At 43.1% G+C, this 143,600-nt stretch overlaps 4 protein-coding genes, 1 non-coding gene and 2 pseudogenes across 7 annotated transcripts in view; 2 read left to right on the top strand and 5 right to left on the bottom strand.

Moving 5' to 3' along the window:
* LOC116635847 (glutathione S-transferase A4-like) overlaps nt 1-3,171 on the bottom strand; it is a 10,724-nt gene extending 7,553 nt beyond the window's left edge. The window contains 2 exon segments of the mRNA XM_032410147.1: nt 1,850-1,901; nt 3,085-3,171. Of these exon segments, the coding sequence (XP_032266038.1) occupies nt 1,850-1,901; nt 3,085-3,171 (139 nt within the window).
* A 1,535-nt stretch (nt 3,172-4,706) lies between these two features.
* Nucleotides 4,707-4,808, bottom strand: LOC116635916. Its single transcript, XR_004300227.1, has one exon. It is a non-coding gene; the product is annotated as a U6 spliceosomal RNA (small nuclear RNA).
* An 8,711-nt stretch (nt 4,809-13,519) lies between these two features.
* Nucleotides 13,520-31,150, bottom strand: GSTA4 (glutathione S-transferase alpha 4). 2 transcript variants are annotated; one of them, XM_032409652.1, is made up of 7 exons: nt 31,044-31,150; nt 29,960-30,064; nt 22,788-22,839; nt 21,059-21,191; nt 20,079-20,220; nt 18,318-18,449; nt 13,520-14,117 (listed from the first exon to the last, which is right to left on the bottom strand). In XM_032409652.1, exons 2-7 carry the CDS (start codon nt 30,044-30,046, stop codon nt 13,995-13,997), a joined length of 669 nt encoding a protein of 222 aa, XP_032265543.1. In that variant the 5' UTR covers nt 30,047-30,064; nt 31,044-31,150; the 3' UTR covers nt 13,520-13,994. The 2 variants fall into 2 exon arrangements, with proteins under 2 accessions (XP_032265543.1, XP_032265544.1); XM_032409653.1 differs by having other exon boundaries at nt 29,960-30,171; nt 31,044-31,142.
* An 8,957-nt stretch (nt 31,151-40,107) lies between these two features.
* LOC116635784 lies at nt 40,108-41,444 on the bottom strand (annotated as a pseudogene).
* Nucleotides 41,445-42,536: 1,092 nt separating this feature from the next.
* CILK1 (ciliogenesis associated kinase 1) lies at nt 42,537-98,323 on the bottom strand. 2 transcript variants are annotated; one of them, XM_032409650.1, is made up of 14 exons: nt 98,044-98,323; nt 78,452-78,724; nt 74,874-74,928; nt 70,398-70,519; nt 69,296-69,375; nt 60,240-60,372; nt 59,452-59,623; nt 57,199-57,366; nt 54,337-54,657; nt 52,485-52,675; nt 52,219-52,367; nt 50,146-50,274; nt 47,367-47,489; nt 42,537-46,214 (listed from the first exon to the last, which is right to left on the bottom strand). In XM_032409650.1, the coding sequence occupies exons 2-14, from the start codon at nt 78,550-78,552 to the stop codon at nt 46,060-46,062; spliced, it is 1,899 nt and encodes a 632-aa protein (XP_032265541.1). In that variant the 5' UTR covers nt 78,553-78,724; nt 98,044-98,323; the 3' UTR covers nt 42,537-46,059. The 2 variants fall into 2 exon arrangements, with proteins under 2 accessions (XP_032265541.1, XP_032265542.1); XM_032409651.1 differs by lacking the exon at nt 98,044-98,323 and adding an exon at nt 93,161-93,185.
* Nucleotides 98,324-101,676: 3,353 nt separating this feature from the next.
* FBXO9 (F-box protein 9) lies at nt 101,677-140,648 on the top strand. Its single transcript, XM_032409648.1, has 13 exons — nt 101,677-102,042; nt 105,231-105,314; nt 118,550-118,705; nt 120,867-120,924; nt 122,298-122,397; nt 124,667-124,797; nt 125,755-125,869; nt 127,279-127,397; nt 127,720-127,810; nt 128,496-128,591; nt 128,928-129,021; nt 130,535-130,686; nt 140,043-140,648. Exons 1-13 carry the CDS (start codon nt 102,040-102,042, stop codon nt 140,149-140,151), a joined length of 1,308 nt encoding a protein of 435 aa, XP_032265539.1. The 5' UTR covers nt 101,677-102,039; the 3' UTR covers nt 140,152-140,648.
* Nucleotides 140,649-141,296: 648 nt separating this feature from the next.
* LOC116635382 lies at nt 141,297-141,561 on the top strand (annotated as a pseudogene).
* Nucleotides 141,562-143,600: the final 2,039 nt, after the last annotated feature.

Here is a 143,600-nt window from a genome sequence, read left to right as displayed (position 1 = left end):
CTTTTTATCCAGAATAGGAACCAGATTTCACTAGTGCATTGGCAAAGGCCAGAATTAATTTCCCCAACTTCCAATACTGTTGCTACTTGACTTCATGAGAGGCAGTAGAGGATGGTGGAGAGGAAACCACCATAGGAACTTTCCAGGGAGCCAGTGTCCCTGTCTAGTTGATGACTTCAGGCTTCCCTGAGCCTATTTTCTGATCTGCCCATTGTAGAATTTCCTTGAGCAGGAATAAGATCACCTTGTGACCATGCTTTGGAAATATTAGTACTATTATTAATGAAGAGACTGCAAAATCTCCATTTCCTAAAAGCAGTTCTACATTTGTCCAAAACTGAATGAGCATCTAAACTGGGCTCTGTGCTACTGCTTGTTAGTGATGCAGAAGATATTAGATTATTAGATATGATCCTTGCTTCTAAGAGCTGATGATCTTCTTCAGAAGGATTTTTAAAACTCTCAGATCAAGAGTATAGGAAAGGATCTTGGAGATCATTTAACTCACTCATATAATAGACTATGGCACTGTGAAGGCCAAGGGGGCAAACATGACTTGCTCGAACTCCCAACAGAAGTGGGCCTCCTGACTCTTCAGCCCACAGCCCTCTCTGCTGCCCCTCTCTGTCTCCTATTCACAAATAATGGTAATGCCCAGGAGAGTGTCTCAAGCACAAGAGTAGCATCACAGACTCAGGGAGGGCTGGAGGATTTCATAGGGTATTAGGGAGGAGTTCTTGCCGGAATGATCATGGAAAAGTTTCTGGAGATGCATTTCATTTACTTATTCAATACGTATGTACTTAATCCCTACCACGTACCAGTGACTGGCCTCATTTGGGGTGGAGTAGGGCAGAAACAAAGAGAATGGGGAGCTTCAGGGATATTCCAGACAATAAAGTTCCTGGACAAGAATTGGGTAAGTGGCTAGCCAACCTTCCCCATTTAGTGAGATCTACTGGTATACTGCATCTGTGACCACAGAGATTATTTTTATTTTACGGTAAAGAGATAAGATGCAGAGAAGTTAAAGGCCTTCTGCAAAGTCATACGGTTTGTAAACGGCAGGTCTGCTGATTACTAGTTGAACGGCAGGTCTGATTACTAGTTGAAGGTTTCTCAAAAAAATAATATGTGTCAATTTCATGACTGTTTATCAGCAATGGTGGGGACATCCATGTTTCCTTAGGTAAGGAAAGTAATGTTGTGGCTATTAGAAGGTTAAGAAGTGCTATGAAAGTACTAGTCTTTTCTCTTGGTTTGAGAAACTTTTCTAGGAAGTTGTAAGGGTGAAAGACTTCCGAATTTAATCAAATTTCGGTCTTTTCAATAGTCTTGGTTCTACAATTGTGACCTGATAAAATGGTGTCTGTTAATCTGTTGAAACCACTAAGAAGAACGGATATGAGCCATGAGAACTAGAGAATATTTTAGCCCAAATACCCCTTCCCTTCCAACCCACTGGATCATTATTTAAGAATTCTTCAAGCATTCTTTTTTTTTTTTTTATGTAGTGTTCCATGATTCATTGTTTGCGTATAACACCCAGTGCTCCATTCAGTGGGATGGGGAGTATTGAACCAATTAGCTGAGTCAAACCCAGGCTACCATCTCTCACTGAGGTCCGGGTCAGAGTCTACTTGATAAGCTTTTATGACGGCTAAAGACACAATGCAAATGATAAATTTAGCCCTGTGACAGGGACATAGTGGGCACTCAATCAGTGTGAGCAGTCCTTTTTCTAATAGTTGTCACTCCAGAGTTCTGTGTTCTATATTGAAATGAATATTTCCAGAAACAAATGTTTACTTTTTCCTGTAAGAAAACATTGAATAAATCTCAGGCTCACCCTTCAGCAACTTCTCATATTGTTCTGTTGTTTCAATAAATTCTTCATCAAACTAGATAAAGGATAGAAACTTTGTTATAACTTTAATGTCCTCAGAGGAAGAGGGGACAGAGAGAGAGAGAGAGAGATATTCACAGTATAAAATGCCCAATAGCTTTCAGAATGAAAATTTTAAAAGGAACCACAAAGTTGTCAGTTTCCACACAGCTGAAAAGTCCGCCAATGTGTGTGTAGATTAGCTTCTACAGTCATGGGACTGGCACCCCTTTGGGGGTTTTGCCCACTTATAGGATATCCTCAGCCCCATTCATATTTTCCCTTTTCTTCACCTTAGCTCTTTTTTCTCTCCAAATTCTTGTCCTTTTCACCAACTTCCCCCAGTGATTTCCCTTTTTCCATTCCTCTCTTTCCTTTCTTTTCTCTCTTGTGTGTCATTCTCCCTCCCTATCAGGTCAAATCAAATTTCTCTTTAATGCTCATACATTCAATGAAAGGGATCTGAAGATCATTATTCAGGTGGGGTTACCATTATTTATTGATGGAATCCCTAAAGCTTCTGTGGGAAAGATTGATTTTTTTTTGTCCCTTAAACCTTGAGATGGGGGTAGGATAAGGTGAACAAAACAAAGAAGGTCATGCACGAGTCCTTGTCTCAAAGAAGATGGCATTATTATATGTTAATAATAATTTAAAAAAGAAGATGGCATTAAAATGGGGAAAAAGAAGTCTACACCTTCCAAATAACTTGTGAAAATCTATGGAAAAGTCAATGGTTAAGGAATTCAGAATTAAGGAAAGATCCCAGTGGGGCAGACCTTTCCGAGGAAGGCTCAAGAGGAGACCAGACTGCAGCTGGGCCTAGGGTTCCAGTTGGCAGCCATGGGTAGAACAAGACTGAGGTGCCTGGCCAGAGCTGGAAAGACCACAGGAAATTAGCTGGTTCCAGTGAAGATGATAATCCAGTTATGGGTTTCCTCTCTCCTCTTTGTCTTATGAGTCACCAGGACCTCTTGGGCCCCTATGAAGCTTCCAGAACATCTCCCTAGGCTTCCAGCCTCCCAACCTTGCTAAAACAGAGGACTATGATCCCTCTCTCACCTCTTACAAAGAAAGGTAGGTGGAAAGGGAAAGAGTGGATCTATCTTGAAGGCACCATCCTAAATTTTGAAGGGGGGGAGAGGACCACTCCAGTCCACCCAAATTACCCTCCTTCCTTTTCCCAATCAGGAACCAACCTCCACTCCAGCTGCAGCCAGCAGCCAGCGGATCAACTCCATCCTGCCCCAGCCATGAAAGTAGAAGAGCTTGGGTTTGGTTGCCATGACTCTGGGCTTGGGGTTTTCTGAAGGGCAAAATAAGAAAAATAAGAAAAGCAAGAGAACAATGATCACAGAAGCAGGATGGTGGTTACCTCCAGTGAGGAGAACGAGGGTTGTGATAGGGGAGGGATATGGGGAAGGAGACTGGAGTGCTATTAATAGTCTGTTTCTTAAAACAGAATTAATAATCAGTCTTTATAACTAGTCTGCAGGTAAATGCACTCTCCTGTATGTGTGCTCTCTCACAATTTAAGAAAAAAAAAAAAAAAAAGAACAAACGATACATATCAAGGTATCAAGGTATTCCATAGATTTGAGAGATTGTCTCTGGTACTTTGAGCCAAGAACCCAGAGTTAATATGATGGTTTCGTGAATGACCTTGCAAAAGAAAATATTATCTAACAGTGTCGAGGAGTTGGGCTGGTTTGGACTGAAATGATCCGTGGGAGTTGGGCATGCTTTCGTCTCTGTCACAAGACTTTTCTGAGTGCTGGGAGAGGCACAGACAAAGGCAGGCCTCGTCAGGCCCAGGATTCTAGTCTTGACCCAGCCACCAGGGAGCCAAGCAAACCTAGGCCCAGTTCAGTACCTCTGTCTGCCTGCATGTCTTCATCTGCAACTGGGAAGGAGAAGGATGTCCCTGGTGACCCACAACCTTTTAAAGAAGAGGCGAGAGCTAATGCGAGTGCACCTGATCGCACTTTGCACCTCGCCGTGGCAAGGGCCACAGTGGTCATTATGTTAGTGACCCCTGCCTGTCTCACAGGATTACCGAACGTGCTCTGAGAATGCTAAAAGCTCTACACCAACTTAGAGGACTGCTGGGTCTCCTTTTCTCAAGTTTGCCGCTCCAACCCCGTAGGCAACAATGCATGCTTCAAGGAAACGGCAAAAAAGCCAAGCTGCTGGTGCAGGCGGTGCACATGGGTGCTGTGGCTGGGAGGGTGCTCAGGTGCACCCGCGGGGTGACACGTGGCTCTCGGAGAGGCTGACCTCAGCTTCCCAACGCAGCACTCACCATGGTCCTTCGCCCACTAAGCCCCAAACTGCCAAGTGTCCTGTCCTAGCTGGGATTCCACTTGAGGATGCTGCCTGTGCTAACAAAATTCACAAGAAAGTTAAAAATCAGAAGATTAGTAGTTCGGCTGATGATGAAAACTTTGACTGTGAACACCCACAATCATATGACAACAAAGTCACTCAGGTTCAGAAAATCTTACAGGTGTTTTGAAGCAATGTTGCCCACAACCACCCTATTTTCTTTTCTTTTTTTAAAGATTTTATTTATTTATCTGACAGAGAGAGAGATAGCAAGAGCAGGAACACAAGCAGGGGGAGTGGGAGAGGGAGAAGCAGGCCTCCCGCTGAGCAGAGAGCCCAATGCGGGGCTCGATCCCAGCACCCTGGGATCATGACCTGAGCTGAAGGCAGATGCTTAACAACTGAGCCATCCAGGTGCCCCAACCCTATTTTCTTATATGTTGGATTTACAGTTTAACTCTTGGAAAAGTTGAATTCCTTTCCTCCTCTGTTTTTTTTTAATATGGAACACGTCACAAATGTGTGCGTCATCCTTGCATGGCGCCATGCTAATCTCTGTATTGTTCCAACTGTAGTGTATGTGCGGCCAAAGCCACACTAATTCCTTTCTTGCTGTGGTCTTGTCATGCCCTGGGCACTGCCTCTGTTGGGTTGCTGTCAAGATTCATTCCTTTTAAGTTGCCTCTTTAGCTACTGAGTGTTGAAAGTTTCTGGAGCTTCCTAAAACCCCACTACTTTATTGTTTTAGGAGACACAATGATTAAAAAGGAACCCAAATTCCCTGATTAGAGAAATATGTTTGAGTGTAGTAACTCACTACCCACACACCTTAGAATGAACCTTACAGTAAAATCAGTGTGGAGAAAATATGACAAGAGGGAGAAGAGAAATGGTGGCTTCGTGTTAACCTTTCGCCAGTGAGAAAACTCCTAAATTTTCTGGTCGCCTACAGGGTCCCAAGTAGGATGTTTAAGGAGCAAATGTAAGCACTGTTAGAAGTCAGAAGGAGGAAGCATAGCAGTTCCCCAACATGCCAACGCACAGCAGGATGCGCATGCCCAGTGGGTCCCAGTGCTAGAGAAACTCACATCCACGTGGGCCATGTTTCAGGTACTGACCAAGTGTCACGAAGGCTGCAAGGCAAACAAACAACTACAAACATCCAACAGCAGCAAACTCTGGGCGACTGACAAATGATTCAAGCCCTCACTCCGAGAACCCCTTCCGGGTCTCTGTCCGTCCTGCTGCCTTCAGACAAAAATAAAGCAATACTGGTGAAGTTAAGTATCACCGTCCATCTTGAGGAGCTCCATCTCTCCACTCTCTGCTTAGCACACAGAGCTCCAGTTTGACCCCTCTCCACTTGCTCTGAGGGACGGGGATGAGGCTGTGAATCTGGCTGGGGCTGGTCTCAGGTTAATTCCTGTCGTTCTGTGTCCCTGAAACCTTCAACCAGTCCAAGTTCTGTTTGAAATAAATCTTATGGTGAAAGAATGTGGGACATAGAAACACCTGTGAACACCCTTTTTATAGTAATTCTATCCTGCTCCCCCAGTTAGCCAGAGCTGAACGTTATCCTTTGGTTTAGACCATGAATCCAGAAAAGGTCATGTCTGGTAGCCTCCAGAAAGCTGTTTCTAAGCAACCAATGGTCACTTAAAATGCAGGCTGAAGGGTCTTTCTTCTGACTATTCTCTTAGTTGTTTGAAACCTATGGAGATTAAAATCCTAGCCCCAGATTGCCCACGAGAGACAGATACCTAACACGACTACTGAGTGTCATAATGTGGAGGCTCCAGACATCGTATTTGTTCCAGAGACCCAGCGAAATCTCTCAGATGAAAGGAGAGACATGTAGTCCTAAAATGATCAGGAGAGGGCAAGCTTCTTGCCGGCATGGCAGAAGCAACCCTCAGAGGGATGCAGAGATACGAGCTCTCGGAGGTGCTGGAATAAAACAATGGGGAGCTGGCAACATCAGGTAGACGGGAGTCTGACTGCCAGGGATGGAAGGTGCTGTGTTCCATTGGGAGGGGCGTTGTCACCGGGTGAGAAGGGAAAGCTGTGTGCTCCTTAAGGTCTATAACCAAGAACGTGGATAAACACCCCCCCCCCCCCCCCCCCCCGGCTTCCCTGAGAGAATGAACACTGAGAAAGCTGAGGGCACGGATGTGGCTCTGGTCCCATTCATTTACAGCCCCTCTGCCAGGCACGATACCCAACCATGTCCGGTCCTCAAATGGAAATAAGTGTGTGTTACTATCCCCATCTTTTAAAGGCAGGGGGCTCCGGGCTTTAGAGTCATGAGTCCTCACTAATGTTGTGCAACCTTTTTCCACCTCTGTAAACCGCAGTTTCCTAATCCTTAGAATGGGTGTGATGGTTGCACTGCTGATCTCAGGGGGCTATTGTGAGGACTAAGGACTGAGTAAAGTAATGGATAAAGTACATACCGCAATGGAAATTTTCATTCCTTTCATGAGAAATAAAGGGAACAAAGGAGAGTGTTTTCTGAATTTCACCCAAAATGCAGACACTCTGCGAACACAGCTGCTGGAAGATCCAGAACCCGAGGTGTTGCGCTCACCAGAAACAAGTCTGTTTTTTGTGCTGCTAATATTGACCAACAGGTATGTCCTGAATTAAACCTGGTTCACCAACTAGGCTTCCCACACAGGGCTTATTACATTGGGAATCGAAAGCCACCTCTTGGGACTCGTAAACATCCCCCCTGTGCAGCTTCACCTGAGGTGCACCCTACCCCCCAACCGAGAGCCCCGGGGACCCATGCCTAAGGCAGGGGCAGCAGAAAGCAGTGCCGATGTCATCACAACCTTTGGATAGTCAGAGTGTGGGCCTTGGTGAAAAACATGCCCAAAATCTTTTAGAAAATGTGGGGGGTGCCTGGGTGGCTCAGTCGGTTAAGCAATCCACTCTTGGTTTTGGCTCAGGTCATGATCTCAGGGTCGTGAGACCAGAGCCTCTGTCGGGCTCCATGCTCAGCGTGGAGTCTACCTGAGGACTCTCTCCTCTGCCCTCCCCCACTAAAATAAATAAATAACATAAAAAAAGAAAAGAAAATGTGGAAGAACTCATATCTGAGTTTGCCCCGGGTACCAATAAAAGCAAAGAACTAAGTTGAAATTTTAGCTCTATTTCTCACTTGAGCAAGTTTTTTAAACTCCGAGCCTCAGTTTCCTCATTTGTGCAATAAGACTAATAGTTCCTAATTCATGTGGGTAGTTATGAGGTGGAAATAAGATAATGTGTGCAAATCACTAAACACAGTAAGAACTCAAATAATGCCACACACCCATGAACACACGCACGCCTGCATGCACACATAGACACACACACATCCACATCTCCAGATTGCAGCAACATTCACGTGCGACAGAAAAGAAGTGAAACTTGCTTCTGAAAGGAAGGGGAGGCATTCTCTAGGAGTGTGATTTTGGACCATTAGCATCGGCTTCACCTGGAGGCTTGTTAGAAATGCAGACTCTTAAGTCCCTGGGTCAGAGCGACTGAATCAGAGCCTACATTTTTCACAAGACCCCAGATGATTCACTTGTATATTAAAATGAAGTTTGAGAAGCCAGGTCTGGAGTGAAAACCCAACAAAACTGTATCTGGGGCTTGGTGTGTGGCCCTAGGTCATTCTTCTCAGGGATTGTTGTGCAGGTGTAAATTGCAGAAAATGATGCTTGAAAAATAGGGTGAGCAAATGGTGAAGTGCCGGAGTTGTGTGTGGCTAAGAAGACAACGAAGGGCAGAGAGGAAATTGGGGGTAAGTATAAGTGAATTTCCCATGGTAAATCATTTTTGTTGACCCCCTTTGAGGAGATGTAAGGCTTTCTTCAATCCCCAAGTTTAACCAAGTAGCAGGTGTGTAGCTTCCTTCCAATCCTGGGGCAGGTCTGGAAGAAATGTCAGGTGCCTGAACTATAAAAATGCAAGTTGGTTCAGAATTTGGTAATTTCCTTCATTTCTTCCAGTTTTAACAGTCTTTCTGATCTAATGTCTCTTCCCTTGTCTTCATTCTTTGCCCTATGCTCCTAAATGCGGAACACACACATCGGGAGAGCAGCCAATCTTTTTGGGGTGAAAATTGAATATTGAATTTTCTGGATAATGAAAAAATTTTAAGGGGTTAATTTAAGAGGCTGCCAGTTTTAGCAGATGTTTTGGGCCAGAATATAAGATGTCAATTTTAAATCTATTATTAATAGAAATAGCTATAACATTTACTTTAGCTTCTCCAGTGGATCAGAATGGCCTATCTTCATTACAACCAGCAGATCAAAATGTGTCACTGAGCAAAAAAAAAAAAGGAACCTCTCCCAGATAACCCTGTATTCCCCACAGAACTTAAATTTGCTAGACTGGGGGGGCCTGGGTGGCTCAGGCAGTTAAGTGTCTGCCTTAGGCTCAGGTCGTGATCCCAGGGTCCTGGGATCGAGCCCCGCATCAGGCTCTCTACTCAGCAAGAAGCCTGCTTCTCCCTCTCCCTCTGTGCTCCCCCTGCTTGTGCTCTCTCTCTGTCAAATAAATAAGTAAAATCTTAAAAAAAAAATTTGCTAGACTAGACAGATGTAGCATCAATTTAGTCCTAAGTACATAATGTTTCAGACAAAGAATATGTTCCAAGTTGGAAAATAGCAATATTAACAGCATAACCAAGACTTTCAGTAGAGCTTCAAAGTCTGGCTAAATATAGCCTTAAAGTTACATTCCATTTATAACTGACTAGGAATTATTTTTCTTCTATTTTCCTAACCTGACCTATTAGCAAAATATTTAATTAGTTGATCTGATATGTTGATTAGTTGAACTGGACATGTTATGAAAAGGTAAGCCTCCTACATGGAACTAGTTCTTCTGATAAACAGCTCAAGTACTTATCTGGCATTTTTAATACACAGCCAGCCAAAGGATACTCCTGGGTGGGGTGAGGGTGTGACTCACTTCTGTACAAGCTGGGTAGGGAGGTGGCTCTAGTCCGGCCTCACATGCCAAGCAGTTTCTCCAAAAAGCCCACTATTTCAGTTTTAGAAACTATATTTCCTGTCCATTAGGGTCTAATGGATTGAGTCACGTTTCCAAAACTAACGAGAGGTCGACTTCTACACCCAGGCTTATAAACTGAAATGAAAAATGTACCTGAGCCATGAAAAGAGATGCTCACCTGCCCAGGTGATTGAGGCTGCTGGGAGAATAAACAGAGTGGACCATCACCTGCCCCACTGCTGTTTAATGATCGGGACAAGTCCTAGAAAAGTTGTTTCAGGGCTTGACTAGAGACTCCTCTGTTTTTCAACTTAGCACAGACCCTCGCCCCCCAGGGATGCAGGACCTCAGAAGAAGACCCCCATGTCAGATAATTGGGATTACATCCTCCAAGCATACGCAGACACCTAGAGAAGGAGATCTAGCCTCTCTGTTAGGCACCATGGCCCAGAGTGGGCACTGCCTGTGTTCTTCCCTTCAACTGCATACAAAAATACGAGATTTGGGGGCGCCTGGGTGGCTCAGGCGGTTAAGTGTCTGCCTTCGGCTCAGGTCATGATCCTGGGGTCCTGGGATTGAGTCCCGCATCGGGCTCCCTGCTCAGTGGAAAGCCTGCTTCTCCCTTTCCCTCTGCCCCTTCGCCCCGATTGTTCTCTCTCTCTCAAATAAATAAAATCTTAAAAAAAATATATGAGATTTGCCTGAGGAAGAAAAAATGGAAGGGCTCAAAAGCTTCAATTCTGCTAAGTGTGTTATTTCCACCAATCCACTGAAACACCACTTGACTCTTACACATTTTTTAAATTACATTTCATGTGTGGTATGGGGGTAGGAGGGCATTTTAATGTCTAATATGTGTCATGCATAGGCAATGAAAGCCTTTAAAAGGCCTTGTCTAAATGTACATTTGCTATCTTGTTTTCATGTACACATCTACTCCGTATAAAAATATGTTCCTTTTATTTGATATAGACAAGTTTAAAATAGGCATTAAATTAGCCACAAAGTTAAAACAATGGCTGACTGCAAGCTGCAAAATTGGCCACAAAATATAACTATCCCCCCGCACCCAAGAACAGTGTGTAAGAAATTCACCACTAACCTTCTTTCTTCCTGGCTCTCCTCTTGGGGTGCTGTGGGGAGGTCCAATGAGGGTTTATAACTCTTTCCTTTCCCATTGAATGCTCCACCCAACTCAAGGGATTAGCCAACCAATGAGCATTCCTTTGCAGCTTCACTTTACATCTGTTTTTTGTGTATTTGAGAGCATATCAAGTTGCCCAAGTAAGAAGAAGGATTTCGGGTGCCTGGGTGGCTCAGTTGGTTAAGCAACTGCCTTCGGCTCAGGTCATGATCCCGGAGTCCTGGGATCGAGTCCCGCATCGGGCTCCCGGCTCAGCGGGGAGCCTGCTTCTCCCTCTGACCCTGTCCCCTCTCATGCTGTTTCTCTGTCTCTCTCTCTTTCTCTCAAATAAATAAATAAATAAAATCTTTAAAAAATAAAAAATAAAAAAGAAGAAGGATTTCACCGGCTCCTCGAACAAATTATTTACTGAGTACCACTCCATGCCAGGCACTAGTTTATTTTAGGCCCTGGGTCTAAAATGGCGGGCATACAGCCCCAGTTCCCGCACCCGTGGTGCTTACATTCTAGTTGGGGAAGACAGGCAGTGTCAATACATGAACAAATCAATGTAGTGTGTTAAAAGTAAGAGTAGCAACAGATGATTATAGCTGATGGATGTGACATCTATAACAGAAATGTTATAACGGACCAGAAGGAGGAATTGGAATACTCTAAGATACCTGCACTACCCATCTTATTCGAAAGTGGTCTTAGCATAGTTGTAAATCTGTACGGCAAACTTTCTGAATGGCTGGTGCTGGGTCCCAGACTCATTAAGTGCTGCCCGTCCCCCTCTGTCCAGACACCACAGCCCCCTGACATGTTGTTCTGCACTTTTACCCCTTGGTTTACCTGTTGGGTCTTTAGTCGGTGAGCCTCCTGGTTCCTGTGCTTGGGTTCAGCCCTGAACCCTCTCGCACACTGTTGTTTTTGAGGATCAATGATTTCTCATGCCTGTCCTCTTACTCTATGACCAGAGAGTCTGGTGGCTCAGGAAAATGGGGGTGGGGTGCCGTGGGCTGAGACTAAAGGGTAGGACTCTGGACCAAAAGGGGACTGGGACAAAACTGGGGTAATGCTACTCAAGGCAAGATGGGGGAGGAGGGAGACTTGTTTTCAGTATGGGAATGGCACTGCACCATTTAAGGTCATGCACCTATAGGCAGGAAAGACAGGGGCACCTGTCTTCTTTTGAGACAGCGTGGCCTCTTGCATTTATTGCCTCTAATCCTCTAACTCAGTGCAGAAGCCAACCTTTCTCTCTGGTTGTTTCCTCAGAGCCAGCCCCCTGGTGTTTAAGAGAAGTACAACCCAATGATTACAAAAAGGCTTAGCGTCCACATATTACCAGGCAATGCTACTGCATAGTAAAATCACGCCAAAATCATAGTATAAAATAGCGCAAATTTGCTGCCATCCCACACAACTGCATAATACAGACCCCTGGGTGTTATCAAGTCAATGTCTGGTTCCTATGCATAAATTAATCGACACATAAGTATAAAATGTTTCTGTTCCCTGAGAGGTTAGAAGGAGCGGTCCAAAAGACCACCCTCACTTCTGACACCAGCTCCAAGTTGAGGAGTGCCTAAACACCAGCCTTAGGTTCCACAATCCACTAGAACTCACAGAACATGTTGAAAGCTGTTCTATTCACAGCTATGGTTTACTACAGGGAGAGGATACAGATGAAAATCAGCCAAGGTGGGACACCTGGGTGGCTCAGTTGGTTGAGTGTCTGCCTTCGGCTCAGGTCATGATCTCAGGGTCCTGGGATCGAGCCCCGCATCGGGCTCCCTGCTCAGTGGGAAGCCTGCTTCTCTCTCTCCCACTCCCCCTGCTTATGTCCCCTCTCTCGCTGTCTCTGTCAAATAAATAAATAAAATCTTAAAAAAAAAAAGAAAATCAGCCAAGGGAAGAGAGGCCCAGGGCAGAATCAGGAGAGTTGCACACATGGAGCTTCCAGATGTGCTCTCTCCCGTGTAGTTGTGGACAGCTTTCACTCATCCTGGCAACCCTGCGTGACAATCAATGCAAGTACCTCAGTGTTTGATTAGAGGAAAACCAAGTGCAGGTGTCCAGGTGGTTATTTGTGTTCCCACGTCCACCATGTAGGCCTCTGTCGTCACCACGATACTTAGAATTACCGGACCGTGGCTTGGTGGCGGGTGCAGTGCCAGGCAAGCCTGAGGAGCAGTGATGGCCCAGGCTGCTGCCTCTGAGGGAGAGGCCCAGGATCCCGCCAGGCCCCGAGAGTACAAGCCAGTAAGAAGAAAATGGGGGCATGTATCGTATAGTACTACCTTGCCCAAAGACAGGTCTGGCCATTGCTTCTGGGAGTTGATCTCTAAGCCCCTGGACTGTCATGTCTGATGGGAACACCTCTTTGCCTGGAGGCCCTGAGTCAGCCAGGTAATAACTAGATGATTTAGGGCAAGAACTTTGAGCCACACCAACACTGCAGGGTAGGGTGGGCGCTTTAGGTCACGTGCTGTCAGCTCCACTCTGGAGGGCTGGAGACAGACCAGCCAGATGGGCCGTCAGTCATGCCCACATGATGGAGTGCCCCCCAAAGTCTGGACTCAAGGCTCCAGTGAGCTTCCCTGGTTGACAATACTCCATTGCTTTTCCTCAGTTTTTTAACTCCCGAAATATCAGATACGCTAAAGGCAGCAATTCTTCCTTTTCCAAAATAATTTCAGCTGTTTACACATCTCTCACCTACTATGTGCTGAATTGTTCTAGAGCAGGGGCTCTGTTCTAGGGTTCTGCCTCCTGGCACCCTGCCTGGCACATAATAAGTGCTCAATTAATATTTGAGACCCAAATCAACACAGGTTAAAAGCCGTATTAATAAACCATACTTTCAGTTCTGAAATGCAAAAAATTAGCAGCTGACAAATAACAAAGTTGGGTAGTAAGAAGATAAAAGTAATATATATATTACTTTTTTTATTATATATATATATAATTTTCTTATACATGCATCAAATACAACTGGAGGGATATACAAATGATAACTACGTTTGCCTGTGGAAACCGAGTAGCTGGGGGCCAAGGCCGAAAAGACCACTTCCAACTCTACACCCTCTTACGCTCTTTTGATTTCTGAACCATGGGAATATGTTATAGATACCAAGAAATGTAATCCAAAAAAATTCTGGCAACAGGGCAATGATTTGTAAATTCTTTATTTTGGCTAATATTGACTGCCTTCATTACCACCACAGATTTATTATAGCTGAGAGGAATTATTCACTAGATATTCTGTTGTTATTAAACACCAAAAATTAGGAAGAGACCAGAGGGCTTTTAGAAAGGGATAAGGAGAGGGGGGGAAGAAGCTCAAGGGAGAACACAAGGTCCTGCCCAGCCTGGTTGTCAGGAAATGAGTCACCACATCAGATCTAACTGAAATGCCAGTCTCTCTGAAAGGGCTTTCAGGAAAAAGTTGCATTAACAATTATTCACCGGACAAACCAAAAGGTCAATGAATGTTTCTAGAAAAGATCTTGGCATGAAAGACCCACCTAAGGAACAGTTCTACATAGCACCATGACAGAGCTGGGATCAGGGCATCAATTAAGATGGACTGTGGACACAGCAAGCTCTAGAGGCTAACTCTCACTCACACATGGATGTGATGCTTTATGGCATAAAGATGTTGTAGACGGTTCTCACGTAGATGTCATCCGGAGGAGGCTTCTTCTTGCTGCCAGGTTCCAGGAATTTCTTAATTGTTGGGATATTACTTATTTTCACTGTGAACTCCTGCAAAAGGAAAACACAACAGTCTGAGGTTAACAGCAAAGGTAATGGTAACTACGAAAATACGGTTGTGTAAAATGGCCCATGAAAATTTGTTCAAGAAGTATTTGTTACAGGAACCCAACCAGAAATGTCATCCAGCATCTGCTTGGGGTCTGATCTCTTGGTGTGACTGTTTATGATCTCTGTCCACAATGGCTGGGATCTAGACCAGGTTTTATGCATGCAAACCTCACGGTTCAGACCAACATGTGAATTTTTTTCAGAGATAGAAAAATAAAAAAAATGCTTAGATTAGGATTATGATGCTTGCTTAAGAGAAAAAAGGAAGGAAAGATCAGTACCTTAAATATACTTATCTATTCAGAGAAAATGCATGAGCCATTTAAATAAAAGTACTTTAAAAGGTCATCATATGGTACAATTTCCTTTTTAAAATTCAGCTTCCTTGGACTTTTTTACTCCTATTAGCAAATGAATCCTCTTTCTGGCTATGTGTGGGAGATGGCCAGTTATATTTTTTAATGGCCTAGGGCTCAGACACCAGATACCAGATATTTATGTAAACCATATTTATGGAAATCATATTTTCCATTCACAGAGTCAAATCTTACAAATTTCTCAGTAATTGAGAAGAAAAGTCTATTTGAGCTAGTAAAAAATTTCAACCATATGAAGAAGTGTATATCTATCAAATATAGTTATTCTAATAAAATTTTTCAAATAGGTCATTTATTAAAAAAGCTACTATTAAATGTCTATAATGTACAAAGACCAGACTTAAGCATGCACACAAAGATATACAAACATACATACATGTATCACTAATACTGACAAAAACTAATAGTTATGTCAAAGCTATGTAAATGACAAGTTTCTCTTTTTATCACTTATTCAAACTCTTTGTATCATCTAATTTCAAATACTATACCAATATTTAGAAGCTATTTCTATTGGATTTATTATTTCAAGATTTACCTGAGGTGATGTATAATAAAACTTTTGTGACTTCTGACTTGTTTTTTATACTCTTTAATCAGTGTAGGAATGACCCTTTAATTCAACTCAGATCTGGTGTTAGATTCTGAAGTCCTGGGACGCCTGAAGGCTCAGTTGGTTAAGCAACTGCCTTCAGTTCAGGTCATGATCCTGGAGTCCCGGGATCGAGTCCCACATCGGGCTCCCTGCTCAGCGGGGAGTCTGCTTCTCCCTCTGACTCTCCCCTCTCTCGTGCTCTCTCTTTCTTTCTCTCTCTCATTCTCTCTCTCAAATAAATAAATAAAATCTTAAAAAAAAAAAAGATTCTGAAGTCCTTTAATTAAAATTGTACTTAGGTGCAGCCACTATGGAAAACAGTATGGAAGTTCCTCAAAAAATTAAAAATAGAAATACCATACAATCCAGTAATTCCACCACTGGGTATTTACCCCCCAAAAATGAAAACACTAATTTGAAAAGACATATGCACCTCTATGTTTACTGTAGTCTAATTTACAATAGCCAAATTATGGAAGCAACCTAGGCGTCCAACCACAGATGAATGGATAAGGAAGATGTGGTATATATATAATGGAACATGACTCAGCCATAAAAAAGAATGAAATTTTGCCACTTGTGACAACGTGGATGCACCTAGAGGGTATTACACTCAGTGAAATAAGTCAGAGAAAGACAAGTATATGATTTTACTTATATATGGAATCTAAAAAGCAAACAGAAACAGACAGACACATAAATACAGAGAACTGATGGTTGCAGAGGGGAGGAGGGTGGGGGGGATGGGCAAAAAGGGTGGAGTGGGAGGTATAGGCTTCAGTTGTGGAATGAATAACTCACAGGAATGAAAGGTACAGCATAGGGAATATAGTCAATTACATTGGAACAGTGTTGAATGGTGACAAGTAGTAGCTGTACTTGTGGGCATAGCGTGATGTATGGAGCTGTTGGGTCACTGTGTTGAAACTGGCATGGTGGGGGCGCCTGGGTGGCTCAGTCGTCAAGCGTCTGCCTTCGGCTCAGGTCATGATCCCAGGGTCCTGGGATCGAGCCCCGCATCGGGCTCCCTGCTCAGCAGGGAGTCTGCTTCTCCCTCTCCCACTCCCCCTGCTTGTGTTCCCTCTCTCGCTGTGTCTCTCTGTCAAATAAATAAATAAAATCTTAAAAAAAAAAAAAAGAAAAAAGAAAGAAACTGGTATGGTGTTGTGTGTCAACTATACTTCAATAGGAAAAAAAAACTGCACCCATGTTAAAAAAAAAAATATATATATATATATTTACACAGATGTGCCTGGGGTATAAGCTTTTTTTTTTTTTTAATTTATTTATTTGACAGAGAGAGAGAGAGGGCACAAGCAGGGGGAGCTGCAGAGGGAGAGGGAGAAGTAGGCTCTCCACTGAGCAGGAAGCCCGACAAGGGGCTCGATCCCAGGACTCTGAGATCACAACCTGAGCCGAAGGCAGACGTTTAACCAACTGAGCCACCCAGGCACCCCTATGTCTGGGGTATAAAAACAAGTTGTTAGCATCATGGATAGAAAACACCAACAGGTCCCTGGGCTATTTCAGGGACCTACTGGTATTAAAGTCAAATTAAAGAACGTGTGCTTTGTCTGCAAGAGGAAATGAACAGATAGCTAAACAACATAATGATGGCTATTGCCTTGTGGAAGACGTCGATTCTTATTTCTGGAGGCATGTATTTAAATAGTGGTGGTTGTCCTCATTAGTGTATCAAAATGTATTTGCTAGACTTGGAAAAATTATTTTTTTCTAAAAAAAGCATACATACTTGGAGACATTGGAGATCTGATATATTTCGCTTTGACAACTTAGTCATTTGAGCTATATAGGGGATTGGCAACCTTTTCCTATAAAGGACCAGTGAGTAAATATTTTAGGTTTTGCAAGTCGTATGGTCTCTATCAGAACTACTCAATTCAGCTGTGGCAGCACAGAAGCAGCCGTAGACAATGCACACATGAATGAGCGTGGCTTTGTGAAATTCAAACTTCATAGAACTTCATGTGTCATGAAATATTATTCTTTTGGTATTTTTTTCAAACACTTAAAAATGTAAAAACCATTCTTAGCTCAAGAGCTGTACACAAACAGGTGGCGGGCCCGATCTGACCCTGGAGGCTGTAGTTTGCCAATCCCCCATATAGAAGAAAGCCCACTGGCCTGGGAGAAAGGCTATGGTTCTAGACAGAACTGAGGCCCCCACTAACTAGGCCATCTCAGCTGCTGACTTCTTTACCCTCAGCTCTATTTCCTCATATCTATACTAAAGGAGCTGGATGAGATTGGTTGTTTAAAGCCCCTTTCTGGGACACCTGGCCAGTCAGTTAAGCGTCTGCCTTTGGCTCAAGTCATGATCCCAGGGTCCTGGGATGGAGTCCCGAATCAGGCTCCCTGCTCAGCAGGGAGTCTGCTTCCCCCTCTGCCTGCCACTCCCCCTGCTTGTGTGTGTGCATGCTCACTATCTCTCTCTCTCTGACAAATAAATAAAATCTCTAAAAAAATTAAAAAAAATAAAGCCCTTTTCTGCTTTGAAGTTCTATGATCAATTTTGGCAGAATAATACTGAGGAATAAGTGGCCACACGCAAGTCTCTCCTTGGAATTTCTGGGAAAGGGAATGGTGGGAACTCTTTGGGTGCCACTTATTAGCTCTCAGAACTCAGGCTGGGATGTTTCCAATTTGAGAGCACGTTATTTCTAAGACTGGGACTTGCTAGTCCTTACTGGCAAACTGTATGGAGTTTGTTTCAAGAGCATAGTTACAGAACAAAACTAAGCTAAAACTCCTTGCACAGGTACATGATCTTTCAGCTCTAAAGATTTGGGGACCAGAAAAACCATTTTTTTAAAAAGATTTTATTTATTTGACAAGAAAGAGACAAAGCGAGAGAGGGAACACAAGCAGGGGGCAGGGCAGAGGGGGAAGCAGGCTTCCTGCTGAGCAGGGAGCCTGATGTGAGGCTCAATCCCAGGACCCTGGGATCATGACCTGAGCCAAAGGCAGACACTTAACTGACTGAGCCACCCTGGCGCCCCTCAGAAAAACCATTTCAAGTCTGTACCTTCATTCCATGAACTAGAATCTAAAAATGTACATACACACCCCCCCAGCCAACCAATCAACAGACACTGAAGGAAGGTGTATGAGTTTTGGGCCAATGTTCTAAAATGTGGTTTTATTTACCTGGAGATGAGGAAATGCAGACAGGATATTGGGGATTTTCTCTTCTAGAGCCAAAATGGTTTGGAGTAGAATCACGTCCGCAAGGCTCAGCTGGTTACCAACGAGAAACCTTTGCCCATGATCCCTTAAAACCTACAGGATACAAATGTTTTGCATTGCTTACAATAATTTATATGGAGAGACTGATGAAACTGTTGAATCAGTGCAGTATCTGAGTATTTTAAAAATAATACCAAGTAAGAGGAGGTTCCCTGTATCAGAGAGAGAACGCAGAAAGGGTGTAGAAATGGAACTACCGTAAAATGTCTGCTTTATATCAGAATGAAACACTGAAAAGGGGAAGAAAATATTAATTCTGGATTTAGCATCCAGTGCTTTAAAAGGACACCCCCATTCCATAAATGTATCTATAGAAATGAGTTAGGGGCAACAAATTCAGGAGGCTGGGGGATGTGATGTAAGTAAGCAACAGGTCCCCTTCAAGGAATCTCATCTCATTTGCCAGCTGTTTCTACAAACATCAGGACTTGTAGTCATTAACTAGACATGACTATTAAAAAAGTAGGCTTCCTTTCATATCTTCCAAGACAGAGAAAACTAAAAGCATCAGGGCTCATCTTGAACCCCATTTTGAGAGCATGTAGGTTCAGAGATTCATAGGGATAGATGATGATGGGGAAGAGGCAAGGAACAGTGGTGGGGGGGGGGGGGCTCCTTTGCAGCGAACTCTTGGATGCCCACAAGCGTGTGTGTGTGTGTGTGTGTGTGTGTGTGTGTGTGTGTGTGGTGTCTGACAGGGGCTCTACATACAACATCAAATAGCTACTGAAGCCGGAGCGGGAGAGCACAATGAATCCAGCATTGTAGTCAGAGGCCTGTCTAATCCTGGCTCCCCACCTTAGGCGTGTCACTCAATCTGTCTATGATGCCATTCCATTATGTGTCCAAGGGATACCAGTTTGTAGCTGATGTGTTGGGAGGAGCCCTGACTTAGTCTGGGCCGCAGGAACATAGGGACCGGCAGTGACCCTTCACTAAGGCACCTGTTTCTCCCTCATCACACCCACATTTCTACATTATCATATTTTACATTCACCAAGTGCCTGTGGGCAAGAGACTGTGACACCAAGTGACAGAAAAGCCCAGAAAATACCTCTCCTTCTTAAATCTCATTCCACAAAGATGGCCAGAGGAGATCTGCCAATTCCCTTTTTTTACACTCTCTTCTTTTTTTAACTGAAACATTTAAAACCATTCCTCTCAGCTGAGAAAAAGAGTTTGAAGCTCAGAAAGGCGGATATATTAAGATGAGGAAAATAACAAAACAGGAAACAAAAAGAGCAAAGGGAAGAGAAATAAAACAACAATGGTCTTCTCATCACATCAAACTATCAGGTAGGATGTCTGATACACAACGGCCATTCCACAAATGTTTGTGGGACGAAAGAAGGAAGGAATTAGGTAGTTTCTGCTTTGCTGTATCTCACACAGGGTGGGCTCGTGGTGAATGTAAGGACAGTAACACGCCCATGTGGTAAACCCATTATTTTTTCCAGCCTTCTGAATAACATGGCCCAAGGAGCATCTGAGGGGCTTCAAGACATCCTGGCTTTGTGCTGACGGCTACCATCAGCTCTCAGGAATCCAGCAAGGTTAGTCCAATGGCGCTCGGTGTTACATTGCCCTGAGCAGAGAGGGGCATTAGGGGCAGCTCCCTTGTAGTCTGGTTAGGCTGTGCTCATGGGCCTCTCTGCCACCTACCTTTTCAAACACAGGAAAGTATCTAATTATAGCCTTCTGGGCCATGTTAACCACTTCCTTTTGTTGATCATCTGGTTTTAGAAAAGGATGCATGATAATCAGTTCCAGCAGATCTAGCGTCCCCTCCACGTACATGTCAATCCTTAAAACAAAAAAAGAAGTTTCCTCAGTTTCCCCGAACTCATCGGCTTCCACAACTAAGAATTCAGAGTGCTTTTCTCTTAAGGCTCTGGCTACCGAAGTGCCCAGAAGCATTTATCTATACCTGTCTCCAAGAGCAAAGATGCAAAGTCAATTCTAATTGTAATTCAGAAAAATCCGTCACAAATCAGAAAGCACAAGAGTCATGACGTCCCCCTCTCCCGGGCCCCTAATCCTCTACCCTTACTCCAGTACCCACGCTTGGTGTGGGTGGATTTCACATTTATAAAAATAGCGGAGATCATTTATGGAATGCTTGGTGTGTACGAGGGCCATGGTGCTAAAAAGCTCTACACCCAGTATTTCATTGACTCCGATGCCATGATCAGGTATGTGCTATCCATATACTTTACAGGACCCTCAGCGGGATTGTGGAACCCAGCACCTCGCCCTGTATCATGCATTTTAGGAGGTACAAGGACCAGGCTTTGAGTTCAAAAATATAATTGAATTTATAATCAAGGCACAGTATCCCTGACCTTGACTGGTGTAGCAGCTTCCTGTTCTTCATACTTCATGATAATAAATTTGCGAGAAAGGTAAAAAGCAGTACCAAAGCATTTAAAGATGCTGAAACCTGAAACAATCACGCCCCAGAGAGAAGATCCAGCATCTGAACTCAATTATTCTCTAACCTTTTACCAAGACTCTGTATGGATTATTCCCTGTTTACACTAATGATACGAGACACAAAGGAGACGGGGCGTGCTGTGGAGACTGCTAATCAGCTAAGGTATCAGTGAGTGACAAGCGAGAACACTTGAAAAGGGCCACAGTACAGGGTTCTCTCCTTGAGGTCCTTGCCAAAGAGGTGGTGCTTATCCGCTATGTAGTGGAGGATGCTTCGGGTCTGCACCAACTTCATTCCGTCAATTTCAACCATTGGCACTTGTTGGAACAGCAGGTGATTTCCTGAGAATGAAGGCCCAGAGTTAGAACTGATCTCTTCCCTGTCCCCGCGCCCCTAAACATGCCCAACCGAATGAAAAGGGACCGTGTGGTCAGAGCCTTGGGAACACTGCGATGCTCCCTGATGACAGATAACCTCAACTTCATTCAGGGGAGCAGACTGAACCATCAAAGAAGCCTGAAAACCAGCACTGTTCTAAACCTTCCTTTTTCATTTTCACCCCGGGGGGAAATACCTACCCACCATGGCAAGGGGCGGGAGAGAATGCAGTGACGATATTTCTGCAGGGCTGCCTTAGCCAACACAGCAATCAGTAGCTGCTGCATGTATCTAGTGAAGCCTAAATTTAATCAAAATTCTGAAAAATGTAGAATTCCATTCTTTAAGCACGCTCGACACATTTCAAGTGCTGAGTAGGCACACGTGGCTAGCAGCTACGACATCGGGCTGAGAACAGAAGGTTTCCACCACTGTAGAATGTTCTACAGATTACACTGCTTTAGAAAATCTGAGCATAAAACCCAAGTCACCAACTGACACTCGTGTACGCACTGGCTCTTCCACAGCCACAGACCACGTACGACCAAGTTCAAGGTCAGTGATCGAAAAGCAACCCATTGCTTTCTTCAACAAAGAGAAGTATTGAGGGGTGTTGTTTATACATGCAGAGGTGCAAATATAGGCTCGCCCAGCCCTCAAGGGACTCAAGGATAGGGGGGTACCTGAGGGTCTGGGGGAGATGAGTACTCCGCACAAGCCTAGTGACGTCAGGCCAGTGTCACGCATGAAGGCTGACACTGCAGCTGGTCCCTCTCTGGGGAGCCTTCAGTTGGGCCGAGAGACGCTGCTGATGGCTGGGAGGGAGGCTACTTACAGAGTCGCTGGGTAACGGAGCCTGGGCATGGAGGGAGAGGGGCTGACCAGGAGTTAAAGGGGGGCCTTTCACTGAATTCATTTCTGTCTGGTGTTCACCCCACTGTAAATGGGGACCTCTGTCTGCATACTTCAAGCAGACACCGGTGGGTGCCTCAGATAATTTGGAAGGAGCGAGGTGGGGAAGATGAAGAAGAGGGAAGGGATGAAGGAGAGGACAAAAGAGGGGAGGGAGAGGTCAGAGTCGGGCAGGAGGAGGAGAAAGGGATGGAGAAGGGCTGTTCACCTGACGGTTCACTCCCTTTAGCTCTCAGGAAATTACTGACTAAAAGTGATTTCCTTGCAATTTCAGTCATTTCTCCCCCTGGGTTTTAGGATACTGTCCTGAATGTTCAGTGTCAGCATCTTTGCCCTTCCACATAAAGACCAATTCTTAAACAAAATCATTCTTGGGGCGCCTGGGGGGCTCAGTCGGTTGGGCGTCCGACTCTGGATTTTGGCTCAGATCCTGATCTCAGGGTCGTGAGGTAAAGCCCCACATTGGGCTCTGTCCTTAGAGGGGAGTCTGCTTGAGATTCTCTCTCTCCCTCTGCCCCTCCCTTCTGCTTTGCTGTATCTCACTTGCACGCACACACACGCTCTCTAAAAATAAAAATAAATCTTTAAAAAACAAAACCTGGGGAAACAATCAATATTACCAACAGTTATTTCATTTCCATACTCACCATCCTGCAACTTCTGTAACTGTTCTTTTGTTTCTAAGAATTCTTCATCAAACTAAATTAAAAGAAAAAAAGATACCCCCCCCCCGCCAAAGAAGGCATAAGTCATTATGGGATCAGGACTGAAAATACCAAGTCAAACTGTCTCAGAAGCAGAGAGAAAGAACAACACTTAGCACCCACATCTTGGTTTCCCACTATAAGAAACCAGGGCTGGGGCACCTGGGTGGCTCAGTTGGTTAAGCGTCTGCCTTCGGCTCAGGTCATGATCTCAGGGTCCTGGGATGGAGCCCCGTATCAGGCTCCCTGCTCAGCAGGAAGCCTGCTTCTCCCTCTGCCCCTCCCCCTGCTTGTGCTCTCTCTAGCACGTGCATTCTCTCTCTCTCTCAAATAAATAAATAAAATTAAAAAAAGAAAAAAGTTTAAAAAGAAACCAGGGCTCCTGGGAGAAAAGGTTGATGCTAGTAGATTCGGAAGCAAAGAAGAGCTCAAAGACCAATGAGATATGGCCAAGGCAAAGACATGGAGGACCCTACTTGAGGTGAGTCCCTAGCCAAATTTGGGACAATTCAAGCATCAGAAGAGTAATGTCACTTAGGGATCATCACACACACCAACAAAAAAAAAATCCCTGTGTCCTTAAGTGATGATACTCAAAAAGGTAGAAGAAAAAGCTCTTTTTTACAGAAGAATTAGTGCTAACTAATGATAAAATTAGGATATTACCAATTTGTAACCTATAACTGATTCTGATAAGGATCAAAATGGATGCTGAAATCACTGAGTTATAAGGCACAGAATATTCAAACAACCTTGAAGTCTCAGCCCACAAGTTAATTATGACAAAGGAAAAATATAGCTTTGTGGTGAAAAGGTCTGGAGATCTCACCATCTATCTAACCAAGTGATCAAACTTAGCTCCCCACTGGGGGACATGGAGACGTCGTGTGCTTCCTGCTGTGACCGATAAGAAGGGCACAGTAACACTGTAACCCAGATCCAACTGCAAGGTGAAAATCAGGCATAGCCAGAATGTGGGGCACTCTGCAACAGAGATGGCCGGGACTCTCTCAAATCTACAGAAAACTTGTTTTCGGAGCACCTGGGTGGCTCAGTCGGTTAAGCGCCTGCCTTTGGCTCGGGTCATGATCTCAGGGTCCTGGGATCGAGTCCCACATTGGGCTCCTTGCTCAGCGGGGAGTCTGCTTCTCCCTCTTCCTCTGCCTCTCCCTCTGAGTCTCCCCTCTTCTCGTGCTCTCTCTCAAATAAATAAATAAAATCTTTAAAAAACAACTTGTTTTGTTTGTGTTTAAGCTTCTTCCGGGTGTGCAAGGTTTGAGAACAGGTTTGAGGGATTTGCCTCTGCCATTCCCACTCTACGCTCTTCACCACTTATCTGGCTCTCCTTTTCTAGACCTCCATTCACTTCCCAACTGAAAACTTGAGGTCCATTGTCCAAGGACAAATCTTTATTTAAAAGAGATTTGACTTTAGCCAGGTAGCCCTCCTCTGATGATCCTTCTTTATGGAATTTGGTTTCCAAGTTCATGCAAAAGAGTCAGTTTCTCCTTTCCACATTTCTTTTCAGTTAAGTCAAGGAAGGGCATTGGAGGGAAAAAGGAATAAAAAGCAGGTACTATTCTAGATGAAAACAGACTAAAGAGACAAAATAACCAAACACCTAAATCCTGATTAGATCCTGGATATTGGGGGCAGGGGAGGGGGGGTGGACAGTTATAACTGCTAAATAGGTAACAGGTATATAGACATTTGGGGGACAGTATGGAACTTTTGAATATGGATCATATATTGCTATTGCAAAATTAGTATCAATTTATTAGTTGTGACAATGATACTACAGTTATTAGAACAATTACTTTTTCTTTCTTAGGAGGAAAATACGTGTTGATGTCTGCAACTTCCTTTCAAATGGTTGACCAAAAAAAAAAAAAGTAGAGAGAGGAGGGGAGAAAGCAAATGTAGCAAAATGTTAACAATTAGTGAATTTAGTTGAAAGGTGTCCATTATCCTAGCTTTTCTGTAGGTTTGAAAGTTTTCAAATGAAAAAGGGGGGGGGGGGGGGGGGGGAAGAAACAGTGGAAGCATGTTCCTCTTCTTGCACATTAAAAAAAATGTGTTCTAATGCACTAACGTGATTCATGTCAAGAAGGGGAGACCTCCTCTCACCAAGTCCCCAGATGACTCCCCACCCATGTCTGTCCCTGTGCTGCTTCCCCAAATCGTCCGAGGGAGGGGCAGAGCTGACCAGCACAGAATCAGCAATCCTCCCCTCTTCTGGCTCCACTACCTGACTTGGGGGTTGAATCAAAATAATGGGGCGTAGGTACGGCTTCTGCTACTTGCCAGGATCCTCACGGAGCAAGAGGGGTCTGGCAGGAACTCCATCTGGTGCCTGCTGAGCAGCAACCTCAGGGCAAGAATCTTCAGGGCAGGGCACCTGGGGAGCTCAGTTGGTTAACTGTCTGCCTTCGGTTCAGGTCATGATCCCAGGGTCCTGGGATCGAGCCCTTCATCGGGCTCCTGGCTCAGCGAGGAGTCTGCTTCTCCCTCTCCCTCTCCCTTTCTCTCTCAAATAAATAAATAAAATCTTAAAAAAAAAAGATAGAAAGAAAGAAGAAAGAAAAAAAAGAAAGAAAGAAAAGAAAGAAAAGAAAAGAAAAGAAAAGAAAGAAAGAAAAGAAAGAAAGAAAGAAAGAAAGAAAGAAAGAAAGAAAGAGAAAGAAAGAAAGAAAGATCATTCGTTCAGGGCATTCGTCCAAACAAACAGATGTAGTGCAGGTGGTGCTCCCTCCGTACTATGGCTCGCAAACTTTTATAACCATGATCATTTAGAGCAAATAGGAAGGTGTAGGTGTGTGTGTGTGTATGTGTGTGTATGTGTGTGTGTGAATCCAGGCCCACTCTTCAGAGATTCACATTCAGTAGTTGAGAGAGACTAGAAATGTACATTTTTAAAAGCAAATCATTCTAAAGGGTTCTGATTCTGGCTTTTGACTTCCTGGGAACATTATGCAAGATGTGTGTGATCTCTCACCAGGGACACTCTTGTGTCCAGCTTTACAAAATGTGGTCAGTAAGAAGCACGTGGCATGGGAACTGCAGATGAGAAGGTGGGAGAGGAAAGAAAAAAATCACAAGGCAGAGCTTGGAGGGAGCTTGGTATTGTGCAAGGCTGCAAGGACAGACACAGTGCGTCGACCTTTGCTCCCTAACCAGGGCACTGTTCCCAGTGGGATACGCTGGAGACCTGCCCTCTTGCTCACCACACCACTCCCTCTTCAGCACTCTGTCAAGTTTATGGGAATTGCCCAGAAACCCTGAGTTAGGAGTTTGTGGGACTGGAGTCTTCTTCTACATGTGTTACTCTCCCTCTTAACACGGGGGATCGGACCAGGCTTCTGGGGGGTCTTCAGCCAAATAAAGCCCCAAGCAGCAATGAAGCAACACTTGGCAGACAGCAACAGCAATGCCTACGGACCCAAACCAAGTGACTGAGAGCGAGGATGCTGACTCTCCGAATCAGGCAGGCCGCCTTTCAGCAGGTTTTGGTTACCGAGTGACTCACATGTGTGTGCTTTACATATCAGGCTCAACCCAGCACTGTGACATTGGGAATCATGAACTTGCCCAGTGGGCTGCCAGCCCATCCTCCACAACTGTTTCTGTGCTTAACTAAACATGTGCTTTGGAAAAGAGAAGTGGAGGCCCTCTCACCAATACTACTTTTGGGGAATGGCTCCTATAAACCATGTGGCCGGCCCCAAGTAAAGGAGGCTAATCTAGGTCCCTCCACACGGGTCGGAAGGGTGGGCTTGGGACCCCTGGGCCAATAGTCTGCCTCACCTGTGTGTCTACTGGGACTGGTCTAGGGGAGGTGGGTCATGTGACCCATGTTCTTTTTTTGTTTAACTTACTTAGGGTTGGTTTTTCTACTGCTGTCACCAAGAATCTTGACTCATACACAGGGGAGCAGGAGGAATAGGGGAGAATGAAGGTTGGAAAGAAAGGATTTGACAAAGGATTGTATTAAATGCACAAGTAAGACACCCATTGCAAACCTATTAAATAAGCCAGATCTGCAAACTCAGAAGCACACAGACAAAAGACAGGTGACATGAATAAGCCAAGCAGGTTCAGGTCACGGGACCAAGAATTTTTTCACTCAAGGGGCGCCTGGGTGGCTCAGTCGTTAAGCGTCTGCCTTCGGCTCAGGTCATGATCCCGGGGTCCTGGGATCGAGCTCCGCATCGGGCTCCCCACTCGGCGGGAAGCCTGCATCTCCCTCTCCCACTGCCCCTGCTTGTGTTCCCTCTCTCGCTGTCTCTCTCTGTCAAATAAATAAATAAAAAGTCTTAAAAAAAAATTTTTTTTTTCACTCTCCTCTTAACACAATTAGAAAAATCTATCCTGAGACAACAGGGAATGATGGGGAGTGTAATGAGCTAGAAAGGTCCATCTATAGTGGCAGTCCTTCCTTACTCAGATTTAGCAATTACAGCCCTCTGAAAATGAGGGCCTAGTATCATCAGATCTTCAAATATATCAAGAGAAGTCAGAAATCAGAATTTGTATATAAAAATGATATCAACTGATTTAGCTAATTTTAAAACACTGTACAGTGAGTTAGAATGATATGCAAAGAAATCAAAACCAAAACCAACCAAACAAAACACAAAGCCTCAAACCCAACAACCCTCATTTGCCATCTTTGGAGGTTGCTAGGGTAACAACCGAGTAGTCTAAAAATTGATAAAGAGACTATATCAAGCATTTACCTGACCGTTCCCATATGAACTGTACTTCAAGGGAATTAAATAGTTAAGTTAAAAATTACTCTTTGTAAGAGAAACACAGTTAATAAATTCAGATGCAATGACAGAAAGAAACAGAAAAATCACCATTTTATAATCCCTAACGATGGTGATGATAAATAGATGCTAAAATGGCTAGTTGAGAAGGTAACGGAGGAAATTTTGTAATGCATGGATCAGGCCGACATCACCAGAACATGCTGATCAAGCCCAGCATTGCTGAAAAGGAGACAGTCAGACATCATGCATCCCTTGATGTCGTATAATAAAAACATGTTCACAGTATCCCTATGATGGAGTCTGGCAGGCAAAAAAAAAATAATAAGTTTAGAGATAGAAAAAAATGAGCCTGGATTTGATCACAGCTCTCGGTCCAACTAGCAGTTCACAGGAAATATAGGAATAGAAGAATATGTTAAAATGAGGGTAAAGCAGCCAAATCTGTAATGGGGGAAATTCTACAGGGCAGTTTCTTCTACAAATAAATGGCACTAAAAACAAATGCAGACACTTAGCACTCAGCTCTTGGTTGCTAAAACCATTTGGTGGTAAAAGGGACCACGATTCCTTGGAGAAATACCAGATTCTAGGGCAAGGGCAAGGAAAATACAAGATGAGCCTGGAGCATCTTGAAGTGTCAGAAAGTAAGAGAGAGCTGAAGGGAAAGAAAAGAAAAGGGAGTGTGGAGCCATGTACACAGGTGTGATGCAGGAGCCAATGGCCAAAGTGGGACAATTTGGGCAAGAAAACATTATTATTGGATTATAACACAAAGCATAAAATAAATACTATAAACTTACGTCCATACTGATATAAAGAAATGCTTGAATAGATAAATGGAGGAGGAAAAAAACCCCAAATCTCTCTTATGTAAGAATTCTAAATGCAGATACCTCCCCCTCCAGCAGGTGTGGTTTACTTCCCATCCTTTTGAGTGCGGGCTGAGCTTAATGACTAGTTTTGAAATAATAAAGAAGAAAATAATCCCTTTACAAGGAAGAAACCTGGCAGACACCACCTTAGCCAAGTGACCAAAGTTAACAGCACCAGGGATAACTCATGTTAATATCACCCCTAGTATGCTGCAAGGAGAAGGGCACTTGGCCTCTGTGCTGGTCTTCCCCCAAACCCCAAACCCTAGGCCAATCAACATCAAACAAACCCAAACTAGGGAGTTCTACAAAAATTCTGATCAACAGTTTTCAAAACTGTCAACATCATGAAATAAAAGAAAGACTGAGGAACTGTGACAGATTGAGAGAGACTTAAGGAAACACAGTGACTAAGTATAAGGTTGGATCCAACAACAGTAAAGGACCTGATTGGCAAAACTCATTAAATTTGAATAGCCTGCAGTTTAGTTGTGCACCAATGTTAATTTCTTAGTTTTGACACGATTACGTAAGATGATATCATTAGGGGAGACTCAGTGGTCTTTATATGAACTGTCTTTACAACTTCGCTATAAATTTAAAATTATTCCCAAATATAAAGTTAATTTTTAAAGAAATGCAGAGAAAACTGTTACAGATTTTAAAAACACTGAAAGAAACATAACCAAATGCAATGTGTGGGCGTGATTGAGATCCAGACTGGAATAAACTTACTATAAAAAGACCTGTTTGAGACAATCAGTCTGTTCAGATATTAATAAGGAATTGTTCATTTTGTCGGGTGCAATTGTGGTACTGTGGTTATGTTTTAAAATCCTCATCTTTTAGAAATAAAAACTGAAATACTCATCACAGATGAAAGGATATGATGCTTGGATTTTGCTTTAAAATATTCCCACAAAAGAAATGGAGGAGATGGATGAGACAAGAGCAGCATTTTAAAGCAAATGACTGTTGAAACTGGGTGAGGGGAAATGCATGACCATGTTTTCTCAGCCTCTGTACCAACTCAACATTTCCATAAATAAGAAGCTTAGAGAACAAAAAGAAAGATAAAAACACTGTGATCAAAGCCTACACTATACTAGACAGACAAGAAAGCTCCGGGCTAGAAGCCATTGAAGTGAAGTGGAAATTTACCTACAGATTGTGTTAATTCACAAAAGTCGTCCCTGGCAAATTTCAGGTTCATTCCTTTTCTCCTTATTAATACTTACTGGTGGCAGATCAGAAGCTAATGATTAAGTAAAAAGTCTAAAGTAAAATAGAATTCCATCAACCACATTTCATTTATAAAGAAAAAAACCCTGGCAAAGAAGGCATCTTCTGACTCAACAAAGCCTGTCTGTGTTAGGGGGGAGAAAGCTAGAACAGGACTCCGCCATTGATGTTTTCCTCAAACGTCTCAAAGTTGTACGACAAATCTGTGAAGAAACAGCATATAGGGTACCTCGACTCCAGCGGCAGCTAAAACCCATCTTACGGATTCCATCCGGCCTCTTCCGTTAGGATAGTGGAGTTTGGGCTTCGCTGCCATGATGGCCTTTCAGGCTTTCTGGAAAAAAAAAAAAAAAAAAAACCACACACACACACAAAAACCAAATGCGCAGCTCCTCGTAGACGAGCAGTCTTATTTCGTGTCTTCAATTCTGTGCTCACGGCCTAAATGAATATTCAGGATTTTGGCACAGGAAATCGGTTTTGTTTTTTGTTTGTTTGTTTGTTTGTTTGTTTGTTTGTTTTAATGACTGCGTTTTCCCTCACTCAATAAAAACCTAACACCATTATTAAATATTAAAATATTAAAAGAAACAACCACCTTGGTTTTCACACCGTTTCTACTTATGACTTCTTATTCTGAATCGGGAAGCTGTCATATACTTTGACCTTGAAAATTTTAAATTTTCCAAATTCGGCCTGGAGAGGCAAGACGCGGAGGGCCGTGGGGAATTATGCACCCTTTGGAACCCTTGCAAGAATTCATGCTCTCACATGCATCATTATCGGTTATCACAGCAACTGGGAGGTGGACGGGCCGAGCAACACTATTGTCTGCAAAATGTGCGTCCGTCGTGCTGCCTGCGGTAGCTTCCCCCTGGGTCCCGCGCGTCCCCCACCCCAACTGGGAGTTGAGCCTCCCACCTTCGGAATGCGCCCAGGCCACGGACTCGGCCACCCGAGACTAGACTCCTGGGCTACCCGGGTCCCCGCTCAGCCCCCGCTACACCGGGGCTTTGGGAGGATCCGAGCTAGTCTCGCACTGAAACCGGTGGATTCAGACTCCGCAGAGCGGGTTAATAAAAATACGCACACGGAGCCAAGAATGACCCCAGCCCCAGCAAAGGAGCCCACGTCTGCCCAGATGGGGGCGGAGACGCCAAAAGGACCGGAGGGAGGGAGACGAGAAGGGCTGAATGGGGGCTGGGGAGAGTTGCGACGGACGATGGAGTAAGAGGCTTGGGGCCGAGGAGTGGAGGGAAGGAGAAACGCGGCGAGGAGAGAGGGCGGGTGGGGGCGGCAGGAGGGAGACAGACCTGGAGTCCGCTCGGAGCTCCCGGAGCCGTACCAAGCGCTCGGCGAGCTGTCTGCAGCGAGGCGGGGCCAGCTGGCCGCCAGAAGGCGCTCCGGTGGGCGAGGCTCCGCGAAGTTTCACCAATAGAGACGGCAATGTTTAGCATGCCCCACCCATGTGCAAGGCATTCTGGATACTATGAAAATAGCCCAAATTCAAGGCAATTTCAACAAAAATTTTAGTCTTGTGCGAATGAAATGGCCATTCTAGGGTTGGTTAGATTACAACTTTATTTAAAAGAGACCTGGTAGAGATCCGGTATGGTTAAGGCAACTCGACCTATGCGAAAAGAAAAGTTCTTTTTAGGGTTTATATAGCTTGTGCGCAGCTGTGTTTCTCGGATGTGAGGGCGATCTGGCTGCGACATCTGTCACCCCATTGATCGCCAGGGTTGATTCGGCTGATCTGGCTGGCTAGGCGGGTGTCCCCTTCCTCCCTCACCGCTCCATGTGCGTCCCTCCCGAAGCTGCGCGCTCGGTCGAAGAGGACGACCTTCCCCGATAGAGGAGGACCGTTCTTCGGTCAAGGGTATACGAGTAGCTGCGCTCCCCTGCTAGAACCTCCAAACAAGCTCTCAAGGTCCATTTGTAGGAGAACGTAGGGTAGTCAAGCTTCCAAGACTCCAGACACATCCAAATGAGGCGCTGCACGTGGCAGTCTGCCTTTCTTTTGCCTATAAAATCTTAAATATTTTTTAAAATCCTTGACAAATAGCAAGTACAAACAACGCAACACTGCAAATTCACAACAGCTATAACTAATTTTGAAGCCTCTTAAAGCAGGCAAAGTACCTACAAGAGGACAAAGTACTTCTATAACATACTATTAAACAGAACCCATATATTATTAAACAGAACTTAAATTGTCTCATTCTGTATATAGATCATATACATATTTTTTTCCCGTTTCTTTCTTGACCCCATGATCATCTTGAGCTTTCCCTTCATTTCATACACTTTAAAGACAACCACTCTAAGTCACAGGCTAAACAGAGCACCTTCCTGGAGGGGAGGAAGGGGGGCATTGGGGTGGAGGTATTAGTGGGGCTAAAAAAGTAATTTGGCTGGTAAATAAGTTAAAACTTTAAAAAATAAAGTAAAGCCATCAAGGCTATATTACAGAGTAGAAGGCAGAATTCACATGGATCTCAAAGTCCAAATGCCTTCAAAAGGACTGAAAAACTATTTCTTGTTATTAGAGGCAGCTTCTGCTATTGCTCAAACTACAGATGTTGATTATTGTTTCCTCCATGAGGGGCTCTTGAGAGTACCTGCCTTGAGAAACCTGCAGCGCTGAACAATGGCAGCAAAGAACAAGAGATTTTAATTTCAGGAGATTCCTGTGGCAGGAGTGCGGAGAATGAATTGGGACGGTGGGAAGGGGAGAGAGAGACCTATTAAATACCCGTGTGTATTAAAGTACCACCATGAATTTGAAGATGATGGTTATGAAAAGGTAAGATATTAAGGAGGTGGAAGGTAACAGATTTACTAATCATATCACAGGGAGCAGAGGAAAGGAAGAGAAAAAGTCTCCCCCCAAACACACACATTTCCTTTTCCACCCTCCTTCTGTATTTTTCATAACATTTATCGTCATCAAACATATCAGGTATTTTATTTACGTATTTTGTTATCTGTTGGTAGATTTAATAGAATGCAAATACCATGAAGTTAGGAATTTTCATATTTTTTAAAAATATGATTTTGTATAACCTGCTCCTAGAATAATGCTTAGCCCAGAGTAGGTATTCAGAGAATATGTGTTGGAAAAATGATTACATGAATGAACATTGGTTGGGTGGAGGAGGACAAGGTTTGGGGAAAATAATGAGTTGATTTCTTTCATTCCTCCAAGCCATTCATCTGGAAATGTCCACTAGACAGTTAAATAAGCCAGTGAGGACTCAGAAAACATGACTGAGATGGATCCAACTGGCAGCAAAAGGATGAGCTTATCCAGAAAAGTATGTAAAGTAAGAGAAGCAAGTCAAGAACAGCGGGGCACCACAAGAATCGGAGAAGTCACTTACAAATAAGACTAACAGTATATGTTCAATTTCACCTTTCTAATTCTGACTTAACACAGACAATACTCAGTTTAATATGGGTAGGCAGTCATATTTTCCAAACCTGCTGAAAGTGATTATTCTTTATTTTTTCTAACCCATCTTTCTGCAAAAATCCACTTTAAGCAAACTAGATAGGACAAGTATTATTCAGTTTTGTTTATGAACCAAATATTTATCTCCATTTCCTTATTTCTAATGAGTTGAACCATATCAAATTGCTGATATTTTACTGTATTTCTCCAACCCACAAAAATGTCAACTTCATAAGTCCAACCTAATTAATACAATAGGGGTAATATTATCCCTAGCAGTCTTGTTTACCTGAATGAGAAACTAAAGCAGTATCATAAGACTCTATGATTACATAGGCTTGTGGAGAAATAAAGTTCTGTGCCATTTTATAACAGGTACATTTAGGTCATTTTATTCCTTGGAGGGTTTTTATGTAAACACTCCAGAAAGAGGGAAGCAATTGGCTTACTTTCAGCCTTGGCTATAAATGACTGGTATCAGAGACTGTATTCTAACAGCAAGTAGTTTGTCAATTTTGGGGAGCTAAGTTTGATCACATTGTTCTATTCTTGGAGACCCTTGGGGTCACTCTCAATCCGGGATAGTCTTAATCATAGTGGATAGTATGGTAGTAGATAGTAGATAGATTCTACCTACTTGATTTGTTTTCAGTGCCCAGGGAAGTCCTCAGCCTTTGCCCACCCACTCAGGAGCAGGTAAAATTGCCTTAACAAAAATCACTGAGCTTTGAAATAACCGAACTTCAACTCTCAGTTTTAGAGAAGGTTTATATGTAAACACTCCAGGAAGAGGGAAGCAATTGGCTTACATTCAGCCTTATCTAAAAATGAATGGTGTCAGAGACCCTATTCTAATAGCAATGTAGTTTGTCAATTTTGTTCATCTTTTCAAAGAATCAACTCCTAGTTTGGTTTACCTTTTCTATTGTTTTTCTGTTCTTTATTTCATTTGTTTCCACCCTACTCTTTATCATTTCCTTTCTTCTGCTAACTTCAGTTTGATCTTCTTTTTCTAGTTCCTGATGGCATAGAGTTAGGTTGTTCCTTTGGGATCTTTCTTGTCTCTTAATATAGGTGTTAATTGCTATGAACTCCCCTCTTAGAATTGCTTTTACTGCATCCCACAAGTTCTAGTATGCTGTGTTTCTATTTTCATTTTTCTCAAGAAACTTTATTATTTCTCCTTTAATTTCTTCTTTGATCCATTAGTTGTTTAGGAGAGCGTTGTTTAATTTCCATGTGTTCTTGAATTTTCCAGTTTTCCCCCTTGTTATTGATTTCTAGTTTCATGCCATTGTGGTCAGAGAAGATACTTGGTATGATTTCAGTCTTCTTCAATTTGCTAAGACTTGTTTGGTGACCTAACATATGGCCTATCCTAGATGTGCCATGTACACCTAAGAAGAATGTGTATTCTGCTGCCATTGGATAGAACGGTCCATATATGACTATTAGGTCTCTTTGGTCTATAGTATTGCTCATATCCACTGTTTCCTTATTGATTTTCTGTCTGGATGATCTACTCATTGTTGAGAGTGGCGTTATTAAAGTCCCCAACTATTACTGTATTACTGTTTATTCCTCTTTTTACCTCTCTTTTGCCTTACATATTTAGGTGCTCCGATGTTGGGTGCATAAATATTTACATTTGTCATATCTTCTTAATGTATTGACCCCTTTATCACTACAAAATGACCTCCTTTCTCTTTTTACCATTCGTAGTTCAAAGTCCATTCTGTCTGCTATAAGTGTAGCTTACCCCTGCTTTTTGTCATTGTTACTGTTGTTGTTGTTGTTACCATTTGCTTGGAATATCTTTTCTCATCCCTTCACTCTCAGCCTACGTGCTTCTTTAAGGCTAAAGTGGGTCTATTGCAGGCAGCATATTGTTAAATCTTGGGTGTGTTTTGTTGTTTGTTTGTTTGTTTGTTTACCCACTGAGTCATTCTATGTCTCTTTTAACTAGAGAATCTATCCCCTCCACGTTAAAGTAACTATTGATAGGTAAGGACTTAACTACTGTCATTTTGTTCACTGTTTTCCAGTTGTTTCATAGACCCATTGTTCCTTGTTTCTTATTCTGCTCTCTGTTTTTGTGCTTTCATGTCTTTGGTATCAGTATGCTTTGACTTCTCTATCATGTTCTTTTGTGAAATACAGCAGGATTTCCCCCGTGATTACCATGAGGCTTACATAAACTGATAACTTGCACACCTTAAACTGGTAACACCCTATCTTAAACTGATAACAACTTAACCAATAGAATTCTTTTTTTTTTTAACCAATAGAATCCTTAAACTTACACTTTTCTTCCCCCTCACATTTTAGGTTATTGTTGTTACAATTTACATGTTTTTTTTTTTTAATATTCTGTGACTAATACCAGATTATTGTAGTTATGGTTATTTTGACTACATTTTTTTTTTTTTTAAAGATTTTCTATTTATTTATTTGAGAGATAGAGACTGAGAGAGAGAGCACATGAGAGGGGGGTGGGTCAGGAGGGTCAGAAGGAGAAGCAGACTCCCTGCCGAGCAGGGAGCCCGATGCGGGACTCGATTCAGGAACTCGATCCAGGGACTCCAGGATCATGACCTGAGCCGAAGGCAGTCGCTTAACCAATTGAGCCACCCAGGCGCCCCTGACTACATTTGTTTTTAATTTTTAACTTTTAAACTAGAGATTTAAGTGAATTATGCACCACTAGGATTGTGTTGCAGAATCTAACTATAACTATATATTTATCATTATCAGTGAGATTTACACTATCTTTTCATGTTTTCATGATGTTAGTGTTTTTTACTTTCACTCAAAGAAATCCTCTTAGCATTTTTTGTAAGGCAGGTCTGGTGGTAATGAATCCCTCAGCTTTAGTTTGTTCCGGAAAGTCTTTATCCCTCCTTCATTTCTGAAGAACAGCTTCACTGGGTACAGAATTTTGGGCTGACAGTTATTTTCTTTCAATATTATGGATACATCATCTTATTCTCTCCTGGCTCGAAAAATATCTGTTGAAAAATCCACCAACAGTCTTATGGGGTTTCCCTCATAAGTAACTTCTCTCTTTTCTCTTGCTGCTCTTAAAATTCTTTCTTTGACTTTTGACAATTTAATTATAATAAAACATAATATAATTTAATTATAATATAATAGCATGTCACAGTGTAGCCCTATTTGGGTTCAACCTATTTGGAGTCTTTTGGGCCCCATTCATGGATCTGGATGTCCATTTCCCTCCCCAGGTTTGGGAAGTTTCCAGCCATTGTTGCTTTAATATACTTTCTGTCCATTTCTCTTTCTCTTCTCTTTCCGGAATTCTTATGATATGAATATTGTTTCATATTGTGTCCCATAATTCATTGTGTTCCATAATTCCCATAGGCTTTCTTCACTCTTTTTCATTCTTTTTTCTTTTTCTCCTCTGATGGGGTAATTTCCAGTGTCTCATTCAGGTTGCTGATTCTTCGGCATGGTTGAGTCTCCTTTTGAAACTCTCTATTGAATTCTTCAGTTCACTGATTGTATTTTTCAACCCTAGAATTTCTAGGGTTTGATGGGGTTTTGGGTGGGTTTCTGGTTTTGTTTTTTTGTTTTTTTTTTTGATGGTTGCTATTTCCTTGTTAAACTTGTCATTTTTTTCATTGTTTTCCTAATTTCATTTAGTTGTCTGTTTTCTTGCAGTTCACTAAGCTTTTTCTTAAGAGGATTATTCTGAATTCTTCATCTGACAGTTCATAGATTTCCATTTCTTTAGGGTAAGTTCTTAAAGCTTTATTAGTTTCCTTTGGTGGTGTCATATTTACTTGATTTTTTGTGATCCTTGATTCTTTACATTGGAATCTGTGTATTTGAGGAATGGGGCTCCTCTTTCAGACTTTACAGATTTACTTTGGGAAAGACAGTTCTTCACCAGTCAGCTCAGTTGGGGTTTTTGGGTGTGTCTGCTGGTAATGTCTTTGAATAGAAGAGGCCTACTATTATGGTCTATTTTTGGGTGAGGCAACTGTTCAAGCTCTGAGGATGGGGATGGGAGAGTGTGTCGCTGGATGAGAACAGCTGGACGGGATTGCTGGCATGGTTCCCTACACAAGTGAGGCTGTTGGAGGGCCCCACAGTACCTGGTGAGGCTTGCTAGATGGTCAAGACCGGGGACTATCTTCAGTAATGGATGGGGCTATGAATTAACTTCCTTGCTTTAGCAGAGTAGCAGGACAGAACCCAAGTCTTATATAGCTCGTTGTTTGGGGACCCAAATCAGGCCAGAGTGTGCACTGAATTTTGTGGTCAGGTGAAGCCATTGTTTTTGCTCTGCAGATGGGAAAGCCATGGGCTGTGCTCTGCTCCAATGTCACTGAACGGGCTACACAGCTGCCCGTGTGCTCTGGTTAGGTCCCCTGGCTGGATAAGCTGAAGTCTGTATCCAGTGATGAGCAGGGCTATGAAGCAGATTCCCTGCCTGGATGCAGCAGGAGAAGCAGCTCTAAAGCTGGTACAGCTCTTCATTTATTTTCTTAATTTAAGCTCACCCACGCCCCAGTTCCCTGTCCGAACAGGGCCACTGGCTTTGCTCTGCAAACTGTAGACTCTGCCTGCTTCTAGGCTTGAGTCCTGCTGGGTTACATGGCTTCCAGGTGTTTTTGCCAGCCCTTCTGATCAGATGGGGCCAGAAGACACTCTCTACAGCAAGTAGGGCCCTGTCTCAGCTCCCTTGCCTGGTGGGAAGGGGATGGGCTGCTCCAGGCTACTCTCAATTTCCCAAACGGGCTCTCAGGTTGGGAGAAGCCAGCAGCTACCTTCAGCCTTGGCTGTGACTCAATTCCCCTGCCTGTGCACAGCATGGGAACATTCTGCACCCCTTACTGGCTTTGCTCTGCGGGTGCTCAGCTCTGCTCAGCCACCTCTTAGCTTGAGTGCTGCTGGGCCACACAGCTTCCAGGAGTCGTCACCAGCCCTTCTGGTCAGATGGGGCTGGGAGACACTCCACAGCAGATAGGGTTGTGATTCAGCTGCTTGCCCGGGCATGGACAAACTGAGTTCTAGGGCCAATAAAACTCTGTGTTTGAGGATCTGACTCGGGTGGATTTGCACCCCACCAAGTTCCCTGGTCAGAGTGCACTCCCGCCTTGGTTCTGCAGATGAGCAAAACTGCCGGTTGGGATTACTACTTGGACACTGCAAGTATGAATTCGGTCTGCTGAGATCTGTGTGCTGGTTGTTGCAAGTTTCTCCCCCCTTTTCCATCACAGATTCCCAGTAGCTGCAGATTCCCCTGATGTGAGATCAGGGAGGGGCTCCTCCAAAATGGCCCACGATGGTGGGGGGAGGCCAGTTGTCCCCCTGGGATTCTCTTTTCCCACTGGAGGAAGGAGAGGCTCAGGGGAGACCCGTCTGTGTGGCACTAGGCTGTCTTGGGGGAGGGGCAATGCAGTCAACATGTAATCACTTCTTACCCTTCTAAAGCAGAAGCTCTTGGTCTCCTTGGGGCAGGGGGCGCTTCAGCCTCAACTGCATTTTCTAGGATTCTCCGTGGTGTCTTGTTCTTGAATAGTTGCTGGTTGTTCTGGTGGGAGGTCATGATGTCAGGAACAACCTGTGCTGCCATCTTGGTGATGTCACTCCCCAACATCAGGGTTTTATTTTTGTCGATTTGTTTTTGGTCGAACCAACTGAGGCTTGGTTTATTTATTTATTTGTTTGTTTAGATTTTAAGTAATCTCTACACCCAACGTGGGGCTCCAATTTACAACCCTGAGATCAAGAGTTGCATGCTGTACTTGATGTAGGAAAGATTTAGGGTTTGAAGGCGATGGCCAAGAAAGAATTCTTTTTTTTTTTTTTTTTAAAGATTTTGTTTATTTATTTGACAGGGAGAGACACAGCGAGAGAGGAAACACAAGCAGGGGGAGCGGGAGAGAGAGAAGCAGGCTTCCTGCGGAGCAGGGAGCCTGATGTGGGGCTCAATCCCAGGACGCTGGGATCATGACCCGAGCCGAAGGCAGACGCCCAACGACTGAGCCACCCAGGTGCCCCGGCCAAGAAAGAATTCTTGAGATGGATGTCTTTGGTGCGAAAAGGTGATTTTATTAAAGCACGAGGACAGGACCCGTGGGCTGGAAGAGCTACACTGGGGTCATGAGGAGTGGCCCATTATATACTTTCAAGTTGGGAGGGGGTTGGGGATAGCGTAAGTCTCTAAGGAATTTTGGAAGCAAGGTTTCTAGGAGACCTTGAGGGGGCTAGCTATTGTTGGGAAAAGGTCATTTATTACCGTCTAATAAAACCTCCAGTCATGAGACCCTTCAGATGTGTATCGGTGGACCATATGCTTGGGGGATGATTGCCAACATGTATCTTGGGGGGTTTAGAGATAAAGGAAGTTTCCAAAGGAATTTTTATACATTAAAGTAGATTTACAGCATCCTGGTGTGTGTGTGGGGGGGTGGGTGTGTTCAGGCTAGGATTGCCTTTTGCCCTTAGCGAAGTATTAACATGGAGGCAGCTGAGTCCCTAGAGGGATGTCCCTCTGCCTGTTTCAAGGACCTGTCAGTGGGCTCTAGGTAGGAAGGAAATTTAATAATTTTTCTTCTGCCTTTGTTTCCCACGTCATACTGACTTGAACCAGGTGAAGCATTTTATTTTATTTTATTTTATTTTGTATTTTATTTTGATTTTATCTTTAAGTAATCTCTACACCCAACCTGGGGCTCCAACTTACAACCCAGAAGTCAAGAGTCAAACTCTCTGCTGACTTGAGCTAGCCAGTGCCCTGAGGCTTTTTTTTAGAAAAGACACTTTAATGGGCTTTTAGTTGGAAGTATGGGCAAGAGGGGGTACCCAGGGCGGTAGACTCCCCCCAAGGGTAGGCTGAGAACTGGGGCTGAGTCTTAGGTGGGTCTCCTGTTCCCAGTGCTCCCCTGCACAGCTCATTCCCCCAAAGACTCTATGGCAGGCACAGGATGGGGGAGACTGGGAGGGACCACAGAGGCCGCTTGCTTGGACAGGACATCCGATGACTCGGACACCAGCCTCTCATGACGGGTCTTGCTTGACCTTCTTCACCAAGCATGGCCTTGGAGGAATTGGCACTGCTGAAGGAGCTGGAGCCCCCCCCAGAGCCAAAGCTGGACTAGAAGGAGCTCAGTCGGTGGAGGCCAGGGCCCCTGAAGCCCCTGGAGGCAAGCTCGGCCCACCTGAGTAGCTGCTGGTGGGCTTGGTATGAACATTGACCTTCTGCATCCCACACTCCAGCCGGCTCTCGCCGTCCTCCAGCGGCGTGGGCGGGTGGCGATCTCGCTGACCAGGGCCAGCCTGACGTCCCTGAGCCCTCTGTTCTCGGGCAGCTGCTGCACCAGGTCCTGCTCAGCTCGCTGCGGGGCGTTGGCGTCTTTAATGGTCCCCTCCCCCGCGCCGCTCAGCATCAGCTCTGGTGGCCTCCAGGGAAGCCCTCTGGCCTTAGAGGCCCTCGATCTCAGTCTGGAGTCGGCTGATACTGCGGTTCATCTCGGAAATCTCCGTCTTTGCGCTTTGGGGGGCATCAGTGTGATTCCCAGCCAGTGTCTGCAGCCCCTTGTACTGGATCAGGTACACGTTCTCAGTCTCGGCCTGGCTGTAGCTGCAGCTGCCGCTGGCGATCCCCTGGTGCTGGCTGGGCCTTGACCTTGGCGGTGATGCCGTCCTGTCCAGGGAGCTCCTGTCGTCCACCGAGGGGACCGCAGAGGTGTCGGAGATCAGCGGCCTGAGGAAGCCCATCTCTCAGGCCGAACCCTCCGGGCGGGACTCCAGCTCTGCCTTATTCATGTAAACTTCATCCAGAGCCTTCCTGCTGAGAACAGATGCATTCTCCATCTCTGCACGCTCTCTGATCTCTTCCGCCCGCTCATTCCTGTAGTCCTCCGCCAGCCCCTGCATGTCACCACGCTCCACCTCCGGCTTCAGCTTCTCTCCGGGCTACTGTGTCCAGCAGCGGCCCAAGGTTGCTGATGAAGCACTCCGCGTGTTGTCCATGTCACTCTGCACCATTTCCTGCTGCTGCAGGACGCTCCACTTGGGCTCCAGAGTCTTGTTCTGCTGCTCCAGCTTCTGCACCTTGTCCATAATATAGGAGGCAAACCCGTTGAGGAGGGTTTTGATGATCTTCTCCTGAGTGCCCACGGCCTGGATGTTGGGGTCCACCTCCAGCTTAAGAGGGCGCAGCAGGCTGTCGTTTCGGGACCGCTGTGGTGCCCTCCCCGGCCCCGCTGTAGCCTCCAACCACACTCATGCTGGTGCCCAGGCCACCTCGGAACCTGCTGCCCACCCAGGAGGAGAGCCAGGAATCTGCTTCTACGTGGGAGACCCCAACAGCAGATTTTATTTTATTTTAATTTTTTATTTGACAGAGAGAGAGACACAGCGAGAGAGGGAACACAAGCAGGGGAGTGGGAGAGGGAGAAGCAGGCTTCCCGCGGAGCAGGGAGCCCGATGCGGGTCTCGATCCCGGGACCCTGGGATAATGACCCCAGCCGAAGGCAGACGCTTAACGACTGAGCCACCCAGGCGCCCCAACAGCAGATTTTATTAGCAGGAAGGATGGCGGGAGCTCAGATCTGTAGGGCCTCTGAAGGGGCAGGGTGGGCAGATGATTCCAGGAAGTTAGACAAATGCTGTCGAGTTCATAGTCAGGGCAGCTGTGTTCTGATGGGAGGGCACACTTAGGGATTCAGCAGTACCCCTTGGGTAAATTGTGTTCCTAAAAAATTCTTTCGAGGATCCAAAGAATGTTTGGGAAGTGACTTTCCTGTGGAATCCTGTATGTAATTCATGACGTGATGAGTTTCGTTTGAAGGTTTATATCGTGCATAGGAGTATGCCGTGAAAAGCTGAAAACATACAAGGTAGGTATTAATTATGAAGCAAGATGAAATCGGCAACAAGAAATCGTCTCCACCTACTTTTTTCTTTTTTTAAATATTCCTAGTCACCTAACTTGCTAAATGCTAAATTTAAAAAAAGCCTCAAAAAAATAAAATAAAATAAAATAAAATAAAATAAAAATAAGTCTCCAGATTGCAGGATAACTCTTTACATTGCTGCTCTAAGCTCATGCTTCTAATTTCATGGCAGTAACACTGTATGAACTAAGCATTAAGAAGTTATAAAATATCAAAATCCCACATTAGGAAATACGAATGTTATCTTGTTGTTTAAAGATTTTATTTTTAAGTAATCTCTACATCCAACACAGGGCTTGAACTCACAACCCTGAGATCAGGAGTCGCATGCTCTACCAACTGAGCCAGCCAGGAGCCCCACTGTTATCTTTTGATGGAAGAACACTGAAAATAAAAAGGGAACACTCAAATCATTTTTCTTTCTTTAACTGTTAACTTTATTTGGAGCAGAATTTTCCTTACATAAAGTTAATGTTTTTAAACACCTTAGGACAAACTATTCAAAACACAGTATTTTATTTCAGAAGGGGCTTGTGTCAGTGGTTTTCTGTCCTCCTCTATTCTCATCATTATGAATATTTGCTTTTTAAATAAATATATTCTCAGCTATTTCCTTGGATTCAAATCCGGTGACTAAACTGCTATCACTACTAAGACATCTGAGATCAGAAGACTGTTTGGGTCATTTCAAATTCACATTAGCACAGTGTCTCTAAGAAACTGATAATACAGATTGATGTGATGCTTGCCTCCAGTTTGTCTTCTTAATAGTTTCCATGAGAGGGTCCTCACAATAAGTTATATAAAATACAGTACTTTGGTTGGAACTTGTAAAAATAATTCTAAAAATTAAGCACATATATTAAACAAACGAGTTGCTATAGTATGCTTTAAATGATATAAAATAATTAGCATGTCAAACATTTTCTTATAAACATATTGCTTTTCGTCATACACTGAGCTGGAACATACAGCCTGTGTTCCTTTTCTCCTAAATGGCACAAAACGATGGCTCGATGGTAGGGAAACACTACTTCATGAGAAAAGATGGTGGCCATGAGCCCCAGTAGTACTGGTATTTGTACTTAGGCGTTACCTTGATTGTATTCAATTTTTGATAACGTCAGCAGATGACACAATGTCAATTAGTTATATGTATACAGTCCTTTAGGCTATCTATAAGAGAGGTGGCTAAAAAAAACTGTTTGAAAATCAATTTTCTTCCTACTTAAACCCTATCATACATGAGCTGGGTGAGTGCTTAGTAATTAATGGAATTTTATTGTAAGATGAACAGTCACACCAAGAGTAGCTTTTCTGCCCATGCAGCTTGCCTTGCAGTTCACACATGTACCCCCTGGCACACCACTATCACTGGACCTTTGGGTGTGCAATGAGGGCCATCCCTGTACCATTTCCCAACGTCCCAAAAAGCTTTCTGACCGGAAATGAGGTATAGTCATGGATAAGGTACAGTGAAACTCTTTCATTCCTCTTGGTGTCTTATAGTACATCGTATAATTCTCTACTAACTAAAAGATATACACACCAGGTAGCATTTGATTTTCACTTAACAAAAAATGGTCACGATTCCCTTCTATAGTAAACAGCATGTATACACATTCGTCTTTTACCCATTACGGGGGAAAAAAAAAAAAAGAGAACTTTCTAGGATTTTGCTGGTTCTTTAGAATTTACATTGTTTTTTCAGTCTTCTGGTTTTCTCAACTGCACATCAGCTTCTCGACTTTCACATGGATAAACATGTTTGGCTTTCTAAGGGAAGTTGTTTACTCATAAATAAAGGAAAAAGTAAGAGGACGAAAACGGAAATATTTTCTGAATTTGGGCCCACAAAAGTATTACAAAAACAATTTTATAATGTGTAATAACCAGGTGACTAGGTTTTTTCAATTTAAAAAATGTCATGACCTTAACATAAGCTAGAGTGCCAAGAATATGGTATTCACAATCCATTCGCTTCTCTAAGAGGTATTTACAATTTAAAACCAGCTTTCCAGCAAGCTGGGTAAGGTTACAGATTAACTTACTTTTTATATATAATACAGAAAGGGAAAATAAATATTAATTGCAGTAAAGGACTCATCTCTGAAAACACATTTTCTGTTGCTTTAGATAATGAGTTGAGAATATAATACAGAAGTGAACTCAGCTTCAAGTTGTGCTTACATATACATATTTGTTTTCTGAAGCTTTGCTGCCAGTTTGTTAACAGAAAATATTACCTATCAAATCCACATCCATTATGTGCTTTTCTCATGCCCCTAGGGATCATAGTGCTTAGTCAAGTACATTGTTGTGCCAGATTCTCCAAAGCAGAAATTACTCCCTGATTTAGATTAGGGCCCCTTGGGAGCCATGGCAATTTGTTCAGGCTGCAACTTACTACCAATACATCAAAGCAATAATTTACCCACATATTGGGTTGAATCATACCAAAGTGCCAATATTCACTTTAATCTATCATTTTAACCTACAGAAATGACAGACAATTTCATATGGCTCAACCTGCTAGATCCTGGAACCTGGAACCAAATGAGAGTAGCTTGGGGCCTGGGAGAATGTGAGTCAACACACTGTTGAGTTTGTATCGTGTTCCCTGGCGGAGACCTTCCCTCCTGCCTTTCAGGTAACCACTGCTGGAGGCAGACGTACCCTACAGAGATGGACGAAGAGCGGACCTTTTGTCTTTTTCTGTCTCCAAACTAGCTTTGTCATTTTCAAAATTGCTGTAAACATTCCTCTCAATGGAACAGCCTCTGTCCAACAAATAGAGTTCCCACTGTGTGAAGAAACTACACAAGGGTTAAGAGTTCAAATGTGGCACGCTACCGACATGACCCTCGTGGTAGCCGGGACTTCCCAGGTCAGTGGAACCTCTGCCATAAATCTTTCCTGCTCCCCAAAGTGCCCTGAGAATGTGGCTAGGACAGAAGGTTCTTTGTCGTCTGTTCCTAGCCAGGCCTGGAGAACTGAGCTGAATGCAAAAGTTGATCAGTTATTATAATAACAAAATCTTCTGCTGCTTTGAAACTTAGCTTTTTGGTCGTGCATCTTGATAGGGATACAAGTTTAACGGACTGTGTTGACCTTTATGTTAAAGACCTGTTGGCTTCAAAAGCTTCCCTTTTGGGGGTACTTATACAACTGGATTTCAAAAATGGAGGAAACATAAAAAAACGGGAGAAAATAGAATGTGATGGTCCAGCATAATAAAACCTGGTTCATATCTCCAACCACCTTGCATATCTCCAACCACCAAAAAGGGTTGTTGTAAAAATTTCAAAAACTATTTAGAGTTCTTTCAGCTGGGAAATTCATTGCATAATAGTATTTTTAGAACAGCACAGTGGTGTCACAAAATCAAACCAATAACCTGATATCGAGGAAAGCAGAAGATCATTTATCTAGCGCTGAGGTTGGTCCAAGAAAGCCTGAAGTACCAGTGTGCCACATTTAAAATTTAACCGCTTCACAAGTATCTGCACGCGTTGAGTAAATAACCCTCTGTCGGGTGGCCTTCAATTGCACCCCTGCTGCATACTGCATCAGTATTATTACATTTTTAAAAATCTGTATAAAATATTATCTGGAACCCCAAAGGAAAATCAATTAATTCTTAAAAAGTTCATTACAAAGTTGACTGTATAAAATGCTAAAACATAATCCATATATACAAAATGCGCTGTTTAAGAAAATAATGGGACCCAGTTTTAGAATAAAATAATTTTGTACAAAAAAAGGGTATTGCATTCAAATCAATATTTAAAAAAAATCTTAAAAAGAATATTGAAATGTCTTAGTTCAGAAGAATAACTATAAAGTGTTTGCTTTCACACCATCTGCCGGTTTCTTGCCGGCAGAACACCAGTTGGCCGAGGGACCGTGTCTTGCTTTCCCCTGCGCCCAGAAGCTTCATGCTGGTCATCGCCGAGACGCGTACTTAGAAACCCAGTCGGTCCGGCCATGCACTGGCTGGGCAGCTGGAGGTCGGGGCATCAGCCCAGGAGTGCTCCTAGGCTGGGTGTGGAAGAAAGGTCGCCCGGGATGAGGTCTCACAGCCTTCAGGGAAGAATAGCCTGCAATTAAAGAGGAAGGTGGGTCGGACTGATATGGGCCTCCCACAAACAAAGGAAATAAATGCAGCTTGGTGACAAAAATATCAGAAAATGGGAGTTCAAGAGAAGCACTGGTGGGCGACTCACAGTCTTCCCTCTCCCGCTGAAGGACAACTCCATTCTAGTGTTGTCCGGCCAAGAATACTGGTGTCATTCCTGACCCCTCTTTTTTCACAGCCCACGTGTCATGGGTCAGCAAATGCCACTGGCTCTCCCTTCCAGATACACTCAGAACCCGGCCCAGCTCAGCTCTCAGCGGCCTGGCCCATCACTCCCTGCCTGGATAATTCTGGCAGCCAGTTGGTTTCCCTGCTTCCAACCTTGTTCCTGGCCCCTAGTCTAATGACAACCTGCACGTGAGTGAGGCTGCAAGATGCAAGTCAGATGGCCTCTCGCCTCTTCTCCAGACCCTCCGCTGGCTCCCATGTCCCACGCAGTCAGTGACAGCAAGCTTACGGTGGCCTGCAGGGCCTCATACCACCCCACCTTCGGTTACCCCTCTCTCCTGCTTCCAGGCCCATGCACTAGGAACCCCGTGCTGGGGGCAGTCTCGCCCACACCGCAGGGCTACCTGCTCACCTCCTTCACACCTTCACTCAACAATTCCTTTGCGGTGCGGTCTTCTTTGGCCACGCTCTTTATTTTATTTATTTTTAATTATTCTTATTATTTTTTAACATATAATGTATTATTTGTTTCAGGGGTACCGGTCTGTGATTGATCAGTCTTACACAATTCACAGCGCTCACCATAGCACATACCCTCCCCAATGTCCATCACCCAGCCACCCCATCCCTCCTACCCTTCACCCCTCCAGCAACCCTCAGTTTGTTTCCTGAGATTAAGAGTCTCTTATGGTTTGGCCACCCTCTTTAAAAATGCACACTCCAACTTCCACCTTCCTTATATCCCGCCTACTTCATTTTTCTCCTTAGCACTGGTGAGCATCTGCTTCGGTTTACTTATTGTGTGTGGGGTGTAAGTTCGTGGGACAGGGAGTCTTGTCGGTCTCCTTCGCTGGTGGGTCCTCGGCCTACAACATGCCTGGCACAAAGCCATTATTCGAGAACCGTTTGATGAGCTGCTTCATGAATAGCCCAAAACAGAACTCACCAGGAGAAGGGTCTGGAAGAGGTGCCAAGTGTACCCTCTGCACAGCAGAACCAACTTCTTTTTTCAGAAAGGATGGGATATAGTTTCCAGTCAGTCCACTAGAACTTGTTGAACTGGAACCAACTGATTCACAAAAGCAAAAGCTCGTTACTACAAAGACCCCACGTGCACATAACACCAACAGGGTTACACGGGTGCGGAACAATAAAGAATTGGGCATTTACTTTCAGGGGAAATACGATAAAAATAGGAACTGCGAGCAGAGCATTCCTCCACACCACACTGTCGGAAAGACGGGGAAGGGGGGCAGCAAAGACAGGGCCGCTCCTATAGCCTGCGCCTGAACGGAGCCTGGATGCTTGGTTCGTTCAAGAAAAGGGACATGTGCGGGGCGCCTGGGTGGCTCAGTCGTTAAGCGTCTGCCTCCGGCTCAGGTCATGATCCCAGGGTCCTGGGATCGAGCCCCGCATCGGGCTCCCTGCTCAGCGGGAAGCCTGCTTCTCCCTCTCCCACTCCCCCTGCTTGTGTTCCCTCTCTCGCTGTGTCTCTCTCTGTCAAATAAATAAATAAAAAATCTTTAAAAGAAAAGAAAAGGGACATATATGCATTTCTCTTTCTTTTTTGGAATAACGGGTTTAGCCTGTTCCAAAATTTGCTTTTTCCACGCTGTAACAGAGAATAATTATCCTTCCATGTCAGTATATACAAATTCTAGAATCTGGCTAAACCATAATTCACTGAACCGTTCTCTTACTGAGCAGCACACAGGTGATCTTAATTATTTAGCTATGGGGGCACCTGGGTGGCTCAGTCGGTTAAGCGTCTGCCTTCGGCTCAGGTCATGATCCCAGGGTCCTGGGATCGAGTCCCGCATCAGGCTCCCTGCTCTGCGGGAAGCCTGCTTCTCCCTCTCCCGCTCCGCCCTGCTTGTTTCCCTCTCTTGCTGTGTCTCTCTCTGTCAAATAAATAAATCAAATCTTTAAAAAAATTATTTAGTTATGACAAGGAATTCTACGCTAAATACTCTGACCCGTAATCAGAAAAAGTAATGATTTATATTAAATATATTCATTTTTTATGACATTTTCATAGTGAGAGTGTTTTAAGGGCTGGAACTATATGCGACTCATCTTACTATTCCAGGAGGTTAATGGGATGCCTTATATGTAGCAGTAATCAATACATATTAGATGGATGAACAGAGATCAATAAGCCTCATTAAGACTTCAGGTACACACAGAATGAGGAAAAATGTTATTACAGGCCGTTATACAAATGGAAGTTATATCCGGGGGGAAAAGAGAGAATGTGTGGCAGAGTGGCAATGCCTGGGTAGGGGGCTGTGTTGTGCTAGAGCACATTCTGCATTTTTGGTGAAGAGATATGAAAAAAAAATGGGAAGAGAATTTGAACAGGTTAAGTCACAAAAGGGAAAAGAACGTATAGTCCGTGAACACGAGAAGATGCTCCACCTCATTAGTACACAGGACATGCAAGTTGAAGCCACAACAAGATGCCGTTGCACACCCATCAGACCAGCACACAGTTTGCAATCTCGACAGTACCAAGTGCCATCAAGGATGCAGCACCACTCCCAGACCCTGCCGGAGGGCAATTTGGCAACATCTGTAAAGTCAAAGATGAGCACACCCTTTACTCTGTTTACATCATCCCCCGAGAAACCTTCACACAGGTGCGCGGCAAGAGGGTACACCGAGGTTCATTTCCACACTCCTTCTCACAGCAAAGATGGTTCCCAACTTACACGCTCATCAACAAGAGAAGGATAAATACATTATGGTCCAGTAAAAGTAATAAATTATGGGGTGATGCAGTGATATATGTTATATATGTTTTATAATATATACTATGATATGTCTTACATGTATGTGTAATTGCTATATCATAATATAATTACTAAAGGGAGTGGAGATCCAGAATTATGTTTGTATTAATTTTTGAACATGTAAGAACATACTATGTGGTTCATGAATCTTTTAAAAATGCAGAGAAATAATAAACACTCAAATCAGGTGGGGGTCGGAGGAAGGAGAGGGGGAAAGAGGGAAAGGGTAGGAAGGCCTAGACGGTGGGCTTCAGGAGTATTTGCAGTTTGACTCCTTGAGCTGGTGGTGGTGGGTACATGGCTGTTGATACCTCATTTCCTTCTTTTTTGTATTTCTCAAAATAAATGAACGTGTAATGGATAAAGCAGGGAGAAGGGACGCCCGGATGTTTTTCCCTGGCAGTGTGGAAGGAGAAGCAATGCATGGCAGGGGCTGCCTGTGTGAGGGAAAATGAGGCGGGAAAGGGGCCTGCTGGGAATGGGGTTAGCCCGTCTGGAAGGCTTATGAAACTCATTTCTCATTTTAAAAAAAGGTGGGGATGAGAAAAAAAAAAAGTGGGGATGGCCCTCTGAGCTGTCCACCTTCCAACGAGAAGAGGTTTTTCGATGCTCTGGGCTAAGGCTGGGTCATCAGAGGGAGGGGACGAGATGGAGCAAGGTGGATGGAGCTAAGTTGGATGGCCAGCAGCACAGGGCCTCAGAAGCCAGAGGTGCCTGAGTCCCCAGCTACGCTGAGGGCAGACCCCGTGGCAGCTGGCGGGGTCCCCAGAGCCTGCTGCCAAGAAAGAGACAGGAGCACAGCCTTGAAAAAGGGGCCCTGGGTTTCCACCCCAGAAAACCCTCTCATTTCCATTAGCTTGTCTCTCCAGACCCACCCTGCCGCATCCAGAGAATTTGCCTCTTGTCATTTAGGAGTTAATAATCACTACTCACCGGAATTTATTTTGCTGATTACTGATACTGTTCCTGAAGATTTTCCAGACAAACCAGAACTAGACCACGGATTAGATGGAATAAAATCCTTGCCTGGATTTGGAAGTATGCCGTTTCTCATATTTATTCCTAATAGGGAAGAAATGGTTTTCAAATGCAAAATACATTATTTCGTCTTGCACCAGATTTCAGTGGCAAACTCATCCCAGAATTCACTTTGTCTAAACTTCCTATGGTTCAATCGTCAGAGCAAAAACTGACCATGAGGTTGTCCGATAGAACGCAGAGGAAAGGAGGAAAGATGGCGACCTGGGGTTTAGTACGCCCAGAGGATGGGCAGCCTGAGAGAGGTCTCCTAAACTTCTCCCAACAGATCTGTCTCACGTCTTCTCTCTCGGCCCCTCTGGTGCTGTCCTGGGCGTCAGTGCTTCTGGTCATTCCCACAGGTACCCCTGCATGGGTCACTGCCTGTCTGTCACCTTCCCAAGTTCCTCTCTGCCCCCCTTCCGCCCGGCCAGCTCTGCAGCCCCCTGCTCTCCTCTTTCTGCATTCTGTCCCCCAGACCCCTCTTCATACCTGACCTGGACCATGAGCACCATCAAGTGCTGGTGACCCTCACGGACTCCCTCACGCCCAAGGCTGCCTTGACCTTAATCAATCATCTCAACCTCAAGCCAAACCACCCACTAGACTGCCCACTTGCCCATTTATGTCAAGCACTGCAGCTATTTTTCAGAACTGAAAAGACTGAATTCATCTTTTATCCTCCTTCCTCTCCTAGAGCCAAAAAGAAATAACTAATTCCCTCCCAGCTGGCTCCCTTTGGCCTGTGGCCCCTGGAGTTGGGGGTCTCTGCCCCTGACACCTAGACCACTGTTGTACCCTGTCACCTGCTCTCTCCTCTTCCAGGTCATCCTGGGAGGCCAGCCAAGGGCGAGGAGTCAATCCACCAGTGGGGCCTTGTTCCCACCTCATGTCCCGTGGGTCCTGCAGCCCCAGCCTGAGCCACCACTCCCCTTACCTGCATGAGAGCTATAGCCTGCCCTCATGTACTCAGCACGAAGATGGGCATGAACCCAGCATGCTCTCCAATTAACACCCTTCAACAGCTTCCTGCTGCTTGTGAAATAAATCCCAAATGTCTTACAAGACTCCAAAGATGCCTCGTGCTACGTGTATCACCTCTTACCACGCTCGGGCCACGCCGGCCCCTCTGCCCTTCCCCTCACAAGCCAAGCCCCTTCCTGCCTCCCAGGCTCCCCACTTGCTGCTTCCCCTGCGTGCTTTGTTCTGCCCATTTGTCCCTCCCCATTCTGTGGGGGCCCAGCCAGGAGTCACGTGCTCAGACAGGCCCTTCCTGAGCATTCTGTCTACAGCGGTGCTTCCTCCCTGCCTCCAATCACCGCCGGAACTACTGGTTGTCTATTTGTTTAGGGTCTGGCTCCCACCACTACAATATAAGCTGCACGGGAGCGAGAGTATTGTCTACAGGGCTGTGGTACAAAGTCACTGCATAGACGGTGGTCCCACTTGGCCACTGTGCTCACCATGATTTCCCCAGTGCCTCGCACACATTCGATGCTCAGTACGTATGTACTGATTGAATGAATCTGTGAATGAATGGTTGGCTGGTGCTGTAAGCTTGGAATCGGGAGAATCTGGAGAGAGGCTTGTGCACCCATCAAACTAGAGCATGTACGCTTACCCCCTGTAATACTGCCGGGTGGTGTGACTGAGCACCTACCCCGGTCTCCTGAGAGTACATAGGACTGGTCATTGTTCCTAACCCTGGTCTGGTGCAGGGGCCTCAGGCGTGCCCCCTGCCTCTCACCACCAGTTCCTCCCTCCTGGGGGGCCAGACCCAGTTTCCACTACAACATTTTTTCTTATGCAACTATATATATATATAAAATGTGAGGCCTGGGCTTCAGCAAATATTTTTGTAATGTTCCTGCCAGTTCTGAAGTTCTAGAAGGCCCTGGGCACTTGCCTTTCAAAACAGAATCTCTGTGAATACGTGATTCCGGGGAAATGGTTTCTGAGGAGGAAAGTAAAGGCAAGCATTTCTATTACCAGGCAAGTATCGCGAGTGCTTCAAGTAGTGCTGCTTGGCTGCGGACCTCAGGGTTGGCGTGTCTCGCCTCTGATAGGAGGTCTGGGTGGGGGCACTGCTGCCTGTACTGACGGGCTCAGAGGGCTTCAGGTCCAGAACACTCTCAAATCTGAAGCAAGGGAACATGGCTTAGATCAGCATGGGACGGAAAGCATCACGAGAGAGGTACAGATCATTTCACAAGCCCCAGACTCGATCTGTGTACAGAGCCCAGGTGCACACTTGCCTGCAAAGAGTCTCCTCACTCTGTCTATTCTTGTTTTTCAGGTCAATCCTGGTGAGGGACGGACTGAAATCCAAGTCATCCAAGTCAGCCCAGTCATCGGAATCCTTTGTCGACCGGGACACAAGCCCCCACCTTCTCCGACTCTTGGGCTTGATCTCCCCATTTTTGTGTTCCAGGCCAGCTAGCATTTTCTGTGCATCCAAGGAGTGGGGGATAAAGTCATACTTGGTAAATGGAGCTCACCCATGAGTAATCCCCATTCCAAATTTCCTCAGTGATGAAAAGGAGGATCGGGGACATATCATTCTCAACATGCAACCATGGGAAGTACGTTCCTGGGCCTCTGTCTCTCACCTCTCCTGCACACATCACACCCATTGGCATCCTATGGGGACACTCAGGTGTACAAGATAAGGAGTTTTAAAAAGAAATTTTTTAAAAAAGAGATTCATTTTTGAGAGAGAGAGTGAGAGAGAGAGAGAGGGAAGGGACAGAGGGAGAGGGACAGAGAGCATTAGCAGACTCCACGCTGAGCGCAAACATGCAGTGCTCAATCTCACGACCACAAGATCATGACCTGAGCCAAAATCAAGAGTCCGGCACTTAACCACTGACTGCATCACCCAGGTGCCCCTAAAAAGAAATTTAAGGTGCTTCTCACACATGGGGAGGATAGCTAGGTTGTCATCCGGGCCTCATCCCTGAAAGCATTAACATGCTTTATTCTGTCATAAACAGAGATGCAGGAGAATACAGCTCAGATATCGTCATCCTGCCATTCACCGAAAACACTGCAAATATGCTTTCTTTGCCTTCTTAGTAGATCTGGATACTATTTAATTACAGAATTAGCTACAATAGGAAATTTCCAAATACACATTGCTTCCAAAGTTGTGGGCTGGGGTACAGCGAACAGTCTAAAGATACCACTCTGGTAACCTCATGCAGTATCTCAGTGTTGGTTGGGAGCTGGGACTCAGTGAATGAATACGAGTTGACAGAAAAAATACTGCCTTTGCATAAAGCTGTCAGAAAAATCAGACTCTCAGACAGCATTACAAAGCTACTGGTAACTAGATGCCCTTTTCAGGTTATTATTGAATCTAACGCTCATTCTTTTTTCTTGAGCACCAGTCCAAGAGAAGGAGAAAGATCTGGGCTCAATTAACAGCCTAGCATTAACAGCATTCATAGGAATAACATCTATAAATTTTATTATGGCACTTTGTGATTTTTCAAAACATCTTCACAATTAGCGGGACCTTTTATTGTCATGCACAGCCTGGTCTGGGGGGCAAGACAGGCATTAGGATCTTCCTTTTACAGATGAGGAAACTGAGTCCACAGGGATTAATAATAACAATGACTAACATTTATCAAGTTCTGATGAAGTGTCAGCTACTATTTTAAATTCTTTCAAGTATTAACTCATTTAGTCCCCCAAAAGAATTGTTATCAGGTAGATGCAATTATTATCCCGATCTTAGAGACGAAGAAGGAGGAGCAGGGAGGCCGGGGAACTTGCCCAGGGGCATGAAGCCAGGAAGTGGCAGAGCTGAGACTGGAGAGCCTGGCCCCGTGAGCGCTCCAGGCAGCTCTCAACCACCACACCGCAGCTGCCTGCCACCAGCACGGATATGAACAGACACAGCCAGAACTTGAATTTAGACCTTCAACTCCAAGGCCAAAGCTCTTTTCACTATTCCACGATATTGCAAAGATACATTTATTGTAATTAACGGTCACTGTAATTAGACTTTATATGCTGAAAAAAGAAAATCTTGCACACAATCAGTGGGGTCAGAAGAGGAACAGGCCAGACAAGTCTTGCTAGCAAATCTTCACTGCTTACCGATGGAGGATTCTTGGTATGGAGGGATGGGAAGAGCAACGGGCTTGGCTTGTCCTCCAGGAGATGGTTCGGGTGATCTGTCCTGGAAGCCTCTGCTTTGAAGGGGTACATGAGATGCTGAGGGGGCTGGCTGGCTTGATGTTGTCTCGAAGAAATCCGCGGGTGTGGCTTGGTTGGGGGCTGGGTGGGGGGGACCGGCTTGATGTGAGGAGGTGGGCCAGCCTTTTCCAGGACATCCTTCTGTGCTTTTCCTGAATCTTGAAGGCTCTGTGTGGTGCTGCCCAGTGGATGCCCAATCTGGAAGTAAGGATATCGAAGAGCCTGGAATAATACATAGGGCTGCTTTAGGAGAAAAGTCTATCCAGGAAGGTTAATACCATCAGGCTCACTGAGCTACATTTCATGGGACCAGTTTACTGTAGCTTCTTAGCCTAAACCAACTAGAAAACAGCATTGAATGTGTGATACTCTTTATGATCTTCCTTATCTAAAATGTAAAATGTATACATTTAAAATTATTTGGATAAAGCAGCCAGTAATAGTACTATTATCTTTGCTACTTCTGAAAAGTATCTGGCTCAACAGATGCTGGCTTTTTTCTTTTTTCTTTTCTTTGAAACTTCCATTTAATATAAGTAGACCTCATTAAAAGATTTAAAGGATATTTAAATAATTTCCATATGCATTGTATCATGGAGCCATAGAAATACTGGTCTGTGCTGGCAAATCCTAATTTTTGGTATATAGTTTGTTTGTTTGTTTGTTTAAATTTAATTAATTAACATATAATGTATTATTGGTTTCAGAGGTACAGGTCTGTGATTCATCAGTCTTACACAATACCCAGTCAGATGCTGGCTTTGTAACTTACTTGCTATATATCTTTTTTTTTTTTTTAGAGAGGGAGAGAGAGGGGGGTGGGCAGAGGGAGAGGGAGAGAGAGAGAATCTCAAGCAGACTCCCTGCTGAGCGTGAGCCAATGTGGGCCTGGAGCTCACAACCCTGAGATCATGACCTGAGCTGAAATCAAGAGTTGGACACTTAACTGACTGAGCCACCCAGGTGCCCCTGCTGTGTGTCTTAATGTAATGTAATATTTCACCTTTCTGAGCCAATTTCCTCAGCCCGTAAAAAGAAAAAAAAATAATATAAAACTGAGAAAAAAAAAAATCTGAGAGCCAAACTCAATAATCTTGGAAGACTCTGAAGAATCAAGTGTAAAATGAGCCAGTATTTTACCCCAGGAATGCCAAGAATGTAATACGTGATAAAGTTAAACCCTGGCTATCAACAACAACTAACAAACCTTGTTAGTTGTTCTGAACAATCCAGTCTTCCGGATAGTCAGGGGATAAATCTTAAAGGGCTGGGTTCACAATTCTTTCTGAAATATTCCTTGTATTCCCTAGTCTTTTAGAATGGAAATCACCAAACGGAACATAACCTTTCTTAATAACTCTGGGTTATAAACATCTGTAATAATTATATGTAAGTGTAGCCACAGAGGGCGATACCATGGAGACTCTGGTAGCGGTTTTGGACCCTGGCATCTAACTTGAAAAGTCTCTGTAGTTCCAGGCATTTTTGCAAACTGATCTGGGGCTGTTTTTAGCTTTTCTGACGCTATTCTTAAAAGTACACATTGTTCTCTTGGTTCCTTGCTACAGATTTTTTTCTTTTCATCTCTTGGGTACAACCTTTAAAAAACTGGGTTCGTCAGAAAGCTTTTCTCCTGCCTTCAGGATATTTGTGAATTTCATCCCCTGGAGTGCACTTCTGAGAGCTTTCCAACCCCGGCCACCCAGAGTCTCATGGTACCAAATTATGGCTCTTTCTTCTCTGAGCCTTTGGAGCTGCTTTTCCATAATTCCTTAACCCCCAACTATTGTCTCTCTGGTTCTCGCAAATTCTAACATCACATCAGCCCTATCTTCAAACATCCCCGTCACTTTTGTTTAGCCAAATCATGTCTCTGATTAGAACTGGTCACCTCTGTCATTCTGAGCCATGTAACCGCCAACGGGGGCCGCAGAGAAGGAGCCAGACATGCTAATGCAGAGGGAGGCTTGCAAGAGGCATGGGAGTGGCTGAGGCCATAGCTCTACCACGTCTCTTTGGGTGCATTTTATCATCCAGGTCAAAGTGACCTGGGGGAAGGCAGGTTGAGAAAACAGGAGGTATGAAGCAGGAGACCCACCATCTGTGTCATCGAACTGCAGTTGGTTGCACTATCTGTACTAGTTGCTGGATGAATGATTAGGGGAAATCGCTTCAGCTTTCCGAGATTCAGTTTTCTCACTTACAGAGTGAAAATAGTACCACTGATTTCACAGACTCTTCATAGGGTTCAAATCACGTAAAAACATACTAAAGCATCTACAAACTATTAAGTGCTATAAAATATTAATGATACTTATCATCCTAGCTCTATCTCGTCTGTTGCTCTCTGTGTCAGCTGTGAAACAAGGGAGTTGGATTTCACAAGATATTTTCAAATTCCCTTTTGGCAACCAGTATTGCCTTACAAGCAAACTGCTACGTAATCTTAACTTAGAGAATATCTTTGAAAACACTCTCCAAAGATAGGTAGATATATCTGCTTATTTTCATTTCCTCCTATGTGGTGATGGGAAACTGTATGCCAATTTTCAAAGCAACTGTATTGTTTAAACCTTTAACTATATACAGTAAGTTTCAAACTATTTTATGTTTTTATATATAATATTACCATTAGTGGCATTTCATACTATTTTTCACCCATGATACCAAATGAAATACTTCCTATGAAACTTATAGGAATTATTCAGAGTCAGATATGAACTTCCTAAGAAATGCATCGAACAGAAGGAAATGGAAGACAACCTGACTAGCTGTTGGCCGTTTCTTGGGATCCCACTGGAGCATGTCTCTCAGGAGCTGAATGGCTTCGCTGCTCGCATTGGGAATCAGGGTCTTTAAGTTATTGGGTACACACTGGGGCCAGCGGAAGTTCATCGCACTAGAGAGTTGGTACCCTTCAGGCCAGTCGGTCTGAAAGAAGAAAGACACAGAAGATCTTGCTTAGCCGACTTATTGTGATAGTTCCTATTTTGGCCCATGTACCCCTAATGGAAAAGCAATCATGTCATTACCGTGCTCATACTCACAGTGCGGCACCGTGTGCGATGAAACACAGAGGATGCTAATGGAGGAACTACAAAGAACATGAAGTCAGAGGAACAGTGGGAAACACACTGAATTTGCCACCAACTGGTTTTATAACTCCCTTTTTTTTAAAAAGATTTATTTATTTATTTGACAGAGAGAGACACAGCAAGAGAGGGAACACAAGCAGGGGGAGCGGGAGAGGGAGAAGCAGGCTTCCCGTGGAGCAGGGAGCCCGATGCGGGGCTCGATCCCAGGACCCTGGGATCATGACCTGAGCCGAAGGCAGACGCTTAACGACTGAGCCACCCAGGCGCAGGACAATATCCCCATCTTGATCATTCAAAATAACCATGTGGAGAAGTCCTGCAGTAAAGAAAGCTATTCCACTCAGTCTCAAGCTCTCCACTGTTCCATGCATCATTCCCACTAAATTCTGGAGGTAATACAGAAAAAGATGAGCAAATAATCTTTAAGGTCCCTTCTAGTTCCAACACTACTATTTTACAAAACACATTCTGGTATAATTGCTTTTATCTTTTTTTAAGGTCAAGTGGCATTATGTATCGCTAATGTCATTTATTCAGTTAGATGGTTATTGAGTGCTTACTATATGTTTAGTGTTGTTGGGTATCCGAAAATAATCCAGTATAAATCCTGCACTTAAGGATGTTACTGTCCAAAAAGAGAAAATAAGACATTTATTTAAAAACACAATAATACAGAGGAAAAAAAGTGATGAGGGTCACAAGAGAGGTACAGGTATCCAGAGGAGGTAAAGATTCCAGCAAAAGACTCTGGAAATCTTGAAAAGGTGGCACTCATGATTTATTCAAATGATCTAAAATGTTTTGAGGGTCTAGTTTGTACGAGCAATGGTGCTAGGACCTGGAAAATTAATACCAATAAACACAAGCCTATGGTCCAGGGCACAGAGATGTACTGGGATAAAGATATTAGTAACACAGAACACAGCTGAAATGGAGATGTGAGCAGAGCAGCAGAGAGGAGGTAAATTACTGAGGGGCCTTGGAAAAAGGGTGGACTTCGGTCACGTGGGACATTCACGCAGGGGTGCAAAGCGCGCATGCGCAGAGCAGGGCCGCGGGGCGCCACCAGGGCCGCGCCAGCAGGGTGCAGGGACCACATGGGAGATTCGTTGCGAGAGTGAAGAAGGCTGGGGCGTGGGGCCTCAACGGGTATTTTCAGCAGGGAGGGCCGTACCAGGGCTGCTGTTTGGCTGGGGGGATCTGGTTGCAGAGCGAAAGATAAGCTGGGGGCAGGACTTGAGGGCAGGCGGACTGGGAAGACGCCCCGACACAGCCGGAGGCTCACCGCTGGCCTGCGCTGGCGGCAGCGGGGCTCCCGGGCCAGAGCCGTGCAGCCAAGTTCAACAGGATTTGTGGCCAGGGAAGGAGGGTACGGGAGAGAGAGGGTGACACTGAAACCCAGCCTCAAGGCTGCGGCGCTGGGATTCTGGTGAGAGCGCGGCCAGGAACGGGGAACGGGGCAAGGAGGCTAGCTGGGGGTCAGCCAAACACAATCTATGTCAGATGTTGAGTCCACGGTGACGGTGAGGGTGTCGGGAGGAAATCTCACAGGTAGTCTAGGTATGTGACTGCAGTTCCAAGGAGGGATTTCACGTAGGAGACTTCCGAATGGATGCAGGAGTCGTAGCCATGAGGATAGCGAAGCCCGGCAAGGGAGGTGAGGTGGCCGAGAGAAGAGCAGAGGGAGCTATAACACGTGTACTTAAGATTAAGAGCAGGAGGGCCAGAGGCAGCCACGTCTGCGGAAAGGGCAGGGAAGGACCACTGAGGTCGAGAGAAAGACTGCAGGTCCAGCAGGTGATCCAAAGGGGCAAGGCTGCACGGGGTGCAGGGGGGAGGGGGGGCTGGGGGGAGTGGGGTGGTGGGGGAGGGAAGGGAAGCTGCTGGCTTCAGCCCACAGGCTTTTGTTCCGGATCATTACCTTTTTGGGTGTCCCCAGCAGCTGGCAAATTTTGAAGATGGTGTCAATTTCACTGGCCCCGGGGAAGAGTGGCCTGAGGGTGTACACTTCGGCCATGATGCAGCCCACCGCCCAGATGTCAATGGGGGAGCTGTAGTTGGTAGACCTCAAGAGCACTTCTGGAGCCCGGTACCTGGAGGGGCAGAGATGAACTGCCGGTTAGTGCTGCTACAGGTCAGAAGTTAAATGAAATACTATCATCAGTTCTCAGGGAGAGACCTGTATTTCTAATTTCTATCTAGTTCCGTGTGATAGGTGGACCCAGGATGGCTTGGCACGCCATCATAAAGTAGTGCTTCTCTATTTCATGGTATTTTCTATGGAGCATTTCTCTGTAGGACTCTGCTGCACAGCATCGTTGAGAAACACAGAGCGAGAGTGAGGAAAAAGAAGAGAGAACAGGAGAAAGAGAGAACATGAAACTTGTCTGCAGGCTACTTCTTGGTCATGGCCAACTGCTTAAATGCTTCAGGTCTGAAAGTTTCAGCATAGTCGTTAGCTGGTTTTTTTAGACAGGTCTTTGGAGAATCTTCTACACAACTCTTTTAGGAAACGGTCTTCAGTTAGGGCTGAATATAAAATATTTATATCATGGAAAAGCACCACTGCCTCCTCTTAAAAGGATTTACAGCCCAAGCTTTTAAACCTTTAGTGAAAAGTTACTTATGTGTGACATTAATGTTATCCTCAGTATGATGGTATATTTTAAAAGAAGTGCAATTAAATAATTTTAAGGAAAGAGGATTTACCATCTGGTAGATACATAGTCTGTGTATGGGGGTCTTGATCGGATTTCTCGGGCCAACCCGAAGTCTGCAATTTTCACAAGTTCCGGGCCCATGCAGAGGAGGTTCTCAGGCTTTAAGTCCCGATGGAAGAAGCCTGTAGAGAGCGTGGAGAAGGAATTCCAGTTCATATTTGCTTCTGCATTACTCTTTGCAGCTATAGTTCTCTTTCCATAAATATCTATAACTTGAAAAGTAGCCTGGAATGACACTGAAGGCTCTCTGCCCAGGACTTCTTTCATTTCCCACTGATGAATTCAAAATGTAAAACAATTCAGAAACTGATCTTCGTAATTTTTTTCCAAGATAGAAAACAGCCTTTAAAATATCAAAACTCAGTTATGGGCTGAGATAACTTTGCAAAAAGAAACTGTCACCCAAGGGGCGGAAATTATATATATATATATATATATAATGCCTACACTGCCCAAGGCAGCTAGAAAGAGTCTGAGATTAAAACCATTTCAAAAGACAAAAGTCTTATGAGTTGAGAGTCTTTATCACAAGAAAAACACAATTATAATTTTTGTTTAAGGAACAAGGGATTTAAGAATATGACCTACTCGTATCTGAGATTCTGGTTGTTGCAACAAATATTTTATATGTTAAATGCTTATTACTTCACCTAATGAAGAAGTAGAGGTATACCTGCAGCACGCATTGTGGAAGGCAAGACAACTAACCAAATGGGAAGCCTGTCTCAGCTACAGCAGAGCTCTGGGGGGAGTGGGGGGTGTGCAGGATGTTCAACACGCGAACTTTCCAGGTGCGCTCAGACACCCACTGATCAGTGATAAATGCCTCTGAAAACCTAAAACCTTCCACTTGTAGAGAGCATCACTGATATAGACATCATTCTGCATGACTCTAAATCGCAATGGAATACCGAAATTGGAAATACAACTCTGAATGCCGCTGACAGTGTTATTTGTTATATGTTGTCTTTATCAATGTTGTGACAGTTGGATCCCAACCAGCACATGATGGGGGTAATGAATAGCCATTACAGGAGAGCTGCACTATTCCTTGACAACCTCTATGCTGAAGATGCTCAGATCTACATCTCTGACACGCCTTTCCCACCCTTCTCTGGACCCGCGTCTCCAATGGGGTAGCAGATGGATATCACTGTCTCCCCTCATCAACCTGTCCCAAACCACTCTTCTCCTCTCCCAAATCATCTCTCCTACCCAAACCTTTGATAAGATACCCCGGTTCCTTGTAGTTATATTGGATCCTTCCCAAACAGTCATGGAATTATGTTCTATTTCTCACCCAAATATCTCCTATCTGATCCTTCCTATCCCCTTTCACTCCTCCTTCCCAAATCTTTGTTCTCCTCACCTATCCCTCCACTGCCCCTTGCTGTCAGGCCTTCTTCAATCAGTTTCTCTGGATTTCCACACTTTCCGATAATTTAAACACTGTCTTTCCCTTGTCACTGTCACACACACACACACACACGCACATGCACACGCACACACAGCCTTCCATGGCTCCTTTAAAGTTATTTAAAAGCTCGAACTCCTTTCAGTCTACCTAAAGAGATAGACTTATTTTCTAATATCACCAGGATATATAAGGTATGTTCCAGTCAGGTAAAATTCCTCATTTCCTACAGGTTCATTGTATCTATTCCCATTAACAATGTTGCACCCTTGTTCCTTTCTATCTATGTCAATCCCAATTTTTGTCATCCTTCAAGACCTACGTTGAGTTTCCCCTCCTCCAGGAAGCCATTTTAATCATGCTAGCCTTCTTCCCTCATTCACCCTATCAGTAAATGTTCACTGAGGGCCCACTCCATGCCAGGCACTGGGCGAGGCTCCGTGGATTCAGAAGCAACCCAAATGGACACAGTTCTTTCCCTGGTAGACATGATAGGCTCTTCCCTCTGAACTTGAGCAGAGCTCTGCCATTTTCAGGTATATTGACCATCTCTCTATGATTAGATGGAGCATTTTAAGGGTAGAAGCCACAATTCTACTTTTTCTAAATGCCTAGCACCATGGCAGGAGCATGGTGGTCTCATAACATAGTCTTACTGACTGAACAAAGGACTTGAATAGGTTTCTAGGGAACATGAAAGAGCTCAATGGCGACAAATTTACTTTGGCCAAGTAGGCAGGGGCAACAGAGAGAAGACCAGGAGGCAGGAAGGCTCACCAGGCAGCAACTGAGAAGTGAGAAGAGCAGTGACCCTGAAGTAGTGGGGGAGACACTGAGGGCTCAGGGCAGGAAGTCCTCAGCACGGGGGGAGTTCCAGCAGGACTAAATCCCCCAAACCCTCTCTGCTCTAGAGGAAGGGGCAGGTGACTGTGATGTGGCTGTACCTGAACATGCAGTGGATGTCATGTATCATGGAAAGGAACAGTGTTTTAAAAGAAAAGACACTCCCCTCTGTTCACCGCCAGAGCTTGGTACTAGGTCACACTCCAAATGGATAGTTTTATGGCATAATGATGGGTCTGCAGGCGAATGGCTGGCTAAGATGCACAAAATAAATATAATTACAGAGCACATAGAAGGGGCCGAAGCCGCAGTCTGTTGGGTGTCTGACTCTTGGTTTCGGCTCAGATTGGGATCTCAGGGTTGTGAGATCGCGGCCTGTGTTGGGCTCTGTGCTGAGTGTGGAGTCTGCTCAAGACTCTCCCTCTCCCTGTGCCCCTCCCACTCGCGCTCTCTTTAAGATAAATAAACACATCTTAAAAAAAATAAAAATAAAAAAATAATTTTAAAAAAAGAAGGGGCTGAAGGTACAGAAGGGATCATACATATTCAAGGGGGCCCCAAGTGAGAAGAGGTACTTCCTTCCCACCAAAGGCTGCTTCTGTTTTCCATAATCCAAGGCATTGAGAAGATCAAAGGAGTCCTGCCTGGGTTAGACCAGAGACAGGTACAGAGAGTTTGCTATTGGTACATCATATGAATGTGTGTGTGCGTATGCTTTTGTATCTCGTTTGTATGAAAATGTATATGGAAAGAAAAAAAAAATATATGTCTATATTCCATTGCTTCATTCTTTAGTCTGCCATCATACCAATATATACCCTATGGTCTTCTTCTCACCACTTCCTTAAGTATCCTAACCAAATTAATAATAAATTAAACCTAAATTATAGTAAGAACCAAACTTGAGGCTGTCAGCAAATTCAAAGGGTAATTCAATATTAGTCAAGGATGGCCTTTAAAACAAAAGAATTTTCTGGGGCGCCTGGGTGGCTCAGTCGGTTAAGTGTCTGCCTTCGGCTCAGGTCATGATCCCAGGGTCCTGGGATCGAGTCCTCCATCGGGCTCCTTGCTCAGCAGGGAGCCTGCTTCTCCCTCTGCTTGCCACTCCCCCTGCTTGTGCTCTCTCTCTCTCTCAAATAAATAAATAAAATCTTTAAAAAAAATAAAAAAATAAAAGACTTTTCTGATGTGGACAAGTTTGGATGGCTTATTATCAGATGAATTAAATAAAGATGATCAATGCACACCAGAGTGGGTGGTTTCTAAGACTCAGTATAACTGAGTCATCATGTTTGGACCCTCCGTTCTTCAGAGCACCCTCCAGCTCCCAGAAGGCCTGGTTGTACGCGCCCATCTTGGAATTGGCTTATGAATGTGCAAAGACAGAAGCAGTTACCAGAGAGTGACCTTTTGTCAGTGCATGCAGGAAAACTCCTGTGACCCTGAAAAGCCATGAATTGTGGGACCATGGGCTCTCTTCCGAAAAACTCAGGACATTAAAAACACACCAGTGAAAAAAAGAAATGGCAAACACCATTTTCCAACTGAACAGATGGGAAAAGTGAGTCATTGGTTGGTGATGGTGGGGGGTGGTTAATTATTCACAATCCTACCAGAAATGTGCTAGAGCCATTGTACTTTTGGGCTTGACTCTGTCCCTCTCAATCCGCATAGTTAAATCTTGATTTGTGGTTCTAGTCCTCTCAAGCACACATTGATGCTGTTTCTCCTCTTAGACACCTTTTCTCCTCTACTTGGGCTAAATAATTATTTCCAAACTCATGTGGCCTTTCCCTTATCGTGAGTCATTTGTCTTCCAGCATCCAAGCCATGGCGAGCTCCCTCTGCCACCATCTATAACACCCACCTCGACAAACTTGCACCTTATCCTTGCTCAGTTCATCCCATCACACTGACTTATACTATGATACAAGAATCACTCTTACACCCCGGACTTCGCACCTTGCTTCCACCATAGGTTATGCTCCCATGAGCACTGACCACCTCCTCACATTAGTCAAGCTCTATCCTTTCCCTCACTGCTAGTTCCTCTTTAATCCTGCCAGAACAGATGCACTCATAAAATGAGGAGAATGAGGATTCTGGTCCCCCATGTGTCTGTGTAAGCAGCTTCACATTCTATAGATCATATTTCAGGCCCAAAACAATCAGGAACAATGGCTAGGAAAAAACTTAATTGCAAACAGACCCTTACAAATGACTAATGAAAACTGTATTTGTCAGGTGACATATGCTGTTTGTTATACTGTATTTGAGTATAAGCCTTTATAACTAGGAAGCATTCATGAATATGTCTGTAGAAGATCTAGCCCTCTGTTCTTTTCATTACCACATTAGCTACTATAGTCTTACACCCATGAGTTCTATTCCTTGGTAATTAAAACTATAAGACCCTCACGTCATGTACATGTATTTTTCATCTCTATTTTAACAAAATATTATAACTTCCACACGAGAGGCAATGCAGCATAGTGGTTAGGTGTGCAGACCAATCAGGTGGCCCAATTTCAAATCTCAATTCTGTTCCCTGTCTGGAAAATCACTTAACCTCTCTGTGCCTCACTTTCCTAACGTGGAAAATGGGAAGAAAACCTTGAGGGCTTGTTTTGCAGGATGCAATGTGTTAATTTTGTAAAGGTTTTAGAGCCCTGCTTGGCACCCTGGCCCCTTGCGAGACCTTGTCATTAGTAGTAGTATGAATCCTCTTATACTCCCAGTAAGGGGGCAGGCATACACAGCTCCATTTTTTGCATGTAAGAATTAAGGCAATGAAGCTAGTCATGCGCTTCACCTGTGAGGAGGTGGTACTAAGCTTTGATCCAGTTCTTAGCTAGGTACGTGTTCTGCTGATGTGTGTGCTGAGCTTGTAACAATGAGCCCACTTCTTCCTCTCGGCTTCTGATTCACAATGGGAACCTATACAGACGGGTCATTCAGACATCACGCAACAGCAAAGTGCTGTCAAGATAAGAATCTTTCTGTTCAAACTGTTTGGCTTCCAGAAGACCGGAACAGACCTTCAATTAAATTTCAGGGTACCCCATGCCAGTCAAATAACAGAGGGATTTTCTCTTTCATCCTGGCAGAAAGTGTGCAGTGCTTACTTTTCATTAATAACCCTTGGGCAAGGGAAACATCAAGCCACAAAGAAGGCTTTCTCCCCTCTGCCACATTCTGTTAATGATGAACCTGATATGAATATATGGAAATAACCAGGGAATACCGAAACACGAGGAATTTACGTAGCACACCTTCCTGCTATGGAAGTTGTTAGTTCCACAGATATTACTGAATTTATTTATTTATTTATTTTTTTATTTATTTATTTGACAGAGAGAGAGCGAGAGCAGGAACACAAGCAGGGGGAGTGGGAGAGGGAGAAGCAGGCTTCCCGTGGAGCAGGGAGCCCGATGTGGGACTCGATCCCAGGACTCTGGGATCATGACCTGAGCCGAAGGCAGACGCTTAACGACTGAGCCACCCAGGCGCCCCGATATTACTGAATTTAAACCTGCAGTGTTTTTATGATCAAGAAGACCACCAGGACAGCAATGCATAGAAAGGCCAAGGGCTGACTCAAGGTCATGCACTGCAAGACAGTGGTGAAACACAGAAGCAGAGAACCACTTCTTGGGGCAAAACATTGTCCTCCAAGCCACCTAAGGCATTTCTGATTGGGTAACAGTGAGTAAGTGTGAGCTGGACATTTCTAAGGGCAGGTCAAGGATGAAACACGGTTTGCATTAATTATTTAATTCCAGCAAAGTACATATGCTTTGGCATTGCTCAATCAGCACCAGGTGGAGTCACGTTTTCATTCCCTGAGCGGGGAAAGTACTCAGTGACATGAACTATGACCATAGCAACTACCTGTAGTGCTGTTCTCCCCTCTCCAAGGAGTCTACTCCCCGGGGGCAGAATGTACCTTCTCACAGTGAGAACAAGCTAACAAGACAAATCTGTGAAGTGCTTGAGATGATTTTTTTTTTTTCTATTACCGGAGGAAAGGGATAGTATGGAGTTACATGTGCACTTCAACAAAGGCAAGTCAATTACCATATAAAAACCAACCGTTATAGCTTCCGAAAATCACTTAGCAATGAAAATGAGATGGGGCCTGTAAAATTAATATCCCTCCCACCTACAATTATTACCACTATTTGGTTCACCTCTGATTCTCTGGTTCTCTTTGAAAAAACACAGGTTTTTCTAGTAAAGCATGGCAAATAGGCACAGACCCCCGAGCTAATCTCCACCCTACTTTGCTGCAGTGGGGGCTTTGGCAGGTCTTTCAACCTCTCTGAACGTCAGTTTCTTCTTCTTTGGAAGGAACAGATACGATCTGTCCTTGCTCACTGAGAAAGTGGCAAGGAAGTAAGTCAGGTGACAGATGAAATGTTATGAAGCTCAAACTAGAACTGGGCACCTTAACAGCTGGGGAAAAGCATCCACAAGAATCTTTGGTAATAGCAACGGCACTGGGGTTGTAAAAACAGAGGCGGTCTGACTTACTCCATGACCTGAGCCTTCCCTTGCACCGTCTTCCCTTGGATCTGAGCGTCCCAGGGGTGTGAGGGAAACTGCCAGTGCAGAGTTTCCAAGAGCTGTGGTGTCACAACGGTATCTGAATGCTACATTACTGGATACAAATATGCACCGTGTGTGTGCACATACAGGTGCATTTGTGGGTGTGGGTGTGTGCAGGTGTTGGGGGAGCAGTGTACATGCAGGTATGTAGGCTTGTGTATGTGTAGATGCATATGCACCTGCATGAGGCACGTGGGTGAGTGTGCGTGTCCATTTGATGGGATTAGGTAGAGACCCAGGTAAAAAGACTACAAGTCCTTTCTGGCAACAGATACCTGAGTCTCATGAAATGCAACCAAAGGAAAAGAAGAGAAAGCCAATGAATATTCACTTTCTTTTAGGTCCGCTACTCAGTTTCCAGGACTGAGCATACAGCCCGAGTAACTGAGACATTATGTGACTGTCCCTGTGTGAAAACATTCTGGTCGATCTTTCTCTTTTGAGAATCTCTTTGATTTCTCATCACTTCCTTTTGCTATGCTCTTAAATCTAGTAAGTTACCCTTCTCCCCCTATTTGTCCCTAAGACACCATACCAGTTTTTCATGTTTTGCAAATTCCATCCCTTGTGAATCCTGGTGACTGAAGGCTCTATCGATGCCAACAGAATTGGGCTGACTTTTTACTGAAAACTTTTTACTGGAATTGGTTCACAAGTGGACTCAGTCTCGCACATTATTCACTGATTATTCAGCATGTGCCTGAGGCCGACATGGATTTGCACAGATAGCCTCTGTCTATCTGTGCTTCATTTAGCCTCTAACTGAAGGGCTACCCAGAGGTTAAAGAGCAGACTGGAAAGATCCCAGGATGAACCGTGCCACTGGCTGAGGCGCGGTGTCTTTTCTACTCACTGCCGATTTGTGTCAAATCTGTGCCGACCGTATTATCAAAGGGCTTCCGCCCAGGTTCCTTATTGGGTAATGAAACTCATCTGTTGGTGCAATATTTGCAACGGCAACATCTTTAGGCTGGGGGGTGAATGGCTTTCTGCCTGTGCAAGATCAACTGCTTCGTCCATCTGTCTTTACAGTTAAAGTGACTTCAAATGACCCCCTACGGGACTCTTGGCTCCACTGGTGGACACGTCCATCCCATGGCTCTAGGTTCACAAGAAGGTGGGTCTGCGTCTAGTTAGTAGCAGAGACTTCGTAACGTCCCAGGTGTTTGCTGGAAAATACAGCCTCGGTCATTGCTACTCAACACCTTTCAAAACTCAGCTAAGGACAACAGTACTGGAGGATTTCCCGAAGGGTATGTGGCCATCCATTCCTCTAGATATTCTAAATCTCTCCTTGGACTACTGAGACCATCCCTATGGTGAATCATACTGGGCCCCAGTAGGACTGTTTTCTCTGATCAAGTGATATAACTGGCCTAAAATGAGGGATATGACATGAAACTGCCCTATGCAATCTGTTACTGTTTACCGTGAAGTCACGTTACATACTGTCCCCTCTAGAAGGATCCATAAGAGAAACCTCTTTGGTCTTAGTTCCAAGAATAGTTCTGCTTCTCTTGGGCAACTGGACTGTTTTTACTGGGGTGGGGGAACTATGTTGGATGCAGTTGGTCATGTTTCACATTTTGCATTGTCAGAAAGCAAGTTCAGAAAAAAATCTGTAGCCTATTTCTTTTACTTAAGTAGAACTTGTGGACATGCCTTTTGCAGATTAACTTCCCCCTCTAGCTATATCCATATCTTGTTTTGTCTTTGTCTTTTTCTTTCTTTGTTAATTTTTAATTGATTTTATTTTCCTGTGTGAATAAATTTTGTTAGGCCATTTTTGAACGCTTTTGGACTGAAATATAATACATCAGGAAAATGAGAAGCCACAGTGAAGCAGTAGTAGTAGATTAAACATAATACGTGAAACGTCTCTGAATTCTAATCTTAGGCATCTTATTAATACACCAGGTAATGGGCAGGAATAACTTTTAGACCTATAACCAACGAGCTTAATGTTAAAGCCTAAAGAATAAGAACACACGGACGTGATAAATAATGAGAAAAATTCAGAAATCAAGTGACAAAAGAGAACATATCCCAAACCCCACTGTCAGCCTCCCAAGCTGCCAACCTCTTCTGGGAGGCAGTCACCAAAGACCCGGATGCTTCCTGTACCTTCTACCTGATGACATTTCACTGCTGTTACAAGCACAAGACTCCAAACCACCTACCGTGTTTGTGAATAAATGCAAGTCCTTGTAATATCTGGTACATTATATTCCTTATAGCAGATTCAGGAAACAACTTATTTCTGGATGGGACAGAGGAGGACAAAGGTTATAAATCTAGATTTACACATGAAAACAAATACTCTGTTCCTGTTCTTTTGGTTATACAGTAAGAATGTAAGAAAACATTTGCTCACACACTAATGTGACCAGATCCTTTGATAATAAAGACCAAAGAAAAACAACTATTTGTCCGTACAAGACAGCTACCTTGTAAACACTGGTGTATTGGTATATTGGCAATTGGTATGTTCAGTTATGTTACAAAGAAGAAAAGATTAAACATTTTATAGTAACCACCCCCCCGCACACCCTCCGATCTATCCTATAAAGATCTTCTCTCTCCAGAATATAAAACTTAAAAAAATTGTAATGGGGAAAATCTGAGGTCTTCCAGATGAAGTCCTTATGAAATGTAGTGGATAGTAGGGGATAGTGCTGTATTCCCCCCGGAAGGGCAAACCATACAGCTTCTCTGTTGTTAGTGATAATGAAGACCCTATTTGTTGACCGAATTCACTCAGAGAGAAGCTGGGAATGAAGCGCTCACTTGCCGCTGAGAAAATATGTCCTAGAACTTCCACGTGGTTCACTTTCAAAGTTCAAAATTACCATAGCAGGTAAGTTTGTTATTAGTTTCCTCTTCCCAGCACACAAGCCCCTGAGCACTCTACAAGAAAGCGAGGGCAAGAAACCTCCAAGTTCTCAATGGAGGTCTCAGAAAGAACAAAGCCGTTACACCTTGACCTGTAATTGCTCTGCCCATATGTCCTTGTGGGAATGGAGAGCTGCGGAGTATCTGTTCAATCTCTGAGCTTCTCTGGGTGAATAACCCATTAAAACCGGAAAACGGCTACACTGAACGTGGCTTCTATGAAGGCCTCGTGAGGCCTCCAGAGTAGGAATGTGGCCTGGGCCCCTCATCTACTGGGCAGCTTTCAAAAGGGAAGCCTAAGCAGCGTTAACTGCGATAGACAAAAGCAAAAAAAGAAAACACATCCTCTTTGCGATATTTACTTCTAAGGTCGCGATGATCAAACTGTACCTTTCTTTAATGAGCTGGTAAAGATTTTCCTTCATGTACTCGAAGATAAAATAAAGATGATCATTTTCCCTGATAACTTCTTTTAATTTTACCACATTGGCATGGTTGAGCTTCTTTAAAGACTGAAAGGCAAGGGGGAGAAACAGAAAAAAATGAGAGAAAATCTGTTGTTGGAAAAGAAAAGCAACTGCACATATACTTCGGAAGAAACATCTAATTCTAGAACCACAGAAGTGCCACAATCCCTATTTTATTGACAATACATGGTATTTCGCTGAAGTCAATAATCACTTTAACGTAGAAAAACCATTTCGATTAGCTGACTAGCAAGTAAGTACTTGACCATTACGGTATTTCTGGCTGCTGGCTGCACCAGCCAATGGGCCAGGGCTATTTTAGGTGCACTCCTTCCAGATGATGGGATTCAATCCATGAAAACGGCCAGAAGGGAACCAATGGGGAGCTGAAGTTTGATTGTTCTAGTATTGGAAAAGGTAGCTGCTCTGGGCCGAGATGACCAGCTAACAGTCTGTAGACCCTGTGAACAGGAAGTTGTTCACATGGACAGAGGCTGATAGCCCGAGGCTCTCAATTTCCGTCGGACTCATGTGTGTCCACGAGGCCCACACCAGTCCTTACGATGGGAGTTTTATTTTTTTTAATATTTTATTTAATTCAAGTTAGTTAACATATGGTGTAGTATTGGGTTTCAGGAGAGGTATTTAGTGATTCATCACTCACATACAACACCCAGTGCTCCACCCAACAAGTGCTCTCTTTAATCCCCATCCCCCCCCCCACCCCCCCCCTGTGTGAGTTTTAAAAGAAAAAGGGAGGAGAAGAAAAACCCCCCCGCCACCCCCCCCCCCCCCCCCCCCCCCCAGCCCAAGGTGAGATGGGAGAAAGAGCTCTGCTTCCAAGAACAGCAAAGGCAAAAAAGTCAGGCGGGTGATGAGAAACAACAGAGTGGCTCAGAAAATGGGGCGTGACCTGATTCCTCATCCTTGCGCACGTGCAGTTTTCCCGTTCCTGCCACAACCCCGTGAGCAGAGCCACATGTCAACTTTTTTCTGTTTGCATCATTAGTTCTGTTCACGGTGAGCGAGTACACTTTTGTATTCGTAAGCAGCGATCCTGTTCATATACGACAGCCAGAGAAACTGTGGCTTTGCTCACCAGATGGTCAGAATTTTATTAACAGTCTCCTGCAAGGGAGCCTCAAAGGGCCACCGGCCAGTGGGATGAGCCCTTTAATTCCAAAAGCCTTTTCCTCACAGAGAAGTGACTCTGATAATAATACATTGTCAAGCCCTTCTTATCTTTGAATTTCCTTAAAAAGAACACTCCTTTTATAAACTAAACACGGTGGCAGAAGACAAAAAGGTGAACACGAATATCCAAATCTAGGACACCCAGTAATAAAGCCTCCACGGAATCAGAGCTTGGGAATGCTGTAATATGATTGAGTTACTTCAAGCGGCTGGGAAGAGGGAGGAAATATGGCCAGTGAATGAGAACAAAATAAAACTCTTCTGGAGCCTCTTTCCTGAAAGAAAAACTCCTGCCAAGGAGCCTCTCTGGCAGGAAATCCTCAACCTAAGGCTGGATCCTTCTAGAATGACCCAACCAGGCTGATTAGTTGTTTTAGTTAGGTTGGTTTCCAGGTTCTCCATGAGTAACAAACACAAACATTGCTTAACTCGTAAGTTTTCACCTCTGCAGCCTTCTTTTCTATTCGCTTAAAATGCATCACAGCAATGGCTGACATGTCCAGTGGATGAGCTGCAGGATGAACGCGGCAAATTCAGTCAGAGGAAAAATGAAGTAGGTTTTTTAAGCTTTTCAAGAGGAACATCCTAGGCAAGGAACAGAGTACCTTCCACGCTTGGCCTGACATTTGTTTTGTGCATGAATTACTGGTTCAAGTCTAAGGGCTCACAGTTCTTGTTCCTGAGTGAGCCTCATGGACAAGTAAAATCTATATTAGTTTAATATAAAAGGGATGAATTTTGTGTGGGAGATTTCATGTGACTCATTTTACAGAGAGAAGGCATCTTATTTAGGCTCACGAAAGGTTTACAAGGAGAGGAAGAGGCAGGACACTTAGAGCCGAGAAGCACAAATAGCAAATTAAAACCAGGTCAGCAGTCCAAATGGAGACTGTTTATCCCCATTTGGATGAAGGTTCTTAACAATTTAACAAAACTACAACATACTGCTCCTCAAGGGTACCCAGGGGCATGAGACACAGTCCTTGCCTGTAAGAAGCAAATGGCCTAATTAAGAAGAGAGGGCACGAATACAAAATCCACAGAACAGAATGAGGGAGATTTTATTAGGGTCAAGAGAATGACAGAGACAAGGAACCTTAGAAATGTCTCAAGAAGGAGTAATCAGCAAACTCCAATGGTCAATGAGTGTACCATCCACAGTGTGACTTGAAGGAAGAATAGCATCTAGACAAGTCAGTGGGAGGGAAAGGGTGTGTCAGGAGAGAAGCCCTTCTTAGGTATGGGTGTGGGAGTGGAATGGTGTGGTCTATGCCTGAGGGATGAGAACTGCCCCAGTCTGGTTCTGAAGGAAACTCATCCAGAAGACTCTGACAGGGGAAGTGGGCAAGGGAATACACTGGTTGGATGCCAGGTGCATATGCCATTAAAGCCTGACAAACGTGGGTCTGAAACCAAGCTTTGTGGCTTAGAGTTGCATTTACCTCTAGCAAGTGACTGAGTCTCTGAGAACCCTGTTCTCAGCAGCAAACCCAAGGTACTAGCACTTTCCTCATGAGGTAGTTGTGAGGATGAAATAAGACAACGCAGATGCTGTCTGGCTTATAGTAGTGTATCAGGAAATGGTAGGTAGTGTGTGATCGGCTGAATGTCCCCGAGATCGTTCTGGGGACAGCACATGGGGTGGATGAGATGTGGAGGAAGAGACGTCACACAGACCACCTGCAGTGAGCTGCAGTTTCTGGGTGAATGGGTAAATGATTATTAACAGAAGAGGGAGAAAATAGGAGCACTGGGGGAGGCAGACATTCTAGAAAATTCAGGCGCTGATATCCACGAAGCAGTTGGATATGTGGGCCTGAAGCAGGCATCAGCAAACTTTTCTTAAAGGGACAGAGAATAAATATTTTAGGCTTTCTAGGTCATATGGTCCCTGCCCTAACTACTCAACTTTGCCATCAAAATGTGAAATCTGCCAATAGAAAATATGTAATCAAGTGGGCGAGTGTTCCAACAAAATTGCATTTAAACAGGACATGGCCGTTCATCAACCCCTGGTCTAGTGCTTACAAAGGATAAAAGATTTGATGAGACCACTGAAGTGAGGGAAGTAAATGAAATTACTTGGGAGGAGATTCAGAGCAAAGGAGAAAATCGCTAAGGACGGAATGCGAGAAATCATCGCTATTTAAAGGGTGAAATACAGAGCACTTGAAGAAAGGCAAGAAAGAGGTAGGACAGCGAGGCCAAAGCAGAGTCACACAGCCCTGGGAGAGGACAGTACCCAACACCGCAGGCAAGAAAATGCCTGAGAAAACGAACTGGAGGGGCGCCTGGGTGACTCAATCGGTTAAGCGTCTGCCTTCGGCTCAGGTCATGATCCCAGGGTCCTGGGATCGAGCCCCACGTCAGGTTCCCTGCTCAGCTGATCAGGGAGGATGGAGGGTACATATATTTATTTAGAGATGGAAGAGAAGGAGCCAGTGGAAAGGAAGAGCTTAAAGAAATGGGAAGGTTCACAAGAGCCAAAAGGTGGGAGCAGCCCAAGTGTCCGTCAACGGGTGAATGGATCAACAAAATGTGGCATCTACCTAAAACCGAATAGGATTTCGCCTTAAAAAGAAGGAAACTCTGACGCAGGCTATGATATGAACCTTGAAGACACGATGCCAAGTGAAATAAGCCAGGCACAAAAAAGAAATACTGCATGATTCCACTTATCTGAGGCACCTGGAGTAGTCAAATTCACAGAGACAGAAATTAAAAGGGTGTTTGCCAAGGGCTGGGGGCAGAGGGGTCACGGGGGTTGTTGTTTAACGGGTTCAGAGTGTCAAGTGTGCAAGATGAAGAGTTCTGGAGGTGGATGGAGGTTCTGACCATACAACAATACCACTTAATACCACTGAACGGTGCTCTTACAAATTCGTAATATGATAAATTTCATCTATGTATATTTCATCACACTTGGGAAGGGAAAGGACATTAGTGGGAAACGTGTGAAATCGGAATAAATCTGTGGTTTAGTTAATAGTACTATACCAAAGTTTAAAAAAGTATATTTACTAATATAATAGCAATCTTCTACTTTGAGCTCTTAGCTGTATAATGTTGTCATTTGCCCCCTTTTGTTAGCATCAGTGGAACAATTCAAACAGAATGACTAACTCTATCAACCATAAATCTAAGCAAGTATAAAGCTATTTTAATCAACCATACATAAATTTTTCCCTGGTGTATTAATAAATACCTTAACCTCCCGAAGGTTCATGCATTCCTCCCAGGAATAAAACTTTCTTTTCATTCTAAAAGAGAACAAAGAAACAAATAGCATGCTTATTCCCAGTAACAGGCTAAACTTTCTTGTTTAAAAATGTTCTCATTCTGGGCAGGTTGTGGCGGGGGGAGGTGGAAAAACAAAAAACCCAAAACACTAAAAAACCCAAAAACCCCAAACCCAAAACAAACAAAAAAATATGTTTTCATTCTGAATCTAATGAATAGTGCTGAAAGCTGGTTTCAATTTCTACCAAATATTATACTATCCAAAACATTCATTTTAAAATCTGGCAGTGCGATCAATCCTACATCACAAAATTTCCCAGCAGAGACGGTGCAAGGCAGTGCAAGGAGACCTCTCCAGCTGTCTTGCTCCATCTTTAATTGGCTAACCTTGTCCTGCAGGCTAATCCCTCAGGCTTATTTGATCTAGACTAGAGCTCTCCAACAGAATTTTCTGTATTGATGGGAATGCTCCGTGCTGTCCAGTATGGTAGCCATGAGACTACACAAATCTGGGTAGTGAATACTTGGAATATGGCTAGCATAACATAGGAACTCAATTTTTAAGAAAATTCACATTTAAATGCCCTATGGTTACTTGCCACCCTGTTGGACAACACAGTTCTAGACCCTCTGGTGCAGGGGCTGGCAAACTATGGCCCACGGGCCAACTCTACCCCACCATCTCTTTCTGCGCAGCCCATAAGCTAAGAACGACGGTTGTATTTTTAAATAGTTGGGGAAAACACATCAAAAGAAGCATGAGATCTCATGACGTGTAATAATTTTATGAAACTCAAATTTCAGTTTCTGTAAAGAGTTTTATTGGAATACAACCACACTCATTCATTTATACATGGCCTATAGCTGCCTTTACACAATCGCAGAACCGCGTTGGGGCAGGACCATGTGGCCTGCACAGCCTGAAATATTTACTGTGTGGCTCTGTACGGAAGAAGTTTGCCAACCCTGGCCTACAGCCTGAGGGGAGAGAAAGACAACCCTATGGGCTAACCAGAGACCAAGTTTCAAGATTCTATCTTACATCACACTGCAATCACATGGTCTCATTGGGCTCTTCCAGTGGCCCTGGGTTAATAGATGGGACAAGGGAGGAAATGAAGACACAGAGAAGTCATGTGATTTCCCCCAAGGTCTCCCTGCTGGCTAATAAGAGGCCAGCTTCCATCTCTCTACCTCACTCTCACACTCTGTCGCCAATGTCACACTGTCTGCTGGTGGAGTTCATGCCCCAAATATTCTTTAGCCCCTCCTGTGTGTGGCAGGGGCTTTGTCAGGCACTAGGGATACAACGGTGAGAGGGGCATCCCTTGTGGACCTGACATCGCAGCAGGAAGGCAGGCAATTCATCATCACTTTCTGTGCTGAGTGCTGGGAAGGAAAGGCACAGGACACGGTGAGAGCAGACCCCACAGTGACCTAATTTAGTCTGGGGTATCAGGAAGCACTTCTGGAATGAGGTGATAGTTCAATTAAGACCTGAAGGATCAGTAGAATTTAGCCCCTGGAGGTAGGAGGCAGGGAATATCAATGTGAAGACTAGGGGCAGAAAGGGATTTGGTGGGTTCAAGAAGCTGAAAGGCCAGAGTGGCGGGAATGACGTCGGCAGGGGGGTAGTGACAGGAGATCAGACTGAAGAAAACAGGGAGCGGCCAAGTGATGCAGCAAGTTGTAGGTCACATTAATAATTGGAGGCTTGATCCTAAAATTGATAGGACGATATTACAAAATGCTATAGTTTGGGTTCCTCTGAAAGCAGAGCCTGAGGCAAGGACCCGGGTGCAGGCAGTTTATTTGGGAGGTGATTCCAGGAAGCCAGGGCAAGGAGCAGGGAAAATGGGAAGAGAGACATGGAAAACCCATTAAAGTGTATGTTACTGAGCTGATACCCAGGTGTGCAACTGGGGCTCAGTCCTGCTGGGGGCCTTCTATTGGCCCATGTGGAGAGTGCCCTGATTGAGAGTCTCCCATGTGCTTTTTTTTGGGGGGGGGCTGCTGGTAGTGGGTGGGCATAGAACTATACACCACAGCACACTGAAGTCAGGTGGGACAAGGTGATGAGATAGGGCAGCAGGGACACAGTGTTTGGTGCAAATGATTTTAGACAACTAGATTCATGTGTTTAAAGTAATCCCTTCATACTGGAATGGCGAGGGGTAGAATGGAAGCCAGGAACCCTACAGAGGAGATTATTCTAGTGGTAGAGGTGGTAAATGATAATGGGTTGAATGGGAGGTTAGCAGGGAGAATCCAGAGAAGTAGGTGGATCAGATAAATATACAGTAGTTGGAATCTATGGGTCTAGGTGGCCAATGCTGGGCATACAGAGGGAGGTCAGGAGGATGTGCAGGTTTTGAAGGGATGGTAGTGTCATTCATAAGATAGGGAACACTGAAGGAAAAACAGGTTTGGGGCAAGAGAGGGAAAATGTTGGATAAAAGCTCAGTTTGGGATATAATGAGTCTGAAGTGTCTACAGGGCATCCAAATGGAGATGTTGAGAAAGTGACTGGATATAGATGGGTATAGCAGGCAGGCCCTAAAATGGTCCCTGAAGACTCCCACCTCCTGGTATTCAGAGCCTGGGGTAACACCTCTCCTTCAATGACTTGCTTCTAAGCAATGGAATACAGCAGTGTGAGAGGAGGTCACTTCTGGGATTAGTTTACAAAAGCAAAAAGATGTGACTTCCACCTTGGTAGAAGCCTCTCTCATGGCTTTCATGGTCCCCACATCTTGAAGCAAGGCGCCATGTTGTGAGCTGCTCTTTGGAGAGGCCCACATGGCAAAGGACTGAGGACAGCTTCTAGCCAACAGCCAGGAGGGACCTGAGGCCCTCAGTGCAACCACGAGGGAGGTATGGAATGCTGCCCGCAATCACGTGAGTGAGCCTGGAAGTGGATCCTTTCCCAGTCCAGCCTTGAGCGAAGACCCCAGCACTGGCCAACACCTTGACTGCAGCCTCACGAGACCCTAAAGTAAAGAATTCACCTAAACCATGCCCAGACTCCTGACTCACAGAGATAATAAGAGATAATAAATGTGTGTAGTTTTAAACCACGAATTCTTGGGGTAAATGGTTACGCAGCAACAGATAACTAACATAGTGGACTCAGACTGCAAAGGGCAAGTGGAGTGGGGAGATGAAGATAGTGGTCCCCAGACCACCACATGTGTAAATGACCCAAATTAAGTCACTTAACTTCTCAGAGTTTCAGTTTCCTTTCCAATAAAATGTTTCTAAACCTGCTCGTTACTATGTCACAATAGGATAAGACACCTTGAAAACGTACTAGTGCAATAAACAAATCTAAAGTAGAAATGTGTTTAAGACCTCTGCCATGAACATTCCAGAGCCAACAGTCACCTAGCCCACAGAAATCATTGTCTAAGTCTTTCCTCCATGCCTCCCACCCACCCCCCTTTAGAAATTTTTCAATGATGAGACATGCAGAGGGTAGAGTTAAAACAATGTTGACAATGTGTAGTTGAGGATGAACTGATGTGAGTGAAGAATAAAACTTACTTTTTAATGGCAATCAGTTCCCCAGATTCAATGCTTCGTCCCAGTAGGACGGAACCATAGGTTCCATCCCCGAGTTGCTTGATCGTTGTGTATCTATTCATGGTGTGCCCGCTCAGGCCGGACACTCATCTCAGGGCCGAGGCGGTGCAGTCCTGCAGAGGCGGCAGGCCTCCCCGGAGTGTAACCAGATTTTTCGATGGCAGCACCAGCACAAGGTATTCAATAGAACGTGACTATCTCCCAAATACATATTTTCAAAGATCAGTCTTCTGCCTGTAGAGAAAAATGACAGACAAGGGTAACTGCTAATGTGCATTTTAAGTTTGTGTATTTTTATTGTCTAAATCAGGGGTCAGCAAATGAAAACCAACCTCCCCCCGCCCACCCGCCACCTGTTGTTATAAATAAAGTTTTATTGGAACACGGTCATGGCCGCTCATTTGCATATTGTCTACAGATGTATTCACACACAAGAGCAGAATTCAGTAGTTGTGACAGACTATATGGCTTATAAAATCTAAAATATTTATGATCTGGGTCTTTATGGAAGAAGTTTGCCAACCTCTGGCCTAAATAATGCTCTCTTAAATTTTTATAAGATGAGAGATACCATTCTTGGAAAGTGAATTTGTCACTGACTCAGAAATGGATCAGTTGTAATCCAATGCTTTCTGCTGACCAGCCACGGAGGGCAAACACTGCATGAAAACTAAGGTCGACAAAACTGCTGAGCTACAAAAATCTGTACTAAATATACTGTGTTCTGTGTAATTCTGCTACGATTTACAATGTAACAAAACCAAGAAATGTTAAAATTAAAGTTCTCCTGATACAGAATTTACATGTGCCAAAGGAACTATTTGTGGGTAGGCATCAACAGTATTATTTTTACGACTAGACATACAGAAGCTAAACAAAGAACAACTAATTTCTTTTTTTACTTATTTTTTATTTATTTTTTAAGATTTTATTTATTTTTTGACAGAGAGAGACAGCGAGAGAGGGAACACAAGCAGGGGGAGTGGGGGAGGGAGAAGCAGGCTTCCCGCTGGGCAGGGAGCCCGACGTAGGGCTCAATCCCAGGACCCTGGGATCATGACCTGAGCTGAAGGCAGACGCTTAACGACTGAGCCACCCACGTGCCCAGAACAACTAATTTCTTAAGGTCTGTATGTAGGATGTGCCCTTTTAAAAGTCATTCAGTTGTGTTTTCTTTAATAACAAATCATTGGGTTTGTAATTTATAAAATTAAGTCATTCAATCTACCTATAATAAAGAAAATGTAGTAATAACTTAAGTGATTGCAATGCTTTTATGTAAACATTAATAAAATATAAATACTAAAATAAAAATAAAAGTTTTTTTTTTAAATGTAAGCTCTACGCCCAACATGGAGCTTGAACTCACGACCCTGACACCAAGAGTTGTCACATGCTCTACCAAATGAGCCAGCCAGGCACCCTGAGGGAAATATGGCTGTCAAACTAATTATGTGAAAAATCAAAAGACCAGAAAATACTGATTAGAAGTATGTGACATTCTGCAACTAAATCCAGTCCACACAGCTTCTCCTTCCAAAAGAATTCCAATCAATAAATGTAGAAGGAAAGAGGGAAATAAAAAATTCACTGTTAGACAAATACCACAGTAAGATTTGTTGCAGACAACAGTCACTGATGGATGCATATATGAGTGGATGAAAGGTTGAGGAGAAACAGGATATTTACATAGTTTCAAAGTATCTCTAAGATACTTATTAACTTCAAAGGGAAAGATGGTAACTCCATAGGGAAAAATCCAGCAGAAACTTCCTTACCCAAGTGATCAAATTCAATGTCACCATTAATAAAACTTATGACATCATGAACTTGGATATGATGCTCTGAGAAGGGCACATCCCTTCCGTGGTATTATCAAAAATGCAGATTTTTGATTAATCATAAGAAAACCTCAGACTAACCCAAAATGAAGGACATTCTATAAACGACAAATAGTCTCCAATAGTGTCAAGATCATAATAGGCAAGGACAGGCTTAGGAACTGTCACTGATTGGAGGCAATTAAAGAGACAGCTAAGTGCAATGTGGGATCCTGAATAGGACCCTGGAACAGAAAAAAGACATTAGTGGAAAAGTTGGTGAAATCTGAATCAGGTCTATAGTTCAGTTAATAGCACTGTACCAATGCAAATTTCCCAGTTTTGATCATTGTTCTATGGTTATAGAACTTGTTAATATTAGGGGAAGCTGGGTGAAGGATTTCTAGGAATTCTCTGTATGGTTTTCTGTAACTCTTCTGGAAGTCTAAAATTAGTTTGGAATTAAAAAATAAATCCAGGGGCACCTGGCTGGCTCACTCAATAGAGCATGTGACTCTTTTTTTTTTTTTTTTTTTTTAAAGATTTATTTATTTATTTGACAGAGAGAGCACAAGCAGAGGGAACAGCAGAGGGAGAGGGAGAAGCAGGCTGAGCAGGGAGCCCGATGTGGGGCTCGATCCCAAGACCCTGGGATCATGACCTGAGCCGAAGGCAGCCGCTTAACCAACTGAGCCACCCAGGCGCCCCGAACATGTGACTCTTGATCTCAGAGTTCTAAGTTCGAGCCCTACCTTGGGGTAGAGATTACTTAAAAAATTTTTTTTAAATAAAATCTTAAAAAAATAAATCCAGTCATAATCTACTAAATGGGAGAAGATATTTGCAAATGATGTATCTGATAAGGGGTTACTATCCAATACATATATGAACTTATACAACTCAATACTAAAGAAACTAAAAATGGGCAGAGGACCTGAATAGACATTCTTCCAAAGAAGACATACAGATGGCCAACAGACACATGAAAAGATGCTCAACATCTCTCATCATCAGGAAAATGTAAATCAAAACCACCACCAAGATATCACCTCACACCTTTCAGAATGGCTAACATAAAAAATGCAAGAAACAACAAGTGTTGGCGAAGATTTGGAGAAAAAGGAATACTCATGCACTGTTGGTGGGAATGCAAACTGGTGCAGCCACTGTGGAAAACAGCATGGAGAGTCCTCAAAAAATTAAAAATAGAATTACTATCTGATTCAGTAATTGTACTACTGGGTATTTATCCAAAGAAAACAAAAACACGAATTCAAAAACATATGCACCCTTATGTTTACTGCAGCATTATTTAGAATAGCCAATATATGGAAGCAGCCAAGGGTCTGTTGATAGAAGGATGGATAAAGATGTGCTATATATACACAATGGAATACTACTCAGCCATCAAAAAGAATGAAATCTTGCCATTTGCAACAACATGGATGGACCCAGAGAGTATAGTGCTAAGTGAAAGAAGTCAGTCAGAGAAAGACAAATACCATGTGATTTCACTCATATGTGGAATTTAAGAAACAAAACAAAACAAAAAGAGACCAAAAACCAGACTCTTAAATATAAAGAACTGTGGTTGCCAGAGGGGAGGTGGGTGGGGGGATGGGTGAAAAAAATCCAGTCTATGTTCTTGCGAAGGTTGTGTGGGTCTTTGGGAAACTTTAAATGTAAAGGTTATGTCTGCTTTCATCACACTCTATCATATAACTGGAGAGCTTTCAGAGATCAAATTTCCCCCACCCCAAACTCATTCCCCTCCCCCAGAGCTATTTTAAGGCCTCTGATTAAAGGAGCATTTTCCTTCCTCTTGAAGGATGACAGGATCAAACACCCTGCAACTTCCTACAGCAGCTCTTTACAGTGATATATCCCACTGCTGATTAATAAATACTTAAAAAGCAACTCCTATGCAACAGATCGTATGTTCAACCCTGCGGATGCAAAGAATATAAAATATTGTTCCTTTTTTCAGAGATCTTAGGGTCTCATGGCAGGGGGATGAGGGTGGTGGGTGGGCCCAGATATGTACTCATGAACATGCACTAAGATATATCAAGTATGCTTAGGTTTCAGGTACAGGACATGGGAGAGGTTAAAGAGAAAGTCCCCTGGCTTCCAGCTGGGGCAATTCCATCTGGGCTGAGGATGGGCATAAGCAAAGTCTTCACAAAAGATGGAGCTTGAGAGAACAAGAAAAGTAGGTGTTTTGTAAGGGAAGATGTTCTAGCAGTCCAAGGAGCAGAAACAAAGGCACAGGGGCTTCAACATGGGAGGGAGGGAAAGGTGGGGAGCTTGGAACTGGAGAGAGAGAACCCCAGAGTTCTGTTTGTGGAGGGCCTCACAAGGATTCTGAAAAACGTAGGCTTCGACTGAATCCTGTACCAAAGGAGACAAAAGTGCTGCAAAGGACATCATTGGGCCAATGGAAAGGATTGGAATATAGATGGTAGATTAGGTAAAAGTATCGCATCTGTATTACATTTACTGAAGCTGGTATCTGTCTTGTGGTCTGTAAGAGCACAGTCTTATTTTTAGAAAATACACCCTGAAGGATTTATAAGAAAAAGACCATGATGTATGCAATTTATTCTCAACTGGGTAGAACAAAAAGATTGTGTGTGTGTGCGCGTGGTGGGGGGGGGGGATGGTGTGAGTGTAGACAGAGAGGGAACAAATGGGGTAAAATATATATTTTTTTTTTTAGATTTTTTTTATTTATTTATTTGACAGAGAGAGAATGAGAGAGAAAGCACATGAGAGGGGGGAGGGTCAGAGGGAGAAGCAGACTCCCCGCCGAGCAGGGAGCCCAATGCGGGACTCGATCCAGGGACTCCAGGATCATGACCTGAGCCGAAGGCAGTCGCTTAACCAACTGAGCCACCCAGGCGCCCCAAATGGGGTAAAATATTAACAATAGGTAAATTTGGGTAAAGGTATATGGGTGTTCTTTGTACTATTCTTGCAAGTTTTCTGTATGTTTGAAATTATTCTACATTAGAAGTTTAAGAAGTTCTCCCCAAAATGGTAGAGGAAGGGAATCTAAAAAGATACGTGTCGCAAACATTTTATTTCAGCTTAAAACATACAAGTGTAGATTTATTCAATAAAATCTAATATTAGAACATTATCATATATCATGGCTGTGTCTCAATATGACACAGAAAGAGTACTTGAACCACAACATAAGCAATTTTTGACTCTGCGTTTGTTTTCCCTTTTTTCTTCTTTTTCCTATTTACCTCCATATATTTTTTTATTTTAAAAGATTTTATTTATTTATTTGACATAAATAAATAAGATAGTAGTTTTGGTAGTTAATGTCTCTTGAGAGAGAGCACAAGCAGGGGGAGGGACAGAGGATGAGGGAGAAGCAAGCTTCCTACTGAGCAGGGAGCCCGACATTGGGCTCAATCCCAGGACCTCAGGACCCCAGGATCCCAGGACCCCAGGACCACAACCTGAGCCAAAGGCAGATGCTTAACCAACTGAACCCCCCTGGCGTCCCAAGGTTTTTTTTTTTTTAACTTAAGAATAACATGATCAGATTTGCATTTTGTAATCCAGTTAATTAGAATATTTTTCTTAATGTCCAACTAAAACTTGCCTGTTCTAATTTAAGCTAATTTCTTCATGCTTTGTTTTTTTTTTTTTTTAAGATTTTATTTATTTATTTGAGAGAGAGAATGAGATACAGAGAGCATGAGAGGGGGGAGGGTCAGAGGGAGAAGCAGACTCCCTGCTGAGCAGGGAGCCCGATGTGGGACTCGATCCCGGGACTCCAGGATCATGACCCGAGCCGAAGGCAGTCGCTTAACCAACTGAGCCACCCAGGCGCCCCATCTTCATGCTTTGTTTTGATGCAAATATAAACTATCCCACAAAAATGTGTGTACATGAAATTAGTAATCAAAAGTGTGTCTCTCAGCCTTCTGCTTTAGTTACGCAACCTTTCCTCATAGGACCTTTTTCCACTCCTTTAATTATCTTTGGCATTCATCTATGAATCCTCACACATTTCTCCATCCTCTTGATGAGCTGTGGTGACCAACCTTAATAATGATGTACATTTCAGTAGCATGTGGGCTCTCCCCCACGTTTTTTTTTTTTGCAACAGCATTATACTCCTGATTCATATCTATAAATTATTAATCGTAGAAGCCTTTCTTTGGTAGTTAATGTCCCACTACTTCCTCATCCAATTAAATTGTATAATTGGGACAATGCTTCTAGATTATCATCAAGAAAGCCATTTGTGAAAGAATTAAGAACTTCAGTGAAGTCAAGATAGAGTGAGTCATTCATTTAACACACAGTCGCCCTCACAACTTCTCCTTGTTACAGTTTGTCATACTATCATAGAACAAAATTCAATTACTCTAGCAACATCTGACTCTTACCATGCCATGATAGCTGCTTTTTAATCTTAACGTTATTTCAGGTAATTTCATAGTGATTGTACAATGGATCAAACTAGTGTCTCTTTGGGCACTGATGTCAGGTTGACAGTGTACAATTTTACTGAACCTTTGCTAAGATGCTAAGCATTATGCAAGTCTTTGGGGGCACACTATGAGTAAGGTAAGGATCCTTCCTTAAATAACTCACAACTGACACGATCATGAAAAATGTAGAAAGTACTATGAGAACATGGTAGAGAGAACAACCAACTCTTGGGTGGAGGCAGGGATCTGACAACCCTTCAGAGAAGAGGCAGTACTGAGGTTTTGAAGAATGAGCAAGGTTTTATTGTACAGAAAAGGGAGAGAAAGGAATTATAGATGGAGGAAATTATGTGCCAAAGGTTGGTGGTACAGGACCTTGGCAAATGCCCAGTGGTTCCATCCCTGGCTGAACATTAGAATCACCTTTTAACAAATACTGATGCCCAGGCCCCACCTCTAACGGTCAGGTCAGGGGTAGGGAATGAGTTTCAGTAGTTAAGAGAGCTCTTCAGGTGACTCTAATTGCAAACCAGGCTGTGAAGAAGGGGACTAAGGCATAAAGACCACTAGGGCAGTAAGGAAATGGCAGGAAATGCCTAGAAAGTCAGGATGGGGCCCAGCTGTGAAGGGGTTCTATTTGTCATGGAGGAGTTTGGTCTTACTGTACAGAGAGGAGCTCTCCAGGGCTTTTAAGCAGGGAAATGGCACAAGGAAGGTCCCTTTGGAGACCACCCAGATGTTAGGATAGAGAGACTAGAGGCAGAGAGACTAGTTTAGAGGGCTTGCAGTAGTCCACGTGATACATGTTGAAGGCCTGAACAAAGGGCCTGGACTGGATGACTCTCAGATACGGGAGACACAGATTTGGAATATGGAATGTGTGTGCCTATGTTACTTGGACAAGGTGTGGAGATGATAGGTTCTGTTTTCAAAGGTGTAGGATTTGAGGTATGTACAAAACCCCTCATTGGAGATGCTCAGATGCTCAGTAGACAGCTACGAGTAGTTCTAAGGTTGTTTATTTTATTTTTTCCAAAGATAATGCCTGATTGGAGCTCTTATTAGGAACACAGCATTCAGACAAGGTTGATACATTGCACGACTCTGGTCATTTCAACTTTGGGTGACAAATTTCAAGAGAGACACTAGAGAAATAATGAAGGGCCTAAATAAAAGCACAAGAACAGTAGTTGAAGAAAGAATACTTGAAGTAAGAGACTTGGGGAGCCACGATCTTTGTTTCAAGTGTACAAAGGGGCGTAAGAGAGAAGAAGTAGTTGCACTATGTCTGGATCCAGAGAACAGGACCGTGACCACTGTCTGAGCTTGCTAGTCTGTACTCTAGTGAATTATTTCCCATACTAAAAAATGCAGTGGTATTATTCAAATTAGCATTACACAAGAAGCATCAGTCCACCCACAGTCAGTTCTGAGTACATCCCAGCAGGAAGTGGTTAAATACATTTGAGTTCAGTATTTTCAGTTGTTCACCATTTTTGTGGTGGCCCAAATATGATGACTCATGTCATAATCTGAAACTGAACAAAACCTCACTGCTGCTCTGGGAAAACAACAGGGCAATGGACAATGCACTAGAAAAAAGAAGGGTGAGGCAGCGGATGCCTTTGCTGATCTACCCAATAGCAATGCTGCCCTTCTTGCTTAATTTTCAAAACCCTGATTTTATTCAGGATCCAACATAATCAGGGAAGGCAGCCACCTACCACAGCCCCAGGGCATGAACTCTGGTCAGTCTAAGCCAAGCAAAGCATTTCCACTTGCCACTGAAATTTGTGTAGGAATGGGACTATGGCTCTCATTCATAAGATGGAAAGGAAAGTGAGCTGGTAAGGGAAAGAGAAAGGCTTCTGAGAAGAAATCTCCTCCCTGATAAAGACAGCTGACAAAGAGGTTGCCCTATGTTTCTGCCTTAAACATGGTTGCATAAACCTGTAATATTTAGGGCTGAGACAGCCTTCTAGTGACTATGAGAAATCAACTCGAAACATCAGAATCCTGTCTGCTGAGAATGGATGAAAAGAAAGAAAGAGGCTGAGTCTGTGATGACAGCATTGCACTGATGCATGATCTCTGAAAATATCAGCTGTAGATTTCTCGTTATATGACCTAATTAAAGGTCTTTGTTGCTGAAGCCAATGTTAGATATTCCATTGAGTACAGCTGAAAGCTTCTGATGGCCGTTGGCATTCCTTGGCCCTGGCCACATGGCTCCAGTCTCTGCCTCTGTGGTCCCATGGCCTTCTCTTCTGGGTGGTCTCAAATCTCCCTCTGCTTCTCTCTTGTAAGAACCTGTATTTGCATTTAGGGCCCACCCAGATAATCGAAGGGACCCTCCTCACCTCAAATCCCTTAATTTAATCACATCTGCAGTCTATTTTGCCATACAAGGTAACATTCACAGGTTCCAGGGACCTGCTATCTTTGGGGGATATTATTTAGCCTACTACTCTCCAACATAAGTCCCAAAGCCTTTCAGACAATCATCTGAATCATGGAGCAATGCTTTTCATTCACTCAAAGTTGAATGTTTTAGGAATGGAATCAGAAGTCTGTGCTTACGTACCCAATGAACAAGGGCATTCCTCTCTGAAATAGAGAGAGGATTTCTCTCTAATTTTGCACAGTGGACAAGACTTCACAATTCTGGCTGAAATCCCTGAATATATGACATTAGCATATGGAGATTCCACATGGTGTGGACCAGGGGTTGCAAACCAGCAGCCTGAGAACTGAATTCAGAGGTATACTTTCAGTCTATATTTAAAAATAGGAACTCTCCTATAAAAATGACATTTGGGGCTTCTCTGGAAAAACTGAAGAGCTAATAACAAGAGCTCCTTAGCCTTCCACGGTAATAAAAAGCCAGAGAAACGTCACCATCTTTTAAGACTGGGCAAGGGTCCCCAGGCTCATCACAGTCCCCATCCTGCCTGTTGTCCCTAAAATGGATACCACATGGGTTGCCAATATTTTTAGTTGTCATTTATTTTTGTACCTTCACACCACTTGTTTTACTGGAAGAAAAATATTTCTCGGGGCGCCTGGGTGGCTCAGTCGTTGGACGTCTGCCTTCGGCTCAAGGTCATGATCCCAGGGTCCTGAGATCGAGCCCCACACCAGGCTCCCTGCTCGGTGAGTCTGCTTCTCCCTCTCCCTCTGCCTGCTGCTCCCCTTGCTTGTGTTCTCTCTCTCATTCTCTCTCTGTATCAAATAAATACATAAAATCTTTAAAAAAAAAAAAAAAAGAATGAAAAAGAAAAATATTTCTCTGTTCCTGGACCTCCATCAAAAGTGACAAAGCAAAAGCCTGAAAAACTCCTCCTGTTTGGAGAAAAACTGGAGAAGAAAAAGGGTGCTTTTTAAAAAAAAAAAGAGAGAGAGAGAAGAGCAATTCCTTTGCTGTTTCACAAGCACATACCCAGCTTCTCTGAATCTTCTACATTTCTTCCTCTCCCTTTGATAGCACTTGAATTCACAGCTCATGGTACAGACTGCCTGAGAAGGCAACAGGATGCAGCAGCCCATCCTTTCTTGGGAATTAGCTAACCAGCCAATGGGCAGTACTCTAAATACTGCTCTGACTCCAAGAATTAACTTGGATAAAGCACTCACCAGAATTAATCCACACTTAGCCTCCTAATACATCAAATAAGCCAAAAGGATAGTAATGATAATAATTTAAATACTTGGTATGTGTACAGTACTACTACAAGTGCTTTGCATATATTAACCCGTTCAATTCTCAACACTCCACCGGGAGGCACTATTATTATTATCCCTATTTTACAGATAAGGAAACGGAGGCACAAGCAACTTGTCCACAGTACTGTGATCACCAACCCGCCTCCCCCCAATTTTCTAGATAAGGAAACTGAGACACAAGTGACGTGCCCAAGGTTATATAACTAATAGGTGATAGAACTGAGATAGGAACCCAGGCTGACTGCACCAAACTCAAAAGAAAGGTTGCAAAAGATCCAAAGATCATGAAATCTTTTGAGGATTTGAGAATGAGAGGAACTGGAAGTACTTTGTAGCTCAAAGTCCAAATATGGAAACCAGTGAGGTGGCCATGCTCTAGCTGGCCCCATTCTGCAATCAAACATCAGGGAACCCAGCAGGGACCTCCCCAGCACTGACTGTCTACAATGGAGGCAAACTGAATACAGACAAAGAGGGACTGGGTTCCAGTTTCAACTCAAATGCATCGTCACATAGACTGAGCTCACAGGCTTGTTAACTGCTTTTAAATAGCAAATGATGTAGTGATGTTTGAATGCCTTCACCTGTCCTGCGGTATGATCACCAGCTCCTTGATTTATGGTGGTTTTTTTTTCCAAAGGAAAAGTTTTTATTTTTATTTTTTTTTTAAATTTTTTTTTTTTAAGTAATTTGTACACTAAACCTGGGACTTGAACTCAAGACCCCAAGATCAAGAGTTAGATGCTCCACTAACTGAGCCAGCCAGGCGCCCCCTCATTGGGTTTTTAACACTGGGTATGGGGAGTCAGCCTTTGCTTTTATCATGGGACCCACCCAGGATGGAAACCCTGACCACCCACGCCCTCACCACTCTTGGGCAAAGACTGTTGTTGGGATCACTTAGTGCTCTTTTTAAAGATGCTCTTTTTAACTCAAACAGAATATTTTTCTGTGACTCTGTCACATATTGTAGATTGCCCCAAACCATTGTTCTGGCAAAAACTGAGATGCTCTTGACACACCCATTTTTTTGCAACACATCCAGTCTTTTGATGAACACTAAACAGAAGTTTTTTTTTCCCATAATGCTACTTGATGCGGGCCCAATATGTTCTGGGTCCAATTTCTTGGCTTTCCTTTACAGAATACATAGCAGAGTATATAGAGAGAATGGGATATAAAATATACATCATTTGTAAAACAGCAGTTTGATCACTTAAATCAGTCCTCTCAGGATTTGCTCGCTCTCATCCAGATCACATGGGTAGGGCCACAGGCACCGACCCCTGTGACTCGGAGTACCTCTTGGTCCTTGGGTCTACTTTCTGCGCCGTCGGGACATTGGGCTTGATGAAGTGAGGTGGTTTCCCACTCTAGTGGTCCCTGATTCTGTGACTCTGTGTCAGGACTCAAGTTAGTTTTATCTAAGAAAAAAAATGGACCAGTGTTTCCACTTTTCCCGTCACACGCACAAAAGCTAGCAAAGGGAAGGTAGTGGCCCAGAGCGACCCTGTACGCTACATGACATCTCTCTGTTAGAGGGGGGACAGTGCCCCACTGACTCAGCCAGGCCCCCAGGTCAGAATCAACTCCTGCCCTTCCCTTAGTCCAGCTCAAACATCACCTCGAGAGCCTCCCGTCCCACAAGAGGCATAGCTAACAGCTCTCTCCCTCAGCCACCACAGCACCCTGTCCCCACCTCACTGCCAGCCCTTCTCTGGGGTCAGGGACACGCAGGCCTGCCCTCGGCATCGGCGGGGACACTCACGGCGCTTCCTTCATCTCTGTGCCCTCACACCTTACATTCCACTTGCAAATAGTAGGTACTCCTTGTTCGAATGGTCAAAATTTGAATTTTAGTCTTTTGCTATTTACATCCTGTACCACCCTTGGTAAGTATCTCCCAACACAGTGCTATTTCCTTGCGTGCGAAGTAATGATCATCAAATCGTTTGACCTGACCAGAAATGCTCTGAAATTCTAAAATGGAAGAACAGTAAATCCCATAGGAAGGCTGACGCAGCAGGCCGCCGGGGCCCTCCTACCCCAACACTAGAATTACTGTGTCTCAGGGAATCACAGAAAGGCACCCTCAATGTCATCAGCTCAGGACTTTGGACTTTGGACGAGGCTGTACTCAACCAACAAAGACATATAGCTTTCTTTCGCTTACAGAGTTCCGGCAAATCTTTGAAACAAATGTCATGGTTTCTCCGGCTAGGTGGCATTGGGGAAACCTTCCTGCGATCCGCCCCAATTCCCTCCCTTCGGCTTCAATCCTCAGCAGAGGCAAAGAACATCTGCTCCTGGCCAGCAGCTCATACCAGCTACCCTGCTCATTCACAGCCTGCAAAACAGGCTGGGAACCGTAGTCCATTCTTCAGTCTGAAACTTGGACCGTCATTGAATAAATGTGACAATTACTAATTTTTTAAAGAGAGAACACAAAACTGTACACAAACTTGGTGTTGTCTGGGAATTGCGGCTCACTGGCCCTGCTAAAATCGGACCCTTCTGAGCAGCTTTTCTCCCTCAGCCTTAATCGTGTTACACTGAAACTTATCTGTCCTCCTAAGAAAGCTGAATTATGTGCAAAATCATTAAATGGCCCTTCTCATGGCACTTCAGAGTTCCATTTTACTTTATCCTGCAGGTAACTACGCATCGTATTCTGGGTCCAAATGTGTCATAACTTTACAAGAGTTAAGTTAATACTGTTAATTTACTTTAAAAGGGTACTAAAAATAGTACCATCTCTGTTTATATTTTCCTCTCTGGGGCCTAATCTTTCTGCCCATATTCATTTCAGCAAAAATGTCTTCTAAGTATTTTACCTCTTGGATTAGCGCTTTTTTCTGCATTGGGGACAGCAGCTCGAAGCTAGAAGGCCAAAGGAACCTTCTTTATGTGGAATCTGCTTTGCTTTTACCTCGGCAAAGGCATGCATTAAAGATGCTTTTGGCTATTGCATCAGCTGGAGTGAGGGGAGAAGAAAATTAGCTAGCTGTTCCCCAGAACGTGTTCCACGCCTCTCTCTCTCCCTCTCCTCCTTCAACCCCACTTCTGAGCAAAGAACTCCTCGTGCAGCAGGGTCCTTAATACCACGACTTCCCACTGCTTCTCCTACAGTACCGAAGGGCGCTCTGGCCCTGAACCTGAACCAAAAAAATCTTAAGTCACTTGTAGATTATTTCTAAATGAGGGCACGTCACTATAGGTGGCTCACGGGGACTGTGAGGAGCTGAAGTTAGTGTGTAAGGCTGAAGAGCGAGAGGAAGAATAACTTACCCTGACTTGTGTGAAACCGTGGATGAGCTTGGGGACAGTCCGTCCCCAAGCTTCACAAAGAAGGCTGTCGAGGATGGCAACAGTCAGGCCCGGCGGCCTGCCTGAGTACCACCTCATGACTGAAGGGTGGGCAGGGCAGGGTGAGGTGAAGATGAGGGGAGTGAATGAGAACATACCATCTGTCTCAAGGGCTGTGCAAATCTTGTAACTCTGGAGCTGATCTCACTCAATGGAAGGTGCTTCACTATCATACACAACGAACAAGTCAATAAAACATATCAAAGAGGGAAAGGCTTAATATAAAAATAAAATAGGGCAGGGGTCAGCAAGCGTCTTCTGTGAAGAGCTAGTAAATATTTTCGGCTTTGAGGGCTATGTCTCCTATCACAGCTACTCAATTCCACCAACGCAGCACCAAAGCACTCATAGACAGTAGGTAAACGAATGGGCTGTGTTCCTATACAGTCTATTTAAAAAAACAGGCAGCAGGCAGAATATGCCTACAAAGCACAACTTGTCTACCCCTGAAACAGAGGAAATCTGCACAGAAATAAACATTTTAGCCCTCTCCATATAAGCCTTGTGTACCATGGGGTTATAGAGGTTATGGGGTTATACAAACTAGGTTTCTCCTGAGAATATAAATGCCTTGAGGGCAGAATTTTTATTAAGTTCATAACTCTATTCCCAGCACCTAGACGTGGACGTGGCATGCAGTTGGCACAAAATAGCTGCTCACAATAAACATTCGTTGAATGAATAAATTAATGAATGAGCACATTATGGGTCTGTAAAGGGTAATTTTCACTACTGATGACTTTCCTGTACCACCAACCGCATTCCCACTGCCATCCCATCCCCTTGTGCCTCCCTTCTTTGCAAGACTGAATGATTATATGGGGGCCAGGACACAAAAATTATGAAGCCTTCTACGAATTTTTACACAAATGTACAAAAACATTTGTGTGGTTTTTTTAAAAATTTTTTAAAAGATTTTATTTATTTATTCATGAGAGACAGAGAGAGAGGCAGAGGGAGAAGCAGGCTCCCCAAGGAGCAGGGAGCCCGATGTGGGGCTCAATCCCAGGATCCCGGGATCATGACCTGAGCCGAAGGCAGATGCTTAACCATCTGAGTCACGCAGGCGCCCCAAACATTTGTTTTTTTAACAGCTAAGATAACATGAAGGAACACGTACGTATCTTTTTTCTCACTCAGTTTTTTCCAAGTTAAATCACTCTTTAATAAATTTACTTTCAGAGCAAAGGCAACATCCAAGAGGCCAAAACCATTGTTATCTTCTGGGAACTACAAGTTCATGCAGATAGTACTTTCGTGATATTGTCCAATATGTGGTTGGACATTACACCATAATACTTTACCTTTGGCTCTGGGACATTATCTTCCATAGTAACCACGAGGGCAGTCACTTGTTATCAGCACTTTATCACAGGTCATATTACACCTACAGGAAGGTAAAATACGACTCACATTGATCTTTCTTTCCTCACAAATATGGGGCTCCCACAAGTTCTTGGCCGTCACTGTCCATTTATCAAGTGGCTACAGCCCTGGGCAAGGTAGAAAAAGTACCAAAGGAAATGTGAGGCACTACTGTGGCCCTTCCATTTTATTTATTTATTTTATTTTTTTAAATTGACAGAGAGAGACACAGCGAGAGAGGGAACACAAGCAGGGGGAGTGGGAGAGTTCTGGAGAAGCAGGCTTCCCGCGGAGCAGGGAGCCTGATGCGGGGCTCGATCCCAGGACCCTGGGACCACGACCTGAGCCGAAGGCAGATGCTAAACGACTGAGCCACCCAGGCGCCCCGTGGCCCTTCCATTTTAAAAAATTGAGTTAAGATGACAAACTTAAAATTCCAGAAAAATTTAAAGTAATATAGAGCCCAATATTAATCAGTATAGATTGAATGCTAACTAAGTTCAATGGGACCTAAATTCAACATACAGCATATATAGCAGATGTAGCATAAGGCTGAGGAAACTTTAGACTACAGAATTAGATTTTTTTTTTCCTATAAGGGACTTTAATGATGATCTGATACCTTCACTTTACGGATGAGATCAGAGACCCAATTAATATGAATAGAATCTTTGTTATCTTCAGAGTAGCATATTTCTTTTTAAAGATTTTATTTATTTATTTGACAGAGACACTGCGAGAGAGGGGACACAAGCAGGGGGAGTGGGAGAGGGAGAAGCAGGCTTCCCGCAGAGCAGGGAGCCCGATGCGGGGCTCGATGCGGGGCTCGATCCCAGGACCCTGGAATCATGACCTGAGGGCAGATGCTTAACGACTGAGCCACGCAGGCGCCCCAGGAATGGAAGCTTTCCACTTGGATTAAGTATTTCCCTAGGACCGGCTGAATAGTAGTATGTTCCGAACGTCACACAGCCCCTCACTAGGAGCAGACGGTGAGTGTGAATGTCCACATCAACTTTCCTTACCATCTTGGGAAGACCTGTGTTGCTTCTTTTACTTCTTTGGCTGCGAGTAAAGACATCTCTGATTTCTTCCTGCCATAACACTCAGCACTGTAATGCAATTTGCCCCACAAAATGACTTGCTTTACCAAGTTGCTTTTATGAGGTAATTTTCCAGAACACATGTGTATGGATAACAACATCAGAGCTGTTTTGGGGTAAGCGAAGTCACAACCTAGGATATGGTTGCATCCTAACCCCCAAAGAACATGTGTGTATGTGTGTAAATCATCAAGCGTACACCTCTGCGCATTCCCCCAGCCACACGCACTGAGGTCGGCAGAGAGGAGATCTCTAGTCCTCCAGTTGTACGCCCCCCTCAGGACGCTGTGGTTTGGCTAAGACTGCCAATGAGAGAATTCGAGTTAAGTGGGACGCTCCTCACAGGCTGACAGATCAGCATACACAGAAGGGTCACTGTACCCAGAATTTTTCCAAGAAAGCACCAGGCAAGGAGTCCTGCCATAAATACAGACACTCACACATACCCCACAAGTAGAAAAACAGAAGGGCTAGGTACAACTCCAACTCAGCAGGATCCTGCAAAACAAAAGGGAGGAGCTTTCTGCGAGAGAAGCCGTGAGAGAAACACACACACACACACACACACACACACACACACACACCCCACACACAACTAGAAGGCAGTAGCATTCCTGGCAAGGTTCAGATGGAAAAACAGCAACAGATCCCAGAAGCAGAGCTGTAGCCAGGAATAACCTCGGCTCAAGCCATGTTAAGTAAGGGCAGGATAACACTCACGGAGGATTCGCTGCACGGTTGCCCTGTCCTCTGGGCCTCCAGGCTGAGCCATGACTTGTAGTAGACTACAAGTCAGTCAACAAATACCTACCAAATATGTCCTAAATGTTCAGGCCTCTTTGAGTCACTGAGTCACTGCGGAGGGATGAGCAGATTTTAGTCAGGCGTACGTCAGGCCCTGTGGAGGCACTGTCGACCACCTTCACACCACCACCTGCTGGGGGAGGCATTTCCCCTCTTTCCAAATGCTAGGGGAAGGCCACAGGAGTAATAAGTGGAGTCAGGCCCTGACCGCAATTCTGCCTGACTCCAAAGCCCAAGACACCACATTACCAGCCTAAACTATGGCTTCTACCCTGAAGAGGCTTAAAATAACCTAAACCAATTAGAGATCAATACAGCCAATATAATGAAGGATTAACAAACAAGTACCTTAAGACTTTAAAGAAAGAGAGGGCGCCTGGGTGGCTCAGTTGGTTAAGCGACTGCCTTCGGCTCAGGTCATGATCCTGGAGTCCCGGGATCGAGTCCCTCATCGGGCTCCCTGCTCGGCAGGGAGTCTGCTTCTCCCTATGACCCTCCCCCTCTCATGCTCTCTCTCTCTCTCTCTCATTCTCTCTCTCAAATAAATAAATAAAATCTTAAAAAAAAAATAAAGAAAGACAAGAGAGGGGCACCTGGCTGGCTCAGTCTGGAGAGTGTGGGAATCTTGATCTCAGGGTCATGAAAAAAGATACCACCTTGGGCGTAGAGATAACTTTAAAAAAAAAAAGAGCTTAAAAAAATAAAGAAAGAGAAGAGAAATGAGTAGCTAGAGAAGACATTAGGGAAGAAGGAGCGTGTGGGCTCCTTCTCAAGAGGATGGGTAAGATTTGCCCGGGAGAGTGGGGTGAAGGAGGGAGTTTCTAGGGGAGCAATGTGGGCAGTGGCACTGCAGTGGGAATGAGCCTGGCCCCGTTAGCAGGACAGCAAGACCAAACCGCATAGAGCACGGGGATGTACGCTGAGCTGAAAATAGGATTTAGATAGGAGGGGTGAGGCCTGATTACGAACGCCTTGAAAAACCAGGCAAATTATTTTAGACCTGAGATAGTGAATGGAGAGGAACCAGGTTGAAAGGCAAGGAGAGAGTCGAGGAAGTGATAGTTTAGAAAAATTAGACGGACAACAAATGCTGAAGAGAACAGAAAGGGGAGCGTCTCGTTCATTCATCCATTCATTCATTCAGCAAACAGATACTGAGGACTTAATTAAGAGCCAGGCTTGGGTGGCCAGCTGAGTCTGCTCCAGTCTGCAGGAGAGGCAGGGTGAGGTTCTGGATTAGAATATGGAGGGAGGGATCTGTATAAATCACATTTCAAAGGTCTTGGTGACTCACTGATACAGAGAATGAAGGAAATGAAGGAAAAGATGGTTAAAGATAATTCCAAAGGTTCAAGACTGACATGACTTTCCACCTTTACTGGGAACCTCAAAAGGCACTGAGAAGAAAACAATGAAAGTATAAAAAGAGCTTTGATGGTGTTGCACAGTCAACAAAACCCCCGAAGACCTGTTCTTTATCCTGGGAGCTCGTTTACACGTAGTCTGTAGGTAAGAAACTTCAGTGAGAAAAACCACTTCTGTGTGACTAAATGCTGAGTTCCCTTGGCAAGGAGCACAGACCTCTGTCTACTCAGACAGGCTCCATCAATCCTCCAACACATCCCTCCATCATCTAAAACTAAACCGATCTCACTAAGAAACGGGGCTGCCCACTCCTGCCCAGCCAACAGCTTTGACTTTGGAGAAGGGGCAAGGCAAAGTGGACAGGGGGGAAACAGAAAGTAGGCAGGGTCACATAGGGGGCTGGACCTTAGGGAGGGGGCAGTGGTACAGGGTATCATTTTAAATAGGGGATTCCAGCACTGCTCTCATTTCTACACCCACTTCCTAGTGTATTACAATTACTGGTCCTCAGATAGATAGGAAGGCCTTAAAGAATCTTTACCAAATAAAAAAAAAAAAAGGATTCTTTACCAAATTGCAGCGCTTTGTCCAGAAACGATTTCAAATGTGCGTATCTATGCATACATTAACTCCCAGTACAGCTAGCATATGGCTGAGACACAAATTTTTCTTAATAATTTATATGTTGACTACACAAATTTTAAGCTCGTTTTAATTTTACATTCAGCAACAGTACAGTTCACTATTGGGGCACATCCTGAAAGCCTACTCACTGGAAAAATGCAAGAAATGAAGAGTGTAGCTATCAAACTTCTATTGCTACAAAGAGTGCTCTGGGCCAAAAAAAACCACACAAGTCCCAATGCCTTGGGGAAATCTAGACTTGCATGCAAAATTCAAGGCAGTATTCTCTCAGCATAGCCCAGATTTAGCAAAAGCAGATCTTTACTTAATTATAAGTAGAAATGAATACTCTTTTCTGCAGAATGATGCCTTCAACTACTTTTATATTTAAAAGTAAAAGTAAAAGCCCTCAATGTCAGTGTCCAAGTCAGACTTGAAAAGGCACATTACGAAAGAAACGGCTGCTCTGGAAAAATCCTTCAACATCCCTCTCATAACATCTACTCAGATTAGTAAGAAGAAATCAGAGCAGAAAGAAACCCAGTGAAAAATGGTTGCACATAAATGTGGGAGGATTCCTGCTAAGACCCCATGTGGGACAGCCACAGGCCTAGTCAGGAAAATTCCAAGAACAAGTGCTCCACATGCTACTAAAGGGGCTTCAAACCCGGCAAGGGTCTTTCCCCTCTCTAACACCGAAAGGTAAACACCCATTAAAATCTTCCAGACTCCGAGCAACCCGGAGTTTCCATGCCAAGAGGGAGAGAGAGCCACATGACCGTGGAGAGAAACTACAGCCCATTAGCCTCTCCCTCTCCTTGCAGCCCCTCGCGGGGGCCCCGGGAGGGATCCCTCCGCAGCTCCAGTCCTTCACCCCCAGTGACAGGTCGCCCAGCAGAAGCCCCTAAATCCCTGGCCCCACTTACTGGCGTTGCGAACCCAGGCGGGGGCCCGCCCCTGCGGTGAGCGCAGCTCCTCGGCGACTGGGGCGCAGCGGCCCGCAGGGGAACTGGGGATGGGGGCGATCCCTGCTAGGACAGACCGAGCGGTCCGTGCAGGGACGCCCGGGAGGTCCGGCGAGTCGCACGGGCCGCGCGGCGCATGGTGGAGCAGCAGGAACCCGGCCGCTCTCCAGCCTCCGGCAGAAAAACAAACAAAAGGCAGGGAGGCTTCTAGCGGGGACGACCGGCCGCTTTCCCTGGGAAAAGTTACCCTGCAGCTCCCCTCGCTGGCCCAGCGCGTCCCTGCACCGCGTCCAGGCCGCCCGGGGGCGCCGAGCCGCGGCGCTGCGCTCCCCGCCGGGGCGGACCGAGCCCAGGGATCCCTGCGGCCCGCTGACCGCCCGTGCGCCCCCCAGCTCCACACGCACGTCTTTTTTGCAGGTCGGCTGCATCAGGTATCAAGATTTAGAAATGGAGGCGGTGCACCCATGTTCTGAGTATATTTCATTTCAGGTAATCGTGGTGAAAACCTTTTCCCGGCTTTAAAAAAACGTAACCGGGGATGCATGACATTGTGCATTCACAATGCCACTGAAATGTACACTCCAACATGGTTAAGATGGCAGATTCTGTTTTACCGCAATAATATTTTAAAATAAAAACGCAACGGATTGCCCGATAGCATTCATTTGAACTTGAAGAGTTCTATGGTTAGCAACTTTAGCTGTTAGACTGGATTGTTATCCAGGTGGGAAACGGACTAGATATGATATACGCAACAATTGTCCTCTGGGTGTAACTAGTTATATGTAATCTAACACTTATACTTGTATGTTAAACACTCGTGTCATAAATTATATTGTAGACATTACCTTAAATCATCCACATAAGGACTGGTTATGAAGTGACTTGAAAAAAGAAACTGCTTCAAGGCCCCCGATTTAACTCACAGAGGGGCACCTGGGTGGCTTAGTCGGTTAAGCATCTGCCTTCGGCTCAGGTCATGATCCCAGCGTCCTGGTATCGAGCCCCGCATCCAGCTCCCTGTTCCGCGGTGGGCCTGCTTCTCTCTCTCCCATCCCCTCTGCTGTGTTCCCTCTCTCTCTGTCAAAATAAAAATAAATAAATAAAATACTTAAATTTACATAATTGCCCCAAGACTTTATATTTTTCAGAACTAGTTTAATGCCCATAGCAGAGGGGGCAACTTTAGTTGGAGGCATCAGAATCATCTGAGAGCTTGGGAAAACAGATTGCTGGTCCTTATTCTCAGAATTCTGGTACTGATGCTTCTGGTCCAGGGAACCACACTGCCCGAAGCAACACAATTTTAATCCGTAAAGGAATAGTCCATTTACACACTGTGGATCTTTCTGAGTTTAAATTCTCCAGCTCATCACGATATCGATTTTCTCTCCTTTTATTTTTGAATTCTAAGAACTCAAGGCATTGTTTTTTCCTAATAAAATCTATGACAAAGACCTGAATCCCTCTCTCTTCTTGCTCCTATTGAAGAAACCCACAAGATACATGTCCCAGATGGGAAAGGATCATCTGGCCCCTTGGCAGTCTTTGTGTTTATCCATATTAACACCCCCCAAACCATATGGCAAATGAAAATTGAAAGTCTTTATCAATGAAAAGATAGGGAGACAAGAGGGGTAACCTAACAAATTATATAACTGCTCCCATGAAAAGTGATTTTTAAAGTATCTAAAATTACCAGTTTTAGTCAAATCCAGTTGTCCAAGCAAGTCTACCTGGCAAATACGGGGACTCTCTTGGTCTACCTTTAACAAGGGTCCACTGAGCTAGTAAGTGATTTAGGTCAGGAAAATTACAATCCTGTGAACATAATACGATAGGATAATACAAACCTGAAGTCTAGTGGATACAGCAGATACTTGTCTAAAATAGAACATTAGTAACTGAAACAAAACAGCATTTTATTTATCTATTTATTTATTTATGATTTTATTCATTTATTTGACAGAGAGACAGAGAGAGAGAGAGAGCACAAGCAGGGGGAGCAGCAGAGGGAGAGGGAGAAGCAGGCTCTCCACTGAGCAGGGAGCCCAATGAGGGATAGATCTCAGGACCCCAGGATCATGACCTGAGCTGAAGGCAGACGCTTCACTGACTGAGTCACCTAGGTGCCCCCATAATGGCATTTTAATAAAATAGGTGCTTAATTTATCATTATGAATGCTAATTATTATTTTATTAAGCTTTATTATTAGCAAGAATAGAAATCATCTGTATTAATTAACCAAGGTATCTTAAATTAGCATTGAACACGTTTAATGAAATTGAGTAGTTCTGAAAACATTTCAATACCTCATTGTTCATTTGCGAAACTGATTTTTTGTGTTGTTACATGTATCATTTTCTTCAATTATAAATCCTAACATCTGACCTTCCCCCCCCATTTAAACTGCAAAATCCAATTTTAAATAGGTCATTGGGAGGAAAGTCATCTTTAAAAGGCTTTTTAAGTTTCCTTTAAAAATTAAAAACTTAAATTTTTTGACCTTCGTTAAACATGAAGTTACTTTTTCTAGGTAGCTGATTTAGGGAGCAAATAAAAACACCTATCCGAAGGGTGGATCCTAATATTAAAAGAAAGCAGCTCACCATTTTGCCACCCCCCCTTTATTACTCTATTTTTCTGCCGAAGATGTATTGCATTTCTCATATCTCCAGAATAAAATAATGGATAAGAGATTTAAATTCTGTGGGCTCGATGAACTAGAGTCTTGGAAACCTGATCACTGCTATAGTACCTGACGCCTGGTAGAAATCATAGAAACTCAGTAAATGTTCGCCGAAAGAAGGTAAGAAGCTGTAAGACTGTAGGTTTTCACAGAGCATGCAAACTTCCGTAATGAAAATAATGTAAAGTATGGAAAAATAATAAATTGCCTGATAAATAAGAGGGTCTTCTTAGGAAACAAAGTCAGGTGTTGGACTTGAACAGGCGGGGCTAGCATCGCGGGTAAGTTCCGGCACTTTACGAGAAACAGCGGACTACAAATCCCAGAGTGCATCTCGAGCGCCGTCTCCGCAGGACTCGGGTTTCAGGGCCTTAGGAGCCGCCTCAACGTCTTTCTCCCGTTGCATGATGGGATCTGTAGTAAGACATGCCTTGCGGTGGCTCTATTTTCCTCTTGCTTCTCTCTTAAGCCTATATTTTCCTCAACTTCCAGATCCGTGCTTTCAAAAAGTTTAGTCATTGTAACAGCCTGTGACTATAGTGGAGTTTCACTATTTCCCTGCATTCCTGGCGTGGGACTCTAGACAACCCCCGAAAAGCGTGTAGCGACTCTCGGAGCACCAAGTTCAGTGCTCTTTAAGGGATGTTTGCCTTAGGGTCTCAACCCTAAATTTGAGTTATACACATTATTTAGATAATGGTGGTTCAAATTTGCATAAGGGGTCACTGAGACAAATACGTGGGTTGAATTTGGGGTCAGCAAATTGGTGACCTGACTGCCAATTCCGCCTCGCGCACACAGTAGGCGCGCACCACCGACCCCTCCACTAGGCAGCGCACGCGAGGCAGGGGAGCCGTGAGGCGCACGCAGGCAGTGCGATACTGCGCATGCTCAGTGCGTCGGCACAGGTTTCCGCAGTAGAGGGGGCAGCTCCGCCGCGGCGTCCGGGGTTTCCAGCAGCGCCGACGTTCTGGTGTTCGCACGGTCCTCGGCCTTCGCTGGCAGCGGGCGTCCATCCGCTCCGCGACTTCCCGGCCGTCGCTCTAGCGCGCCCGGATCTGGCCCCCTGCCCCGCGAAGATGGCTGCCGTACGCCGGGCCCGCAGTTACTGCCGCTGCCTGGTGCGCTTCTCCGACCGAGAACTCTGCTAAGCCCTGTTGCAGCAGACGGGCAGGAGTAGACACCCGGACACCCAGCACACCTCCTCGGGGGAGCGGTGCAGAGGGGGCGCGGAGAGCCCCCGACCGCGGCCGGCTGCCCCGCCAGCATGGTAACCCGGGAGGGGGCTCGGAGGGACACTTCGAGGCGGGAGTGCGGTGTGCGGAAGGGCTAGGCCTGGGGGGAGCCCCTAGAGAGCGGGAAGTGGAGACTGGGAGGAGTGGGAGCTGCTTGGCCGCCACCCACTGTAGGGCCCTTGGCCTGAGCGGGAGTGGAGCGGGTGCCAGCCCTGACCGCTCCCCGGGGTTCCTTCTGCTGAACTCCCCAGTAGCCGGGACCCGATGTGAGGAAGCGCGGGTGTGCAGGACAGCAGAGAAGAATGCCTCTTCTTGGTTCGCTGAGGACATTGAGCCAATCTTACCCTCCTCGAGGGATTTTATCAAAAGCAGTGAGCATAGGTTGAGGTGAGCCATTGCAGCGTCTAAAACTGGCGGGGGGGGGGGCGGGCGCGGAGGGGAGCCTTGGCAAACGGGGACACTTGTTGATTGCTACCCCTCCGGAAAGCAGTACCCACGGAGAAGCCGTTCAGGTCCTTTAAGGAGTCCTGGGATTAGGACGCACCTGCCCCATGACACGTCAGTGCGGAGGGTAGGATGCTGGCAGGCGGTACTGGCGGTGTGGGATCAGAGGGATTATGTCTCACTTCGTAGCTGTGAGGGCCTGGGCAGCGTCAGTGCGGTCCAAATGGAGACACACTGAGTTAAGCTCCAGAAATTGACAACGCAAATTCCATGGGACTATTGCATGCTGGAATATGTAGTCTCTGCTCTATGCTACCTTTCTTTGGCTTTGAATAAATTTCCCATTTAAGAAACTAATCCTTGGCTAGGATTAAATGAATCAAGTGTGAAATGATACTAAACTAATGAGTTCATCGTAGACAGTCAAATATTTATTGAATAAATGGATGGCTGAAAGAATTTATTAAGTTAACCTGGAGGATAGAAAAAGCAGTAATTGACAATGCCCTTCAGCTTTCAGAAGTGGTTCTCTAACCAGGATTAATCACTTAACTTTTTATATTTCATTAATCCTGTGTGTAAAACAGGAGTAAAATGATGGAGACATAAACTATTCAAGCGAAAGGTGCTGTGTAGGTCAGATTCAATTATGAAAAATAAAGTGAAAATCTCTGGGTGACAGCTGGGGACCTACTTATTTCAAGTGGTATTTGAGTTGGCAAAATGTAGTAAAACTACCAATTTGATAGTTTAATAGTTATCGTACTGCCAGAATCAAAGTAATAAAGGATTGGAATTCAAGAATAACACAGGAACTCAGGGGAGAGGTGCTTTGTGTATTATGGATTTCTCATTGCTTTTCCTCAAACTTGAGATATGCACTATACATCCACATGACTCTATTTATTAATTCAGGCACTTTTTTTGAGTACTTATTAGTAGCCTGGCATAATGCTAGACCCCCAGCACAATATTAGATCTTCAGTATAACCAGATCAAATCACCAAAGGTGATTCATGGTAAACTTTTAATCATAGAATGTCATATATGAAAAGGGACCTCGGAGGTTACCACATCCAACACCCTCTCTTTACAGATGTGAAAGCTGAGGCCTGGGCAGGCTTTTACTATGACTCAAGCAATGTGTTTTGCTCTCTGAGATGACAAACATGACTGATCCTTGTTCCCAATGCACTGACTCTAGGAAGAGACAAAATGTCAATCCAAGTGTTAGGTGCTGTGATACAAGCACAGGTTTTGTAGGAAAACAAAGGCAATTCACAGGACCAGAAAATGCTTCTTACTGGGATAATGCCTGAGCTGAACCTTAAAGGGTGAGAAATAGCCAAGTGAAGAAGAAATTATTCCGGATGGAGAGAACAAGCAGCATATGCAAGAGCTTGGACCTGGAGAGAGCAGGGAAAGCTCTTGAAAGAAGTCACTTTAGCATGACTGCTCGGATAGAGCTAGAAGGTTGAGTTACTAAGGGGATACCCTAGGGAGCTTAGGTCCCTTCCCATTAGCTGTACTTAGCGTTTACAGTAATAAATCAGCCTCTTACTGGAGAATGGAAAGAGCCTTTTCAATGGGATCTATAAATTCAGAGTCCTTCATTATGTATTTTCCTATTAGTAGGAAAGCTCCCAGCTTAAAGAGACGAAAAAATATATTTGATGATACATTAATGCTTCCATTTTCCAGTTTTCTGGAAATTAATTCAGAATCTTGGCCGCTTTCATTTATTTTTTCATTAATTTATCCTTTACAGTGAGCCTAGCACTTTATTTTATACCAACTAGTTCAAGACTTAATGGCACCTCTGCTTTGAGCCTGGTAGTCAGAGATAAGACGTGGGGCTTATTTATGTTGCTCTGTAAAGTACTGCACGTATGTCTGGTGGCCGAGTTCAGAAATATGTGTTAATATAAATGGTTTTGTCCTAGAAACAAATCACAATGAAAATCTACAATTATTAAGCTTACATCTTTGGAGCAAGTGAAATTGGTTTCATTATTTCTTATTTCTGACCCTCAGGTCATTTCCCCTATTGTTACATTATAGGACTGAACACATGAAGTGTTGAGCAAGTCCCATTTGCTAATAAGTCTGTTAGCCAACAGACTGACCTGAGGCAACATGTCATTTTCCCTGGTAGGTAGGATTCAGTTTAATTTAGCAAACATATATTGAGAATACAAGGATAAAAGGTAAGGAAACTGACCTGAGACCTGTACTAAGCCGCAGGCCATTCCCCAGTAATTCCAGTCCAGTTTTATTCCACTTTAAATCAATCCAGTATATAAAAATCTGGGTTTGTGAAACAGAACAGGCTTCTTTACAAAAACATTCACTATTACATGTCTTTGATTAATGAGCTTTCCTAGGACATTTAAAATAATAGACAAAAGTCATATTCACGTATTGGGAACATGCCAGTCGTGTAAAAGGAAGAACATCCAAATATGGACTAAAAACAGTCAAATTTTAAGTGATCCATGAAACAAAAACTATTTGCTGAACTCTATGCTGCTACTATGTTATTTTTTGAAGCAAAGTTGTTTTAAATCACCTACCAAAACATTTTAACTGAAGCACAGTGAAGTTGTTTATTCTACAATGTTACTAAAGTATCAAATAATTAAACTTAGCTGTGAAGGGGATACCTAGAGAGAAGCAACTAAATATTTCACTGGACAGGTAGCTCAAGGAGATGTGGATTACAGAGGGAAACTGATGTTCACATATTCCTGATGAATTCTTTTGGTTTTTCTCCCCTCAGGCAGAAGCTGAGGAAGATTGTCATTCTGATAATGTCAGAGCAGAAGATGATGAAAATGAAAGCCCTGCTGAAACAGATCTGCAGGCATGTTTCTTCAAGTGTATATTTAATTCTTATTCCATTGCTTTCCATGCATAAGCAAAAATTGGCCGTACTTATGGAGATTTATCAGTTCTCTCTCTTTTTTTTTTGATTACTTATGTATTTAAGTAATCTCTATCCCCAGTGTGGGGTTCGAACTCACAACCCCCAAGATCAAGAGTCCCATGCTCTTCTGACTGAGCCAGCCAGGTGCTCCAAGATTTATCGGTTCTTATTTGCATTGAACTTAACTGTATTTTCATACTGGTTTACAGAATGTGCAAATTAAAGCTGTGTTACAGATTTTTTTTTTAACCATTTGTCACCATATGTCATTATAGTATCATCGGCTATATTCCCTATGGTATACTTTTCATCTGTGACTTATTTATTTTATATTAGTCCCCTTCACCTTTTTGACCATTGCCCCATTGTCCCCTCTTCCAGCCACCAAGTTTCTTCTCTGTATTTATGAGTCTGTTTCTGTTTTCTTGTCTTTTCATTTGTTTTGTTTTTTAGATTCTATGTATAAGTGAAATCGTATGGCATTTGTCTTTCTCTTACTTGACTTAGCATTGTATCCCCTAGGTCCATCCATATTGTCAAAAATAGCAAGATCTCACTCCTTTTTGTGGCTGGGTAATATTCTGTTGTATGTGTGTACACACATATACGTTGACACATACAACATCTTTATCCATTTATCTATTGATGGATACTTTAGGTCGCTTCCATATGCTTCCATATTTTGGCTATTTTAAATAATGCTGCAATAAACAGAGAGGTATATATAACTTTTTTTTGTTTGTTTTGAGGTACATATATCTTTTCAAATTAGTGTTTTAGTTTCCTTTGGATAAATACCCAGTAGTGGACTTACTGGATTATATGTTATTTCAATTTTTATTTTTTTGAGGAACTTCCATGCTATTTTCCACAGTGGTTGGAACAATTCACAAGGGTGCTTTTTTTCTCCACATCCTCGACAAAACTTGTTATTTCTGATCTTTTTGATTCTAGCCATTCTGACAGGTGTGAGGTGATAATTCATTGTGGTTTTGATTTGCATTTCCCTGATAATTAGTGATGTTGAACATCTTTTCATGTACCTGTTGGCCATTGTCTTGCTTAGAAAAATGTCTATTCAAGTTCTCTACCCATTTTTTAATAGGATTATTTGTTTTATTAGTATTGAGTTGTATAAATTCTTTATATTGGATTATTTGCAAATCTCTTCTCCCATCAGTAGGTTGCCTTTTTGTTCTGTTGATTGTTTCCTTTGCTATGCAGAAGCTTTTTATTTTGGTGTAGTCCCAATAGTTTATTTTTGCTTTTGTTTTCCTTACCTAAGGAGACATATCTATAAAGATGTTGCTAAGGCCAATGTCCAAGAGATAACTGCCTGTGTTTTCTTCTAGGAGTTTATGGTTTCAGATCTCACATTTAGGTCTTTGAGTTTATGTTTGTGTGTGGTATGAGAAAGTGGTCCAGTTTTATTCTTTGGCATGTAGCTCTCCAGCTTTCGCAGCACCATTTTGCAGAGATTGTCTTTTCCCCCTTGCATATTCTTGCCTCCTCTGTTGTAGATTAATTGACCATTTAAGTGTGGGCTTATTTCTGGGCTCTCTCATCTGTTCCATTGATCTTTGTATCTGTTTTTGTTCCAGTACCATACTGTTTTGATTACCGTAGCTTTGTAGTATATCTTAAAATTCAGAGTTGTGATACTTCAAATTTTGTTCTTTCTCAAGATTGCTTCGGCTCTTCAGGGTCTTTGTGGTTCCATATAAATCAGGATTATTTGTTCTAGTTCTGTGAAAAATACTATTGGTATTTTAACAGGGATTGCATTGAATCTATAGGTTGATTTGGGTAGTGTGGACATTGTAACAATATTAATTCTTCCAATCTACGAGCATGGGCTATCTTTCCATTTATTTGTATTGTCTTCCATTTCTTTCATCAGTGTCTTATAGTTTTTATTTATTTTTTATTTTATTTTATTTTTAAAGATTTTATTTATTTATTTGACAGAGACAGAGATAGCGAGAGCAGGAATACAAGTAGCGGGAGTGGGAGAGGGAGAAGCAGGCTGCCCCCCGAGGAGGGAGCCCGATGTGGGACTCAATCCCAGGACCCTGGGACCATGACCCAAGCCGAAGGCAGACGCTTAGCGACTGAGCCACCCAGGCGCCCATGTCTTATAGTTTTTAAAGTATAGCTCTTTCACCTTCTTGATTAAGTTTATTCCTAGATAATTTCTTTCAGGTGCAATTGCAGATGGGATTGTCTTCTTAATTTCTCTTTTTGCTACTTTGTTCTTAGTGTATAGAAATGTAGCAGATTTCTGCAACATTTTGTATCCTGCAACTTTACTAAATTCATTTATTCAAATAGTTTCTTGGTGGAGTCTTTAGGATTTCCTATATATGGAAATATATATATGTCACTGGAAATAGTGACAGTTTTACTTCTTCCTTACCAATCTGGATACTTTTTATTTCTTTTTTTCTTTTAGAGAGAGAGAATGCACAGGAGTTAGGGGGTGTGGGGGAAAGGGAGAGAATCCCAAGCAGGCTCCATGGGCACTTGTGGGCTCGATCCCACGGCCCTGAGATCATGACCTGAGCCAAAATCAAGAGTCAGACTGACTTAACCACCTGAGCCACCCAAGCACCCCATGGATACCTTTTATTTCTTGTTTGATTGCTGTTGATAGCACTTCCAGTACTATGTTGAATGAAAGTGGTGAGTGGGCATACTTGTCCTGTTCCTGATCTTAGGGGAAAAACTATGGATTTTTCACCATTGAGTATGGTATTAGCTTGGGTTTGTCATATATGCCCTTTATTATGTTGAAGTATGTTCCCTCTAAACCCATTTTGTTGGGAGAGTTTTTATCCTGAATGGATGCTGAATTTTGTCAAATACTTTTTCTGCATCTGTTGAGATGATCATATGGTTTTTATACTTCCTTTTATTAGAGTGAAGTTTCACATTGATTTGCAAATATTGAATCACCTTTGCATCCTGGAATAAATTCCACTGATTGTGGTGCATGATCCTTTTAATGTATTACTGAATTCAGTTTGCTAATATTTTGTTGAGGATTTGTACATTTGTGGTCATCAGAGATACTGGCCTGTAGTTTTCTTTTTTTTTAGTGTCTTTGTTGGTGTCAGGGTAATGCTGACCTTGTAGAGTAAATTTGGAAGATTTCCTTCCTCTTCTGTTTTTGAAATGGTTTGAGAAGAATAGGTATTAACTCTTCTTTAAATGCTTGATAGGAAAAAAAAAAATGCTTGATAGAATTCACCTGTAAAGTCATCTGGTCTTGGACTTTTGTTTGTTGGGAGTGTTTTGATTACCAGTTCAATTGTGTTAAGGTAATTGATCTGTTTAAATTTTCTATTTATTCTTGATTCAGTTTTGGAAGACTATATTTTTCTAGGAATTTATCCATTTCTTCTAGGTTGTCCAATTTGTTGGCATATACTTTTTCATAATATTATCTTGCAATTCTTTGTATTTCCGTGGTGTCAGTTGTTATTTCTCCTTCTTCATTTCTGAAGCTACTTGAGTTCTCTTTTTGTCTTGATGAGTCTGGCTAAATATATATTTTTTTCCCCCAAAAAACCAGCTCTTAGTTTCATTGATTCTTTCTATTCGTTTTTTAGTCTGTTTCATTTATGTCTGCTCTAATCTTTATTATTTCCTTCTTCGTACTAGCTTTGGGCTTTGTTCTTTTAGTTCCTTTAGGTGTCAGGTTAGATTGTTTATTTGAGATTTGTTTCTTGAAGTAGAAACTTCTATCACTATGAATTTCCCTCTTAGAACTACTTTCACTGCATCCCAAAGATTTTGGACCATTGTATTTCCATTTTCATTTGTCTCCCATGTATTTTTTGATTTTCTCTTTGATTTCTTTGTTGATTTATTGGTTGTTTAGTCATATGTTATTTAGCTCCTTCGTGTGGTTGTGGTTTTCCCACTTTTTTTCTTGTAATTGATTTCTAGTTTCATAGTGTTGTGGTCAGAGAAGATGCTTGATATAATTTCAAACATTTTATTTATTTTTTATTTTAATCCCAACATAGTTAATGTACAGTATTAGTTTCAGATGTACAGTATAGTGATTCAACAATTCCATACATCACCCAGTGCTCATTATAGCAAGTACACTCCTTAATCCCCATCACCTATTTCACCATCCTCCCATCACCTCCCCTCTGGTAACCATCTCAGACTTTTCAAATTTATTGAGACGTATCTTGTGGCCTAACATGTGATCTGTCTTGGAGAACGTTTCATTTACACTTGAAAAATATGTGTATTCCGTTGCTTTTGTTTGGAATGTTCTGTATATATCTGTTAAGTCCAGCTGGTTTACTGTGTTGATTGATTTGTGTGTGTGTGTGTGTTGATTAATTTTTGTTTGTTTCCTTATTGATTTTCTGTCTAGATGATCTGTCTGTTGATGTAAATGAGGTGTTCATGTCCCCTACTGTTATTGTGTTACTGTCCATTTTTCCTCTGTTAATATTTGTTTTATATATTTACGTTCTCCTATATTGGGTGCATAGGTATTTGTAATTGTTTTATTCTTCTTTTGGATTGATCTTTTTATCTGTTTTACATTATTAAGTAGTGCCTTTCTTTGCATCTTGCTACAGTCTTTATTTTAAAGTCTGTTTTTTCTGATACATGTATTGCTTTTTTTTTTTTTTTGCTTCCATTTGCATGGTATATATTTTTCTCTTCCTCCACTTTCAGTTTGTATATGTCTCTAGATATGAAGTCTTTTTTTTTCTGACTAAAACGTACAGTAAGTAAATAAAAGGTACACTTTATTGGCTTATCTCGAAATATTTCTGTCACACACTTTTTTAGTCTTACAAATTATTTTAAAAAAGAGAAGATATACTGTGAAATATTGTACGTGGAAGTTTTTATCATGAATGGATGTTGCACTTTGTCAAATGCTTTTTCTGCATCTATTGAAATGATTATATGGTTCTTATCCTTTCCCTTATTGATGTGATGTATCACATTGATTGATTTGCAAATATTGAACCACCTTGCAACCCAGGAATAACTCCTACTTGACTGTGGTGAATGATTTTTTTAAATGTATTTTTGGATTCAGTTTGCTGGTTTCTGTTGAGCATTTTTGCATCTATGTTCATCAGGGATATTTACCTGTAGTTCTCTTTTTTAGTAGTGCCTTTATCTGGTTTTGTTATCAGGATAATGCTGGCCTCATAGAATGAATTTGGAAGTTTTCCTTCCTCTTCTACTTTTTGGAATAGTTTGAAAAGAATAGGTATTAACTCTTCTTTAAATGTTTGGTAGAGCTCTGCACAGTGGCAATATTATAGCTAATGAAGTTTATCCAAGGCACAGTTATTGCTAATTAAATGTTTGGTAGAATTCCCTCTGAAGCCATCTGGTCCTGGACTTTTGTTTGTTAGGAGGGTTTTTTTGTTTGTTTGTTTTTTATTATTACTGATTCACTTTCTTTGCTAATTATCAGTCTGTTCAATTTTCTTTCTCTTCCTTTTTGAGTTTTAGTAGTTTATGTGTTTCTAGGAATTTATCCATTTCTTCTAGATGTCTGTTTGTTGGCGTATAGTTCTTCATAATATTCCCATAATTGTATTTCTGTGATATTGGTTGTTATTTCTCCTCTCTTATTTGTGATTTTATTTGATCCTTTCTCTTTTTCTTGGTAAGTCTGGCTAGAGATTTATCAATTTTATTGATTGCTTTTTTTTCCCAAAGACCCTGCTCCTGGTTTCATTGATATGTTCTATTGGTTTTTTTTTTTTTTTTTTAGTTTCTTTATCATTTATTTCTGCTCTAATATTTACTATAACCTTCCTTCTGGTTTTAGGTTTTGTTTGTTCTTTTTCTAGCTCCTTTAGGTGTAAGGTTAGGTTGTTTATTTGAGATTTGTCTTGTTTCTTGAGGTGACCAGCATTGCTATAAACTTCCTTTTCAGAACCAATTTTGCTGCATCCCAAAGGTTTTGGACTGTTGTGTTTTCATTTTCATTTGTTTCCGTGTACTTTTTAAATTTCTTCTTTTATTTCCTGGTTGACTCATTCATTGTTTAGTATCATGCTATTTAACCTCCATATGTTTGTGGTCTTTCCAAATCTTTTCTTGTGGTTGACTTCTAGTGTCATAGTGTTAATGGTCAGAAAAGATGCATGGTATGACTCCACTCTTCTTGGCATTTGTTGAGGTTTGTTTTGTAGGCTAATGTGTGATCTATTCTGGAGAATGTTCCTTGTGCACTTGGAAAGAATGTGCATTCTTTCTCATTTTGCATAATTCTTTTTTTCTCTTTTGTTCAGCTTGATTACTTTCCATTACTCTGTCTTCTAGGTCATTGATTCGTTCTTCTGCTTTTCCAGCCTGCTGCTTGTTCCATCAAATGTGTTTCTCATTTTGTTTATTGAATCTTTTATCTCTATGTTATTCCTTATCTCTGTGTTAGTGATCTCACTGATGTCTTTCACTCTTCTCAAGTCCAGTGAGTATCTTTATGATCATTACTTTAAATTCTCTATCAGGCAAGTTACTCATATCTGTTTCACCTAAATCTCTGGCCATGGCCTTGTCCTGTTCTTTCATTTGGGACAAATCCTTCTGTCTTCTCATTTTGTCTAAGTCTCTGTGCCTACTTCTGTGTGTTAGGAAAGTCAGCTATGTCTCCTGTTCTTGAGGGTACTGGCCTTATGAAGAAGAGGTCTTGTAGTGCCCTGTAGTCTAGTGTCTCCTGTTCCCCAGGGCCTGGTGCTTCAGGGAGTGTCTCCAGTGTGTGCTATGTGCACTCTGCTGTTATGTCCTGGCTGCTTTATCCTTCAGGCCAGTCTGAAGAGGCTCCCTTTGCCTATTATGGGCAGTATTTGGTCCATTTGGTCCAGTTTTAACCAGGTGTGCTCTGGTCTGCTTATGATATGATACCTGTCACCACTGCCACCAGAACTGAAGCCCTGCAAAACTCCTGGGTTGGGAAACATGTGGGCAGGGGTTTGCGTTGGGCTTCTAGGGGAGAAGGGGCCTGCCACAATGGGACTGAGGCAGTTGTGACTGGAAGGGTGGTACCTCTGGAGCATGGGGTGGTGGGGTTTGGTATAAGCAACTGTCCACTCTTTGCTCTCTCCTGTGTGCTAGTCTGTCTCTAGCCCTTCTCTGCAACTGCGACTCCCTCCCCACTAGAGTGTCCATGATCTGTTTCTCTCTCATGCTGTGTCTCCACACTTCTATCTTCTTTGATGTCACCTCTTCTCTACCTTTAGTTGTGGAATTTGTTCTGCCAGTCTTCAGGTCAGTTTCTGAAGTATTTAGGATGATTTGATAGTTATCTAGTTGTATTTGTGGAATGAAGCAATCCTAGGGTCCTCCTACTCTGCCACCATCTTTCAGACTCTGAAGTGAGTCTCTTGTGGGCAGCATATAGGTGGGTCTTATTTTTTAATCCATTCACCACACTGTCTTTTCATTGGAGCATTTAGTCCATTTACATTTAAAGTACTTGTTGATAGGTGTATTCTTATTGCCATTTTGTTCATTGTTTTTTGGGTTTTGTAGCTTTCCTCTCTTCCTTTTTTCTTCTCTTCCTCTCTTCCCTTGTGATTGATGGCTTTCTTTAGTGTTATGTTTGGATTCCTTCTTCTTTATCTTTTGTGTATCTATTATGGTTTTTTCATGTGTGGCTACCATGGGGTTCATTTATCACATCCTGTGCATACACCAGTCTATGTTAAGTTGATGGTCACTTAAGTTCAAATGCATTCTAAAGCTCTAACTTTTCAATACCCATTCCCTGTTCTTTGTATGTGATGTCTTATTTTACATCTTTTTAGTTTGTGTATCCCTTGACTAATTTTTATAGATATAATTGATTTTATTACATTAGTTCAACTTTTATACTGGCTTCCTAAGAATTACTCTACTACCTTTACTGTATGTTTGCTTTTACCAGTGAATTTTTTTTCTATCAATACCTTCTTTTAGTTATGGCCTTTACTTTCCATTTAAAGGATTCTTTTTAACATTTCTTATAAGGCTGGTTTAGTGGTGATGAATTTTTTTAACTTTTTTCTGTCTGGAAAACCCTGTCTCTCCTATTCTGAGTAATAGCCTTGCCGAGTAGAGTATTCTTGGTTGTAGGTTTTTTTCCTTTCAGCACTTTGATTATAGCATGCCACCCCCTTCTGGCCTGCAAAGTCTCTGCTGAAAAATCAGCTAATAGCCTTATGGGGTTTCCCTCATATGGAACTGTTTTCTTTTGCTGCTTTTAAGATTCTCTCTTTATCATTACTTTTTGCCATTTTAATTATGGGTCTTGGTGTGGACTTCCTTGGGTTCATCTTTTTGGGGCTTTCTGCGCTTCCTGGACCTGGATGTCTGTTTCCCTCTCTAGGGAAGTTTTCAGTTATTCTTGAAATAAGTTTTCTGCCCCCCTCCCCCCGCCTTCTGGAACCCCTATAATACAAATTACTACACTCGATGATGTTGCAGAGGTCCCTTAACCTATTATTTTTTATTATTCTTTTTCCATTTTGCTATTGAGCTTGGTTGCTTTACGTTATCCTGTCTTCTGCATCACTGATCCATTCTCTGTGTCCTCTGATCTGCTGTTGATTCCCTCTCGTGTATTTTGCATTTTAGTTACTGAGTTCTTCAGCTCTGATTGGTTCTTTTTTATATTTTCTATCTCTTGGTTGAAGTTCCCACTGAGTTCATCCACTTGTAACTCTGTTGAGTATCTTTATGACCATTACTTTGAACTCTTTATTAGGCACATTGCTTGTCTTGGTTTCATTTAGCTTTTTTTTTTTTTTGGCGATTTTTGTCTTGTTTTTTCATTTGGGACATTTTCTTCTGTCTCCTCATTTTGTCTGACTCTCTGTGTTTCTTTATATTAGATAGGTCAGCTACATGTCTTGATCTTGAAAGTAGTGGCCTTGTGTGGAAGAAGTCCTGAGGTGCCCCGTAGCTCAGTTCCCTGATCACCAGAACCAGGCACGCCATAGTGTCCACTGTGCAGTCTGTGTCTGCCCTCCTGTTGTGGATGAGCTGTGACTGATACAGGCATGCTGTGGGTGGCCTGCTGCTCTGCCCTCATTACAGCTGGGTTCAGTGATCTGCTGCTTCCTGCAGGCGCACAGGGCAGGTTTTGCTCCTGGTGCTGTTAGATGCCCAGCTGTAGCTGCCGTGGGCTTTATAGTTGTTGGAGTCAGTCTTCATGTTGGCTGTCTGCAGTTAACTGCGATGACAGCTGCAGGCACAGCGAAGGGCAGGGCTTGCTTCCTGCACAGCAGCAAAGAGGCTGGCTACGGGAATTGACATGCTGTTGTGTGGGGTTATCACCTTTCCGATGATAGGAGTCACTAGGAGGTTTGCTGGTCCTGGCCAGGCCTGCCTGCTGGCTGTAGCGGGCATAGAGCTGTTTTGGATGGGTGTCTACAAGGTGGGAAGTCTACAGGTAAATACAGCAGCCGGACATACAGTGCTACCAAGGGAGAGGGATACTGTTAGAATTAGCTCCTGCATGCATCCAACTATTCAGGCTACGGGAGGGAAGAAAAATGGCACCCACCAGTACTTTTGTTCCTAGAGAACTCTCCTGCAGATACCCGCCCCTTTGGCACATGTCCTAGAATTAATAAATGCCCTATATGTATACCCCAGCATTTTCAAAGTGCTACTTCTGTGCTATTTCCTGGTGGAGTTTTTAGTGTGCTGACCCTTTAAGGATGGAGACTCCTTTTCCAATAGCTATCTGGATCTCCTGGAATTCAGCCTTACTGATTTTCAAAGCCAGATGTAATGGGGACTCCTCTTCCCAGGCCTGGTGTGGGATTTGATCCCCTCGCTCCTCTATGCTTGTGATGTCCCTCCTGCTAGTGGTTAGTCACCCTGGGGAATTGGTTCCCAGCTGTGACCCTGCCCCTCCTACCCTTTTCAAAGAGGTCTTCTCTCTACAACTAGCTGTGGGAGATCTGTTCTGCCTCTTCAGGTTATTTACAGAATTAGTGGTGGTGGATGTTGTCTTGGTATGTCCATCAGAGAAGGTGAGCTCAGGATCCTCCCATTCACCACTTTCCACAAGCAGCAGAACCAGTTGATCTATCCCTCCCTACTACTTCTAGGTACTTTGGATGATACCAAAGTATCATGGGCTCCTCATGGGCTTCTTTCCTACAGGTACACTACCTTCATGGAACTCTTGTTGGTAACTTATGGACCCCTGAAATTCACTTGGTCTCTAAAAGGTCAATGCCTCTGAATTTATTAGCAGAAGCCCAAAAGGAGAAAAAACTTGTTCAAATGTTAACACCTTTGCAAAGGTCTTAATGCAGTATTTTGTTATATTTTGCATTGAACAAATGTATAATGCACTAATTATTTTCTTATTCTGGAAAATTTTGAAAGTGCTCACACTGAAGATAACAATAATTGGCATTATGAGGTTTGACATATGTTCCAAACAAGGCATAACTGAAAACCCATCACCTTAAAAAGATTGACAGATTTGACCACCTAAAAGTTAAAACCTCTATGTAGAAGAGACATCATAAATCAAGAGAAATGATTAGCTAGAAAAGCTATTTACTATATATTGGCAGAGGATTGATACCTACCCTCAGTATATGGAACATCCTTATAAATTAGTATGAGTGACACAAGATGGAAAGATATGAATGGACAACTAAATGGAAAAAATAATATAAATGGCTATTAAATATTTGAAGAGATAATTAGTCTCATGATTTTTGAAATACAGATTAAATCTACATTGAGATTTTTCTTAATCAGATTGGTGAACAGTGCCCATTGTTGTCCAGGCTTTGAGAACACTCAAGCAGTGTACATGAAGTGTAAATTGCTACAACTTTTTTGGAGGGCAGAGTAGCAATATGGAACAAAATGAAAAACATTCGCTTTGATCAAGCAATTTTTTTTTTTTTTAAGATTTTATTTATTTATTTGACAGAGAGAGACACAGTGAGAGAGGGAACACAAGCAGAGGGAGTGGGAGAGGGAGAAGCAGGCTTCCCGCTGAGCAGGAGCCTGATGCGGGGCTCGATCCCAGGAACCTGGGATCAGGACCCGAGCCGGAGGCAGACGCTTAACGACTGAGCCACCCAGGCGCCCCTCAAGGAATTCTTTTTTAAAGATTTATTTATTTTGAGGGGCGTCTGGGTGGCTTAGATGGTTAAGCGTCTGCCTTCTGCTTGGGTCCTGATCCCAGGGTCCTGGGATCGAGCCCCACATCAGGCTCCTGGCTCAGTGGGAAGCCTGCTTCTCCCTCTCCCTCTGGCTCTCCCCCTGCTCATGCTCTCTCTCTCTGTATCTGTGTCTCAAATGAATAAATAAAATCTTAAAAAAAAAGTATTTATTTATTTTGAATAAGAGAGAGTGTATGTGCATGAGTTGGGGGGAGGGGCAGAGAGGGAAAGAGAGAATTTCAAGCAGACTACGCACTGAGCATGGAGCCCAGTAAGGGGCTGGATCTCACAACCCTGAGATATGACCTGATCCGAAATCAGGAGTCAGACACTTAACTGACTGAGCTACCCAGGTGCCCCGATCAAGCAATTTTATTTCTAGAAAATTAATCTTAAGGAAATGTTGGGGAAACTGAGTAAATATAAATGTACAAAAATGTTTATTATAGCATTGTTATATGAAAAAATAGACTACAACCTAAATATCCATCACTTGTATTGAGTAATGGTCTATTCATACAGTGAAATACACTGCAGTCATTTAAAAGGATGGGGCAAATCCTTGTGCATTGAAATAGAAAAATATTCGTTGTAATTACATTAATGAATCTTACTGAATTTATAAGCTTTATAATACTTATTTGGAATGTATCATCTAGCAGACATTCAGTGTTACCAAAGATTCCACAGGGCAGAGGTATGTTTTGTGTTAAAAGTAGGAGGGTGGGAACCAGAACTGCAGAATGGCAAGAAAAATTATTTTAAAAACTTACATATTTTATATATGCCTCTTCAGAAAGATCTAGGAATAATATACACAGTCGTATTGATAATGGCCTTCTTTGGGAGGAGGGGTATTTCATGTTGGGTTCCCAGAGAACAGATTTTAAGGTAGAGACTATGATGAGGGAGGTGTACTAGGGAGTGCTTTTGGGATCCACACCTATGGAAGGCGGGCGGGGGAGAGGGAGGAAGCCAGAGTGGGCAAAGGGAGAAGTCCAGCTGCTGTACCGTCTTTCTTTTTTTTTTTTTTTAAAAGATTTTATTTATTTATTTGACACAGAGAGAGAGAGAGAGAGAGAGCATAAGCAGGGGGAGTGGCAGGCAGGCAGAGGGAGAAGCAGGCTCTCTGCTGAGCAAGGAGCCCGATGCGGGACTCGATCCCAGGACCCTGGGATCATGACCTGAGCCGAAGGCAGCCGCTTAACCGACTGAGCCACCCAGGCGCCCCATGCTGTACCGTCTTAATGGACCGCCTTAGCCACTTCTTCAGGAGTTCTGAGTATGGAGGAACCAGAGCCTTTCAGACTCTTACCAGCTGTTGATCAGTCATTGGGTAGGGATCGCCTGGGAAGGGGCATGATCCTGCCTAGGCAATGCTCTGGAGGGGCCGACAGCTGAGGGCTGTTAATTGTAGCGGTCCCAGCAGGTGGGCTAATCAGTGCCTTCCTTCCTGAAGGGATCTGGGCAGCAAGGAAGAATCCATCACACAGGGGAACTTCACTTTTTCTATATTTAAAAATTTTTATTACATATATAAGAGAAAGTATTTCCTTTTTAAAAAAAAGAATGCTTTTGAAAGAAAGATTTAGGGTTCAACTACAGAATTTTTAACAGTCCTTTTCACGTCTAGTAGATGATGTATTCCAGGTAAACAAATGTTGGAAAGCTTCTGAGTTCAGCCCCCAGATGATGGCTTATATTTCCAGCTCTAACCAGAACTTGGTTTTCTGATACCGTTAGATTTTTCCCATGTACCTTTCCCATATAGACAAACCTAGGCAACTCTTCATGATTTCTTTAAAGATTTAAACAGAACGTTATTTTAGAAGATAACGCATTGAATGGATGTTAGTTTAGTAATTTAAAAAACCATGTTTTCTAGTCTTAGAATATGTATTTATGTGGAAATTGATGTTGGACCTGTTGATAAATTGTCCAGGGTTAAGCTACTCTTCCTTGATGAGCCCTAAAGTCCTTTTCTTTCCTTAGGCACAGCTCCAGATGTTCCGAGCTCAGTGGATGTTTGAACTTGCTCCAGGTGTAGGCTCTAACAATTTAGAAACTCGGCCTTGCAGAGCAACAAGAGGCTCTTTACTGAAAGCAGCAGACACCAAAGGAAAGCAAGAACTGGCAAAAGAAGAAAAGTTAAGTATTATGGACATTGTGACAAAGTAACTTTTTTTTTCTTAATTGCACATGAGAGTTTTCAGAGTCGTAAGTAGGTGATCATTAGAGTTGTATTCTGGTGACATAAGCACATAACTTGTAAGATTTTTCCTCGTGTGCAAAAATATACTGGTATGTCCATCCTTCACTACTACTTCTAGGTACTTTGGAGGATACCACCACTCCTTATGGGCTTTCTAGAGGTACGGTGTCTTCATGGAACTGTCTTTGGCAATTTATAGATCCCTAAGATTCATTTGGTCTCTAAAATAGCGATGCCTCTGAATTTATTAGCAGAAGCCCAAAAGGGGAAAAACTTGTTCAAATGTTAACACCTTTGCAAAGGTCTTAATGCAGTATTTTGTTAAATTTTGAGTTGAACAAATGTATAATGATGCATTAATTATTTCCTTCTTCTGGAAAATTTTGAAAGTGCTTGCACTGAAAAATTTGGAATGCTATCTAATTGTTCACCTCTTTTTAGTACTTGCATGAAGTAGGCACAGCACACTTTCCATTTTTCCTGTTCCACAGAGGCTGTCATCTTTATACAGATTTTTTTACAAGCAATTTGCCATTAAGTAATTGAAATTACCATGATAACCAAAAACTTCCATATCCGTCTTGTTTTAATTTTTATTTTGAAAATAATTACAGAAACATAGGTACAGGGAAGTCATGTGTACCTTTCACCCTTTCTCCTTCGGTGATGACATTTTGCATAGCTGTAGTAAGTACCATATCAAAAAGTAGGAAATAGACATTGGTACCATGCACGGAGCTTATTCGGACCTCCCAGATTTAGAAGCACTTTTTTGTGTGCATGCATATAAATAGTTCTGTGCAGTTTTAGTACATGTATATCTTCCTGTAACCACTACCATGATCAAGATCCAGACTCTGGTAGCACCGCAGTGCTCCCTCTTTCTACACCTTTATAGTTCTCTCCCATCCCCCACTCCCTGACCATTCCTGACCACTGGCAATCACTAGTCTCTTCTCCAGTTCTCTAACTTTGATATTCAAAAATGTTGCATAAGTGGAATCATCCAGCATATAACCTTCTGAGATGGGCGTTTTTCACTCAGCGGAATTCCCCTGGGATCCATCCAAGCTTGTGTATAACAGTAGTTCTTTTTTATTGCCCAGTGGTATTGCGTGGTATGGGTGCACCCCAGTTTGTTTAACTCTTCACCAGTTGAAGGACATTTGGGTTGTTCCCGGTGTTTGGCGATTAATAGAGCTGCTGTGAATATTCATGTGCAGATTTCTGCATGAGTGTAAGTTTTCATTTCTCTGGCCTAGGAGTGCAATTGCTTGGTTGTATGTTAAGTGCCTATTTGGTTAAAAGAAACTGCCCAGGGGTTTTCCAAGGTGGCTGCACCATTTTATGTTTCCAGCAGCAGGGTATGAGTGAGTGGTCCAGCGTCTCCACAGCCTTGTCGGCCCTTCGGGTTGTCATTCCTTTTTAGCTCTTCCGATAGGCATGTAGTGATACCTCATTGTGATCTTAATTTGTATTTCCCTAATGGCTAATGATGTTAAGTATCTTTTCATGTGCTGTTTGCCACCTTTATCTCCTCTCTGTATAATATGTTGTCTTTTCTAATTGCGTTGCTTATGTTTGTTGAGTTTTGAGTGTTCTTTATTCTAAATACAGTCCTCTGTTGAGTAAGTGGCTTGTACATTCTTTCTCTCAGCCTGTAGCTTATATTTTCATCCTCAGGGTATTTTATCAAGCAAAAGCTTTTAATTTTGATGAGATCCAGTTTATCAACCTTTCCTTTTATGGATTGTGCTTTTTGGGATCAAGTATAAGAACTCTTTGCCCAGCTGTAGGCCTCCAAGATTTTTTAAATGTTTTTTCCCTAAAAGTTTTGTATTTTACATTTAAGTCCATGATCCATTTTTGAGTTAATTTTTATGTAAGATGTGAGGTTTAGGTCATGGTTAATTACTTTGCCTATGGGGGTCCAATCGTTCCACTTTTGTTGGAAAGGCTGTCCTGCCACGCATACTCATTTTTTTTTTAATTTTTTTATTGTTATGTTAATCCCCATACATTACATCATTAGTTTTAGATCACGCATACTCATTTTTAATACAGACTTTGAAAAATTGCATTTCACTGTTTTTATAGGCTCGAGAACTCTTCCTAAAAGCAGTAGAAGAAGAACAGAATGGAGCTCTCTATGAAGGTAAAAAAACTCAGGGCCCAGGATCATATGGTCATGATATTTCTGAAAAACAACTCTTAGTTACTGAACAATTTTTTCTTAACTAGAATATATTTGATATATAGACATCAGTCTCCCTTTATTTGAAATTTTCTACCAAATCAAAACTAAACATTGTATTTCTATATAACGTCTTTTCAAAAAATATTGCTGTGAAACATCATATTGGTCTACATTTAGGTTTTAGTATTTATTAATTCTTCATTATTAAAGTCTTAAAAATAATTGTTTCTCATTTTAAAATAGTGTATTCTATTATGGGTGAAAACTACTTCAGAGGAGGGGAATATAAAAGATAGTTTCAGGAACATACACATTTTCTAATTTACATTTTACACAAAGGAATAATTTTCAGCTTTAATTGTCTCTTATTAACCCATTAAAATGCATAAACAGAGCGATGGGGCATTTTACTGTATTAGATGTGTAAGTAGGCTTCCATTTTGTGATAATAAAGCTAAAAATTGGAGCATGGGAAAAATGCTTGTGCTTGAATCACTTGAAAATATCCCCAAAATAACATTTTCAGGATTACTGCATTTTATTGGCAAGTTTCTTCTGGTGATATTTTTACTCAGATATTAAAAGAGCCCAAATGGTGAACTCCTTCCACAGTCTTCATTAGTTTGTGAGAGTCTCATCTCCATTTAGTGTACAGTAATTCACCCAGAGTAATAGAACACAGCAGAATATATTGAATTGAATAGAGTCCATCTAAGGGAAGAAGAGCTAGTTGGCTTCTGCAGTCTCAAGTTCTGTTGTATAGCTTTGTGGGAGAGATTACCAAATATCATAGCTGTAAACCACCTGGCCAGGAACTTTATAAGAAAATAGGTTTTAAAGGTTATTTAGCTAAATAATGGGCAGCTGGACTAAAGGAAGTTGGATTTGAAGGTTAAATTCAAAAAAACTCTTTATTCTACCTAGTAAGAAGCATTTGATTATCCTCAACTCTGCATCCTAGAAAGAAAAGGTTGCTTAAAAGTGTTTTTCTTGGGGCTACAGCAATTGCATTTCCAAAGCCTGAAGAAAGACAACCAAGTAAGATCACTTCTAACAGTACGAGGCTGAGGGAGAAGGTGGGAAGGGCAAACAGCAGAGAGTGAAATACGACGTGCTTAAGCTGCTATAATGTGTTAGCTTTAGAAAAAAGAAAGGTTACTTCTGAGTAGTAAGGCTTGGAAATAAGTTTGTTCACTGAACTATTGCATATAGAAAAAAGGAATTTGGCTGTTTGTAAAGAAAGTTACCAAATTAAACCACAGTTACGGGTAATCAAAGGAAATGACAAAAATGTGTGGTCATAGCTAATTTAGCTTTATTTCTTCTTTTAGCCATCAAGTTTTATCGTAGGGCTATGCAACTTGTACCTGATATAGAGTTCAAGATTACTTATACCCGGTCTCCAGATGGTGATGGCGTTGGAAACAGCTAGTGCGTATATAATTCGATAGACAGTAATACATAGAGTTTGTTAAAACTAAGCATCTTTGCCCTGTTGACTCTTAACCGTGATAAGAAGATGGTGGTAATTCTGTTAAATTACATAGTCTTTAGTATAAAGACTTGTTTATAAAGTTGTAGAAATTTTTTTTAGTTAGGGAAATTTTAAGATTAAAATATAGAAATGCACGTTTTAAACAGATATAATGAAGATAAGGTGATGAGTTTCTTTAAATAAAAGCAGTGATTATTGAAAGTAAGTTAAAAGACACATTTCAGCTTTCTGAAACCTATTTTAAAAAAGTCAAACCTATTAAAATATAATTAGGCCAAAGTTGACAAAATGTTAATAATGGTTGAAATTGGGTGACGGGTACATGGGGTTTCATCAGACTAGTCTTTCTCCTTTTTGATATGTTTGAAGCTATACATTTTTTAAAAGTTTTTTCATTTTATTAAGAAAATGCTAAATTATAACGACTTTATTATTCTCTTAAGGTATCTGTGAGGATGTTGTTAAGACTGTAACTTTTTTTTTTTTTAAGATTTTATTTATTTATTTGTCAGCGAGCAAGCGAGCACAAGCAGGGGGAGCGGCAGGCTGAGGGAGAAGCAGGCTTCCTGCTGAGCAAGGAGCCCGATGCAGGACTCTATCCCAGGACCCTGGGATCATGACCTGAGCTGAAGGCAGATGCTTAACCGACTGAGCCACCCAGACGTCCCAAGACTGTAACGTTTGTTTAAAAGCCCCGGTGCAGGATAGAAGCCGTGTTTCTTTGGGTAGATGCCACTTGAATCAAAGTCATAAAGTGGCATTGATAGTTTTACATGGACAAAGATCAAGAGAACATATTTTGAAGCCAATACTTTTGAAGTTATTTGCAAGCCAGTTATATAAAATTGTTTCGGCTTAATCTGTGTCCAAAAGCTCAATTTGCTCATATTAGAAGGGAGGAGAGTCTCTACCTATGAGAGAATGTCAGGTTAGAAACGAGCAATACATAGGAGTATAGTGTTTTTAGTAATAAAATATTACCATCATGTTATGGTATTACCTCTGTCATGAAATAATTAAGAAGTTACCTTTATGGATAACATGTGCTCATTGCCAGTGTTTTTTTTAATCACTTACGGTATTAACACTCAAGCTTTGGATAGTAAAGACATGCCAATGAAATCAGTCTTAATTGTGTTTTTGAACTTGGAGGCTAATGGTGTTGTTCACCAAATGAAATCTAACAGTGTGAGGTAGTTCAAACTCAAAACGAATCAAGTGGGCTTTTTCTAAGCCTTCTTTATACTCAGGCAGGCTTTTAGACCCAGCTCTTAGCCAGTTTTGTGACTAGATGGAGGTGCTATTGAGAAAGGCTATATTAAAACGTGGATGAAGCATTTCTTTTCCTTCCCATCCCTTTGTACAAACCCAGATGTAGTGAAAGTTCTTGAAGGATACAGTTGTTTTTTTCTTATCAGGTCTAATGATCCCTGAAAATCTCTCTCCTGGTTTTGTTCTTGTTTTCTGCCTTCTGTGAAATGCTGGTAGAGCGGCCCTTGTACCCGCCTAGCCTCTGCCACACGTGCCTTTGTTGTATAATTAGGGTATAATTAGCCCTTCTGGGTCTTCAGACCTCATCCTCATCTAGGCCTTTTTGTAGGTCTGATTGCTTTTAAGGTTAATTTCAGCAAAAATTAAAGGCAGGTTTTTTTTTAAACTCTAAAGTACTCTTTTGTTTAGATGATTGGTCGATGATTTGTGGGCCCTGCTAAGATTCTTTAAATTACATATTTTCCTCTCTTAAGGTAGGGTGCATAAGGCACATCTGTTAGAAAACGCTTGGTAAGTAAGAACCACAGATGACATCTGTATATTTGATTTTTATCCAATTAGAATGGATTGTAGTCACATTGTATGGAATATATTTACATAAGTTTTTTTTAAATCATTTGAAATTATCTTTTTCACTAACTCAAGAAATCTCTACAATAAAATGGACTAATTAAATCTCAACACGTGTATCCAAAATTCTAGTTTTTTCTGGGTGAGAATGAAAATTGCTGAAGCTTTTTTTGTCAGAAGACTTGGTATGGCCCTCCTTTGTGAGGCAGAATAAACTTTTATCAAATCAAGAAAGTAGTTAAGACAGTTTGCTTTTAGATGACTTTTTCTGAAGCAGATTTGCAAGTACAATGAAAAATCAGTTTCTAAGCTCTACTTTTGTGGAACAAAGCACTTAATTTATTCCCCTCCCTCCTTTTTCAGCATGGAAGATAATGACGATGACAGCAAGATGGCAGACCTCTTGTCGTGCTTCCAGCAGCAGCTCACGTTTCAGGAGTCTGTGCTCAAACTGTGTCAGCCTGAGCTGGAGAGCAATCAGACTCACATATCAGGTATGAGTTCATGGTGGTTAGAACTCAGGGAGGCACACTTTCACTTTAGATTTATGTTTTCCAAACTTACAGGGCCAGATAACTTGCCAGATAATTGCTCTAGTTCAAAGTACGTTGGGAGAGCTGGTTATAATTACTGTTTGCATATACTAATAAGCTTTTCAAAATTGAAGTAGAAAGGAGTTTGTAGTGCAGTTCAAGGATGCCCTGCTTTATTCAGTGAAGATCTAAAAGGGTATCTGAGTTGTTGAAGCAGCCAAGAAAATCAGAGGAAGGCTGGTGTCATCAGGCATTTCAGCCTGAGGGAGGCTGCCTGTTTAAAAATGAATGTTTTGGGGCGCCTGGGTGGCTCAGTCAAATGTCCCGACTCTTGGTTTCAGCTCAGGTTGTGAGATCGAACCCCAGGGCTCTGCGCTCAGCATGGAGTCTACTTGAGAGTCTCTCTGTCCCTCTGCCCCTCTGGCTTGTGCTTACACATTCTCTCTCTCTCTCAAATAAAAAGATCTTAATAAAAGTGAGTGTTTTTTAATTTTTATATGTTAAATGTTCAATGGGGGATTTTCCAGAGGAGGACACTTGAAAATATTCAAGGAGATGAAAATAAGTTTTTAGCGTTAGCAAATGCAAATGGATTATGTATATATATATACACAGATATACATATCAAACTATTTTAATAACACTTATTTTAATATCTCTTGGTGCTAAAATGATCTTTTGAAGGAAAGGGTGCTTTATAAAAGTAGCTTCTGATCTGGTCTGTACTGAAAAAAACATTTGTGTCTTGACGTTAGAAACCATTATGACTTTCGGATAATCAAATACAGTCGTGCACAGCTCTACGCCATACTGAGGGTGTGATTCACACATGTCTGGGAGTACTGAGGCTGCCTGCACCGAGAACGAGACGGTAGAGTAACCGAGGAGAGTCGCTGAAGGGATGATTTTCTTTTGCAGCGCTGCCAATGGAGGTCCTGATGTACATATTCCGATGGGTGGTGTCTAGTGACTTGGACCTCCGGTCATTAGAGCAGTTGTCGCAGGTGTGCAGAGGATTCTATATCTGTGCCAGGTACTTCATCTTTCTAAAACAACTCAGGCAGTGGTGAAAAAAGAATTATGGTCTTTTGCCAGTTTTGATTAAAAAAAAAAGAAAACTTGATTGATATTCTGAGTAAAAACGTAGAATGAACGGTTTTGCCTAAGCTGTATGTATGTGATTTCCCCAAACCGCTTAGCCCCTAAAGGCTAGAATGCACTAGGTTTCCAGGGTATAGCGTTTAGGTACAGCAGAGGTAGGCACACGTATCACGTCCATAGGGTGGTCTGCATGCTAGCCTAGCTGAGTTGGAAAAAGAATTGTGCTAGGAAAATAAACTCAAGTCATCTTTAAATAACTCTAAACCCATTAAGTGGTAATGATTTAAATTTAGATTGCACTAGAATTTTTTTGTGGCCCATTAGAAGTTATCCTATACTTTTAAAATATTGCTATGTGAAGAATAATCATAGTTTAGTATAAAATGATTTGAGGCTGGTAATCTTTCATGGATATTTTACATAAAAATATGTGCTTTGTGGGGCGCCTGGGTGGCTCAGTCGGTTAAGCGGCTGCCTTCAGCTCGGGTCATGATTCCAGGGTCCTGGGATGGAGCCCCATGTTGGGCTCCCTGCTCAGCAGGGGAGTCTGCTTCTCCCTTTCCCTCTCCCCCTGTTTCTGTGCTCTCTCTCGCTCGCTCACTCTGTCTCTCAATAAATAAACAAAATCTTTAAAAAAAAAATTCAGTTTTGTACACTAATCCCATAACAGAGTCTTGTTGGTGCTACCTTAAAAACAGATCTCTAGTCTGACCATTTCGCCCTTGTCCAGGGACCCTTCTTGCTTCGCCCCTGTTACAGCCGGTCTGGGTTACGGCAGTGGCCTGCTTCCCCTCCTATACCCCTAGAGCACCCTGAGAGCAGACCACCAGAGTGCTCTTTTGAAAGCATGAATCACACTCAGCTCTCAGTGGCATCCATGTCACCTAAACAGCCTGTATGCCCCTCGCTCCCCTGCCCCTCGCTGCCTCTCCAGTCGTGTAGCCTGTGAACCTGGCTTAGTCTGCCACCACCGTGTGATCCTCGTCGAGCGCGCCGGTCACACCCCCCGAGAGCCTTGCACTTGCTGTGGCTTCTGCGCAGGTACTTTCTGGCTGCTGTACCTGAAATAGTCTCTCTTTCCCCACCGCAGTTGTCCTGCTCTGTGTACCCTGCTTCGTTTGCTTTTGCACTGAGCACACTATCTGAAACTTTTCTCTTTGTTTTCTTTGTTTTTGTTTGCTTTCCCACAAGGAAAACAGCAGGGCCTTTGCCTCGTCTGTCTGTCTGTCTCCAGAGCCCTGGTCAGTGCCTTGCAGGTGCTCATCAAATTCTTGCAGAAGTATTTCTGCGTTTAGGGACTTAGCCGTTTTTATAAATTGATGTTATGCTTTTATTACCTAGAGACCCTGAGATATGGCGTTTGGCCTGCTTGAAAGTTTGGGGCAGAAGCTGTATTAAACTTGTTCCATACACATCCTGGAGAGAGATGTTTTTAGAAAGGCCCCGTGTTCGGTTTGATGGTAAGTTGAACTCTTTAGAACTCAGGAGAAATAGTGGTCTAGCATGCTGATTTTTGATAAGTACACAGTCTTAATTTCCTGAATTAAGAATACAGACCTGAATACTCTGATCATACTTAAAGGAAACCACAATAAAAATAAAGCTGTTATATGCAACAATGAGTCATGGAACACTACATCAAAAACTGATGATGTACTGTATGGTGATTAACATAACAATAAATTAAAAAAAACAAAGCTGGAAACATGTTAGGGGATTGTAAAAGTTTTATTTATGTTCCTACTTAAAAAAAACCCAAAACTTTCTTTTTTTTTTTAATAGGAGTGTATATCAGTAAAACGACATACATTCGTCAAGGGGAACAGTCTCTTGATGGTTTCTATAGAGCCTGGCACCAAGTGGAATATTACAGGTACAACTGTAGTAAACTGAGTGAGTGAAAAATTCTCTCTCTCCAAGTATTAGTTCATTAGTTACTGGGCAGCTGTTCTTTGTGGCTTTTGCATTTATCCACATGATGACCCTCAGTATTTTTATCCAGTTTTGTAACAGGAACTGCACTCAAAGAACCAGGAGGTTAATACAAATTATTTAATTCCTCCTAGCCTTTAAATCTAAGAATCACTTTACATTTTAGAGCTCTTCCTTGTTTTTTTGCTTTTGGTGGGACTCATTTGCCTTTTCAATTAGCTCGTGCTCTATATTTCAGTCTTAATGGCCATCAGATGTTACTGGCCTTGAGAAATAAGGAGACATGTGAACTGTGTATGATCATTAGATCTCACTCTTGACCTTAATTAGTGCTTTAGGAAAAAACACACACAGCTTTAACGGAGGTATATTTATTTTTATTCAGGAGTAAAACTGAAAGTTTGACAGCTCCCTCTAGGAAACGTAAGATTGTCTTCACTTCTTTTTCGCTGGCCTCACAGGTTGCCAGTCGTGTTTGTTTTGATGATGCTTTGCCGATTTTTTGGCCCGTGGTATTTCTGATTTGATTTCACAGCAATGAACAGGTTTAGGTGCCAGGAAATAAGGACATGTTTTATACTTTGTGTGTGTGTGGTGTTTTTTGGTGTTCTTTTCTTTTTACACAGGTACATAAGATTCTTCCCTGATGGCCATGTGATGGTGTTGACAACCCCTGAGGAGCCTCAGTCCATTGTTCCTCGTTTAAGAACTAGGAATACCAGGTAGTATTTTTCTATAGTTTTCTATACAGGTCACATTTCATGTGGTTACTTGCAGGTTAATGTAATCCAGTGCTTCCTTAACTTAGTACCGGCTGATAAAAACAGCACTCAGCAGCGGCCCTTGTGAAAAATACCAGTGCCTGGGCCTCTCTGCCTGGGGAGTATGTTTCAGTAGGTCTTGGGAGCCTTAGCAAATTAGGTTTACTCACATCCTAGCTGATTCTTCTCGGGCAAGTTGAGTAACCACTATTAGAACCCATTACTTCCTAGGTTATTTAAATACATGTAACAACTGGTTAATAGACTTGGACTTAAATTGTATTTTTTAATTTTTAGAACTGATGCAATTCTATTGGGTCATTATCGCTTGTCACAAGATACAGACAATCAGACCAAAGTATTTGCTGTGATAACTAAGAAAAAAGAAGAGGTGAGTGAGTGGAATTAAAGGTTCTCTGTTTATTTCAGTACCCTACTCATTTAAGCATTCTTGATTAGAAAGGGTAAGAAAATACTGTTTCATAAAATATACTGTTACACAAAATGTACGTTGACTTATAGCATCTCCCTGAAGAGAGCTGGAGGGTTTTCTAAAATGTGGGGGGTTTTTTAATTGGATCAGCTTGTTTTTCTCTAAATGATTTCCTTTTCTGGTCCAGGTCTTTCACATTAGAAAATGTAAAGCCAAAATGTGCTATGAAATAACTAGTGAAATTATACCTGAATATGTTTTTTTAGCTATTCCTGTTCTGAATCATAAGGGATTTCCTTCCTAAGTTAGCTCATATAATTTTTTTCTCAAGGGTGAATTTCAATTTCTACTGGAAATAAGCTAAAAAGATAATTTCCTTCTTCCTGTTCTTACAAAAGGGAAAAAAATGCCAAGCAAATATTGTTGAATTATTGCATTCCAGTATTTTTAACTGTTAACTGAGGGCCTAATTTTTTTCACAACTTTCCTTTGTATGCGTTTTTCAATCCTGGTTTTAAAAATGGATACGCAAAGAGTCAGTTGTGATGTAGTTGGAATAAATACTTGCCTAATGCTTTTATAATTAATAGTTTTTAGAAGTTTTCCTTCTATCAGATCCTCCTGTCCTCCCTGGCATCATGTGTTAGTTAGGGCAGGGTTTCATCGGTGTCCCTTCACCTTGTGGCCACCGGTTGCCAGCTTCTCTGCCTCAGGTAGGCTCCAGGGCTCTGGGGCAGCCGTCTGAAGGGCAGAGGTAGCTGCGATGGCTGTGGCCTTGGCCATGAGTTTCCTGAGGTCAGAATTAGGGAGTTATGGGCCCTTGTTTAGGTCTTACCTTATAAAAGAGTTTAGGAACTCCTGTGTTGAGTACCAGTTTTCTCTTCAGAATATGATACAGTGAAACCATGCATAGTGTTGACATTCTTGTGTTGTTAGCAACAGTATTTGCAGAAGTGTGATTCTAATGAACCTTGTCCACATGTTTCTTCATTGACTCTTACTGTTACCGCAAAAGATAAATTCTACTCCATGCTTCTTCTGCATCTTTCACCAATTTATCACTTTGCCTCTGTAAAAATTCCCGTATTTTCAGTAGAAGGAAATACTAGGCTTACATGGAGAAGACAGAAGTTTTCATTTCCAACTCTGCAGCTGCTGTGTAATTTTGGTTAACTTGTTTGACCTTCTGGGGTCTTCATTCTTTCAGCCGTTAAACAGCAATGTACAATCATATTTAACACTGGGGGTGATTGTGTTGATTAACTGAGCCGATGATGGAGAGAAAACAGTTTTGGAATGCTTAACATTTTTCAGGGCACTCATCCACCTTCTCATTTGATACCCAAGACCCCTCTACTGTGTGCAGAGATTGTTACTTTTAGTGTCACTCTTGCATAATAGATTCCTGTAATATTTATATGTATCAGTGAGGGGAGGTTTCATGATAGCTCACACACCTTTTCTTTTACAGAAGCCACTTGACTACAAATACAGATATTTCCGTCGCGTCCCTGTGCAAGAAGCAGATCAGAGTTTTCATGTGGGGCTCCAGCTGTGTTCCAGTGGCCACCAGAGGTTCAACAAACTCATCTGGATACATCATTCTTGTCACATTACTTACAAGTAGGTGAATGTAATACAGATGCCAAAGTTGCAGAATAAATGTGTACTTCATATCAGGCTTAGGAAACTCTCTGATAGATTTTAAAGTCCTCAGAGTTAATGTTACATTATAAAACCACCTTATGTTCCAGGATGTTACATTACAAAGTATCACACGTCTCCTGTAAATGCCTCCAGAGTTTGCTGTGCTCTGTGTAGAGAGCTGTCGCCAGGGAGAGGTCCCTGGCCAATGACCATCTTTTCTTTTTTTTTTTTTTAATGACCATCTTTTCAGTATGATTCTGTCAGGTATGCAAAGGAGTGGACCAGGAGGTGGTGCTCTCCCCAGTGCCCGTGGGAATAGGTATGGGAATGGGGGCCACCACTTTGGAATTAGAATGGTACTCAGTCACCTCTAAGCTGTCTGTGCGTTATCTACTCATTGACTTAAGTCACTTTTAAAACATCAAATCTTTTTTCTTCTCCTGTGTTTCACTCTTACCATTTTTTTTTTTTTTTTTACTTCTGGTTGGTTTATCCTCCAGGATTATACACCGATTTTAATACATCTATTAGGTGGTTCCTATTTAAAGCTGTTTGTGTTAGGATTTACCTGTAAGGAGTAATTAAGGAACAGAAGAATGTGTCTGAGAAAGGAACAGTACAGAAGTAGGTGAAACATCAATGTGTGTGGATAGTGAGGTTTGCTGTTTTTAGGTTTGAAAGAATATTGGTGTGTGGTCGACGCCTCTTGGTTCCAAAATAGAATCCAAAATTCTGAGAGACAGATTCTTTTTTTTTTAAAAGATTTTATTTATTTATATGACAGAGAGAGACACAGCGAGAGAGGGAACACAAGCAGGGGGAGTGGGAGAGGGAGAAGCAGGCTTCCCGCTGAGCAGGGAGCCTGATGCAGGGCTCGATCCCAGGACCCTGGGATCATGACCTGAGCCGAAGGCAGATGCTTAACGACTGAGCCACCCAGGTGCCCCCTGAGAGACAGATTTTGAGATCACCTTCTATTAACCTACTTCACAGCCTTGACCACAGGGTTGAAAACTATCTGTGGCCTGTTTCCTTTCCCACTCGTGTGAAAGGTCCTGAGAACTGAGATTCTCAGCATTTTTCTTTCTTTTCATTCTTACCTAGCAGTCCTGTATCTCCTTTTTGCTTCTCTCAGTAAACTGTGCAGTGGAATGTTCTATTTTCTTCTCATAGAAAGAAACCAAACTCAGAGTAGTACGAAATAAATAGAAAACATCATGTTTTAGGAGGAAGAAGGACATTATTATAGGTGTCATTTGTAACTGCTAATGCTCACATTGACTTCCTTACTGTATGTATAAAGTCGCTTGATTTATCCCTTTATTTATCCCTTTGGGGGACAAAACTAAAAGGCTGTAGTAGTATTACTTATCATCAGCTTCCCTTCCCTCCCCACTGGGATGATGCTGTTGATCATGCAAATATTAAGTCACTAAATTCTATTCTAGGATTATAATTCTTCTTAAATTACATTTTAACAAGATCCTTAAAATATCTGTAGCCTTTTACTTAGAATTTCTAAGGAATCTGTTCAAAGGACATAATCAAAAATATCACTTTTTTTTTTAAAGATTTTATTTATTTGAGAGAGACAGGGAGAGAGAGAGCATGAGCAAGAGGTGGGCAGAGGGAGAGGGACAAGCAGAATCCTCTCTGAGCAGCTTATCACATTTTTAATTACCAAACAATGAAAACAACGTAAATCTCCAACAGAAAGGGAATTATTGGGGCACCTGGGTGGCTCAGTCGGTTAAGTATCTGCCTTTAGCTCAGGTCATGATCCCGGCGTCCTGGATTGAGCCCCGCATCAGGCTCCTCGTTCAGTGGGGAGTCTGCTTCTCTCTCTCCCTCTGCCCCTCCTCCCACTTGTGCTCTCTCTCTCTCTCTCTCAAATAAATAAAATCTTTAAAAAAGAGGGGGGAGATTATTAAGGAAATTGTGGTACAGGCAGACAGTGAAATATGTAATGGCTTCTGAAGAGTATTTAATAATGTGAGGAAATGCATATGTCAGAATGCTAAATGAAAAGCAGGATTACTGATAGTATTATAATCTCAATAGAAAAGCTCGATAGACAGGTTGAGGTGCTTGGAAGAAGGTGTAGTTGACCCTTGAACAACACAGGTTTGAGCTGCATGCATCCACTTATAATGTGGATTTTTTTTATAAATACAGTACTGTAAATGTATTTTTCTTGTACTTTTCTTAATAACTTTGTTTCTCCTCTAGCTTACTTTACTGTAAGAATACAGTACACCATACATGTAACATACAAAATATGTGTTAATTGATTTTGTAATTGGTAAGACTTCCGGTCAACAGGTTAGTAGTAGTTATGTTTCTGGGGACTCAAAAGTTATATGTGGATTTTTGACACCCCAACCCCTATGTTGTTCAAGGGTCAACTGTACCTCATATTGTTATATTAGATGATGGAATGATGAGTGATTTTTTTCTTTGTACTTTTCTCAGTTTTTCAAATTTTTTACAATATGCCTGTTAAATAACAAAAATTTTACCAAGTAAAATTTTTAAAGATCTAATTGGCTTTATTAAATGATTCGTGAATGGGGAGCCTTGAGGAGTTGTATAAAATGGAAGGTTTTTATAGAAGGAGAGCAGGGCAGGAAGGTTATTAGCAAAAGAAAAGGATTGTTTCAGGCAAGGACATTTTCTCTTAAAGGGAAAAGCAGAGGGTCTTATGCAAACTCCTCATTTTCCTTTGGGGAACGGAGAGGGCCCATGTGGCAGACTCATGGGCTCCCATCAATAAATTTCTGACCAGTTTATTTATTTATTTTTAAAGATTTTATTTATTTATTTGACAGAGAGAGAGCACAAGTAGGCAGAGAGGCAGGCAGAGGGGGAGGGAGAAGCAGGCTCTCCACTGAGCAGGGAGTCCGATGCGCGGGACTCGATCCCAGGACCCTGGGATCATGACCTGAGCTGAAGGCAGCCGCTTAACCAACTGAGCCACCCAGGCGCCCCTGACTGATCAGTTTAGACTGCATTTCTGGGGGAGGCTGAAACTGCAATTAAATTATATATTAAGCCCCGCTTTGGGAACCCATCCTGAGTGATGCCATTTTGGGACCTGTGGTTTTCTTTTTAACAGTTCCCCCTTTTGATCAGATTGTCAGCTTAACTGAGAGATGTGATCAAAATTTAAGGCATGAGCACCAACTGTCAATTACCCTTTTGTAGTTCTCACAGCTTGTGTTGATCCTTTGTGTGGTACCCATAGGTCACGATGCTTTTCCTTCATCTGTGATATTGGTAGGTCACAGCTTCAGGTTCATGTTCCAGTCTTAGATCATTTGCTTGGTGATGAGTGGCTGTGAACATACATTTAAAGCTTTTGAGAGAATATAATGCACCAAAGAGATTACTATTACTATAGGTTATTATTATTCTTAGTATTATTCTTACTGTTAGGACAATTCCCAATAGTTGGAGTGTACTTAGAGCCATGGTCCCCAAGACCCAACCAAACCATAGAAAGCCCCTACTGCAGGAGTCATCTTTTTAAGCCCAGTGCCTTGCTCAGTGATCTTATACGATTTTTAACTTCCCCATCAGTGTTAGTCCAGGCACAGTAGGTGGTATTGGCCGCAACACAGATACCCACCTCCTTGCTCAGCTAAAAGATAATCAAGGACAACTTTGGCTAGAGAGTCCAAGGATCTTTGTGGTGCTGCTTTTGCTTTAGCAGCAGATTTTGCAATAATTTTGAGAATTGATCATAGCCTCATTTATATGTATCCCTAACCAAGGAAATCGGGACCTCTGTAAAGGAGTGAATCTGAATCGTGAATGTCTCTTTTTAAATTCAACAATGTAAATTTAGGAGATTCAACCAATGAGATCTTTTATTTTGCTTGTGAAAAGTTAGAGGCACAGTTAGATTTTCTCCTAGCCTGAAATAAAAGATTGTTTTAAATTCCAGAGGTTATACCCCTCCCACACCCACCCCCTTCACGGTGGCCTGGGAGATACAGATGAGGGTGTTATCCTTCCAGGCCAATGCCAGAGTGGAGGAAAGGAAAAGAGGAGAAAAGGGTTTACGTTTAGTGTATGGAGTCTCCATCCGTCATCTGAGGTGGAAGCAGACCACCTCGATGTCCACTGCTTGTCTTGCTCATCACTTTGATGTGGAGGTCTCCAGCATCTGTACAGGACCAGGTGCGGGTGGAGCCTTAGCTCTGTGATGTGTACCCAAGGCTTAATACTTTATAGTTCTGCAGCAGTGTCCGTGGTCAGGAGCACCTGGGAAGGTCCTTTTCCAGTGGGGCTGGAGAGTGGTTTTCCTCTGGCAACGCTTATATAGTCACCAAACTCTAGGCTGTGATGAACAGGTTTCTTTGAATTGGGATCCAGGAAAGCTTCTTGAATCGATGGGTGACAGGCTTGAGCATAAGACAGTGGAGACTTACAGTAGCTGGTCATACGAGCAGGAGACAACAAGGGACCAGAAGGTTGTGTCCTGATAGAATTCCAAGAAGTTTGTAAGGTTTTCGTTGAGGCTCATGTGATTTGTCCAGTGAAATGGATGCCTTGATCACTGGAGAGAGTGGAAAGTATACCCCAAGTGGGAACACATTTTTAAGTTGGTTTGTTTTGGTTGGTTTTTCCTGTGAAGGCATCAGTCTTACAGCAGGGGAAATCTCGACCCATCTAGAAATCACACATGCAAGAACAAGAACCTATTGATCACTCATAATAGCTTAGGATAATGGCTGACTGTCTAATGTTTAATAAAGTGTTTGTAGGTAAACATAATTCAGGACAAATAAAGCTAAGCAAGACAAAAGTTTATAAAAGTTGAATGAAGTCCAGCTACAAGTGTTTGAAGGATCCAGAGGGCAGAGGTTTGAGGTCTCTTGGAACAAAAATAGGTTATGGGGGTGGGGGTGGGGCATGGGGAGTGGTAGTGACCAAACAGGTCAGGCATTGCTGGTAGACTACTTTTGTAATTTTATAGAAGTCTATCAATGTCTGTTTATAATTTGAGTCTTCGTCAATGTGCTGTGGTGGGTGAATGAATGCAAAAATTAAAATGTGGGATTTGCCAGGGAGCCAGGAAGAACCGGGCCATCTAGGTTTCTGTAAGTGTGTGTTTAATTTGCTGTCAGTGCTCACTCATTTCAGTGTCTTCGGTTTAGAAGCAGGCTGTTGCCATGTTACAGGGACATCAGGGTGGCAAGTCTGGTGATGAGGGGCCATGTTTGTGGACCCAGAGTGGACTTCAGCCACTTGTGCTACACAGAAGGCTAGGTATTCACTTACAGCGAATAAGCCTCATTAGTTTAACAAGTCCTTTGGAAGTTAGTCACAATTTTTTAAAAAAGGTTTTAAAGCACTTGCCTTATAAGGATTACAGATTGTTATGAAACTGCAGTCTTTTCAAAAGCAGACCAAAGTCCAAGAAAACTGTTTTTTGACAGAAAACTAAATAATTTTGCACCATCTTACTTTGATATTAAAACTCATTTTTTAAAATATATTTTAATCTTAACCTGCTTGACCACACATTAAAATTCCTTTTCAAATATTTGTTTTCTACAAACCTTTTACAACCTCTTTTCTACATCCCGATTTTGTCTTTTTTTTTTTTTTTCTTTTAAACAACCAGCTTCATTTTAGGACAAACTTACTCTCTATTTCTCATACCTTATTTTATGAAAAACACATCCTGCTTTACTGGCATACAAAGATATTAATTAGAATTCTTAACCCTTAAAAACCTTAATTTCTAGTGAAAACTAAGAAGTGAGCAATTTTGAACTGTTACACTAGCATTTTTTTTAAATTGGCATATTTATGAATACATTTTAAAATTTCTAGAGCATGTGCTGTTTTACGTGTTTCAGTGTATCATTAGCATGTTTAAATATTAGTTTCTCTGTAATATGAAGACAAAAGTAGATAAATCTGTGTTTACTAATTAATGCTTTAGTACTTTATCTTATTTGGAAATGATCTAGGTATTTAATGAATTTAACTTAATTCATCATTTAACTTAGTTTAAGGTTTTAGGTTATCAAAAAAAAAAAGCTTGGGAAAACTAAGTAGACAAATATTGCTGAAAAGCTCATTTATAAACTTTTGTCCTGCTTAGCTTTATTTGTCCTGAATTATGTTTACCTATAAACACTTTGTTTTGTGTGGCCACATCTTAGAAGAGAGAACGTGAATTTACCTAGTAAACTCAGGTAGAATAAGTTTAATATTTAATGTTGATAACTAAAAACATGTCTTTTAATTAAACCATCAACCGTTATCTAGCTTTTATATCAATATTTTCCTGGGTCACATGCACTTAAACATTTGGGTTAGTCTCTGACTGTATGATTTTCAGAATGCCCATCCTTATAGGCACTTGCCTTCAAACCCACTAAATAGAGCTCTTTTACAAATTCATTTTCGCGATACCATCAGAGGTGGAAAGTACCACATAACTATAACACACGTGTATAGACACATGCGAACAGACTGACTCAGAGACCTTATAGCTGATTTTGAAAATCCTGCCCTAAAATAAATACAGGATTTATCAAAGTCGGATGTGAGTTTGTTTTTCTGGTAGGTTGAATACGTTGAGGTTACCTGGCTACATGGGTAAAGCTTTTCTTTATATACATCTTTAGAGAAGACACTTAAGGTTTGTATTTGCCCTTGGCAAGTCAAGTTCCAAATGACTTTGCCCATTTTGTTTTTTCTTGGTAAGAATCATCTCCTTAAGTTTGCATTTTAAAGAGATGAACTAAGGAATTCCTGGAGAAGACCAGGTAGAACATTGAACATTTAGATTTAAAAAGCACAGGGAAAAATGCAAGCTCCTTCTAGAAGAAACTTGGTTTCCTAAGGCCAATAATGTACAAGCTGTTGGAGATAAACGGGGCACTGGGGGATTGGTAAAGGAATAGGGGAACTTTCAGTTGCCTGTAGAGCTGCGTTTGTGGTTTTGCAAAGATGTGTAACATAAGGACCATTGCTTTCAGTTCAATCCAAAGAATTGGACTGTAACTTAAATGGCATCAGAGATTCTCCCCCTATCCAACTCTCGTATCCTCAGTTTGCTTTTTTCCCCCTCTGGGTACATCATTCTAACTTTACGTATTTGTGGCAGTATTGAATTGCTTCTGTTGGGTGAAAGATGGATCAGCAAGGACGGTATGGAGGATATCAACTTCCCCAAATCTAGAATCACTCACAATGATGGCCAAAAGAAAGAACCAACAACCTGCATGTCCCAAGCAGGCAGAAAGCCAAGCCCAGCAATGCCAAACCAGAGGAGCAGGAAGGCAGTAGGTGTCCCTGGGAGAGAAGGGATCAGTAACCAGTGGGTCTGGATTTAGAAGGGAAGGACAGTGTGATTTTATTTTCTGTGTGACTGGGCAGGCAGAGATTTGGAAGCGCGGACTCTGGAAAGAATTTTCACTTTTTGCTGGCTTCTGCCAGTTTTTCCAGGATCCCCTGGGCACGATCTGGTATCTGCCGGTTTCCCCTTGACTGTCTAAGGAATAATGTAGCAGTTTATCAGAAAATCCCTCAGCTTCTGGGAGGGGCTCATGGGAGGGCCCTGCTTAGAAGGTAGAGAACAGGGTGTCTGTACGGCCATTAACTTGGCAGAATTTGGCTGATGTTTAGGTAGTCTTTTACAATTCAGATGAGAAGGAGTACCCAGTCTTACAGTCTTGTTTTAGGCACCTACCTTTTTCTCTTTTTAATTTTTCTTAACTTATTGCAATAAAATCTTTCAATGAAACGGTTTTGGAACTTTGAAACCTTTTGGAGGCATCTGCATGCCAAATGAAATGGGTATCCCATTCTGTTTAATTTGGGAACTCGTGCTTTCAGGTCTACTTCTTAAATGATCTTATCTAACTGGAACGTTCCCCATAATGGCCACTGTATTTCTAGGTCATGATTCCTCTGAGGGCTGGCAGCACATCGGTAGGTCCCTAGTCACAGAGTTAACCCACATCAGCCTTCTTTTGGGGCACCCAGCCTGGTGGTTACCAAGCCAAGTGCCTCAGGACACAAAACAAGCTTAGGAAGATTTTGTCGTTTTTGCTAGATATCTAAAACTTCTGGGACTGTAGTTCTTAGACATGAAATAAGCAGGTGTGCCAGAAGGTGGCATGCTTGACCCTTCAGAATTTAGGGATCTTCTGAGCTGAATGAATACCTGAAAGGGATGTGCCATGGGGCTGGGGATTGAGTGTGTTTTACAGTGTACCTCGGTGCCTGGAAAGTTTCTTGAGATTGGTGGGTGACCTAGTGCCAGGCTAACCTGTTTCACGACCAACTTATCCCATCCCAGGAGTCTTCCTGAGGTGGTGAGCACTTCTAACAGCCTTTAAATGCTCGACCCATCCCCACCAATTCTTGCAGCTTTTTGGTCTCCAAGATCCCCACTAGCGACAGGCTTTACACGAAACCAGACAGACAGACCTGTGCCCTTGGGTGTTTTGGCAGCACTGCATCTCGGCCATAGGAGGGCCCTGTGCACACCACCACCAATTCCCGCAGCGCATGGCTTTCCACCAGGCACTGTGGTCTGTGGGGCTGGGGGCTGGGCTCCAGGCATAAGCACCTGCCAGCTCAAGCCGTCCTGTCCTGTACGGGAACGCCATTTAGATGGGGAGCTTGAACGTCAGCGACGACAAAAAACTCGTAACTGAGAGGAACTTACCCACAGCCCTCGAGATGGTGAGAAAGACAGTGAGCTCAGAAGGTTCACAGGGACCACGCCTATGTTCTCATCGCCCCAGATGCTGCCAGAAGTTCCCTTTGGATCCTTTTGCTGCCACCGAATCTGTTAAATGACAAAAATTCAACCAAGTAAATTTTAATTGTCTAACTGGCTTTAGTAAACAAGTCCTGAATTGGGCAGCATCCCATCTAACAGGTAGAGGGGAGCTCGGAGGAGTTGAACAAAATGGAAGGTTTTTATAGCAGGAGGGTAGGGGCAGGAAGGGTTGTTCCAGGCAGTGCTGCTTTCCCTGAGAGGGAAGAGCAGGGAGTCATACCATGCAGGCTACCTCATCTTCCTTTGGGGGGTGGAGAGGGCCCATCCGAAGATTTCTGACTGACTTGAAACTGCATTTAGATTAGGTATTAGGCCCTGGTTTGGGAACTCGGTCTAAGTGACACTGTTCTGGGCCTGTGGTTTTCTCTTATCATGCCTCTATCATTATGAATTTACTGAGATGAATTCAAAAATAAAAAAGACTAAAGTGTAAGATAAACCCTCCCCTCTAAATATGTAAGGATTTTAAATGAGTTGAAATGTCCTTGTAACCGGTAATTTTGTGCTTTCTTTCCAGATCAACTGGTGAGACTGCAGTTACTGCTTTTGAGATTGACAAGATGTACACCCCTTTGTTCTTCGCCAGAGTGAGAAGCTACACTGCTTTCTCAGAGAGGCCTCTGTAAGGCCTCACGTCCAGTCGTCTGTCACTGTTGCATGAGTAAAAGTATATAGAGCAAAAGACCACCTAAGTTATAAATGTACATATATATATATATGGAATTGGAACTTATTTTACATTGTTAGAGTTCTTTTAAGAAGAGTATAAATTGATTATTTTTTTTATTTAAAAGGGATAGTTGATACTTGGGGTATTTTGTTTTGAAATTAAGAAGTTGAGATTACAAGTTGTTTAAGCACATTTATGTTGTGAAAAACCTTCAAATGAGCTTTAAATCATGTCCTTTTTCAAGAGGATTTCTGAGCAGATTTCTGTCACATAAGTCTCCTTCCGCCTGATCATCCCAATATTTACTTGCTTCAGGGGAGGGCGCCACTGGATCAGCATTTCTTTCACGCATGACATAGCGTCTTTGCACTAAAGGCTCAAAATGTGAAAACTTGTTCTGAATTTGTTTGAAACTGTTTGACCAATAAAAATAATAAACATTTCTTTCAAGAAGATATCTTTGGGTGGCCTTTTTTTTTTTTTTTTTTTTTAGATTTTATGTGACAGAGAGAGACACAGTGAGAGAGGGAACACAAGCGGGGGAGTGGGAGAGGGAGAAGCAGGCTTCCCGCGGAGCAGGGAGCCCGATGCGGGGCTCCATCCCAGGACCCTGGGATCATGACCTGAGCCGAAGGCAGACGCTTAACGACTGAGCCACCCAGGCGCCCTGGGTGACCTTTTTTAAACGTCAGAGTCATAAACAGCCCTAGGGTAGCCAGCAAAGGCTTGGGAGGCTGCCTCCTTCCACCTGTGGTCTCTGCAGCCGCAGACTGTAGGTCTCCACAGCCCAGCAGAGAGCCCTTCAGCCAACTCAGCTGGGCATCTCTGTTCCTGAAAGAACACCGCAGGTGATCGTGTCAACCCAGGCCCAACTCTTTCCAGAATTAAAACGGGGAGAGTGCCTCCCTGGGGACGCTGCCATTGCTTTGTGGTCCCAGAGTTGGTGTCTGGCAGACCTCTACCAGTCAGCTCTGTTCTCGGCGGTTCAGACCCAGCTAGGGTTGAAGGCGCACACACTTTCAGAAATCAGCGTCTGCGGCCCAGCCCCAGCAGCCTCTCCAGATCTGCACCCGGCTCTCAGCCCTGCTCTGCAGCTGTAGCATGAAGACAGTGACCTGAGGCCTTCTCCTCACACTGGCAGGCCTGCCTGCCTTGGAAGCCAATGACCTGGTTGATAAACACAGTCCCTTCTACTACGACTGGGAAAGCCTGCGGCTGGGCGGGATGATTTTCGGAGGGCTCCTGTGCATCGCTGGAATCTTGATAGCCCTGAGTGGAAGATGCAACTGCAAGTCCAATCAAGCACAGCCCCGTGCCTGAGAAGGCCATTCCGCTCATCACTCCAGGCTCTGCCGGGACCTGCTGAGCACAGGACCGGTGTCGTGGCACTCGTGGTACCAGCGCCCATGCTGGTCTCCCTCCACCTGGGGGCCTTACCCTCCGCGATGGCCCCTCTCCCCCAGGGTGGGCCCTTAGGCTCCCTTCTGATCAGGAGGCTGTCCGAAGCTTATTTCTAAATTAAACTGTCCCATCCCTCAAAAAAAAAAAATCATCTGCAGCCACAGATGCTTTCAAATTCATGTTGACATTAAAAGATGCTTCCCAAGTTCTTGCAATTCGATGTGGGACAGGTCTTTTAAAAAGCTAATGCATGTGGGCGCCTGGGTGGCTGCCTTCAGCTCGGGTCATGATCCCAGGGTCCTGGGATCGGGTCCCACATCGGGCTCCCTGCTCGGCGGGAAGCCTGCTTGTGTTCCTAGTCTCGTGATCTCTCTCTCTGTCAAATAAATAAATAAATAAACCTTAAAAAAAAAAAAAGCAACTAATGCATATTATGTTAAAGGTGAAAACCAAACATCCAGAGTGTGCGTGAAAAGAAGAGACTACTACTAAGGTTGGCTTTTTGTAGTAATCTGAGAAACGGTGTTTCCCTCAAGTTAGAAAAGAGGGAGAAAAGCAAAATGCCTAAGATAAGGCAGCTCTTCATGATGTGACCAGTAGTTTTGGTATGCAAGTTAAAAGGACATCTGATTAGGACCTCGTCAAATATAGCTTGGAAAGTATATTCCTAAGGAGAGTGGGAGTCAAAGATTCTCTGTTGTTTTGCCACCATGCCTGGATTAGCCAAGAGCTGCTGCAGCCAGCCAGTGGATACCAAGTTGAAAGCTTTCCTTGTGCCCACTAAAGCAACTCTTATGTATTTAGCTTGAAGCTGAAAATCGTATTTTCTCAAATTATATTTTCTGTACATTCAGATTATTTTAAATATTTATTTTAGAGTGAGAGTGCGGGGAGGGAAGGGGCAGAGGGAGAGAGTGAGTCTCAGGCAGACTCAGAGCTGAGTGCAGAGCCCGATGCGGAGCTCCATCTCATGACCCTGGTCATGGCCTGAGCCGAAACCAAGTCAGACGCTTAACCGACTGCACCACGCAGGTGCCTCCTGCCCCAGTACACTCACATTGTTAATACAAAAGCAACATACACTTATTGTGAGAATATTAGAATATACAGAGAATCAAAGAACATCTGAAGATACACCCAAAGGTAACTAACCAGAAGGAATTTTTGCCATGTAGCCTTTTTCGCCTGTTCTCTGCAAATCCTGCCGCAGAAGTCTTTTAACTTCAGTAATGTTCTTCCTTTGCCCTATCTGGACATTACAGAAACCTGCAAATACTATGGGAAGCTGACAATCAATAGGTACAGTCACTCCTAAAAAAATCAAACATTTTTCAGAAGTTGCATTTTAGCTCCTGCTTGAAGTGCTCAGATGTCCTCACGGGGAATCTGGCCTAAGCACTAACTGTGGAGTCGGCTCTTCCTGTGGCGTTTCCTCCACAGCCCCCTTCTCACACCTTAGTGGAGGGCAAGGTAGGAGGGCTCGGGGCTGTTGGGGGCTCTCCCTCCCTGAGACTACACAGCCGGATATGGTGAGAACCAGCACTAACACTCCACCTACTTTGCCAGCACCCCCGTGTGCCACCCCCAAATTCCCCTGCAAACCTGCATCATCTAACACTCTTGCCGCAGCAGGTGTCCCCCGCCGAAAGCAGCTTCTGCCCCAGCACACCCTGTAAGCAGCTCTGGCAGGGGCTGGCACCATGCCAAAGTGACTCCTGCTCCCCACCCCCCCCACCCCCCCCGCCCAGTTCCAGAGGCAGAGCCTTTTAGCTGGCTGTGCAGGGAAAAAGCCCCGCTGCTTGGTGCACCCACAACTGTGACAGAAAGATTAATTTAGTCTGACTGCCAGCCCTGCCCATCAGCGAGAGCCTCTGTGGACCACAGGGAGAAAGCCCTGCCCTTCTGAGGGCCCACAACTACAGCAGAAAGGCTGACTTAGACACCTAGTCTGACTGCTGATCCCATCCACCTACAAGCCCCAAACTGGTATCAGGCCCCTCAACA

This window comes from Phoca vitulina, unplaced genomic scaffold (genome assembly GCF_004348235.1).
Source record: "Phoca vitulina isolate PV1807 unplaced genomic scaffold, GSC_HSeal_1.0 scaffold11, whole genome shotgun sequence".
Taxonomy (NCBI): Eukaryota; Metazoa; Chordata; class Mammalia; order Carnivora; family Phocidae; genus Phoca; species Phoca vitulina.
The sequence above is the reverse complement of the archived record's forward strand: the minus strand, read 5'-3'. Positions and strand labels throughout refer to the sequence as shown.

Coding starts and splice junctions, on each gene's coding strand:
- GSTA4 (XM_032409652.1), bottom strand. CDS start 30,046: ATGGCAGCGAAGCCCAAACTCCACTATCCTAACGGAAGAGGCCGGATG. Junction 22,840..29,959: donor TAGCTGCCGCTGGAGTCGAG/GTACCCTATATG, acceptor CTTTTAATTTAG/TTTGATGAAGAATTCTTAGA. Junction 21,192..22,787: donor GTTACAGAAGTTGCAGGATG/GTGAGTATGGAA, acceptor CTTCATTCTCAG/GAAATCACCTGCTGTTCCAA.
- CILK1 (XM_032409650.1), bottom strand. CDS start 78,552: ATGAATAGATACACAACGATCAAGCAACTCGGGGATGGAACCTATGGT. Junction 57,367..59,451: donor TGCTGGGGACACCCAAAAAG/GTAATGATCCGG, acceptor TTCTTCTTTCAG/ACCGACTGGCCTGAAGGGTA. Junction 54,658..57,198: donor AACGGCCAACAGCTAGTCAG/GTTGTCTTCCAT, acceptor GTATTATTCCAG/GCTCTTCGATATCCTTACTT.
- FBXO9 (XM_032409648.1), top strand. Junction 120,925..122,297: donor GAATGGAGCTCTCTATGAAG/GTAAAAAAACTC, acceptor TTCTTCTTTTAG/CCATCAAGTTTTATCGTAGG. Junction 122,398..124,666: donor GATGGCGTTGGAAACAGCTA/GTGCGTATATAA, acceptor CTCCTTTTTCAG/CATGGAAGATAATGACGATG.